Source organism: Anastrepha obliqua, chromosome 4 (genome assembly GCF_027943255.1).
Source record: "Anastrepha obliqua isolate idAnaObli1 chromosome 4, idAnaObli1_1.0, whole genome shotgun sequence".
In the NCBI taxonomy this organism is placed as follows: Eukaryota; Metazoa; Arthropoda; class Insecta; order Diptera; family Tephritidae; genus Anastrepha; species Anastrepha obliqua.
Window position 1 is genome coordinate 125,474,824 of NC_072895.1, and position 113,813 is coordinate 125,588,636.

A 113,813-nucleotide genomic window follows, 5' to 3' on the forward strand; every position below is an offset into this window, starting at 1 on the left:
TGAGATTTGAAAGATTTGTAGTAAGGGATTTTAGAACACCGACTTTATAGACACCACACTGAGTTTTGCCAACACATAAAAATTGAAATCACCACACATATTTCACCTCAACACACAACACATCTTTTACCTCAACATTAAACTAATTACATTTTTACTATTTGCTTATTTTTGAAATAATAAGCGAATGAGCAAAAATTTATTACACAAAATTTTTTCGATTACATTAAAAAAAAAAAATTGCCACCCGGAATTGATATCGAGTCTAACATGTGGCGAAGAAAAATACGCGGTGCGTTTATTTCTGCGACTGTTTATTTTTTTACTATTTGGTTACTTTTGAAATGATAAGCGCATACATACAATTTATTACACAATTTTTTTCGATAACATAAAAAACAAATTTACGTAAGAAAAATAAATAAAAAATTGGCGCCGGTAATTGATGCTAAGCCATACATATGGCAGGGATAAAGGTGCGGTGTGTGATACAAAGCGGTGAATATCTTACATGCGACGGTGACAAGTTGAAATACATTTTCTGAAAAGTAATACATGACGTTTTTTCATTACATGCAGAAATGAATTTACATAGTATGTATTTACTTAATGAAAGTATATAACACTACCAAATATATTACATATGTATGTGCATGTTAATAGGAAGTATTTGTGTCCACAAATAAAATAATGGTTTAAGATAAATCAATACTTATTTTATGTTGTATTTCCCTTTATAGTTTTTGTAATCGACGGCAAATTACATATGTATGTATGTACATTTGCATATGAAAAACAATAATGCAAAAGGACAACAACAACATCTTCCTTTCATATGTAACCTTAACTTATTTATTCACATGTCACAGAACATCACATTCCTACAAGAAATCAAATACACATACGCACTAGTGAACGAGTTCCTTCCTAACAAATGCAAAAACAATTCTGATGTAAAATCTATATAGGTGTGAATGTATATATACCCATTTTAAGTCCTAGCATGCATACATATACACATACCTACTTGCCTTCTAAACTTCCTACGAAATAATTGTATTCACATGTAACTACATCCATGCACGTTCATACATACATGCATATGCACAGCACTCCCTTCGTGCTTGACCCGATTTACACGAGGAGACATCTGGAAGGGAGACACTGGAAATTCTCTTTTGAAGTTTCATTCGCGTTCACACGGGCAAAAATGTTTCCGCGACATTTTGACATTTAACACTTTAGCATCGACTGGTTCGGATGTATTCTAGCACGCGCTTACATGTAAAGCAGAGAGCGTTCGACAACAGTTTCTTAAATATATGAATGAAAAATGCAAACTGGTTAAATAATAAATAATTTGTTGTTTTTTTATTGAAATATATTTATAAATTCTTATACCTGAATAAAAAAAAATAAATTAAAAATACTTCATATGTAAATAATTAACTTAAAATTAACTTGAGTAACTAGAAATGCGAGGAAAATTAGAATTCAACATAAACATGCCCCATAATATATTTTAAATTATACCTACTTTACTAGCAAAAATAATCGTGCATTTCCCAAGCAGTGTTCGGATGTTTGTCATATTTGTTATCTTCCGTTTGGTTGAAAACCAACACATAACTCAGAACCTTCTCCCAAAAAAGAAGAAAACGAATGAAGCAACTGTCAAAAATTGGAAAGATTGGAAATACGAATAAGAAGAGCAAAGCGTGTCGCCGAGTACGGGAGACAAAATCCCTTCTCTCTTCCCCGACCGTCCTTCGCCACCGAACAAAATGTTTCCCTTCCAGATGTCTCCTCGTGTAAATCGGGTCCTTCTGTGTACTTTTGTCTACCGCCAGTGGATATTCCAAATATTGTATGTACATACAAAACGTCCATTAACATTCTCTGGTAGCACAGCGTACATCTTTTTGATGACGCCACAAATGTAATTTATCCATGGCGAACAGAATCATAATCTGATGTACAACTTAATTTGTGTGAAACTTCACTAGGATGGTTAGAATTCAAACCATAGTTAGCTAGTTTTATAACCATCGCATGAAATAAACAACAACATTTTTATCGTAGTTCTACTTAAAACTCCACCATTTTTATTGATTTGTTCTAAGATTCGCTTAGTTTCATTACTGATTTTGAACATTTATTTGCGTTTTCGTACTGTGATTGTGTACTACTGTGTAATGTGTACGATTGTGGTTTAACTTTTTCTTAGCTCATATGTGCTTCATATTTATTTTTTCAGAATTACAAAACTTATACTTGGTAAACTTGACATATATACATATATATGTATTTAACAAAAATGATAGTAAAGATTGCACTGGTTTTTATGTTTCCTGATTGTGTTTAAATCCTTTTCTGGGAAGTTAATCTTTTTTTTTGTTTTTTTGTGTAGCGAAGACTGAGATTGAGTAGCGTGTTAATAAAATATAAAACTTGTACAACTTTATATAAGGGGAAACTTTAAAGTAAACACGGGGAATTAATACAATATTTCGAAAATATTAAACAAATTTATCCAAAGGATATACTTAATAGGAATTATTTTTTTTTTTTTATAAAAATAAAAGTGCACTATTCGGTACAGTATTCGGCCTCTTTATAATTTCTTTTACAATTTGTGTCAAAAAAGTTTTTCCTTCGCATTTCTTAAATTTCGAGTTGCTGATTCGTGTGCGAGTATTTAAAAATCACTTAAATAATAAAAAAAAAAACATATAATAAATAACAGAAAACCGAAAAGCTTAGCCACAGTAAGCTATGCTCAGAACTTTTTTACTTTCGTTCGAATAAATCAGGATTGCATCCTTTATTTCCGGCATTACTTTTTTGCTGGCAGTAGCGGTGGTTGCTCTGGCGGATTATGCATTTGTGGTTGTGTTCGTTTCCGTTACCAATATATTCATAATTTTCTTATACTGCGATCAGCAGCGGCAGAGTTAAGTTTCGATCTGTATTGAGTGATAAAAAACAGCAATTAAAATATTATATAAGAATATGATAATAACAACTTCGTAAAAATAAAATATTTCTAAATAACTTGAAGAACAAGAAAACGGAACGAATAAAACGCAGCAGAAGCTTTGAATACTCTACAGATTTTCGAATTTAAAAAATTCCAAATTCGTGTAAATATGTTAAAAGCTCTAGCACCAAGCTTAAAGCTCTGAGTGATAAAGGTTAAAAGGAAACAAAACGTATTTTAAGACCGTTTCCGGTCCAGTTCTTGAATATAACACATGGACATAACTCACAGACAATTTTTTTAAATACATACAGTATACAAAAATTTTAAAATTTTTTTTCAAATCGTATTTTCAGTAGTTTAAATATATTATATATAATTTAGAAATCGGCGAGCGTTTTAGTGGAAAGGGCATCATAGAAGCACAGGCGAAGCTTGAAGCAAACTTCAAACCTCGACTTTATTAAAGCGAATTTCTAGAACTCCTCAACGAACTTTCAATGAATTATTATTAAGGCGAAGAAAACGTATAGCCATTAGTATATGTTAATGTTGTTAAAAGCTTTTGCTCGCCAATGTACTTTTTCAATCCAAACATAAGAAATACGAGCTGAACGATTTTTGGTAAAAAATTGCAAACGCATGCAAATGGCTTACCCGGTAAATAAGATACCGAAGTTGTACCGTACTGACTTCTTTGTATTGGAAACTGCTTGATTTTCAAATATTATGTTTTTGTTTAAAGTTTTTTTTATGATTTGAGTATAAATACATACAAGTACATAGTTTAGTTCTTATTGCACGAAAATAAAAGCTTTCAACATTGAAAAATTACAAAATTGTTTTAAACTTTTTCATGGTTGTATTTTACTGAAGCGTGGGAAAATTGCCGGTCTTAATAATTTCTCTTTTATTAAAAGTCATCATCCTGTGTTGCGAGGTAGAGGGTATAGTAAAAGTGTAGATTAGTTGGATTTACAAATGCAGTTAGATGATATGTCATATGTATGTATGTATGTGTGTATGTGAAACCGCATGTAAGAAACAAACTTAAAGTTGTGGCAATGCACAGCTACATAAATATTAAAGCATTGCGCAACATTGAGAAAGCAGAAAGAAGTAAACCGGTAAGTCCGAAAACGGCAATTGGTGCTAAGACAAATTTTCCAGTGCATTTTTAACAATTGTTTCCAGCTATAAATAAAAAGGTGAAAATTCCAATACTGCAATATTGTTTGAAAATTTTCACAGTCAAACCAACTCTGAAAAATTAACCCTTTAAGTGAACTTAATTTCATTTTTTTTATATTGAGTTAGGCTACAATTTTTCAGCTTAGAAAAAATTAGAAGGCAAAAGTGTTAGTAGAAAAATCTGTAAAAGGAAACGCGCCAGAGGAGCAATTAATGAGGGTGCGGTATTCACAAACAGAATGGAAACAGCGGTGTTGTGTGCAAAGCGTTCAAAACAATTTCGTAAATGCCATAAAAAGCTTGAAAATTTATCATTTAAGATGCGCGAGTTTACGAAATTCCAGTTATTTTTTTTCTATTTATACGTAATTTGTGGGAGAGTAAACCGTTTATTAAATATTAAATTAATTAAATAAAAATTTAACAAAAACTTCGCATGTAAATAAAGGTAATTAATCTAATTATATTTAAATGAAAAAGTGTGGATTTCACGACAATTAAAGTTGGTATGTGTTTTGAAAATCAATTAGAAGGTTGACTAAATTATATCTTGTTCTGTGAGTACCGGAAATGAGGTCCTATGTATAGTTTAACGTATTTTATTGGAATTAAAATGAAAATTTAAGTGTTTAACAGTTGGAAAAGGAAAAAAGAGAGAAAAATAAAGAAATCGAAATTAGTAAAAACCAAGTCTACGCAACCAACTGAATCTGATTTTACTCTTTTTTTTGTTTTTGTTTTATTTACATAGCTCTCGGAAAATCAGATTTACTTAAACTCAAACTGTTTGCATTCCGAACTTACAATTCCATTGAAAGCACTGTGGGATTGGGACACGCCTGTGGCGCCCGTATGTGGCACTGTTTGTGACAGATCAAATTGCAGTCCCGGCATTCGTAGCCCTGTTTGCCCGGTCGTCGCGGGATAGACTTCATGCAAACCTGGCATTGCAGGCCGCCACTGGTGAAGCAACGCAAAATAGGAGAGATTGAAAGAATGTTAAATTTTAATTTCCATTGCAACTTACCCGCTCAAGTGTTTGGCGATGAAGGTATGGTCGTTATAAATGTGTAGCTTTGTGCCTTTGCGGCGCCACCTGGGCCGTTGTGCGATTGCTAGCGGAACAATAAAATGTCTGCAAGATAGAAAAACGCACTCATTAGCGTTCTTACTAGTTTGGAATTAAAATCGCAAAAATTTCGGAGCACTGACCGCACACGGTGGATTAACTTTAACTTACCGCTTCACGCCATTCTCGATCGTCTCCAGGACCAGTGTGGACGCTTCGTGTACGTACGTTTTGTTGCTGGCCGATGAGAAACCTGAGATTGCGGACGATTCTGAAATTGAAGATTGCCTTGAGTGATCAAGTCGTGAGGAGCCAACGCGTGGGCCTGAGGTTTTCCGTCGATTTTTTAATTTTTTGTTTTTTGGTTGATGTAGATTTTTAGTTGTATTCGTTTCAATTAAATATTGAAATTAAATTATACAGAAGCGTGCAGTTTCAGTACCAAAACGAAATCATACAATTTTGTTTTTAAATTTTACACATTTTACCAAAGACGTTTGTTTTTTTAATAATTTGTTTTTTTGTTTGGCATTATTTTTGCACCAAAAAAGTTGTAAGTAGCACAAGTAATGGTATTAACATAACGGTGGGTGAAGGAGGTTGAGAATCCAAATGTGTACAGAATCCCCCAAATGATTTTTTGTTTTGTTGTACAAAATCAAAATCGCCCAAAATCATAAGATGGGTACGTATGAAATTAAAAGAGAGTAAAATTAAATTAATTAATTACAAATGTGAGTTATAAGTAATTCAAAGCAATATCAGCATTTTTAATTTAAAATCGAAGCGTTTAAATTTAAATTTAAAAAAATTCACGCCAACCCAAATGAAAAGGAAAAGAAATTGAAAGTAAAAAAAATAGTTTTTATTTATTAGATACGGGTTTGTATTTTTCCAGTGTTAGTATGTTTGTATGATTATGTATATGTACGAGTATGTAAATAAATGTATATGTAAGCGTGTGATGGCGCGAGTTTTTATCCATTTGTGTTAATTATAAATACATTTGTACATAGTACAACTCACATTGTCGGCATAGTTATGGCACAGTAAATTGGGTAAAAAGAGTTAAATTGGAGTGTGGTGGAAAAAAGACAGAGACAAATATACAGCAGAGAGTTTACAAGACGAAAAAAGACAAAGATAAACAAAATAAAAAGATGTATGTACTTAGTATAATTATTCAAGGTTACTATTACATACATATAAAAATCATAGAAATGGAATGGTGTGAAATAAAAATATTATATTTAAGCGAAATAAATAATTGCAAAAAATATAAAATAATATCTACTTCTAAATAAAATTTTACATTTACACTTCCAAAAACAAAACATTGCCAAGTTTAATTTGTGCTCCAATTTGAATTTGCAAAAAATTTTCTTATAAAATTTTGTATTAGAAACAAACACCGAAACTAATCTGGCCATGTATCAAGGGGGCCACAAATTGTCATTTATTCTTTTGCTACTTGTTATAACTTTTGCTTTTGGTTTTAAGCGTCTGCTTTAGGTGGACTTTTATTTGATTTGTAGTTTTTATTACATTTCGAATTGGTCTTCTATTTGTATTTTCAGCTTTAAATGCAATGGTATCCAGATGGATATGTGAAAAATACTGAGTGAAGGGATTCGTTTATAATTATTAATAGTAGTAGGAATTGTAGGGAAGAAAATGTATCGAAAATCGAACAAATTTTATTGTATATTTAATCTTTATGTTAGGTAACTATTTTGTCAAAATTGTTTTTTTTTCTTCGTAGTTATTGAAAAATTAAATACTTACTTCCTTTTCTTTACAGTTATTTTACTTCATTGCATTTTCATCATATATTTTCTTTGTTTTATAATAAAAGTTACTAACTAATCTTTAAAAAAACTTTTTCATAAAAAACGTAGGCTGATTTTTGCTTTCGTTCGCAATTTCATTTCTTTCAGTCTTTTACTTCAAAATCTATATTTAAATATCGCGAATAGAAAAACAATTTTAAATGATAGAAAAAGCAAAAATGTGTTAAATGTGGACCAGTTATTTTCAGTATCTGATTAAAAACTATAAAATGTTTATAGAAATACAGGAAAAGATATGCTTCCTCTTTACATTTATTCAAAATTACCTCGGCAAGGATTTTTTAGAACTGTTTAGCACATTTTTTTCATAACTAAAAACTAATTTTCTCAACCACATAAAATGCTATAAAAAACATAAATGCAAAAGAGGTAGTAAAACTATTGACTCAGTCATACATATTTACATATATTAGCCATTATCTACATACATAGAAAGGATTAAGAAGCTTTATGAAAAATACATGGTGAGTGAAAGTTACGTCCACAAAAGTGTTAGACCAAGAACCAAGAGATTGGAGAGGTGGGTGATTGGTAATTACCAAGTGAATTGCTTTTAGACATTACAGCACGATCGACAGATAATGAACGTGAATCACCGTTAAGTGTTCCTGTTGGGGTAGTACCGTTATTATTTTGGGACGGCGTCAAAGCGCCACGATCAGCCGAATGGGTGCGTGTCTTGGATCGGCTTAAACGTTTTTTTAATGTTCCAAAGAAATTTCGTTTCTTACTCCGGCCTCGTTCATCCAGATCAGCACTGCTTAAAGGTGTGCTGGTGGCACCGCCATTACGGGGCAAACTATTGTTTTGATATCCATAACTTTGGGAGCCGTTTGCAGCCGAGTTGCCATTTAGTGGTGAATAGCCATTGTGGCCTTGTGGGGAGGAGGCAGCATTCGGATGTCCAAACTGTCGAAAGAAAATAGTATTTGCTTTATTCACATTTTTTTAATTCATAAAATTATTGAGATTCTTGTGTTCTAATGCTGCACAAACTTGAATCACAGGCTTTGAAAAATCATTATATTTTCATCAAATCTAAAACAACTATAAAACACAGAAAGCTCTAAATTTTTAGTATATTCGGCTTTAAAAAATAAAATCATTCCAGTGAATTGTTGAAGCCTATCTGTAGCAAAACTGCAAACATTCTCAAACGAGCTTGAAACTAACGAACATTTTTTGTATACTCACCTCCGCGCTGGATGGCATGGCACTGCTGTTACCTGATGCCACCCCCGACTCATCTAAGTAGCCATCATTTGCTGGATACGAGTCTGAGGGACTTGCAGTTATGTCTGTCGTCATCGATATATCCTGCTGGATGTGCTCTATGTCCGCGGTGGTAGTCGCGGTTGGCAGCGATTCGCTTGTATTGTCGTTTAATGGGTTTTCTAAACCTTGGGTTACAGCAGCATCCCGTTCATCTTGCGGCGATTCTTTAACTTCTATTCTGCCCTCTTTGTTAACTTCAACCTGTTTCAGTTACAGGCGAAATTTCGGTTTGTAGTGGTGTTGCAGGTTAATTACGTTAGAAAGCGCATTTTATCATTAGAATTATAAGCAATTAAAGAAAGCAGGCAAAACGAAAAAAAATTGTATTACCTAATTATAAATACTTTATTTGCTTAATATATAATTTAAGGTGAGTAAATTAATGCACAAAAATGAGTGCAACTCAAAAATTTAAAAATTTAAATTTTCCATTAAAAATAATAATTCAGGCTGGTTAAAATCGATAAAAATTTTGTTAAAAATAAATTAAACAGTTTTTAAGTACCAAATGTGAATATGTATTGTATGCAAAGGCACATAAAAATTAAATAAAAATTACCTTAAATGCATTTGAATTGTTTTGGTTCTATTTTTATTTGAAGTTGCGTGAAGGTGCATGTGAACGATTTTTTTTATTTTCATTTGTTTTGAAAAGCGATTCATGATGTGACGGTGAGAGAACAGGAGTGAGCAATATGAAAAACAAAAAACAACATTTAGCTTACTTTTAAACGTATCGAATCAATATAACAGACACTGAATTTTGTAAAAACGAAATTGTAGGAATACACAAAGCAGGGATGTGTGTCTATGAACACTTTGTGAAGGCAAATGGAGAGTTGATAACTTTCCTGACTTTCCCTCAATAATAATACTTCATGAAATAAAGAGAAATACCACAGAAATGCATTTAGGGATATGTGGCGAGGTATACTAAAGGCGGTTTTGATTCCAATTTTACCCTTAAAATGTATTTCAATGTTTTTAGGGCTCAAACTGTAAAAACAAATTTGTCCTAGGCAAATTTATGAAAGTTTCTGATGTTTGAGGAAGCAAAATTAAACAAGAGCAAAACTTTTGCTTGTTATATGAAGAAAATGCGTAAAGTTATTTTTTTCCAATTCAAATATCACAAATAATAAGATCATATTTTTTCTGATATTGAAATCTTTATCTTAAACTTTTGTTTGAAACAAAATGTCTCTGCTCAATTCCCAACTCATTTGAATCTAACTCTCCATCGCTCACTGTTTCCCAACTTTTAAATGTGCATTTTATATATTTTTTGTATATTTACAAATGTCTTCCAAAAAAAAGTAATAATGCACAAAACTTCACAACTCACTCGCTGAACGCTGTGTATGATCAAAGTACTCTTGCTGGGCTGCCCCGTCGTGGAGAGCGCGCCATCCTGCAAAGCGCGTACGGCTGCATTTGCCAAGTCGGCGCCATTTTTCATGTGTTCGTTAATCATAGGCGTGCTGATCTTCAACGCCTCTTTCAGCTTATACGGCTTGGGTCCAGCAGGTATTTCCGCACCATCAATGAACACAAAGTCCACAGTGATGGTGCCGCTCACCGGATGCGTCTCATAGGGACGTGGCTGCAGTGTCAGCACTTGTGTGGATGCAGGCCCAACGGCCAACTCATCAATGCCCACCAAACCCAAGCCGAGGAATTTTGCCGGATCTGCAGCATTGACAGGACGATCGTAGACTTCGAACAGGATCTCAGCAGATTGTGGGGACAGTTCGCTAGAAAAGGCGGAATTCAAATGTATACAAATTTTGTAATAAAAATTGTATAACTCACAATAGAAAATGTTCATCCCAATAAGGCGTGGCACCCTGGCGTGCGCCTGTTTGATTCTTTTGGGCAGGTTCGTCCATCTCCACTACCACATAAGGGTCTTTAGCATCGAGGAGACCCTCACCTTTTACAATTTTTACAAGCAAGCGACGTCCGGAGATCATTGGTTGTAGCCCTGATAAATTCGAGCCCTCCATGTTTTGCTACAAAGGGATTTTGTGTTTTTGATAAAGTATGAAAGAGAAATGATACGAGAAAGTTTTTGTGAGTCGACTGAGAGGAGATATTGGAACGATGTGGAGAAATTTGTTGCAATGATTAGGCAATGAAATTCGCCTTTTCTTTAACATCTGATATTAATATTGTATTTCTCTTTCAATTGCGAGGTTGTATACAGATTAATAGGAACACAATTTTTGTTTTCTTGTTTTTTTTTTTTTGAGATTATAACAATTCAGTTGTTAAAATTTGCAGCGGAAAAAATGTCTTTAATAATTATAATAATATTGATAAGCCCTCTGAAATGAGAGAAAGTAAAAAAGAAAAATGAGCTTAACTTTTGCACATTGATTTCAAAAAATGGTCTTGGCTATTGGTTTTGTATTGTGAATTGTTATTTAATGGTAGTTACGTTAAAGTAAACAAAAGGCAAATTTCATTGGCGACTAAGTTGAGGCAAACTACTTTTTAGATTTGAAATATTTCATACGTGCAATATTAGAAAGTGAGTAGAACAATGAGAAGAGTCACTTTTGATTTCTTTTAACGGTGTGTTGTATAACTGAGGCGCTTTTTTCTGGCCACCTGCACATTTTCATACTCACACATTCACGCAATTTTTCTTTAATTTGCATACCAATTTTTCATATACAAGAACTGTAGTTTTTCAGTGTGCGCGATCTGACCCTATAAATTATGATAAGTTGTAGAAGATATCTTAGAACAAACATACATATTATCAATGAAGTTAAAGGAAAACGAGGATATAAAACTCGAAATTGTCACGACATGAAAATTGTGTTTAAAGTTTTTCTTTTTTACTACTTCTTCTCACTGCACTGACGCTCACCGCTAACGAGTCATAATTCACTGGATATATTACAGGCATATCTAATGGATCGATTTCGGCGCGTGGACAGGTCGCATAAATTGAGAAGTCCACTGGATACACGGTGTCGCGTAGAGCGCCGATGATAATATCGCTAATTACTCCTTGTAGTTGTTGTTCATCCTGGTCCAACGGCTTTATGGCGCCCACGCTGTTCATGGCGACGCGTATCTGCGCAAAACAAAATTTAAAGATTTTTCTATTAATTTAGTCAATAAAGAGTCAAAAAATCTAAGCTCACATCTGGATAACCATCCACTTTCATCTCGCCCTTGAGGTTGTTGTAGTTCATGGCGGTGGCCATGCGAGCACGGAATCGTGAAACGGTCACTTTGTAGTGGGAGACGTCAGCTTTCCCGGCCTTCTGGCGGAAAGTTTTTACCTGCAACACTGGTTGTGCATCGCAATCGAAAGTGATCAGCTGTGGGCGGTGACAATGACATTTATAGAATTATTTAGTAACGTTGCATATATGGATGTATGTATGTATGTATATGTGCTATAAAGGCATTGGCGAACTTACCATATCAGATGGATTATTTTCATCACAGTTACAGAAAATATTATTCAAGCTTGGCGGGGGACTATCGGGCAGTACGCGCACCACTTCCACAGCGACGCCATGCTGAAAAAGAAATCCAAATGACAAAGTTGAGTGTAAAGCTATGGTAAGCTTTTCAAAGCTGTAGTAGCAGATTTTTGGCCTCTGGTCACGGTCAAGCATTGTTTGACAAGAACTTTATATGTGTGCGTGTCGGCTGATTGACGCTAATATCTAAAATTTTTGATTTTCATCATTCAAAAGCCGACAACAAGTATGTGTGACACGACGACACCCGACTGCACTAACACACACAAAGCTCAGTCAAGCATGCTGGACCGTCTCCCGAGGCCATTTGATTTCACTAAATATATAGTATAGGGTGATTCAAGGGTGATGCAGATATTTGATCACAATTATTTGTGATATGTTAATTTTGTTTATATTTTGCTTTGGAAACCTTAGTCATGGAGCGATACATTCACGAACAAATTATACACCCACAACAAATAACTGTTTGGTGCGGCCGGAGCTGCCAGAAGAGTCATGGTGGGCATTTAACGGATATTGTGTTTCATACATAAATTCCATAGACTATTTCATCATGTAATCAAGAATTCATCTGAAAAATTTTTGTTGTTCATAAAAGAAAATCTGTGGTCTTATTAAATCTACCTTTATTAATCACCAGTCAAATATCGAAAGTTTCAAAGAATTGGCAGTACTCTGCGAAAAGACTGAGATCCAAAAACCAACCAAGTCGATTATTCTACGAGATAAGAAGATTTTATAAGTTTGGCTTAGGGAGAGCGGAGTCCGGTTGTAGAGGTTAGATATGAGAAGTTAACTTGAAAGAGTTGTAGCGAGTTCTTCTGTTTAAGCCAGTGGACTTTCAACCCGAGCTCAGATTTGTGCCCACATATTTTGTGAGCAGATACATATGCACCAAACTATACTTTCAAGCCTGATGAGAATCATAGAAAATAGAGCAAACGAATAAAACTTATGTGGTTAACGTATCATTTATTTATGGGGAGCATATAAACATGGGGTATAATTTTTTGGACATTTGTGAGTTTACTGAAAAGTGCAATTTTGCCATGGGAATTCAACGGTAATTTTTAAAATAAATATGTATTAAAATTCAGCATTAAGAAAAAAATACCTTTTTTGCAATTTCAAGTATTACTTCATTTTAGGATCATTTATTTTGATTCGATTACAAGATCGCGTATAGATACATAACCTTTTCGCACAAGAGCGCGAATGTATGCGTATTTCGAAAAGGTATTGATGGAGCAAAAAAATTAACAAAGTATATAAACGTACCCATCTGCCTATATTGTATGCCTATTTTGTATGTTTGTACGTGTATACAAACATATTATAAATTCCTTGTCGTTCTGGTCTTTACCTCTTCGAATTGTATTTTTATAGCTTTTATCGCTTCCCTTACTTATTCGCTTTTGTTATTATTTTTGTTGTTATTGTGTGTTGAAACCGAGGCCAAGGTTAACGTTAAACTCTTTTTTTTCTTTTACATATGTACATACGAGTATATAACAGCAAAGCAAATTGTCTGCTGCATGTTTCGTGTTTCTTTTTTATGTTTCTTTTAATTTTATCGGCTGTGGTTTTTCATATTGTATTTTTGGAAAATTTATTACTGTGTAATAATGTATAATTGGTTGATTTTGTTCTAAATGAAACTCTGTTAAAACTAAATTTAGTAAGCGTGAGAATATAAATATTTGTCCATATATGTACGTATGTATGTGCATAATGTATGTATGTATCTGACGTAATGCGTTATTAATTTCGGTTTTCTAAGTGAGTGGAAAAATAGAAAATATTTTCAGACGAAGAAATGATCTCATTTGTTGAGTTTGCAGGCATAAGGTTTTGAAAGTTGAAAACGCTCCGGAAGAATAATTGGCATTTGTTAATTATCAAACAATTGTGGGTAGTATCGGGTGTTTTTAGCTGGAAGCGAACTATCGATATCGATAACTATCATTTGATAGCTGAGAATGGCAAAGTTTGGCAGGTAATCATGAATCGTTTAAAGTCAGAACTACGTTTTCAAATTTTCTTTGAAAAAAAAAGAAATCTCTTCGCGAAGTTCATAGAGCGAAGAGTTGAAGAAAACGCCGAAATGTCGAATCCTCGTCATTCTCAACTTGTTGACCTTTGTCCTTCTACTACGTCGGAAATTTCACATAAGTACCTTGGTTTATGGGCCTGTAAAATACAGTTCGTGCAATATTTGAATCCAAATGATCATCGTCTGGGTCGTTGTTATGCTGATAAGGTTAATTTAGATTTATTATCCAGATTTATTGGAAAAAGTAGTCAAAAAGTGGACTGATCGAATCGACCATGTAGCTTGTAGCCGTTACCGAAAAATACCATTAATTTATCTACCAGATTATAATAAAACAATTCATTCAAATATTTGTACTTTGTATTTTCATTTTAAGTTCTCAAACTCTTAAAAAGGCACCCTTAAAATATAAATTAATCATTTCATTTGACATATAAAGGTTAAAAGTCAGCGTGAGCACGAAGAAATCAGTGGCTTTGTGTAGAATGTTCTTCTATTCCGCGCTTTAAAAGCGTACAGCACAATGCCGCTTCTATTAAAAACAAGTCGGACATTTGTACGTAAATGTAAAGCCCAAAGTACTATATATCATTAATATTTAACAATTTGATTAACTCATTTACGCTCAGTTTGTTGGTTTCGAAACATTTCTTTCGTATCTCCCACATTGTCTGTAAACATGTCGTTAGGGCAAAAGTTCGTGAAAATAGTAGGCAAAATTCATTTAAAGGCATTGTCTTTTATATTAATATTTGTAGTGTAAAAAACATTGAGTTTTGTTGTGTTGTTGTTTTTGTGCTAGAAATATTGCATTTTGATAAATTTTCCATTTTTTGCGTAATAAATGAAAGTACCGTTAGAGGCCACTTCGTATTTTTCAATTTTTCGTTTTGTAGCGAGTTTTATTGCGAAATTAAATTTCAAACGGTCATTTCTGTGAATTGAATTACGCGTAATTTCAAAGTTTTGATTCTATTTAGCTATTAAACAGTTCAATGAGAAATAAATTCTTGCAAAACGCCATCATGCGGAAAAGAAAAGCACAAACAAGTGAAGGAATCGCTCAAGTCAATGCCTATAACGTCACTGTTATGACTAACAGACAAATTGCCATTGAATTGGATCGCTCGGTCTCAGCTACAGATATTCAGAAAACTTAAGGAAAAGTACAACAAAAAGTTGTTTCCACGACTGCTAGACGCTATTAATCGGGTTGGTGTGGAAAAAATGCAACATCGTCGACGTCAACACACGTAAGCCGGTCGTAATCGACTATTTTAATAAAAAAAAATGAGGTCAATGAGCGTTGGCGGAGTCACACAAACGTGCCAGACTATAATTGTAAAACAGCACATTCCGTGGAATGAATGGGGAAATTATATATTTTCGAACGAAGGAAATCGCCTCGATGTTCCAGATAATTTTTATTACCACTGGCATGATTTGAAGGGTGCCGAAAGTTTTTTTACTAAGTCAAACTTCGGGTGTGGTTCTTTAATGGTTGGGGCTGGCTTCAGTTACCATGACAAGACACCCATGAGCAAATTTCCGCGCGTATGAACTCAGAAAGTTACACAAATTTGTTTGATGAAGTCTTGATTAACTTTATGGACGACCTACGATACTCTAACGCCATATTTCATTAAGATAACGCTGCCATACATGCGTCACGCGCCATCCGAAATTGACTTCAAGTATTAGTGTGGTTATCTCGATCCCCGAACTTGTATCCGATCGAGAAGACGTAAATTTCAGACGATAGAAGAGCTACGTAACGTTGTTTGGGAGAATGCTCTTTAATTCGTCTTTCAGAGGTTCAAAATGTCGTTATTTCGAAGTCATAAATAAAACTGGAAGTTGTACTCACTATTAATTTTACATTGCACATATTTATTACGTCTTTTCCGAATAGTTTTTTTTTCTTTATCGATTTACGTATTTAAGTTTGATTTCTGTTTTTTATAATATCACAAATTTGCATTGCGCTTCAATGAAAAATGTTAGAAAAATAAATATATATTTTAGAGCCTTCATTCAGAAGTTGTTGAGGAAAAGCAAAGTGCCTTTAATTGAATTTCGCGAAGTGTATGTGAGTAAATTTTATGAGTGTGTAAAGAGATCGTGGGCATGTGACGCCAAAAATACGCAAAGCAATTGCAGACGTAAAAAGGTTTGGAAAATGCTAGAATCAGGATCTTTGGGCGCCAAACCTCGAGTCATTCACTTTGCCTTTTCTCAGTCGTTCGGTGAAAAAATCACGGTTTATGCCTAAAACTAGATGAACTTTACCACAGCATCTGACAATTTTCCCTAGAGGCAGTGCTTAGTAACATTTTCATAACAGTAACAATCACAACAACACCGTAAAATTATAATAGCCGAGAGAAGTTATCACAATCTCCCTCTCTCTCTTTCTTTACACACTTTTGCCATGACATCATTGTCAATTTGGCATAGCAGAAACATTGCGCCACATTATCTATGAATTAGCTGTTGGTGATGTCACGTCATAAAGACATTTTTACGCTTTTTCCAAAAAGCCATAACCAACGGGCTAAATGACGACATTAAAATGTATTAATTGACAATGAATTAGATTCAAAAATGGCTGGACAGGTTTTGTATAACTTTTTATAGTTGTATGCTAATGTTTTAAAAATAAATGTTAGGTCTTTAAACTTACCCCTTCCATGGATTTTTTGAGCGTATCGTTTAAGGCTATAACCCAAGACGTCAAAAGTTCATTGACAATCACTAAATCGCTGTAAAGCCAACGGAACGCTTGACTGGTCCAAGTAACTGAAATCTATGAAAGGAATATAACATTATAAGCATTTTTTAAATCATAAACTTATAACTCTCGCTACTCACTGTTTCAGGTCCAACAACATTGGACGGTGGCGGCACATAGCGTTTTTTACGGCTCTCTGGGCCGGTTGAGCCCTGCCGCACCATGCGTCGTCGGGGTCCCACAACACCACCTACAGCACCGCCAACTGGTGTGCGACCACGTGCACCAGTAGGTTTAGCAGCTAAGTCCTAATTGCATTAAAAATAAATAAAAAAATAAAAAATAAGCCACTCCTAACAATTTTCTGACCGGTTTGTCTCACCTTAAAATCTGCTTTGCTTGCCATTACTTCTCTCGGTTCGGATAGTCGCTTGCTCGCTTCAGTTTTCGTTGTGCTGGCCCCACTGGGCACCACACTGCTTTGCCGACTGTTACTCTGACTTGTTGGCGTTTTATTATTATTTACCACATATTTATTGTATAAAAATTTACACAGCCATACTATGAAGAGGGCCAATACGGCCCAAATAAATATGAACATTGCTAATGAGTCCATTGTTAAATCACCAATTCCTTCAAATGAACAAATATAATCATCGATTTGATCTGCTAAATCCATATTTTAATGAGATGGCAGATGCATGAGGCAAATTTGATGCATCATATCTGGAAATGGAAAGAAAAATGTGGGGTTACTATTACTTAAGTGCATTTAAGAAACATTTTTGTGTATAAAAAAGGTAAAATTACTTTCAAAAACCTTTTTTAATAAATAGTTAAGGTTTTAGATATGTCATGAAAATCCCTGGGACGAACCTGACTCCTTGATATAAAGAGTTTTTTGTTGCTGGGAAACCTACATACATTCTTAAGCTTTTGCTAAAAAATCTACAAATTAAAAATATTAAAAACTTTCACAGTTAGTAGGCGAATTATTACTAATAGTTGTAATAAAATCATTTTGAGCTTTCTGCAAAGTCTTAAACCTTAAAATTTATAATAATTTTATAGACAGTCATCATATCCCGAAGGAAAATTTAATTATTGATATTTTATGATGTGTAGCTATGATTCGGCACTTTTATAAAGACCTAGCACAAGCTGAAAATCTAGCAAAACTAAGAAAACTGCTATAGATGAAATTTCCCTTACATATACATACTATATAATTGGCGCAGGGCCGAGCTCCTACTGCTATTTGTGGCATGCGTCTTGATGCTGTTTCACAAATGGAGGGACGTACAGTTTTAAGCCGACTTCTAACGGTAGATACTTTTATGACGAGCTTTTTCAAGGCAGAAATACACTCGGAGGTTTGCCATTGCCTGCCCAGGGACGACCATTATTAGAAAAAACTTTTTCTTCATTTTGGTGTTTCACGGAGATTCGAACCTATGTTCTCCGAATCCCGAATAGCAGTCACGCACCAACCCACTCGGCTACGGTGGCCGCTAAAGTTTCTCTTACATCCCCATAATATCATTTTATGGTAAAAAAGTCAAAACTCATAAATTCACTAATTCTTATACGATTTACAAATTCTTTTTCTTTCTTTGAAAGAGTGAAGGGAGACCTTTTCAATTGTTTGATCTTTTGGGACAGTTAGAAAGTATTCGGGATTTTCGGTAAACTTGTTTGAGATTGAAAATATCAATAGGACGCTTCTACTGCGGCAGTTCTCTCACGCAGTTCCGACTTTGAGGCCAAATTAAGCACTTTATTAAGAAATCTATTAATCTGTATTAAAATATGAATGCTCTTAAAATTAGTTGCAATGGGGATTATTTCAGAGCGAGAAGTGTATTAATATTGTGTATATATACAATGTGTTATAAGGCTTAGACAATAGAAAACATTTACCGTGTCGAATGCAGCAAAAATGTTTGCTCCAGTAGAAGAAATAAATTTATCAAAATTAAGAACAGTGCACAAAGAAAACACAATTCAATACAAATTGTTTATGACCTTGCAATTTCAATTACATATGTATGTATTTGTTTTTTATTGATTTTTATTGTTTTCATTTTACATCTCAGCGAATAACCATACAATTTGTTTCCAACTTTTTATATTCCAATTTTGCCTACTTGAGATATTCACAATGATGGGTGGTGATTGACAAAACACATTTGGGAACCCTCAAACAAACACACTTACTTGCTCACTTGCTTTGAAAATTTACACACTTTCGAAAATAGCCAAACTCTCGTTTGCCGAAAACTGTGGTCGAAAAGTGGTCGTGTGAATGGCCGAAGCGCATAGACTTGCTGTGCGAGTAAATAATTTTCTTTCTTTTTTTTCAATTTTTTCAGCAGGCAGACAGATTTTAACTGGCTATTTTTAGAGCAATAGCTGATGAATTTTTTCACATTTGAAATTTTTATGAATTTGTGTTGTTTTTGCTTATTTGGAATTCTGGGAAAAACTGGAGCACACGCGTTGAATAGTACAGATTTTTATTGCGTAAATTAAAAATGCACTATTTTCGCTGGCTGCAAAATCGATTGATTGGAAAATTTTTATTTAAATATAATAAATATAAAAAGTGTTTTTTAATTTTTTTGTATATTTTATTAGACAAAATTAAATAGGAATTCGCAAAACTAAACTAAACCGAACCGAATCGAACCTAACGAAGAGTTTTGAACCAAACAGAATTCAAAACGTTCAAAAAGCTAAGCGAAATTAAACTAAACTGAAAATTCGAAGGAGATTGTGAAAATCCCACAACAGTCGGTGGCAGCCAAGTGTTGGAGAGAGCACAGCAATAAGTAGGAGAGCTACTGGGAGCCGGCAGCGATTGCGCATGAAGCTCAATAGTCGCTGCCACCTTGTCGGGCATCTCACATTTACTTGGCCAACCGAAGCTCGTCGGCGCACAGAGATAAACAAAATGGTAACAAAAAAACTAATCATTGAAAGCAGCTACTTAGTTGCTGGAAAATCGGGAAAATCCATTTGATTGCGGATATTTTTGGATCTGCATATCTTGCTTTGTAAATACACTGCAAATACATGCGATTCCCCCCAATAACCGCTTCAAGAGTTTGCCATCTGTCATTCACACTTCGTACATAAGCCAATGTATAATTGTATGTATATGCATGTATATGTTTATATGATAGCATACAATAGATGTACTAAAATTGTATTGTTTTATTGAGCATTTGCATCTGTCGGATGCGGAGCCGTTATTGGCACTTTTACACTTTAAACTTTTGACGTCATTCTTTTTTGGTTCGAAAATACATTTTAATGTGTGCATGTATGTATGTGTGAATTTTTAATTTACCAGATAGTTGCCTGCATCATCGTTCACTGCTCACTATTTTCGAAATGACGTAATTGTGTGCACAACTAAACTTTACGTCTGTCTTTGGGCTCACGCCATTGGCAAATGTTCTCGCATCTATAATTAAGGTGTTTTAGGATTTGTTTATTTTTTGTTTAAATATATATATATATTTTTTTTTTATTTACTCGGTACATGCAGTGGAGTGTAGGTTATATTTTTGCATATAATAGATCCGATTGCCACTTCGGCGGAACTATTTTTGGTTTGTCTGGCGCATTAATTTACTTTAAATGCAGTAAAAAAACAAAAGTTGGAAGAATTCATAAAATAAGAATAAATTCATTTGTATTCGCTCTAAAAGTTTAAAATTGAAACTATATACAAGCATTTGGTATACTGTGTTTGCAAACTTCCAAATCGATAACTTGAAGTCTCAAACAGATATGCTCAGTAGGTTAATACTGACTTTTGAAAAAACCATTTATAGTGAAATCAGTAATGTTATAGGAAAGAAAAGAAGAAGCTGTTATTGTTGTAACAGTATAATTTTCTCAATATACAACACATTTCCCATACATTTTTGAGAAGTGCTGACCCGAGATGAAAGTTAAGGGTTAATTTCAACCTTTTTTGGAGTGAGAATTTGAATGTCTGAGAAAGATATTTCTACTTGAATAATTGTGATTCGTGACTTCGTCCTCCGTTATATCTTGAGAAGGTCATAACCAAAGTCAAATATATATAAGGCCTCTTCTATTCACCATTTCCCCGCTTGCTATCTCTATGCTCTATTAACTTGACGAAAAATTTGCATGCGAAAGCAACAACAAAGTTATCGAGTAAGATTCGCCGCTAGCGAGTATGGCTATGGCCCATTAGGCCGCTCTGATTTACCAGCACATGTAATTTAAGGCAGTTTTATTCCCGCGTTGCCAATTGCCGTATGTTCATTTGCTTCATCTATTCGTCACTTTCTAAGTCTTGTTTTGTATAATGTCTTTAGTATTGACTGAATATATTTATTAAAGCAAAAAACAACAGAGCCTTAGAGAAAAGTCATCTTTCCAAAATGTCAACATGACACCTCCTAAATATAGACCCTTACACCACTTTAGCTGTCTGAGTGTAATTTTTTTAAATTCATGAAGCACTGCTGTTCCTTCGATAACAACTTAAAAATCTATTATTAGAAACCAAATATACTAATTAAAAATATATTTAACAGTTTAAACAACTTTATTATATGTATAATAATAAAATCAATTTGTAACTTTGAAGTAAAAACGTTTCCAATGTTTCCATTTCTGTGCATAAATCCCTAGCGTGGAATACCATAACACAGTTTAATTTGCCGTAAAACATAGATGTACGTTCCATTTGGAACATTTTACTTTTGGAGCTCCTTTACACTCCGGCTTTTTACAGCGCTGTACCGTCCTTAAGGTTTTTGCCTGATAGTCTTATAGTCACGCAATTAAAATTTAATAAAGATTTCAGCGCGATCACTTAGCATAAGTATATATGGAAGGCGGCGCTTGATTTCAGTGCTTAATAAGCAAAAATTATGCTAAATATACTCAAATCTACCACAAAAACTTAATGTAACCTGAAAGTCACAAAACTGTATCATATCCAAATAGTAACAAAATGATTATTGAAATTCAAATATATTAAATAAATTGTTAGTGATATTCGAAACCAGAGCATTTTGTATTTAGTAAGCACTGACACTGAAAAGTTCAAAAAATCTCAATTGCACAAGAAGGTCCCTTTGGTTTGTATTTGCAGACATTTTACAAGGTATTTATTTTGACATTTTAATTTAATGGTGTGCCAACCGTCATCAATATTGGTCTTGACTGTTTCAAAAACATTATATAATTAAGAAATATTATATATACCATCTTGTGAGAAAAATCAAAACTAGTATGTAAAAAGTGAATATATTAGCTTGTGATTTGTGCCTTACATAGCCCATAGGCCAAGACTGGCCTTAATTTATTGCTAACAGATCACAAGCTCCGTTCTACTTCAAGATCTGCTGGCTAGATGGTTGATAGAAATTGAAAAGTTTTCTGCAGCTAATAGGCTGATAATAAAATATCGATTTCCTTAATCAAAACCGATTACAACCTCTTGCAAGCCTGTGACCTGTCGGTTACTTTAGCTATTAGTTTTTCGCACTCTAGAAACACAATTCTTCGCCAAATAAAAAAAAGGTGTCATAAATAAAGCTTGTTTTCCCTCAAAATGGAGGATTTCTGCGATGGCTGTCCCTAGATTTACACCAGCACTGGCATTTTGAAATTTAAAAAACTAGGGAGTTCCTGAATCCCGGGATTGGCATCCCTTGTGTGTATTGTATGTACATGTATGCAAGCACTCAACTAGCTGCCAAAATGAAGTCTGCAAAGTCTCTTTCCGCTGAATGTCTACTATTTCAATTGAATTGTTTTTGTTTTGCTTTGCTATATGTGAAATGCAAAATGCCTGGCTCATGTAAAACAAACAATTTACATGATATATATTGAATGAGTGAACAATGGATATAATGAATTTGGCACTTGTTGCAGATAACACACAACAACAAAAATAGCAACAATACCACGTAAAAATGTAAAAAACAAAAAAAGAAACAAAAAAGATAACACCGGCAAGCAAACAAATGCGAATTTGAAAGATTTGTTTTTGCTTTTTCTAATAAATTATATCTCGAAATTGAAAAGTTTATAATAATGTAAGTGATAATTGATACATCCCAGTATATCGAAGGGTTTTTTTCATTATTGTTCAAGCCAAAATAATTCGCACAAAATCGAATGCCTCAATCGATTTCTCACAGCAGTGATATCTAAAATATGAACAAAAATATGTATTATGGGTATAGAATTGTTAGATGGGACAGTAGGAAGCAAAAAAGTAAGTATTTGAAAAGTCCGTGTAAAGTCAGAGGCAAGGCACTATTGAGGCGTATCGAGGTTATATTTAGTATGTAGCATCTCTTGGAGGAACACACACCAAGTTTCAGACAGGTCGATATATTTCTTTATGTTTGGCATTCGTTTGAATAGAGGAAGTCGAGCGATTTTCCTTTTCCATCACGACAATGCACCAATTCACGCCTCAGCAGTTGTGGTCGCAAAATCAATGGAAATAGGTTTCCAAATCGTTTCATATCCTCCTATGCTCCAGAATCGGCTGGCTATTTTTCAGACTTGGACAAATCCTACTATGCGGAAGGGATAAACAAACTAGAACAGCGTTGGACGAAGTAAATAAGCCGAAAAATAAAAAGTGTTTACCACAAATATTGTAATTACGTAGTTTTCATTTTTTTGACGTGATAACGTCTTATAATTCGATTTAACAGGCTGCACGCACGAAAAAATGTGTCGTTACCGTGCTCATTTGTCGTTACCTTGCTCATTGCCGTTACCTTGCACATTTGTAGTTACCTGCTCATTGCCGTTACCTTGAATGAACTGCAAGCGAAAGCGCGGAACGAACGACAAAGCAAACAAAGCAAACGAACGGCAACGTTCGACATCTTGCTCTCTCCTACTTAAGTGAGCGTATATATGTATGTATATGCGCAATATAAATTGTCGTGAGTTACAGAGTCTAATTACATTTCAAACAAAGCACCATGATTTAAGGCAGGTTCGTTTATTTGTAGACCAACGGTATAGAACTAACTATGCCCTCAATGAACCGATGGTGAGATGCATTCGATTCTGCAATAATTATCCTAGCCTCGACTTTAGACTAAGTTTATATAATTTTAGGCAACAATTGTTTATAATCTTTAATTAATAATTAAAAATTTGTCTAATATAGTCTGTAAGAATTATTGGTAGACTGAATAAATGAATAAGTGAAATAAGTGAAATATGTATGTACATATATAAATTCACGTATTTGTATTTGCATATGCCTTCTTATTGATTATTACTAATTTCATTTACTTGAAGAATTTAAAATAAAACCAAGTTTGTTAATAATACCTGTTGTTTTAATGTTATTATTATTTTTTTTATTATATATGAAGGAAAAAATGTATGGTAATATTTACCACATGCCTTATAAGATATGTTGTATACTAATATATGTATATAAACATGCATATACATATACAATTTCGCGCAATTTTCAAAAAGAACAAATCTATATGTAAAGATGCATACAAGTCATAGGGACATATCAAATATACGAATCTATTCCGTACGCAAGCAAATGTAAGCTAATGTGCTTGAACTGCAAGCGAGAGCGCGGAACGAACGACAAAGAGCACAATCGGCCCCCGCGTTCGGCAACGTTCGACATCTAGCTCTGTCCTACTTGAGTAAGCATATGTATGTATGCATATGTATGTATATGCGCATTTGTATATAAATTCACATATTTGTATTTGTATATGCCTTCTTCCTGTGTGCATGGTAATGAACCATTTCTCTGTTGAGAATAGGACGATGATAGGAAAAGTAGGAAATTAAAGGGAGTGTTTCGAGTGTAAAGTGTCTTGAAGAAGGCAAATCGATGATGGTGCCTCTTAGTGTCGTTGACTTATTAACGTCTGATGCACAATCGAAATTGAAGATATCTTTCATGAATTTGATAAATGTTTCGTCATTTTTCACGTTTGTGTAAATGTAACTTGACCTATTCCATTGCAATTCCATTTACTTCCTCCTCTATATCTATCAAACAAATAAAATTAAAATTTTGTTTTGAAAATTGTAACCATTCCATCAATATTTTCTTATGAAGTTGTCACGTTAAACTATCGTCAGTAAACCGACTTTACAGACCTCTTTTTGTTTTAACGGACTTTTCAAACGACCCTCGTCACTAGTTGATGTGCAAAAATATGAGTTACACGTATTAAACTTTTTACTTGTAGATATGTCTGTGTATGACCATACTTACATGCAATTAAGATTAACAGGAGCCAACAAAACAATCGGCTAACGCACTTGGAAAAAATGGCTAATTATTGGCCGATAGTGACAACGATTGCAAAATGGATTCACAAATTTATATGACCTTTGCCTAAATGCATTCACATTTGTGTATACATATATAAATAAACCAGTAAATAAGCATGCACACATGTATATGAATGCAAATCAGCATGAAGCACGTTTTCAACCATTTCAAGAGATCTAAACGATTTGAGCAGTTTTTTTGTTGTTTGAGTTAGGCATGACTCAAATTGTTGCTGTTGCTTTTTTTCAGCTTGAGTGCCGTTAGTCATACACACAGTTGCACGTAGATCGCCGTCTGTACAATAGCAAACCAGCACAGTGGGTGTCAACTCTTTATGATGAGTTGGTACCTATGCCGGTGTTGAAGCAACTATTAAAGTGATGCTATCTGATGTCATCACAATGACGTTAGTTCCTTTTCCAGATGTCAATTTTTTTGCGGCCCACGAATATCCGGCGCGCAGCAGGAAATTAATTTTCAAATTACTAACGCCAAGTTGCGGTGCGGTTCATTAAAAATTTGTATATCTACAAAGCTCTAGCAATTTGGAATATTGAATTAAAATATAAACAACACTAAAACTCATACTCATACGGGTACTTTTTTCCCCGGGCCCGGAGTTTTCAGAGGGGCCTGGACTCGAGGGTAATTCCAAGAAATTTCGTGCTTGAAAAAATATTGTAAATAACTACCATCGTTCTTGTTCAACTCAGAGTCGAGTAACAGGATTGGCAACTTTGTATTTGGAATTTGAGTTAGCAAGGAAACTCGACTTCGATGATATTATAAGAGTTTTGCCTCAGCTAAAGCAATAAAAGCAAAATTCTAAGCATCGTGGCAGTCATTTTCAAATATAATATTTGTAAGGCTCACAAAATGAATAAAAAATTTTAACTTTTTTCAGCTGCGTTTTTTATTTCAGATCTGCTGAAGAGTTTTCTAAAATTCATTTTAATCAATATTTCATAATTAATTCTATCAAAAATTTTATCAATGAGTTTTTCAATGTTTAAATGTTATATGTTTTATAACATAATACGCATTTTGATAAATAAAAAAAATTTTAAGGGACCCGCATCTCAAGTTTCCCCCGGGCCCCAATACTCTCTCCACGGCCCTGACCATATCCATTTATCTTCGTTCGAATATTTAGTCCACACATGTTTCTTGTTTTTCCAAATTATTGTCTGTTTTTAAGATTGGTAAAAAAGATTCGAAGCGAAAACGACTTTTACTATTAATGCCAGTCGAAGATCATGACGTTCTTACTTATTTCAGCGCCTCTACACTTTCTCACAGTACTATATCTAAGGCTACTCTTCGGTTTTCATTATTCCATCCAAAGCTCAAAGGTTTCATTGTTTTACTTGAAATCTTAAGAAATTCGCGTTGTGTAAAGATTAATGACCTTTGGTCGACGTTTAAAATCAAGTTAGGCTGACGTAAAATGGGAACAACATCAAAAACAACACTATTTAATAGAAGCGAATATGTAGTAAAAAGAAGATTTGAATAAAATAATGACCAGAACTTTGAGTTGTGGAAATTCGTTAGTAAAACTGTGCCTTGCCCCCTAAGCTGTTCCCATCGTTGTTATTAAATTTAGTTACGCTAATACATACAGAAATGTAAATGTGTCCATGCCACCGCTGCGTCCAGCAACAAAGCGTTGGGAATCTTTGCAACATAGCCAAGAATAACAATTCCCAACAATACATATGTACACACATACATATATCGCCAGTGCTGAGACTAGAAAGCATAACAAGAAGACGAACGACAGAAGCAATAACAATACATAAAATAAACAACAATCTATTCAAAGGTAAAACAATTGGCTATGGCGGTGATGGCGGAGGACAATTCATTTAAATTGGCCAAAAGAAAAGTAAGAGCCGCACTTACACATGGTTATACAACATTTGTACACATGTATATGCATTTGTGTTGACCAAGTTCGTTGGCTTGAGACTTTTCGACACAAATAAGCAAATGAAAAATAACACTCAAAAAAATTAAAAAAGAAAATGCACAAAATAATTGGCAAAAGCAAGCGGCAGGCAAGAAAATATTTAAGTGCATACGTGTGTATATGTAAGTAAGTATATATATAAGTGTCAATATTTACATGAATTTGTAAATAAATTGTACCAGCTGGAAATGTTGTATAAAAAAGACGAGCTCACAACACAGACTATTTATAATCGGAGGAGTTCATCCAATATGTACTTCTTTTAAGCCTAAAATAAAATCGAAATAGACATAGACATTGACTAGTCATCATGAGAGAAATCAAACTATTACCCCAAAAGAAGCATATCATCAGTAGAGTACGCGTAGGGGCAACCATAATTTATAAAAAATGCTTCTGCAGTGACTCACGCAAGTGTCGATAGGTAAGCCTCTAGGAAATAGACTCAGATGTTGATTAGAGAAGGTACTTGTTAGACAGTGCTGGTATTGGTTTTGTGACAAAAGCCTAGACATAGTCACGGAAGCACTGAGTTACTTTAAGGACTTACCTTACTTGCTTAAAAATAAACGATTAAACGTAATTACATAAGCGCTTTATATGTATAAGCACACATCTATTCAGCAATTTGACCTTAAAGAAGAAAAAGGAGTGGCGCCGTTAAACGACTTGATGTGGCAGAGTGAGCACATTTTGCGTACAAAGGCCAATCAAAAAATTAAATTAGCACATTTTATGACACTCAAAGTTGGACTTGAGTTTTGTGCGCTGTGCTTTTGGGTCACACCCAGCAGCAAATGGGCAAAATTAACTTAATTATAACTATTTATATATGTATATATGTATGTGCATACATATGAACATATAATTTTGTAGAGCAGAGCTTAAGAACGTACTTTTATTTTTAATTTTAATTGCTTTCACGGCGGTCGAGATCTCCCAAATCTGCGCGCCCTCACACACGCACAGGGACGCTAACGACCGCACTGTGCAGAAACGTAGAGGCGAGCACACCCAAATTACGTCATCGCAACAAAAATATTTATAGGGAACGTGCAAATAGTGAGACGCGTGGACAGTTATTATACCTACACATACACTAATTTACACCTATGTGAATACACACATATGAGGTATAATAAGAGAGCACGAGTATAAAAAATTTGCAACAAATGCTTTTCGTATTTTTTACATAAACGTGCAACAAACAAAAATATATTTTATTTTTTTCTTTTCACAACAAATAAATCGCAAGAGCCATTTATCACTCATCTGACTCAAACTACTCTGCCAATGAGGAAAAATCGTGTGCGGTTGAGAAGAACAAAACCACAGCAAACAGCAGCAAGCGTTAGCAGCTGAGAGTTCACAGCAATATTAGGCAAGCAACTTGTTGCATCATTCATGAAAGCCACAAAGAAAGCAAATATTTAATTCAAAACCAGGCATACACACACGCACACACAAATCCACGAATGAGTGTTATTTAAGCCACACACTCGTATTAAATTTTTTCGAAACTGTGTCACACAAAACAGACTACAATTGTGCTTTTGCGAGTAGAAAGAAAAAAATACTAACTTCAAAGCTACTTTCTGCATTTCTTACAATTATAGTGAAATTGTTTTCGTGGTAAAAGTTAGTAGATTCTTTATTTGGTATAATAAAATTTTATTTTCAGTCCTTTTAAGTGACAATTTAATAGAATGGAGGGCATAAGGGAGCGAGAACACTCTCTTAGTAATTTAGTTTCACTTTAGAAAGCAGCAACCAGTTATTATTAATTTTTTTTTTTTGCTTTTGAATCATAACTCTTTGCTGTATTAACTTTTTTACTTTATTTGCGTAATAAAAAAAAATGTGAAAGTGTATGTGTGACCACATTGAATTCGTCACCACCAACCAACCACTCAACCCATTGGCCAACAAACCAAATGTAACTGAATACCTAACAAAACCTATCTGAAGCAGCCAGAAATGCCAAGTGCCAAATGTCTATCAATGCGGGTCTCCCCAATACGGCTACACAAAATGATTACATTGTTAAGGTAATGAAAAAACACCAGTCGAGTAGAATGGGGGATCAGTGCCACAAAATTATTTAGCAATGCAGAGCTCTGTTATTTATGCGAGTGAGGCCCTGAACACTTCGGATGGAAAAAAGTTAGCGAATGAAAATTCAAAAGTGCGCTGAACTTTGCAGTTTATTCATACACACAAATGTGCATACGAGTATAAAAAGTATATGTATGTGTATGTGCATGTGCAACAAAGCACAAAAAACAAAAAGAATGGATAAGTTTCAGTATAATAATGGCAGCCACTAAGTGTATCAAAATAATTGCTTGCGAAGAGAAAATTATATTTGCGTGAAAATAATGCAAAATAACGGCATAAACACGCATAAAAACAGTGCAATAGCTAAAAGTGACAAAGCTCAAGCCAGGCACCGACGTTTATTTTACATTAGGGGGCGTCCATAAATTACGTGAGATGTTTAAGGGGGGGAGGGGGTCGAGTCAAATCTCATCTAATCTCACGTTGGAGAGAGGGGGGGTCTCGGCAAATATCACGCAATTTTTTTTCTGATTGAAACAAAAAAAATTATACTATTTTGGTCCATTATCCAGATTGATCTTAAGCGTAATCGTAGTATGATTAAGATCATTCACTAATTCGTTCGAAAGAAAATAATTTCATTCATACTTCGACGTTATATGTACATTACTACTGTCAAACCATCATATTTGTTTTATACCAAATAGCTCAATTTAATCTGAATTTACAGTACAGTGTAGCCCGTCGTTTGTTTTCGCGCCACTATCAGCCGAACGCGCGACTCAATGAACAAGAGCGTACGAGCTGAGTGGCAGCGACACACGGACAGGTTCCAACCTTCTTTGTTTATTATTGTAAATGTTTTACTCGACTCAGTTCATGCTCTTACTAATTTAAAATGAGTTATCCAGATTTTTATAACGCATACGTCAAAAGATACGTCTATAAGGCGAAGAAGTCCTGCCACGACGATGTGATAAAATTATGGAATACTGCAAAGCAAAAATTCCCGAAGAAAAAAGAGTTAATACATCACATTAAACATAAGATTGAACGGCTTCTCAGGGAATCCACTGAGAGAAAAGTTTGGTATACTTTAGCATTCCTTCAAAAGGTAGGTTTAATATATATGTTTTTAAGAAAATACTTTTTTTATATAAAGTTTATTGTTACATTTAATAGCATAAAAAAAACTGAAACAGTGAAATTCTTGATAAAATATGCTAAAATCATAACTACAAAATATTAGCGCGGTCATTTCCTTTACTGTTTTCACATAATTCAAAATCAGCTTCTTGTGATCAGCGATGATGTGGATTAAGCTATGTCGAACACTACACCATCTAACGTACGTCCCACTCCAGCACAAGATACTATGAAGAAACAGATTGCTAAGCTGCATATGGAGCTTGACCTAAGTGCTGCAGCGCACGCCGGAGTGATCTGCATATGATTCTTCACGACCGTTTTCTGCCACCTCAATACCCTATCACTCAGGTTGATGGACGTTTGACAATTTCGGACTTTAAAGAACATGACCAGCTAAGCAAGCGCGTATGTTCCGCAAAGTGCGACCCTCACGGATTGTCACAAGACGAGCTAATGAGTTACTGTGCGCAAGCGTCAACGGCTTACAGTGGCTAGATCAGAACGAAGTTGAAGGAGCAGATGATTTTACTGAAAATCATATGGACATGTTGGTCCCAATCGTCTCTCTTGAAACCGCGCATGATTCTCCATGGACTGAATTAGAGTAGATATTTTTTTTAATCGCAGTAGTTACGATTTAAGTCTTCTATTGTTAAATTTTTATTACACTTATATAATAACTCTCAGCAATATTGATTACTAGTCTTAAATAGTCGTAAATAATTTTTTTCTTTTTACAATAACAATCCAACGCGTTTACATAAGAAACCCACATTTTGAAAAATCTCACGTGAGATTGGGGGATGGGGGAGGGGGTTGAATAAAATCTCACGACATCTCACCAGGGGGGGAGGGAGGGTCAGAAAATAAAAAAAAACACCTCACGTAATTTATGGACGCCCCCTTAACTCAACAACGCAAAGATTTTTCAAGACACTGGTATTGATACATTTTTGTTGTGGAAGGGATGTTAGCGTCTGAAATTTCACAAACGCAAAAAAAATTTTTTTAAATATTATAGAGAGAATATGATTTGTTGCTGTTGTAGAAGCGTAAAATATTAAATAAATAAAAAAGGGGTATTCACATCGCGCTCTAGCCTCTATCAGCACCATTAGAAAAGTGGCAATTTCCTTAATCAGAGCCACTGACTATCATACGACTTTCTATAAAATAAAGTTTGTGACCTGCTAGAAGAACAGCCCTTAATGCTGCGTGTGTCGCTAATGTTTGGCTGTTATTTTTTCACATTCTAAAAACATAAACTCAGTTGTTTTATAAAAAAGGTATTGCAAATGCTTAAAGCTCAACCAATGTGGCAAATAAAGTTTTCTTTTGTCTTTAAAAAGAATACTCCCTCCCTGTGATGAAAATTTGACTACTAAATTGCATGAAAAATTGATCGAAAAAATTATATTCAACGATTCCGGGATTTGAATCAACTGGTCCGGACTAGTCTAATATTAGTGCATACCATATATATATATATATATAATAATTTTTATATATATACACTGAAGAGCAAAAGTTGAACAATAAATTAAACAATTCTTTTCGAAGTAGTATATTGTTTTTATTAACTAACTTTTTTCAAATTTAATTTTATATTTCGGTTTTTTAATATATTTCTTGTCATAAATTCACATAAAAAGAGTAAAGTATACAGATGAAAATAAAAAAATCGCTTGAATATGGAATTAACTGGATTGTTCCAGTTTTGCACTGGATGAAAACTTCTAGATGCTCCACAAGTTTTAGTATTTTGTCCACAACCCTCTCGATTTTTTTAGGTTCTGGAGTCGACGAGGCATGCTTTCATACAAGTTCTGTATATAGTTTGGTGGAATCGCGAACCACTCCTCCTGTATCCGCTCCCAAAGCTCTTGAATGCCTTTGGGTGGGTTTGCGTAATTTGGCAACTGACGCTTCAAAAAACTCCAGAAGTTTTCAATTGGATTCATGTCTGGACTTTGCGGCGGCCACTCCAATGTCTGAAAAGCTTGGGATCTCAACCAATTTTGCACTACTTTTGACGAATGTTTTGGATCATTGTCCTGTTGAAAAATAACACGCTTCTCCTGCATACGTAGCATATCGACAGCAACCGGCAAATTCGTTTGCAAAATTCTTAAGTATTGGTCCGTGTTCATTTTACCGTCGATTTTCACAATGGGACCAACTCCAAAGGGAGTAATGCATCCCCAAACCATCAAACAACCACCTCCAAATTTAATCGTTTGATTAACTTGGCTTGAAGTGGTCCATTGGAATTTGTCCAATACCAGGACCTTCCGTCAGACTGGAAACGGTTAATTTTAGTCTCATCGGACCAAATTACCTTAAAAAAAAGATGAGAAATTAGAAAGCTCCTATAAATTAAAATAATTTGTCCGTACTCTTTTCCAGTCATCAACTGTCCAATGCTCTTGACGTCTTAAAAAGGCTTTTCTAGCAGAAATGTTTTTAGCTGATAAAGCAGGCTTCTTTTGTTTCTCTTTTGCTTTGTATCCTGCTTGCCTTAAGGCCCGTCGTAAAGTCCACACGCTTACTTTTTGGTGCAAAAGAGATAACCCTTCCTTCGGTGGAGACAATTTGTTTGCATTTAGAAGCATACCAATATGTCTAGCATCGCGCATGGTAATTTTTTTTGGTCTGCCTCCTTTGCTGACTCCGATCCTTTTGATATTATTTGCATTGGGAAATTAACACGTTTTGCAAAAAAAAAATCACCGCATATTAACGAAAATGTCAAATGAGATTAAAAATTCATCCGTTACTATGGTCGAGCAAAGCTGGAACAATGCAGTTATTTTTTTCCAACTGCTTTAGACCGCGCTGTTTAATTAAATTTAACTATTTTAGATGGTCATACGATAACTTAAACTAAATAAAAGAGAAATTTTGAAAAAAATTATGCGAAAATTTTCGGATAGAATCAAAACATATCTGTATATCTTAAACTCAATTTTATTGCTCCACTTCTGCTGATGTTGTTCCACAAACGGAGGGGCCTACAGTTTCAAGCCGACTCCGAACGGCAAATATTTTTTATGAGGAGCTTTTTCATGGCAGAAATACACTCGGAGGTTTGCCATTGCCTGCCGAGGGACGACCGCTATTAGAAAAATATTTTTCTTAATTTTGGTGTTTCACCGAGATTCGAACCGGCATTCTCTCTGAATTCCGAATGGTAGTCACGCACCAACCCATTCGGCTATGGCGGCCGCATACCATATATATACTATATATTGCTTGCATGTGTCTCATCATAGGTTTTTTCTTCTCAGTTTGACTTTTCAGTCGATTATTTGCTTTTCTTTATTCCTTCCAATAAGACAAATACCGTAGTTTCCTTTGCATGAGAGAAACCTATTCCATGTGTTTTTACTTGATTATATATTTTTACATTCGAAAATACGCAACTCCATGAGATTGCAATAAAACCAGCAAATATTTTACCCATCCATTTTACCCTCTTAGAATGGGTTTGTACTATGCTCATAGTGCAAATTCTTGAATGCATTGGTTTTGGCGCGGGTGCAGTTACAAAAAATAGCCGAGTGCATATTCATACACCCGGCCAAGTTGGATCGTTTAGTGGGTCGCCAGCAGAATATGAGTTGGTGATGAAAAAATGGTGTAAATCCGACCTTTTTGGGCTCAGTTCGATGAATATTTAACAGTTTAATGTAGAAATAATAAAAGCTAATTATAATAATAATAGTACCAACATAAGTGATAACGACATATTTTAATTGAAAATATCTAAAAATTTATAAATGATATTCATAAAAAATGGAAGCAGTAGAAATTCGAAACTGCTGGCGACAAAGTTAACGAACTATGGCGTGTGCTAGTCCAGCTCAGCTAACCATGCTTATGCAGGTATGCATGAAAATACTTGTATGTATATATGTATATTATACGAATATGTATGCAAAAAATATAGTATGTTTCGCCCTATTAAGACTTTCATTGAAACGAAATCCATTTGCAGCACAAAGGAAAACAAAGCAAACATTGTTGTTGGTTCAATAAATTAGAAATAGCTAAACAAAATGCTAATAAATTTTATTAACTGTGGACAAAAAGTAAGGTGAATTTGGTTGTAAAATGAAAAAATCTTTATTTATTCTTGTAAATCAATTTCATCCTCTTCAAAATAATCCCCTCTCGATGAAATACACTTATGCCAACGATTTTTCCAATCCCCGAAACATGCCAAATAGTCCATTTCCGGTATCGCTATCAGCATCTTTTTCGATTCAGCTTTTATCTCCTCAATCGACTCGAAATGCGTTCCGCGGAGTGGTCTCTTGAGTTTTGGGAATAGCCAGAAGTCACATGGAGTAAAATCAGGCGAATACGGTGCTTGCGGAACGATATGCGTGGAATTTTTGGCGAAATGGTCACGAAAAACGAATGCAGTATGAGACGGTGCATTATCGTGATGCAAAAACTAAGAGTTGTTGGCCCATAATTCTGGTCTTTTTAGACGAATTGCTTCACGTAAACGACGCATAACGCTCAAATAATATTCCTTATTAACAGTTTGGCCAGGTGGAAGGAATTCATAGTGCACCACACCACGAAAATCGAAAAAAACTGTCATCATGACCTTTATTTTTGAACGACTTTGACGTGCTCTTTTCGGTCTGGCCTCGCCTTTAGCACGATATTCGCTTGATTGGTCGGTTGTTTCAGGGTCGTAAGCATAAATCCAAGTCTCATCTCCCGTAATGATGCATTTGAGCTTGTCCTGATAGTCTGAAAGCATTGTTTCACACACATCTACGCGACGACTTTTTTCCAAGAAATTGAGAGTTTTCGGTACCAAACGAGATTTGACTTTTCGTAGGCCCAAATGGTCTTTCAAAATGGTTTTCACAGATCCTTCTGATATTCCGATCATATCAGTCAGGTCTTTAACAGTCAACCGACGATTTTTGAGCACTAACTCCTTCACTTTATTGACGTGTTGGTCATCTGTTGACGTCGATGGTCGTCCGGAGCGCTCCAAGTCATCAACACGTTCTCGACCCTCTTTGAAGTCTTTGTACCACTTATAAACATTTTTCTGCGACATGGTTGAATCAACAAATGCCTTCTGCAACATGCTAAACGTTTCCGCAGCCGAAATTTCATTCCGCAAACAAAATTTGATGGCTCTTCTCTGCTCAATCAAATCAGACATTGTAAAAATCGAAAAATGCACTCTTGGTCGTTTGGTAAACACAAGCGTAAATGTATTACTGATAAAGACGTTCACATGAAAATTGGCCCAGATGTTATTAACAATGCTGCCAACTCATGAAAAAAATAACTAGAGCGAAATTTTAATCCCACGAAGTTTGACAAATAAATTCACCTTACTTTTTGCCCACAGTGGTATACTTAGCGCTACAGCAACGAATGCAAGCACAGCTTATTTAAATATTATTAATAAATACAAAAACCAAAATCTCAGCTGTGACAGCCTGAGCAGCGCTCTTATTATCTCCACCCCAGCTTAATCGCCGACACGAGATGATCAATCAAGCGACAAGGGCACATCACTGATTTCTGAAAACCTCAAATATTATTAATCTCCTCTCATCCTTCCCCCTTGATTTAACGTCCAGTTGTTTATTGCTTTGCGCACCAATGCTTTTAGCAGCAAGTTGGCTGTGAACAAGTACGTTAGTGTGTTGATGATATATATTAAATATATTCACTTTATGTACGTAGAAATATGTATATAAATATAATATAAAAATTATTAAATCATCCACTGATTCGGTCACTGAGTCATCTATTAAAAATACATTAAGGGGTAACACCACTGTAGAAATTTCAAAAAATTGATTTTTTTTTATAAGCTTAAAAAATTCTTTGAACCTTTTAAAATACAGAACAAAAAGTTTTATACGTTACCGAAGTTTATTTCATAAATATTTTAAGCTTTTAACCAAGCGTTAGTGACTGCTACCTAACGACTTCTCCAAATTTCCAAACTTTAAACGCGTTTTTCTCAAAACACGTTTTCTGAAATTGGCACGCAGCATAACTCAAACAATTTTAAATATTTTTAATCAGGTTTTTCACTACGTCTGTATAATAACCTTCTTAAGAGAAGAGCGTAGGGGATTTTCGATAGATTAATTTAAACGATTGTTATAATTATTTAAGTGCCGTTTTTTTAGTCCAAAATAGAGTGTTTTCCTTCAAATGCTTGTTAATTCCACAAAAATAAATATTTTTTAAATCCCCTACGTGTTTCTCTAGCTATTCTTATCTAGATTAAGAAAAAAAATGTTTCTTTGTTCCAGATTAAAATTTGCACCCTCTGTGCTGCGTGCCGCGGAGCTCCTTCAAGAGAAACCACATTACAAAAATGTCTCCAATGCCGCCATTTTGTAAAATTTTTCGATCAAACTTTGTAGTTTTGTATTTTAGTATACTACTGTGTCCAAAAAATAAGGTGACATTTGATTTTAAACTGCGCGCTTTGAAGGATTAGGAGAATTCTTTTTTTTTTTAGGTTGGTAGTACTGTGAGTGACATCTATGTCAAATTTCATGTGAAATATTCATTTACTGTTTGAGATACGCGTCGTTTTGTGAGCTGCTAAAAGTGAGTTTCTCGTTTTTTGCAATGTCGAAATTTGTTGAGCAAAGAATTTGCATTAAATTTTGTTTGCGGAATCAATTTTCGGATACGTTGAGGATGGTGCAGAAAGCCTTTGGTGATGAGGCTATGTCTAAAAAAAATGTTTACAAGTGGTATAGTGAGTTCCAAGCCGGTCGTGAACGTGTCGAAGACGAAGAGCGTCCTGGGCGACCATCAACCTCAACTGACGAAGCTCACGTCCAACAAATCAAAGATTTGGTGTTGAAAAACCGTCGATTAACGATTAGAGACCTTGCTGATGATGTTGGCATATCGAAAGGCTCAGTCAATACCATTTTGAAGGATGTTTTGGGCCTCAAGCGCGTCAAATCTCGACTGGTACCGAAAACATTGAATTTTTTGGACTCGTAATTCGTGATCATTTCATCAAAAACTCAACCCATATCGTTCCGCAACCACCGTATTCACCTGATCTGGCACCGTGCGACTTCTGGCTGTTCAGCAGGCTCAAAAGACCGCTTCGGGGACACCGTTTTGACACGATAGAGGAGATTCAAGCCGCAACGAAGACGGAACTGAAGGCCATCCCGGAAAGTGACTACAACCAGTGTTTCGAAAATTGGAAAAAACGTTGGCATAAGTGCATTGTGTCAGGAGGGGATTACTTTGAAGGGGATGAAATTGATTTGGAAGAATAAATAAAGAATTTTCAAAATAAATACAATGTCACCTTATTTTTTGGACACAGTAGTATAAGTAATAACTTCCCAAATCAGAGTGATTGTTTCCCCTTTCCTTCTATACAAAAAAATTCTTCAAAAATCGTGTTTATTTTACGCGTGTACAGTGGTGTTACCCCTTAAACCTACTTATGATTATAGCATAATGGAAATCTGGCACTTAGAGGCCACCATTGAAGAGGAAAGTGGGAATAAAAAAATAACTGCATACGGGTATATGTATGTACACACCATATAAAAATGCGTATGCAAGTATCGAAATTTACACTTTCATGAATTCTATGTTAGAAATTTATTATTCGTTTATTAGAATTAAGAATTATAGCTGAAGGTAGTAAGCTGATGTTTAACGGTATATATGCGTAACTACAAATTTCTTAAAAACTTTAGGTTTAAATATTTATTATATATTTGCCGCAATCCTAAACCATCAGACAGCGCGCTGAGTTGTCCCAATTAGCTGTGACTTAATTTTTAAGTCAATTTTCAATTTTTTATATTTCTAAATGGGTGTATAATATCTCTGGGCGGTCGCCGTAGCCGAATGGTTAGTGCGTGACTACCATTCGGAAGTGCACGTGTTCGAAACCCCGGACACGAAAAATCAAATGATAAAAAAGTTCCTCTATTTGTTTGAAAACGTTCAGACGCGTACCACAAATAGGTGGAGGAGCTGCGCCAAATACACAATAAAGGGTGTAAGCGCCAATTATATATATACACTCGAGGCCACGCAAAAGAACGAGTGCTTATTCGCGAGATAGCGAGGAAAGATGGATGTATGCACCCAACAGTAATAAATTTACTCAAAAAAAAGAACCAGAATGATCAGTTGGAGCATCAGAGTAGAGTTGGAACTAGGAGAAAGACATCCCCCCATGGGAAAAGATGGTGTTATTCGTAGGATTTGTTTAAATGATCGTTTTAAAAACTCCATAGAAATTAGATAGGACCTAGAGGAGCAACATAATGTAGCCATAAGTTCAAGAACTGTATGCAGGAGACTGATCGGGTCTAAGCACTTAGTAGCGCCTTAATTACCTTCATAGATAAAAATTAATAATTTTTTACTCAAAAAATTGTCATTTATGAAGCATTACCTTCTACTTGAAAATGTTTTAATTCTCAGAAAGATTTGGTAAGTTAAACTGCATTAATTGGGAAAAAATGCAAAAAATGAAGTGGTTAGGTTTGCGTGGCCACGAGTATATATTATATGAAATAGAAATATAATATATATAATATCTCAAGACTATTATGCCAAAACTTCACGTCGAGTATTTGAGCGTCCGTTGTTTCAGGCCGGGTTTTTATACTTGTTCGGCTTCAAAACGCTTTTATGAAACTTGAATCAATAGTTTGGAACCTTTGCACAGTACTTCTTCACATTAGTTTAATAATTATTAATCTTACAAGAACTAAATTGGCCGATTTCTTTTTTTCAACGAAAATCTTTTTTTTTTTTGGGTTCTAAGCTCCGATTCTGTCGACAGTTACGATATGTACCGTTTCCGCAGATTCACCTATATTCGCTATGGAAATTTAGGAAAATATTGTTTAAATATATGGAAATTGACTGAATAACACAACACTATCTACAAGGTGTGTTCAAAAAGGTATGTTTTTTTAATTATTTATTTATTTATTAATATCTATTTTGCCCATTTCAAAGTAATCTCCATGGGATATTATGCACTTGTGCCAACGTTTTTTCCAATCTTCGAAGCACTTCAAAAAATCGTCTTTTTTAACTTGTTCAGCTCCTCCTTCGATGCCGTCTTTATCTCGTCAATCGTAGCCTAGCGTCGTCCTTCATGGACCTTTTCAGTTTCGGGTACAAGAAAAAATCACAGGAGGCCAGATCTGGGGAATACGGTGGCTGTGGCATTATTAGTGTGTTGTTTTTGGCCAAAAAGTCGCGCACAAGCAACGATATTTGAGCAGAGCCAATTTTTGTTCTTCCACAAATCCGGGCGTTTCTGGCAGGTAATATTCCTTATTGACCGTTTTACCCTGTGGCAACGAACCTACATTCATTAATGCAATCAGAGGTGAAGTCCTTGACATCACTCTCTCTAGCCATAATGTTTTGTCCGAAATCTCAAATTGGCATGTGTCAGAGGAAACATCTATGTCGGATCACAGACATATTAGATTCGATATAGGTGCAACCAAACCACAAACGACAATTTACAGAAACCCCAGAAAAACTAACTGGGACTACTTTCACTTCTATCTAGAACAAAGTGTTAACTGCTCTAAGCGTCACATTCAGCTTATATCTGAGCTTGAGTTCGAATCGAACGAACTACATTCAAACCTAATATCTGCGTTTCAGGAAAGTTGCCCAGTAAAAGTGAAAAAGCCACAAAGAAATGTTCCTTGGTGGAATAGTACACTTTCCAACCTCCGTAAAGAAACAAGAACCCTATGGAATAGAGCTAAAGCAATGGGGGACTGGTCCTCCTACTCAACAGCCCTAACCAACTACAATAAAGAATTGAGGAAATCTAAAAGGGCTACTTGGAGGAATCACTGTGAAAAGATTTGTAGTCTTCCGGATGCTATTCGAATCCAAAAAGCCCTACTAAAAGATCACTCAAACGGCATTAGTACCCTGAAAAAGCCAGATGGAAGCTACATAAGGAATCCAGAGGAAACCAGTCAACTTCTGCTGGACACTCACTTCCCTGGATCACTTGTGCTAGACGAGATCTCTGTACCGGCAGAAACTACTACATCTGCGGGTGCTGAGAACTTAAAACTAGCAAACAAGATATTCCATGAAAAGCGGGTACAATGGGCGATATCAACATTCAGTCCATACAAATCTCCTGGTCCTGATGGGATATTCCCCTGTCTCTTACAGCAGGGTGCACACCATATTATCCCTAATTTGACCAGGCTATACAAAGCAAGCTTACTGCTAGGATATTTGCCTACAAAATGGGCTGAGGTTAAGGTCGTATTTATTCCAAAGGTAGGGAAAAAACCCGAACAATTGCCTAAATCATACAGACCAATTAGTCTCAGCTCATTTTTCCTCAAAACAATGGAAAAGATAGTCGATCAGTATATTAGGGAATACAATCTAGCTAAATTCCCACTGCATCGACTTCAATTTGCCTATCAACAGGGAAAATCCACTGAGACTGCAATACACAGCCTGGTAACAGTTATAGAAAAGGCTATTGAGTCCAAACAGATAGCTCTATGTGCATTTATTGACATATCAGGAGCTTTTGATAACACCTCCTATGAGGCAATCTATAATGCCCTATATCTAAAGGAGGTACCTGAACCCATCACTAGATGGATAATATTCATGCTGAAATCTAGGACGATCAGCACTGAACTAGGAGGAACATTCAAATCGATTAAAGCCACAAGAGGTTGCCCTCAAGGTGGCGTACTCTCACCTCTTCTGTGGACTCTAGTCATAGATGAACTTCTCCACAAACTGAATAACCTAGGATTTCACACTCAGGGTTACGCTGATGACCTAGTAGTTTATGTATTAGGCTGGCATGAGGAAACCATTTCGGATCGCATGCAGCAAGCCCTTACAATAATAAACAAATGGTGCACGGAAAAAGGGCTCTCCATCAACCCATCCAAAACAACTCTTGTACCGTTTACTAGGAGAAGGAACATAAATCTCAAATGTCCGACCCTTAATAGAACAACACTTGAACTCTCGACAGAAGCGAACTATCTTGGCGTTAGTCTTGACAAAACGCTTACGTGGAACTCCCATATTGAGAGAGTTACTTCAAAAGCCACAAGGGCATTCTTTGCCTGTACAAGGCTTTTCGGCAAGACATGGGGACTAAGCCCTAGAATGACCTTCTGGACATTCACCACAGTTGTAAAACCCATAGTCACCTATGCATCTTTAGCATGGTGGCCCAAGGTCAAGCAAAGAAAGGCGGCAAACGAATTAAGCAAACTGCATCGCCTGGTATGTGTTGACATTACAGGGGCTATGAAAACGTGTCCCACGGATGCATTGGGTGTGCTCCTGAACATACCACCGCTTCCAATTCTAATTGAAAGGGAAGCTCGCTCGAGTGCCTTAAGACTAAAAGGTATATCTGAACTTAAAAGTGGGAATATGAAAGGACATTTAAAGATCTTAGAAGACTTCCTACACAGTCCCATTCTTCATAGGGATGATATACTATCACCCAAACCAATACTCTTCAGGAACTTCCAAGTTATAATCAATGAACGAACAGACTGGAGAACTAACTCTATCACTTTCAGACCTGGCTCCCAGCTATGGTTTACTGATGGGTCCAAATTGGAAAATGGTAGAACAGGGGCAGGAATCAATGGGCCCAAATTCAAAAAATCGATTCCGATGGGATCCTACCCAACTATATTCCAGGCAGAAATACATGCCATCGAAATATGTGTGAGAGAATGCCTTAGAAGGAAAATGAGAGGTACTCACATCTACATACTTTCAGATAGCCAAGCGGCTCTAAAAGCCCTTCTATCAACAACTATCACCTCTAAATTGGTAAATGATTGCCTAAACCTTCTAAATACGTTAGGAAACCTCAACACAGTAACACTATGTTGGATTCCGGGACATGAAGGACATGTGGGAAATGAAATGGCTGATGACCTTGCAAAACAAGGAGCAAATATGCAACTTACTGGTCCTGAGCCTTTCTGTGGACTAACAAAAGGCCACATAAATGAATTCCTTAGGAAATGGGAAGAAAGAAAACTTGCCGCACACTGGCTAAACTGTGCCGGTCAGCGTCAAGCTAAACTATTCATAAGTCCCAACAAAGGAATATCTGACAAACTTCTCTCACTAAACAGAGTAGATCTGCGTCTTTTAACTGGATACCTTACAGGTCACTCCACCTGAGGTACCATCTAAATAATATTGGTCTATCCGAGACCAATGTCTGCCGCTTTTGCGAAATGGACATAGAAAGCTCAGAACATGTGCTTTGTGAATGTCCTGCGTTGGGCAGACAAAGACTTCACCACCTTGGTGGTACCGTAGTATCTCCATGCAATCTTTGGAACAACAAACCCAAAACTGTGCTAAAATTTCTAAAAAGCCTAAAACTCTAGGGTTACAAAATAGGCCTTCACAATAGATCAACTCTGGTCGCAGTGCGTAATGACCTTCTAATAATAATAATAATACCCTGTGGCAAGAACTCATGATGCACAACGCCCCTGCAATCGATGAAAACGGTAAGCAAAACTTTTACATTCGACCGAAATTGGCGCGCTTTTTTCAGTCTTGGTTCGTGCGGCAGCTTCCATTGAGATGATTGCGCTTTGGTTTCCACGTCATAACAATAAACCCACGATTCGTCACCAGTTATGACCCTCTGAGCAAATTTCGGTCGTCGCGGACAGAGCCTAACATCTCATTAGCAATGCTCATGCGATGCTGCTTTTGGTCGAAATTGAGCAGTTTTGGTATGAATTTCGCGGCGACCCGTCTCATGCCCAAATCATTAAAAAAGAATCGAATGGCACGAGTCAATCGATATGTCTAAGTCCTCAGCAATTTCTCTAACGGTGATTCGACGAATGGCCAATACCATTTTCTTCACTTCATCAATTTTTTCGTCTGTTATTGAAGTGCTCGGGCGTCCGGCACGCTTTTCGTCGTTCACATCTTCTCGGCCTTCTGAGAACATTTTGTACCACCGATAAACGTTGCTTTGGTCCAAAGTAACTTCTGCGTATGACACAGACAACATTCGGAAGCATCAGCGCACTTAATTTCGTTTTTCGCACAAAATTTGATACAGGTTCTTTGATCCATATTTTGGAAAGGTAAAAATCGAATACGAGCCGAAACACGTGCAAGAAAAGCAGCTGTCAACAATTAACTGAGCATTCAAAATGGCCGAACTCGTCAGCCATATTAGCCTAATCAATTTCTTAGGGCATTAACGAAACAAACTGTAGTAAAGGGCGTAAGATATTTTGAAAAATAAAAATTTAAATATACGTATTAATGGCGCTTACAGGTCTGTCACCTCACGAGCAACATCATATAGGCAAACATCAAATAACCACACACATACATATCCACATATACACATATGAACACTCACTCGTACATTTCCTAACAGCCTATGCATGTGAGCCTACTCGCTCAAGAAGAATAAAGAATGGAGAACGGTAAAAATCGATATCAATGCACCCAATTTGCCTAACTGTATAATTAATTGATTTGCGCATTAAAAATGTATGCATGTAAGTTAATATGTACAGATGATGTATGTGCGGCTGTGAATACGATATACGAAAAAGAGGACGAATATTTATTCGTCGCTAGTCAGAGCGATTGACAAATTGAACATGATTCTCCTCCTCCCGCACGAATTTCATTATCGCCACTTTTCATATGCTTGGCATGCTTATATGTATGTACGTCTGCATGACCTACACGCAAACTTCCCGCATCTATTGAACTTCTGAGTGGTTTATTCCGGCCTCTTAGTAATCATTAATAATTCCATGCCATGGAAAATTGACATCCAATGCACTGTGTGGTCGTTAAAGTCTGGTACAGGTGTAAAGTTCAAAGTACACAAAATAAAAAGTGGGTACATGAGTATATATGTATGTGCTAATGTACACTTGCAAAAATGTTTGTGGGCCTTCATTTATTTGAAAATCTAAAGTTAAATATAGTGCTTCGCAAGTAAAATACGGCTTAACTATTGACACTTAAAATTGCGAATAAATAAAGACATACCGGTATGGATACATATACGCATACATCCATATCGCCTATATGTACGAGTATGTATAAATATACAGTACGATTTATTTGCCGTGATTGATGTTTTTTTTTTTGTAATTTTTTCTCTAATTGCATGCAGATAATTATTCACATACACATATACACTCTTATGTGCATACGCGTGTGCATAATCGCAAATTGTTTCGTATTAACGGGCTGTGCTACATCAACTGCGTGATATACATACATACATATGTAAGTATGTGTATATGTACTGAAATTCAAAACTCCATATAATTGTTGGTTGCATAAATTTGTGATTACAACTGAAGATCAAACCTGTTTAGACGACTAAACGAGCAAAGGTTCTTTTCGCATTGAGTGAGGCACACCAAACGTTTTCGCAGCTTTAGGTAGAACTTCTCCTCTAATTTCTTGTAGTATACTGATTTTTTCACCACAAATTGATGTGGTTCTAGTTTGATGCTGATTTCAAATTAAAAAAAGTGTAAATGTGTAAAGAAAATAGTTCACATCATTTGTTCATCTAGTTGGAATTGAACCTACATTCTTACAGATTACGAGCTGAAATGCCGCACACAAGCACACTCAGCTAGAGCGGCCGTAGCACACATTTGCTTATTTATTCATACGTGTATGTTTGCATACATATCACACATAGCTTATATAAAATATACCTATATAAAGGGGCCAAAGGCCTCTCCGTTAGTGGTGCAGTTGAAAACATATTACTGCAGCTTATATTGAGTGACCCCTACCATGATTTCATTTAACTACTCTACTCATACTTAAGTTACACAGTTAACTTTAATTACTCCATTTATCTCGTGATTGCTATTATTACCTTCAACCTGTTTTTAAATCATTAAGTTGGCATATAAAATGATTTGAGAAGTAACTTCATTATTCCACACACACATTCAAGGAAATGTTTGTATGTATAAGTGGAGCGTACAGAAACCTACAGAGAGTAGAAATTTAGAGACTGCTATTTTTTTAAGATTCGAAATGTCTTTAATCTTCCATTATTATCAATTTTGTTTTTTTTTTCATATTCTAACATAAACAATATAAGCAAAACTTCAAGCTTAAAAAATCACATGAAAAAAATCGACAAAATTTCAAAATATTTCAAGAATTTTTGTATATTTTTTCTTAATATTGCAGTATCAGTTGTAGCAAAAAATTTAATATGGTGCATATCCTACATATTAACAGTGTAGGATTTATGAGGCAAGGCTACCACTATGTACAACTTTTATTGTCACTGACTGCAGGTATACATGCTTGGTGAAAAAGAATCAGTTGTGGCCAATATCAGAACGTTAACCGGCTCTCAGCTGTTTTTTTTTTTACTAAAAACCTGAGATTGTGTTGATGGTATACGAAAAAAATTAACACAGTCTACGCTCATGTTGCTTCGATGTCGTCTAAATAACGATTAATTGGACAAGTGTTTGAATACGTGTGAAACGAGCGAGAACTCTGCTGTCACTTTCAAGGACTCCATTTCGTGAGCTACTTGCGAGGAAAACAGCGCAACTCCGAAGTCTGGGTAAATTGTTACTGGGAGAAACTATACAAATAAACCTTAAAAACTATGACATCAACATTTTCTCATTACAGCATTGTCCTCATATGCGGAAATACATGCATACGTATATATATAAACTTATGTGCATGTATTGTACATATTGTTAAAAAATTATATGAGCCGACACTCGTTTTTGAATGCTATGTACATTCATTGTTAGAAGTTGGAGTAAAACAATTCATATGTACATCCAATAAATTTCAGCCTCCTCTTGTTCGCTCACACAGTCACATTCAAAAAACACTGCGGAAGCGGAAACTAGGTCTCAGTGGCATATTCAACCTCACGTACGCTTAAAAGCTGTGTGCGTTGGAATTTTGTATACCGAATATTTGTGTTTGTGTTTGCAAATATGTACATATGTATACACATAGTTCTGCAGCACAATTCGTGCATCGCTGCAAATGAACACTCGAGTATATATCGAAATTTTAGCGGCACGCAAATGGCGTAATTTAAATAAAAACACAATTTTCATGAATTTTGGAAAAATTACTTGCGTAGCCACACATGTATGTATGTTGATACTCTTCGCATCTAGGCAGCAAAACTATAATAATTTTGAATGTCGAACTCATAAAAATGAATATACGCACAAGTAGTTCACAGATTAGTATGCACAAGTATTATAGTATTTTTTATTTAGTTTTAAATATTTCTAAAACATTTACTACTTTCTTGCACCAAAAATATTTCAATAAAATATTCGATTGCGATAAATCACTTTGTGCAGAGCACCCCAGAAAAGAGATGTACATATACACAAGCATATTTAAATATAGAAATGTGTATGTGCATAGCTGCGTGAATTACGGGTATAAGCGAGTCACCTTTTAAACGCTTTCCAGCGGCAGGAGCAGCTAATAATTCCGCTGAGTGCATAGTGTCAAGCGAAAAAGTGAAGTCATGCTCCTTATAAATAATTAATAATCACCGTGAATTGAAGGCATGGCAACGCATTAAAGATATACCGAAATGTGTGGGTGGTTGCGTACTTATAAAGGGTCCGCCATATAACTTTACGGAATTAAAAATGCTATAAAAAAGAAACTACTCAATATTTTTCCAAACTGTTTTTTTTTATTTTGAAGTACAATCCTTCCGGTTAATGATGGAATACAACTTCATTCATATGGCTGCCTCGGCTAGCCATGCACCATCCCATACGATCGGTCCAATTTTTCAACACATTTTCGATTGTATGCGGCTGTATTTCAGCTATGACATCGCGTATGTTGGTCTTCAGTGCATCAATTGTTGCTGGTTTGTTGGCATAACACTGGTCTTTGACGGCACCCCAAATATAATAATCCAACGGCGTCAAATCGCAGCTCCGAGGCGGCCAAACGATATCAGAATTTCGGCTGATAATGCGATCTTCGAAGACAGTGCGCAAAAGATTGATCGTAGCATTCGCTGTGTGGCAAGTAGCGCCATCTTGTTGGAACCAAATGCCACCAATATCCTCCTCTTCAATTTCTCGGAACAAAAATTCGTTCAACTTGGCCCGGTAACGCTCTCCATTGACGGTTACGGCCACTCCTCGCTCATTTTCGAAGAAAAATGGACCAATGATGCCTCTCGACCAAAATCCGCACCAAACAGTGACTCGTTGTGAATGCATCGGCTTTTCTTCAAGTGCGTGCGAGTTTTCTGAGCCCCAAATGCGTCAGTTTTGCTTGTTAACATACCCGCCGCAAAGTAACGCACCTACGCTTTATTCGGTGCTTTTCTTCTTCCCATTGCCGTACGTAATTTTCGTACACATTCTGCAACATTACCATGATTTTCAAAGTAATGTCGCAATATTTCCCAGCGTTCTTTGAGCGCATACACAACCATTTTTGTTCAGCGGAAGAATAAAACTAATTTTCTGTCAAATCAGATGACAGCTAAGTGTTACCATTCTTCAAATAATACCTAGTTCAAATCCGTAACGATAGATGGCGGGCCCTGTATGTTTGTACCTACGTAAGTGGAACAAGTCTATTAATGACTTTATCATTATTTTTGGTAAGGTTAAGCTAAGTTAAGTTAGTGGCTTCTTATATTGAAAGACTTTTGGAGCTAAATTCGATTCCCAATGCAGCCAAAAAATGTCGCAAACTCAATTACATTTCTGCCATGAAGAAATTGCTCATAAAGAAAGGTCTCTCATTCGGAGAAGGCATCCGAGTTTGAAATTCAAATATCAAGACGAACACCACATATGCGCAAGAAACTTGACCTTTTAACGATATATAGTATGTGTCACTTAATTGTTATTTTATTAATTAGATTAAATTACAGTTATGTATTCCACTATGTCGTAGTATATTTCAGCATCCCAATTTAGTCGTATGCCGAGTGCCTAGAGAATTTAGAGTATTTCTGAGTATTTTGCCTCACCTCACTAAATGAAAGACCTCAAGTCTCAGTTATTTATTATTGCAACCGCCATTTTGCTGCATTCCATTAAGTTGGTTATGACAAAATCCTTTTTTGCATTTCGAAATTTCAAATACTCGTATATACCTACATTAATGCATACATATGTAATATATCTAATTTGTTGTTCTGCCATATTTGTCTGTTCAATATCACTTTGATTACAATCCTTTTTTGCATTTTCTGCGTTTCTTTGTTCACTTCAAGCTGCCAATTTAAATGTTCAACTCAATTCAAATGAATATTTTCTTAAAAAAAAAAAGTAAATAAAGTGATCATTTGCTGTGCTGTGTTGCGCTGTCCATTAACGATGCGATCGGAGTGAGATCATTGATGTGGTGAGTGATTCTATTGGCCACATTCATACATACATACATACATATGTGCTGGTACATTCCAACAGTGTGAGTAAGAAAACAAAACAAGTCGCTGCTCAAGTAAGGAATACTAATTCGAGGTAATTAACTTGTTTTGAAGCTGCATCGCATTATTAAAACCTAACACTAAGACGAATCAAAAAAAAAAAAACAATAAAAAAAGCACATATTGAATGTCAAAATCCACCAAAATGCAAGAAAAAACAATTCACCTGCCCTAAATAGCGACTTCATTTTATACGAACTAGCCTTGCTTGGAACACATAAGGCGCATGTAATACATAAAATTTCAAATATGGCTGTTTCGATATATAACAGTGAAGTTTAAAAAATTGTCTACATCAAAGAAATTTTTCACATTCGCGCTGGAAGGTAACTAAAAAGTTGAACAGAGACTCAATAGGCCAGTTCACAATTATGAAAAAATATCCTGACATCATGGCAATTACCATGGCAACATAATAACAAAGTGTATGCATAAGATATGACATACAAATGTCATATGCAATTTTATTACAATATATTTCAGAATATTCTATGTAAATATGTATGTCATAGGTATGTATGCATGTGTTTATGTATGAATGAAAGTATCGACAAAAATTAAATAATTACAAGGAAATAAAGGTTTTATTCAACTGCAGCAAATATGGAATTTGTATTGTTTTTTTCATCATACTTTGTGTTTGTTGATGAGACAACCGTAAAAAACAACTTTGACACTATTACAGAATTACAGCAATAAAGCAAAGATATGAAAAGGTAAAAGTTAGAATGGAGGCGCAGTCGCACTAAATATTACAAGTACTATTCAGACAGTTAAAACGAAAACAAAATAATTAGTATTAATAAAACAACCCATCCACATACCTAGGCCAAGGGAAAAAAGGAACCGAGTATTTTGTAAACAGGACTTTGTACATAAGGTGTGAGAGAGAGGACGAAAAATTCACTCAACAGCGGTGGTGAAGCAAAGAGCACACGAAGAGCTGAGTGAGAGCATGTAGAGAGCTTAAGAAGTTATGTAGTGCAGCATGACAGTGGTGCCAAAATGTCTGACACCATGCAGAAATTTTATAAGCGCCAGCAAAGCTTCACACAAGAAATTTTCAATTTTTATTACATGAAGCTTATTAAAAAATCTGTGACTACTTTGAAACTGAGAAACGCTTCTCCGAACCAATAATACAATAATACTAACATTTACTTGGCCAATACGTGTGTCGCCATTATGTCAGCGTACAGAACAGGGTTATTGGCATAATGTACGGATAAGTGGCACACTGACTAGCAACAGAAACAATGATAACAAGGGTGAGGAAGCATGACACAATCGAATAGAAAAAAGTGAGTGGGGAAGGATAAATGGCGCAAAGAGGAGAGATGGAGTTTTGCCGCACAATAGCAAAGAATGAAAGTTCGTTGAAAAAGAAACGCGAGAAGGGAAATCAAAAAGATTTTCCACCGAATTCTCACTCTTATCTCACAAACAACTTGGTTAAATTTGACGAAAACTGCAAAGGGAAACAAATGGAATGCTGAAGAAGAAAGTAGGAGGGAAAACAAATAAATTAAAGGGCACGAAACTTTCACTTTGCCTTAACAAAAAAGATATTTTGGGCCTATAACCTCGCATACATACATATATACTATCACATACTATGCATGAATATATGAAATACATGAAGGAGTAAAATATTCGAAGCAAGTCTTTTGCAGATATAGATTTTTGTGAGTTTTCATACTTCCTGCTTGAATGAAAATTATGCAAATAAGCACATAGCCATGCATGTATGTATGTAATATATATATACTCTAATTGTACATATATGTGTATTTGTAGCACAGGCATACGAGTACACGAACGTAAGTGTTACTGGGCGGTGGTTTGGTTGTAGTAAATTATTTGGCTGTCCTAATAGGCCCATTGGGATATATTTTACCGAGTTTTCATCATGTAAACATTTCGCCAGTGAATTTGTATGAGGGTGTGACCCAGTTTTGGTACAATTTACAATAAAAAGGTGTAATCGCCAGCCGAAAAATAGTAATAGTAAATACTAATAGTCGATATAAAGAAGATTTTAAAAACTATTTTATCTACTTCGAATCTGCTCTTCTGTGATCTGGCAAAAATATTCAATTGACTTTATTAGGGAAATTTGTATGTACATAATAGATATAATGGAAGTTATAATTTCGTTAGGAATGTTGTTGTTGTAGCGGGGAAGGCTGACCGTATCGGGGACAGTCCTTGGCCGTTCCGGTTACGTAGAACCGACTGTCGTGGGAGCGTTTCATAGGAATGTATTAACCGTCAGCGCCAAAAGAAAGTGTAAGCCATATATAAAAAAAAAATTATTTACTTTTAATTTCAATTACTCTTTTATAAAAACACGGTTCATACTGTAACAAAACACATATAAAACAAAATTTCAAACTTTACACAAAGTTTTTAGGAATTCGGCAAATTTTCATGAAAATTTCAAACATTTTACTCAGAACTTCTGAAAAACACTTCCAATATGCAATTTTATAGCTCATTAAACTTTGTTAAAGGAAAGTTTGAGTATGTCAAAAATCACACTGATTTTTTAGAATTTTTTTCAGTCGCGGTCTTGTGCGACCTCTTGCCACCTACTCCATATTTTTTTTATATGGGAGAAAACACCCGTCAGCATAAAAATTGTCAACCACTTGAAACACTCTATTGTACCAAAATTCTATGATCTATAAAACTGCGTACCTGCAGTTCTGAGTAAAAAGTTTGGAATTTTGTTGAAAATTTAACGGATTTTTATAAATTTTATACGAAGTTCGAAACTTTGCTTTATATCGTTTTTATTGAAGCATGATCCGTATTTTTATGAAAAAATACTTTAAATTACAAGATAAATTAATAAACAGTCAAAACTTATTAATATGTGGTGTACACGTTGTTTTGACGCTGACTGTATGCATTTGAGCTCATTCATATCCAATCCTAAGTACCTATAATTACTTTAGTGTTAAATCTCTCCTATCTATATCATACACATATACATATGTAGACATATGTACTAGTTTATGTACTTACATACAAAACAATGCGATCCACCAATAATTCGGATGTATTGCAGCAAATGTCCAGCAATAAATGGTGTCGTTATCGGATATTCCAAATTGCAATTGGGCGAGTTCAAAAATTATCAAAAACGTTTTTGCATAAGATTGGTTTGTTGTTGTAGTTGCGTTGGCAAATGTTTGTTATTTTTTTGTGGATGAATTTTGAATGTGAATTTTAATTAGCTTTACGAATTTTGATTTTTTTTATTATACATACAAATAATATATGCGAGTATACACAAGTTAACACTAAACAAATTTAACGAACAAATATGATGTAAGCCTCATAAAAGTAGCGTAAGTTAAACAAAGAAAAATACAAAGAAATGTAGTTAATAAAAAGTGGTAGAATTTGTGTTGTTTTGTACCCCCTTTTCCTTAAATGTATGTATGTATTAATTTTATAATTAATTTGTGTATTTTGAACCGCTGGTTTCACTTGGATGCTACCAGAACATTACTAAAGGTTTAGGGATTATACAAAATTTAGAATAAAAATCGTTAATTCAAATGTATATGAATGTACTATATGTTAGGCATGTGTATTACTGTTAGCGACAAAGAATTTGCGTCGATTTTCGATTATCAGAAGCGTTTGTATTTAATATTCAGAGCTAAAGAATTACTTAGCTCGTACGTATGTATTGAGCATTTTATGTATTCAATTATTTATAAATAATTGCTTTACAGGAGAAAGACACTAGCAGCTGGGGCTATCGGCGTATGTACTGGGTGATCTAATGAGTTCAGCACCAAGTACCCGAAATACGATTTAAATTTCAATATCACTTAAAGCGTTTGAAATTTTATATTTTCAATTTATACATATATACATAATTTGAAATTTATGACTGCGATGGTATTTAATGAAAATGTTTCTACCATTTTTACTTTATAAAAAGTCGCCAAAGGTTTTGGCTGGTTACTGCAAAATTCAATGTAATGCATAATAAATCAATACCAAACAATTGTGGACCATTCAAAAGAGGGCAGATACAAAAAATTCGTTATGTAGATGCCACATGTATTAAAACAGAAAATTTTAAGTAATCGAATTTTAGCCGTTTACAGTGTACGACATACAACACAATACTTTTGTGTTTCGTGCTTTCTATACTATTAACATTTTTTCATATGCGTATATGTATGTACATTTATCTGCCCACATAAAGGAATTTATATATAATACGTATCACCACATACATAACGCAGATTATATCGTTTCACCACGAATGGGATAAGTAAATCCTCGTGAAATGTTTTAATTTAAAAATTTGTATGCATATCTACACAAAAAGGGTCTTTCAAAAGACGCGCCTAGATGCTGTTTTAAAATAAAACATGTAAATATTTGATTCATTCTGTGAAAAATAAAAAAGACAGTTAAAATCTGCTTGCTGTCGATTCACAGATGCCTAATTTTTAAATACGACGCGATATCGGTGTTGAAGGTTGTTCAGCAACACAATATTCTGAACAGAACGTCCAGTTTGAGTCTGCCAGCCCTTTTTCTTTCCTCGCCAGAACCGGTTTCTTGAAATTATTCACCAATCTTTGAATTATCGACCCATTCGGACGATTATTTCCACCAAAAAAATTTGGAATTTTGCAATATGTTGTTCTTGAACATCGATATAGTTCTCAGTTATAATAGTTCTCACTAATTTTAACGCGTTCTTCTACGGTATACAATTTTATGCTTATCTGTCCACTTGACAAATGCCAAAAACTACATAAAAAAGTTACCGTCTAGGAATTATTCACTACTAACACCTATTTGTCACTTTTAAAAGACTCTCTATATTGAAGAAACAAAAAAACACAAATTTTGGCAAAATGTTAAGAGGAAGTAGTCTATATACAAAAAAAAAAGACAAAAATTAAGGAGAAGTCAGAGCGCAACGTGAGCCAGTAATGGCAAAGTTTACTCGAAAAATTAGAATTGAAATAGTATTAGCACACAAAAAGACAATATGCGACAATTTGTGATGAGTGTCCCAGAAATTTCTGATAGTAAACGAGTAAGCAAGCAATACAACAGCAGCAATCAGAATATAGCAAAAGGGATTAACTCACTCGATTGAAAGTTTGTTGTGTCTTTAACCGAAGTGAAAGGTGTGTTGTGTGCGAGTGCAATGGAGCAAGGCCAACGGGTGCTTTGCAAGTTAGGAGGGGACGAAGTTATCACGATGATATGCGACTTGGTGCGGATACGTTCAACTGGCGAGATGCACGCGTTCAGATACAAATCAATTCAGACGGATGCATATACATATATTATGTATGTATGTGTAGGCGCAAGTCCGAAAAAATGCTGAGCGGCAAATAATGTTTGCTGTAGGTTTTATTTATTTATTGTTGTATTTCCTTTCGTTTATTTTGGTATGTTTTATTTTATTTTATTGCGCTTAAGTTTGTATATTTTTGCGAAACAATTATTTTCTTATTATATTTCTGTATTTATGTTCGACGCTTAGCGTTTTTTTTTTTGGTTTTGTTTGATTTTTTGTTCGATTATCGTGTTTAGTATTTCGTATCTGAACAGTTGTGAAATGTTTTCATATCTCCTCTGTTGCAAATATAATATTTGTATGCCTCCCTCTTTTAACGGCTTGCTATTTGCTTTGTTGTGTTATTGTGTTTGATGTGCTTTATAAGTTTGCTTGAATTTACGCGAGTATAGTCGATGGAAAGATCAGAATTTTACGCGCGGTAAAATTTACTGAAAAAATACAAAATTTGTTTTTTTGATTTTATTTTTTATGGCATACAAACATAGACCTATACATACATATCAAAATGGCAGTCGAATTAACCAGATATTAGACTACTTCAAGGTAACAGCTGATTGTTCGCAATCAATCATACACATTTATATATTATATGTATGCCAAATTTACAGCAACTTGAAAATGTCTATCAACAACTGGCTATTGAAGAAAAGTGGCAAAAGCTTTCAATTTCGAAATACATGCATACATATGTACATATGTATACAAAGATTACGAGTTCAAAATTATTAATTTTTTTTTTCAGTTTTACTGTTAGTAAACAATTTGGTTATCGTGTGAATGCGTGAACGGAGTGCATATCAACGAAAATAAGTCAATTGTTTGCCGCAGGAATGCGCTAATAGTTATTGAGCGATAAAAATAGAATGTTCGTTTATTATGACTAAATGGTTTGAGCGACTGCTACTTCGCTTTTGTATCATTTGCTATAATTTAGTTAATTGCATTTAGTTGATTCATAAATATTTAATTTCTCGATTTTTTTTAATTATTCATAAAAAATTTGTTTTAAAAAGTAGGTATTTATTATTCTCCATATTCAATAATTCTTTAATTTTTCTTTTTTTTTTGTTTCTTTATAAAATCATGTTTATTTTTAAAAAGTAGGTTTTCATTTTTCAGATTTAATATTTTTCGAATACATTTTTTTCGACTTTGGCCATTATCTCATTTTATCATTTCATTGTATCTCTTCCCGTTTGCTGTTTCTTTGTTTGTATAGATATATGCACATATGTTTTGTTTTTATTTGGCCATCAAGCGTATCACTACGCTGCAGTTGCCTCACTTTGCTGTTATGTCAATAAAAATCTGACAAATCATGGCCATAAGCGGGTTCTCATTAGATCAGCGAGTAGCTGCTGCAGCGATGATATCAGCTGTTAATTTTTTTTTTTGTTTTATGAAAAAATATTTGTATAACTTCTCTTGCAAAGTCGAAATCATTTTTTGGAAATAGGGCATTTGAGGGTTGGAAAATGAAACTAATAGAATCGGGAAACTTTGATGACATGTGGCTATGCACAGCTTGTACGCACAAAATACAATTAATTAATGTTGCAAATCATACACACAAAACACAGTACAATGGTTTTGTCAAATATCGTCAGCACCGAGATAAATTTAGTTAGTTTCTACTACTGGCGTTTTTATTATTATTTTTATTTCCATTCTTTTTTCGCGCAGCACATGTATGTAAATCATTATTTTATATTGTATGTATTTTTTATTTGCCTGTGTTATTAGCACTCAATTGCGTACAACATACCTTACTCGCAGAGTTTCAATTTCAAACTGACTAACAAAAGAACCTATGAGATAAGCGCACGCACTCTAATGCTCACCGCCTTTCGTTTTGTTCATAGTAACTTTTGCGAACTTTATTCCACACAGCCTGTCTATTCTCTCGAAACACGCTACTTTACCCCAGTTCTCCACACGCGCCATTCACGATTCACCACTCACTGCTCACAGCTTTGTTTTTACCTCTCTCACTTGTTTGGCGAGATTTTCACACTCGCAGCTAAAAGCTTTATTGAAGAGCTTTTCGTTGGGCAGTTGAGCTTTAAAGTTGTATATTATCTAATTAAATACAAATAGTAGTCAGTTATTGCATAGTCGCCTAGAAATATGTTACACTTAAAAGAGTCTTATGTCCTAAACAGAATAGCAACGGATAGCGGGTAACGGGTTGATTGACAATTGCGACGGGACGGTTTTCAACTGACACTTTGACCGTCCAATAAAATTAATTTTGTAGTGAAATCTTTTCGTTTGCTATGTTTGTGAGTGTTATTAACACCATGAACACTTCATAATACTTACAGATTGCATTTACCACTTTCCCAATCTCCTCCCAAATTGGTATTTCTGGTGCTGCATGTTTCGGTATTGCACTTATATTTTCGCACTTCCTCCATCAGCAAGTCGTTGAAGCTCATTGTTACAAAAAACACAACTTCTTTTTAAATTACTGATATTTTGCGGGTTTTCTTGTGCAAATCGTATATTATTTGCTTGTTATTTACCTGTTGTTGCTTGTAAATAAACAAATTGTCATCAAGTGAGAAAATAGAAAATAATCTAAATATTTTCTGCCGTAAAAATAATCAGCGGCAATACATCCGCTCTCACCGCAATTCTGTGCAATTTAATGCTAATGTATTCTATATATTTTTGACAGCAGATACCCGTCAGCCCGCTGTTTAGCACATAATCTCTTGTATGCGGTCAGGAATCAGTTTCAGTGAAATACCGTCAATTAATTAATATTAATATAATGAATAAGGTGATTATTTATTAATATTATATCTCGTAGCGGCCGCCGTAGCCGAATGGGTTGGTGCGCGACTACCATTCGGAATTCACAGAGAGAACGTCGGTTCGAATCTCGGTGAAACACCAAAATGAAGAAAAACATTTTTCTAATAGCGGTCGCCCCTCGGCAGGCAATGGCAAACCTTCGAGTGTATTTCTGCCATGAAAAAGCTCCTCATAAAAATATCTGCCGTTCGGAGTCGGCTTGAAACTGTAGGTCCCTCCATTTGTGCAACAACATCAAGGCGCACACCACAAATAGGAGGAGGAGCTCGGCCAAACACCCAAAAAGGGTGTACGCGCCAATTATTGCATCGTTTGCATTAATCACTTATGAATTTTACGTTAAAGCCCAAGGATTTTATTTAGCGAAGTCGAACGACAAAACTCAACAGTATGTACCACACTCAACCTCTTACACGCCGTGGTTGTCGAGTCAGGGGATCTATTTTTAGGTTGACCAGGGATGCTATTTTTAAGTTAACCTTTCACTCCCACTTTAACCCTTAACGTACCAATGGTGCCATATAAGCGGCATGGAAGTGTTACTTACTGGATCCAATGGATCCAAGATTTAACACGTTAAGCGTTGTTCCGTTATATTTTGCCGTTTTGCCTACTACAAGGGCGTGCAAATGCTGAAAAAGGCGACTACATGGACAGTTCCACCTCATTCCGCGGAGAAAACGAGAAGCAAAATTTCTTTGCGATATTTTCACTGTCAAGGCAGGGATACATATCGGAGAGTGGTATGGTGGAGTATAAAGGTGAATGTCTGCGCGTTGTCCGCGCATCACTACGAAAAGACAACACCAAATGTCGTAAAAATTTGTATACATTCATATTTTTACCCAATGAAGGTTATAGGCATGTTTTTATGATGGAACTCCCTTCCCACAGCCCCCAGGCCGCGCCACCACTCTCATTCGTCACTAATAATCGAATATTTGCTTAAATTTAATCTAAAAAATCTTAGTTTTTCCTATTTCCCACTATTTATAGCACACTCTAGACTTCATAATCCGCATAAGCTGTTCAACTATGACCCAAATGCAAAGTTCAATAAAAATAATTTTGCTTGATATTTTTCTGATTGGTTGTTTTTATTTTATTCAACGAGGAATAGCAACGGATTCCGGGTATTGTATATTATGGTTATTAATAAAAAATTATTTTCTATGAAATTATTGTTTGTAATTCTTTTATATACATATCCTAAATCCCTCGAAACTACTCCCACGTGAGAATTTACTAACAACTAAATTTACTTCAACCGATTAGTAATAGAGTATGCCTTCTAGATTGAACTATTCGAATCGCTGTCTCACACAAGCACATACATACATAGCTACTTCCTGCTTTGTCATTCAGTTACAATCTATGTACATACGTAGATGGCAAATATTGCATTCGGTTAACTTTCCCACTGCTCCTATACTTCTTAAATGAATACAGTCAAATTGAAAAAAGTTATACTTGCCTCTTGGACCCCCTAAGAGATTGGCAGGTATCATAATTTTTCGCCACAACCCAACAAACACTCGATAAACTGAATTTATAGAAGCAGCATAAAACCCCCACTTTGATGGTTGAAATATAAAATATGTGTGGTTTTTTTACATAAACGTTTTTGTTTTTGGCTTTATTTCATTTTTATCTTTTTTATTTTTGTTTTTCCATATGTATTGGATTGTATGTATGTCAATTGTTTCAGAGACGATCAAAGATGATTTCTGTTTTGGAATTAATTCATCTCGAGCTTTGCCTCGATTTGTATTTTCGAAATGCAGCAACAACGCTTTTGTATTGTATTTATTTCGTTTGTTAATTTTGGTGCTATTTCATTAGTCTTCGTTTTTCTTTTGTTTATTTTATTTTTGGTTTTTATAGTTTTGCATATTTCATGTATGTATATTTAACACTTTATTATTACTAAATTATCAGTTAAATATCCATTGTAAAAAATCATCGCTTTTTCATTTGGTTTTTGTTTTTTTTTTTCTTATTTGTATTTGTTCAAATTAAAAACTTACTAAATTACTTAGACCTTAAGCGTGTTTAGTGGTGTATTCTGGCGTACATTCATTACAAACAAGGGAATAACCATACTATATTTTTGTTATTTTCTATAATTCAGAATAAATTAATGTATATGTATGTATGTAGTATTCACAACGCTGTCGAAACAGAGGATAGAAAAATAATATGCTGGAAGGAAGTAAGGTATGTATTTTTAACTAACATTTTTTACGGTTTAAAATACAGACTTCTAACACACTTGACGTTAAAAATCTTTATTACAAATAACATACAGATTCGTACTCACCATGTTTTAAAGTTAAGAGAACTAGAGCACAGCTTTCTGTAAAATAAGCGAAATTTTTTTCTCTGACCATGTCGTCATCTTTCTTTAAGCTTCGACGTAGTTCCTTTATCGGGATTTTTACATTAGTCCCCTTCGGAAGTAGTATTTGTTATTCAACACTTAGTATTTCTCAAAAATCCATTATTTCAATATTGTGGAGGCATCGGTTTCGAGTGCGGGTTCGGCTTCGAATTCGACTTCGAAATCTAGCGCACAATAGCATTTCGATTTGTAAACTGGCTTTACTTTTACATATTTTACCTTATTTGCTAGTTCTATTACTATTTTGGTTTCTGCTTTTATTTTACTCACAACTGTATTTCCATGTAATAACATTTTAATTTGTAATACATTTTAAGGATAATTTAAGCCAATGCATACTTTTATATGAATTATACGTATATTCGTAAGTAATGCATTTATGAAATCCTATATTGTATTTAGGTTAAGTTAAAACACAAAAAAATGTTTCTTTTTCGAGATTTCGGCTTAAAATCAAAGAACGGAGCTTCTTCTATATTTAACTCAATCGGCTTCGATGTCTGACTATTGAGTTTTATTTGTCAACCGCTGTCAATGTTAAACTCAAATGGAATTAAAAAATTGTATGCAGCTGCACAATGTAAGCCGAATAGTGCGTTTGTGGAAGAAACTCGAGAGCACAATTTTCGCAGTCATAAGCGAGTTTTATTGTACTTTAATTTAAATAATCATTCTAATGTTCGCGTCATAGTTAAAAATTGAAATCTAATGAACAAAATCTTTCAACTGATAGCCGAAAAAAATAAGGATATGTAATCCTGTTGGTAAGAATCGCACTTTTAGAAATCTTTTCAACTTATTCTTCAAATGAACGATGATTTATCAACAGTATGTGGCGCTTTGGGAGACGCTCTTCATCGGAAGTAGAATTTTCAGTATCTAAAGCGCCCTTTTGAAATGCATGAGCTGTAGTGTTGTAACCATTCTTTCGATTTCTTTCACCGCTAGTTTAGAACTATTGACTATAATAAAATTAATTGAAACAAGAGAAATAAATAAGAGATGAAATTATAAAATAAATTAATATAACTACACTCACAAGCATTGGATTCTAGCATATTTGTGTATGAACTCGATTTACTACAGCATTACCATAATTTTTTTTTTATTTTTGCTTTACTTACGCACTAAGGTGTGAATTTTGTAATATCCGCCATGCTTGCAACTATTATATCTTGCCAGTTTTCATTTTCTTCCCTTTAAATACGGCTACTCTCATTCGCATTCGCATTCGTATTCGCCACTCGCCAAACTAACGACGCTCTGTAGTTATGTATTAACAACTACGTTTAGTATAGTAATTTAGTGTCTTATAATTCACGCACGATTTCATTGTTATTTATTCACTTTTGATATAATATTAGCATATTTTGTGTATTATATAATAGTAATAGTAACATTTAGAAAGCAGTTCTCTTCTTCTTGTATATAATCGTTTTTATGATACTTTTTTGTTTTTGCTTTACATTTTTGAGTTTATTTCTATGTGGGACAATATTAATGAATGGTCGCACGAATGCACATAACTCACCCTATAACTATGTATGAATATATAGAAATATAAGCTAGATAAAAAATAACCCACACAAGGCGGTGTGTACGTGTACAAAAAGAAGTATACAAAACAAACATTTGACACACATCTGTATATATAAATGTATAATACGAAATTTGGCTGTGTGCATATGTTAAATTAATTTGTGTATGCATTCAGGTGTATGTATGTATTTTCTTCATTTAAAAAAAATTAAAATTTCAAAAGCAAGTAATGATTTTTGCAGCAATTAATTTTCACATATCGAAGTACAATCAAACATTTTGAATTTAAATTAAATTAAATTAAATTGAAGATGCTGCGAAGATATTAAGGAACTATAGATGTGAAAAATATTCATATTTCGGTTTATGAGAAGTAATATACAGGAATAATACATTTCGGTAAATTTTGTACGAAGGACTTGGTTGGATCCCTATTTGAAAGTGTTTTCCGTAAAGTACGATTTATAACAAAACAAAACCAAAAATGTGTTTTACTAAAACTGTGTATGTATGTATATATTTAAACTACTTTGTCAAAGTTTTTGTTTAAGAATAAAATTGTATGCTTACAACAAATGTAATATACCTAAATACAGCAAACAGCGTACGATCTGTTCCCAAATTTGTTTTTTTTTTTTAATTTAGTATTTAGATTAACGATATATTACATTTAAATATTTTATATCTTTGAAATACTTCTTATCTAATACGAAAAAAATTATAAATTTATGCTCGAAGAGTTAACTTCGAAAGATATTTTCGAAATTAGAAACGTTTGCCTGTATCCACCTGCGCAGCGCGATGGTAACTTGAACTATGGCAATCCATTCCTATTGAAAATGTGTATTCCTTCTTTATACCTTCGGAATATATTTTATGCAATTGGTATTTTTTTCGTTCAATGTGAAAAATATCTGACATGCATTTTGTTCGTATAGAAAAATGCCTGTGTGCGCATATGTATGTAAATTAACGCATGAGAACACCGTGGACTTTTAGCAAGTGTGTTTTAGGGGTTTCTTTTTCACTGTTATTTTTTAACTACTACAATAAATTTGTATCATTTAAAATTTTTCAATACATATTCAGTTCATTGTTTATTCGTTTTCAGTTGTGTTTTCAATGCCATTGTTGTCGGATTTATGATCGCTAGATTACTACATATAATGGTAATTCCCAAAATTTCATAACTTGCGTACCAAGTTTTTTTTTATTATTATTTTCTTTTTGTTGCATGTTTATGGAAGTATTTAGCTTCCATTTAAATGTTCGTATTTAATATGTAAAAAAGAATGTTAGTTGCATTTTTATATCTGCAGTTTGTAGATAAATTAAAACAAATAGGTCGCCGAGGGATTTTAACACCATCCACCTATTTTGTAACCTTACTACTCCGTTTTATCACCGACAAATATTTTTTTGATCACCGTTCGGCGGCTACTAACGCTGCTCGTACCAGACTGTTGCTGCTCTTATCTTCTATTGAATTCGGATTTTATAACTGCAAGCATTATCAAGGGTCATTTCATAACCAAAGTTGTCAAGAATAAAAAAAACACAATTTCAGTAAAACCCATAGTTAATAGCTCACCTTCTATAATTTCTTGTTTGACCTTTTGAATCTCAGAGCGTATCTCTTTCAGTATATCAGCCTTTAGTGTGTCCAGCTCAGTGCTTGATAATGCCAATGACAGCCCATCACCATTAACCTGCTATACAACAAATAGTATATCATATATAAATGCAACAACATTTTGACATTATCTTGTCATATTACTGACCTTAAGTATCGTCTCTTCGCTGGCGCTGCCAAAACGTTTGCGCATCGGTCGCGGAGATTCGCTACCACTGTTCGATGTATTGTTTGAAGCAGCATTGCAGTTCGTGTTCGATGACGAGGAACCCAGCTTGTGTGGCAATGTGTTAGACTTCTCCCACGGACGCTGCTTTACTTCCGGCTCAGCTTCGGGCTAAGAGTATACCGAAGAGAGAGGTTTTCATTTACAATCTATGCCTTTCTCACTTTGGGAACTACTTGACGACTTACCTCTTTCTTCTCAGCCTGTGCGCGCCGTCGTGCCAATGTTTTAGCCATTTCATCCATCATGGAAGCCATACCTGTCGAGCTGCGGCCGATTGTGCCATAATTACCGCTGCCACCGCTCGAGGTGCTGCTTCCGCTGTTCTCTGTGGGTGCCGCCGAGGGCTGGTAGTGAATGAAGAATAGCGCATATATTTCACATCACAATCAATTTGGAATTAAACTCAATTTACCTTATTCTTCTTCAGCTTCGCCTGCTGCAACTGAGCCGCCAGCGAGCCCATGAGATCGGCTTGTGGATCTTCCTTTTTGGATGGTATCGCGCCTCCCGCTGGTGGCGGTGGAGGTGGTGGGGGCGCCGCAGCTGTTGCCGGCGGTGGAGGAGGCGCAGCAGGCGCTTGTGGTGCGCTACGATTTATAGTTGCCGGTGGTGGCATTGGTGCTGGAGGTACACCACCACTCATTAATGGAGGAACTGGAGCACTAGCGGCCCCAAACGGTGGTGGCGGAGGCGGTGGAGGTGCAGCAGCTCCCCCACCATTCTGCATGACTCCACTTGGGGATGGTTGTTGTTGTTGCTGATGCTGCATCTGAATCGGTTGGCCACCATATATGGCACTATTTGAGCTAACGGATGTGGGCAGCGCTGGCTGCGATTGCGATGAAGAAACATAGATTGGTCCGCCGACGCCGCTGCCGCCACCTCCACCACCAACACCATTCTGATGCGGTGGGGGCATTGGTGGCTGAGGCGCGCTCGATATACATTGTGGAGGCGGCTGTTGCTGTTGTGAATATTGATGCAGATTAAGGTTCGGATTAGAATTAGATAACATAAAGTGGCTGGGCTGGTACTGTGATGACGATTGATGTTGTGGTTGGTTGCAATGGTTGGTGGTAGTAGTTGGTGTGATAAGAATGATGTTGGAAGCGAGCAGGTTGGATTTGGAAGGCAGAAACGCGTATACGAAACAGGCAATGAAGATAGACGGACGGGCGGACAGGCAGCAGGATTTTATTGGTTGGATGTTTACAATTTTTTTTGTTGTACATGATCGTTTTTTTTTTGCGTTCGAAAGCCAATTTTAAAACATTTTCAAAGTTGTGTGAAATAACCGAATTTAGAACCAGAGTTACAACAGAATATGTATGTAAGTAAAGCACACAAAAATGAGATGAAAAAAAGAGAAAATTAAGAAATAAGCAATCGAGCGTATGAGCGTATGAGAAAGTTTCGCTAAAAAACATACCCAAATATATAAATATGCATATATCTACTATGTACATTATCTGAATTCTCAGCGGTTGCTTGTCCTTGATGGAAAATATTACCTGTGCTTGAGGCGGATAGCCGGTATTTACCAGCTGTTGTGCAGAATAGACGGCATGTGGAGCCTGTGGAGCTTGTTGCATCTGCTGTGGCGCGTGGTACTGTGGCTGGCCCGGAGCGGGCGGTATCTGTGCCTGTTGCTGCAATCCGTTCGACTGCCCCGCCTGCCCATATGTCGGCTGCGCCTGTTGCTGTGGTATTGTCATCTGCTGCGGTTGTGGAGCCGCTGGAGCGCTAAGGGAATTTCTTTAGTGGTGAAATGGATTTTTTCGGATAGGCGAATTCGATAAAGGAGGAATTTTTATTTTTGTGATGAGATGTGAATTGAGGATTTGAAAAAGTAATAAATGGAGGGTTAAATTGTGAAAGTTAGTAAGTAACGAATTGTATGTGGAATGAAGAGTATTTATAGCAGAAAAGAGTGCATTTTGATGCAAATACAAAAAAGGAAAATTCGTTAGTGAGAAAGTGGACGGTGTGGAATAAAAATAGAGCAAACATAAAAAATACAAGAAAAGTGTAAATAAAACATATTCAGAATTTAAATTCACGAAATATTATAACTGAAGCAAAAAATAATTAAGAACAACATTATTTGGGCGGCTACATCATCAATGCGTTTTTGTTTTTTATCAAATATATAATATTTATTTTATCTTCAATTACATAGTCACATGGAAACTTGTATTGTAAATGAGATATGATTTTTCAATTTGGATGCAGCCCTAATATATTCTACGAGACAACTTCGGAAGTAGGCTTTCAAATTTTTATCACAAGTATGGAAATTGTATGTTTCAAAATTAAATCATGTAATGGTAGTGTGGGGGAATAGATCCCCACATGTACTTTTTATTTTATATTAACACTATTTGTTTGTGATGTTTAATTCAAGACTGTTAAGATAAAAACTTATAACTTATAAAGGAAGTCTAATTTTATATGTCTTGTCGTTTGCAAGAACGCTTCTCGAATGATCTCTTTCTTAGAACGAATAACGACGTTAAACTTAAATTGAATAATGAATAAAAATGAATAATGAATTCAGTGTGGCCAAAAGGATAGGTATTGGTGTGTTCCCGTACGACACTTTCAGCTGTGTTCCCACAGTAGTTTCTTTGCATTTTTTTTTGTATTGAACAATTATGCGCATATATAAATATGTATAGACAAATTCAATGCCCCAGACCAGACGTCTTATATACGTATATTTATAAGTAGTAAATTTTTATAGGAAATCATTACGGTGCCATAATTTTTAACGCCTCAGCATTCATCTGGGCATATATATACGAGTATTTACCTGCTGGTGCGATGATGTCCCTGCGGTGTCGGTGGGCTCTGTGGTATGTTGTTTTGATTGGTCTGTGAAGTTGGCGTTTGTGCAGACGGTGTCATTTGTCCAGTAATTTGCTGTTGCTGTCGCAAAATCGCCGCATCCTCGCTAGTCATCGTACGATAGCCCATATCCTCCTCATAACCATTCCCATTTATAGGTTGACCGCCCATACCCATAGCGCCCATGACGGGATTGTTACCCACTCGGCCGCTGAGCACCTACAATATAAAAATAAATTCATAAATTTTTATGTACATACAAATATGATACTAATATGACAACTCAATCGAAATTACTCACATCCAAAGCGTGCACCATTGCTCGGGCAAATGCTTCCGCATCATTTTGTGAGGAAAAGTTCAAACCATATACAAATTTCGAATCACGCCATTGATGAAATGTGGGCGTGGCTTGATTGTACTTGAGCCCCTTCAGTATGGAACAATTGATCACCACTTCGTGATCCTGAAGTTTGCGGCCAACAATGCGAAATGTGTTGTTCTGTTGATGGTGATAGATCTGCACTTTACTGAGACCGGATGAGGTGCCTGACGGTAACCACCGTTTCTGGTTATCATCGTATACCATAACGGAGGCGCGGGCGCCAATAATACTTTGTTCACTGCAATATATATAAGAATAAGAATACAGAAATGAGATATGTATGTGAGACATTTTTATATTATAATATAAAAAAGTAAATCAAATGTCAACAACTTGAATCAGATTAACAGGAAATGGCGTAAAGTGCAAAGCTCGTTTCCTCATACTCGACAGCTACGTACATTCTTTCATAAGTATGTGCATCAGGAACTCAAAACGAATGTAGCAATGGCAGAAAAAAGTGAAACGTAACACCTGATACATTGGCTTGCACTATTAGCACATACAAACAAACATTTCCGTGGCATTGTGTGTGACGCTCAGCTAGCATTCTTTCTCACAATTGGCCACAGTGGCACAGCAGCATCGCATAACGAATGCAGTGAATCATTTCTAATGAAATCAAGAACAAATTCAAGTCATTGAGAAAACACAAGCATCGTTTCTTTGGCAGCAATGCTTGGCAAAGGTTTAGAAAAATACAACATAGGTAAACGGAAGGTCAAACTCGAGTGCAGAAATCCTTCAGCAAATTTATCAGTGAATCATTATTATTGGCGAAGGCGATCTACTAAAATTAATCAGTTGCAACTTTTCAGACCTCATCATAAATAGAATCGAGCGTAAGTAATCAAAGGTCTTCCTTCAATATGCCCTTAGGTCCTTGAATTTTCTGATCCTTCTTTGTCAAAAAAAGGCTTCTTTAATTTACTAAATTTAGTATTATTTTTGTATTCTCCTCAAAATGTTATACTCCAGGTTATCGTGAGGTCGAAGTGCAAACTTCAGATCAAATCAATCTATCGTTTTATACAGTGAGAACTTTTGTAGTTTATTGACTTTTGAAGGCAGCGAAGAGAATAATGCATATAATGGCAAAACGGAAATTCAAATAGGACTAAAGGTTTGCAAGCAAAAAGCAATATATTAAGAATAAAACAACAATTTGGCAAAAATGAAATACAATTAAAGTAAAACGCTTATCTTTGCAGCAGTTTACACTTACTCAAACCAGCAAAAAACAAATCGGCAGAACAATGACTTAATGGATAAACGTGTGTGTTTACTCAAGTCCATGTCGGTGCTTATATGGGCCGACATAAATGATAGGCGGCTAGTCGCGGCTAGCAAACATGCGCGCTACACAATACAAAAGAGTTGATTGTACGACGCACAACGGAAAGGAGGCCATTGTTTTGCAGGTACCAAAGTGCGAATTGAAAAAGAGGACAACATAAATCAACGAAATAAATTACAAATTATCAAAATAAAAACTGAGAAACGTAGAATTCAATGCGTACTTCGGAGGGTTTTGGCCGGCGAAAACTAGAGTTAAAGCAAACTGTTGTAATGCGAAGTTGACAAGGTAAAACATAGAAGCATTCAACACTTTTAATTGCATGTCAAGTCATCGATAAAAAGCCAACTTTTGAAGGTTGAAAATTTTTACTGCTTGCAGTAATTACTTGTAGCGAATCTCAGCAGTCCACCTAACCGACTGCACCGCAGCTTGCCGAAATGGAAAAACTGCAATTGGCAAAAGAAAACATCAACAGAAGGCGGTCGAGTTGATGTGTTGTTGACCAAAAAACAGTAAGAAAAAAAGGTAAAAGCAAAGTCGCAACAAAATAAAAGCGAATAAAAAATCATAATAAAGTGCAAAGCATACACGACAGAAAGGCAGGTAAAGCCTAAAGAACCAAACCAGTCGCATATGACTTGGGGAGGAACATATGGCATACTAGTTCCAGTAGTGGCTGAATTAAGTCAAACCAGTTGAGTGCCAAGTTTGACGGTTATGCTGTAGCCGATTATGTGTTTCTCATTTTCTGCTGACGCTGACAACAACAAATGATGACAATGACGCCGATAACAAAAATTTATTAGGAGTTTTTATGTAGCTACATAATTCGGTATTACGCTTAATGAAAGTGAACTTCTTTCTGGGCTGGGCGAGTTATAGTTGCACGTAAAGACATGATAGTACATATTATATTTTCACCAAGCATTTGAGCTAAAAGTGAAAATTTGTAAACTAAATTATGTATGGCGTTGAGCTTTGAAAATTGTATTTGCATGTTTACGCGCTAAATTGGAAAATTACAAGTGAAATTTAAAGGGTACTCGAGCGTTTCAAATATTTAGTTTCCAGCTTTAATTGGCTAGGTTCAAGCAAAATACAATACATACCAACATACATGTGAGTAAATAATATTACCATAGTAAATATCAAAAAACGCAAAGTTTTGGGTTTCTGCACACAAATCATGTGCTTATTGGAGTTTGCTGTTGTTATAAGCGTTGCGTTGAATTCGGATTGGAAACTTAATTAAACATAATTGAACGAAACTTGGGCGTTGTGCTTCCAATTCGAGCAAATCAAGGCCATGCGCATTCGATACAGACTGGAAAATACTTTGGATCTTCTTAAGCATTATTTCGTAGCGCACTAGCGGCTCTCGCTAAACACTAAAAAGTAGAAAATATCAAAAAACTTAGGCGTAAATATATATCGCAAATAAAATCGTCCGAACAGGCGCAGATTAAAGTTTGTATTCTTTAATGTTTTATGTTGGCCAGGCCAATGCTGTGTGCTCAATAAAAAATCCCAGCTGCTGCTGATGCTGCCAAAGTGTGATGCATACATAGCGCACATATTGAGGGCATGACTCACGAGGATATGTTATTGAACTCTCTACGGGCAAGTGTACGAGTATAAGTAGAATGCAATAAGAAAAAGAGAAAAATAGAAGTAAGTAAATGAAAATAAGAAATTAAATTCTGTGATGACACGTACGAGTATAAGAAAAGAAATTAAAGTAGTGAGAACTGACAAGTGAGAAGTAGGAAGAAATGAACGAAAATCCAACTCCCGTAAGGGCTATAACTGGTCAATAAACTCTTTCTGAAAACCTCTGATTGAACTTATGGCTGGGCAACATAAATTCAATTTTAAATTTTATGATATCGATTATAGGGATCTTAGGGACAACAACTGTTGTTTTCTGAAGAAGTGCAGGATTGATACAGGATTATACATTCATACAACCTGCACATATTGAACGCGCTACTCTCCTCACTTTCAAGTCTCTCGGGTTTTTTACAATGCGACGCAAAACATAAAACTTAATACATGTATCGAAATCATTAAATTGCGAGCCAATAACTATGCAGTAACTCTTCAAGGATATCAATAAACATTTTACACATACCAAATCTTCAATTTAAACCAGCGAAAGTTTTGGTCACACAATCTACTTATCGTAATATTTGAAAATTTTACCCGCAGAATATTCAGCAACAGTGAATTAGAGAATTCCGCCTCGTATTACTTGCAGCAGTTACGAGTATATACAAGGTGGCACAAAATAATCTTCAATTTTGTTTTTAAATAACATTTTTACTAAATAAAGAAAATGATTTAGAATGGAAATGGAATGGAAATCTGCATTTTGACCTTTAAGCATTCCATTTCCTGCTTGTCGGTTTATTTACCGCAGCTCTCTAATTCACAAATACCTTATATGATTGGCACACGATGCCATTTGCAAAAATCGTAAGTCTTCCGATAGGGTGATTAATTTTGTGCCACCTTGTATGTGTCGTCTATTCTACGTACACATTTCTAGCGTTGCCTGTTGTTGGGCAATTACTAATTAAATCCGCTTTGACCGAATTATGACGCGTTGGTTGAGGGTGATATTGTTCATTATGTCTTTGTTGTAGTTGTTGCATCCTATATTGATGCAATTGTTGCAATCCGACACTGTTATCGTCGCCATCATTGCCTCCCTCTGACCTGTCGTTCTTCATGCGAATTGATGGCATCGAGTGCGTGTGTTGCAATTTGCGTAAATTATTGAACGACAACGAGGAAGAAAGCGGCGACGCGGATGCGTCGCTGGGAGGCGACGAACCCAGCAGTCTAGTACTTGTCGCTGCTTCAACAATAGGCAAAGCACCAAAGCCGGCAGTTTTACCCTTGTCGGCTGCCACAAAATCAGTATGGTCATCGTCATCCAAAATATGACCATCATTGCCACCAGCAGCAAAGGTTGAGCGTAAGGAACGACGGGGATGGCAATTGTAGTCGTAGTCTAGTGAACGCGCGCCGCCGTTGACATTTACATTGTTGATCATTTGTGGTGCTTCATAGATAGGCGAAGTTGAAGTTGTTATTGGTGTTGTCGATGCATCAGGCATTGCCTTTGTTGTAGCCATGGGAAGCTGCAATACTAGTTTATTATGCTCATAGTATGAAACGGCCGAGGCGGATGTTGTTGCTGCGGCTACGGCTGCCACTGCTGCTGAATTGGATGGGCTCAGCAATTGATGCTGCTGATGACGATGAAAATACGGGTGGCGATGATCAAGCATATTAAGCTGTTGCAGTTCCTGTATGGAGCAATAGTAGTGCGCATCGTCTGGCTGAAAGGGACAAACGATGGAGGGATTGCTCGCGGATAGCGACGGTCCAGAGGAGGATGTGCGCGACGGTGGTAGTGGGAAAAATGATTCATCTTCATTATTGACAACTGCGGCGTTCGGAGCAGGCGGCAGTGCACCGGCAATGGTAGGCCTTTTATGTAATTTGCGCATTGTTGTTGTGCTCATATCCATATCAACAGGATGTTGTTGCTGTTGCTGTGTGGGACTGCTTTGATAAGCAAGTATAATTGGACCATGTTGCGGTTGGCTTATGTATATGCCACCATCGGGGACATCCTGGCTGGCATGTTTGTGACTGGGCTTTTTACTTTTGAATGATGCTTTTGCATAGAGCTTTTTCATGTTTTCACAATTATAATTTTTAGAGCATTTACCACAAATTCAATATTTTTTTATTACAATTTTGTGTTTTTTTTTTTTGCTTTTTTTGTGGAACTCAGGAAGTAATTTTAAAAGAGCACCTAGTTTACCTAATATTAGTAATTAGGAGTAACTGTATTCTCTGTTAGTTCGTTATTTACTTTTTACTGCGTGTTCATAACTTTTTCTCTGTATTCGCTGTACTTAGGTAAAAAAATATTAAACGTGCATATTATTTTTTCTTATTCCACAGCAATCGAAAGCACAATAAAAATCCATTAAACGCCAACGCGAATTGGTGAAACAAAAAACAAATCACTCGGACTCATCCACATCTACATAGATCAAAACACATTCTCTATGCTGAACTCGATTGCCAAAATTTCGCAATCGACTAGCTAAATAGACAATCGCCCAGTGGGCAGCCAACAAGTCTCCAAAATATAGCAAATATCTTGCACTTCACAGCTATAAATTAACAACAGAACTCGCCCGCCAAACGCGATCACAACAAGACTTGATCAACAACTAAAACTCAAGCATGGATGTAGAATGTGTATTAATGGAAAGACTCGAAGCTAAGATTCAGACTGCGGTGGTAGAGCTAAAATCTGTATAAAAGCCAGCCGGCTGCCATCTAGCCAACGCCAACTGCTCGCTATGCCGATCAATTGACTCTGGAGAAATATTTTGGTATGCGGTTTGCGAGCGCCATAAAGTTGTGGAGAGGCAGCGAATGCAATGAGATACCTCAATGTATACGTACTTACATCCACATCCACACGCACACATACACAACTAATTATTGGCATATCTTTCAGTTACTGACTATAATCATATTTAATGTTTTTGCCTTCCGCATAAAATAGTAAGTGTAAATATGAAGAAAATGTATTTGACAAAGCAAAGCGGCCAACTTGAAGGTGGTAGCGGAGGACGTGAACAGAATGAGGAACCATCAACCAGCAGAGAACATTACCGAAGAGAGCAAATAATTTACAGAGCCTTAATTACTGAGCTCCCACCTCTGATTGTCTATTTCTATTCACTAGCCGACCATTGCACCGCCGACTGCTAGAGCGCTGCTTGAGCTAGCCAAACAGATAGACAGCGCGACCAATAGAAGTCAATAAAAAATATTCATTTAACAATCACTGCCATCAAAAGACGAAGTGCTCAGATAGAGAAACATAAAAATATGAAGAAATAAAAGTCATTACAAATAAGAGAATCGTTAGTGGTGCGAAACAATTTCTAGTCTCCGGCGCGCTGAAAGATATGGTATGTGTACTTGAAGCAATTGAAGGTATACCAGCAGCAGATATGCCTGTAGGTGTATACAAGTATGATACATATGTGTGTGCGATGAGTTTCTAAATAAAAGTTATGGCAAGTACGTGTATATCTGGGCTGTTTGTGGCAACATGTATGTATGTTGCAGATTCTATTCATTAAAGCAAATTGATATCATATGGAAAAAGCGAGAAAAGAAAACTGTACGGATAAACGAATATAAATGAAACCAAATTATGGGGCAATTAAAAAACGTGCGCGCATGCGTTTTCCACCAAAGGCTGATTACTAAGATACGAGTCAATACTGCGCCCTCAAGAAGCTAAACAAAAAAAACCAAACAGGGAGCCACAAGAAATTATTAAATAGTGGATAAATAAATTCTTAAGCGCAACGGTGCATACTTTGTTTGGCACTAATTATGAATCAGTTCTTCGTGGATAGGCCAGTTGCCTTTTCTAGTGTCTTACGTCTTGATTTTTGGGTCAAAGTAAAGTGATTTTAATTAGTTCTTCCCATTACGTAGTACTGAAAAAGCTTCGTGTACATAAATAAGAATGGCTTTCTCGTTTATCTGTAAAAAAATAAGAACCGAAAATTCAAAAATATTAAAAGTCGACGGAATTAATTACTTATGGGTATTAAGTGTGCGCTATAGTTGCTTTTCAGCGCAATAGGACAAGCGCTTGAGGATAAGTGTCGTTCCAAATACAACATTTAGCTTACTCTCAAACCACTCAGTCACAATACTCTGATCGCTTGGCATGAAATCGCTCAAATAGCCACAAGTGTTAAGAATAATTTAAAATTAGAAAAAATTTGAATTTGTATAATTAATATTGAAAACATGTATTTATATATTTTTATCAGTTCTTCAAAATTTGTTTTATGTACATAAAGGTAAACCATTAATGTTGATGACAAGAAAAACCATTAAAAAAATTTTACTGGTCGAAAATTATTTTAAAAACGTTAGAATATAATTTAACGTTTGCAATTACAATTCGAACACTGTATATTATGTATTTTTTATGAACTTAATTTTATTTTTTAGCTTTATCAATCTTGAAACCCCAGTCGGAACCTCTAAACCGATCGCTTTAAATTATATCCATCCTAGTATACATATGAATTTAGATTTCAATGTCTCAAATTAATAGTTTACGCAAAAGCTCATTGTGAATTCCTTTTATTTAAAGAGGCTAAACGTTGGCAGGCTTGAAAATTTTAAATATACCTCTATAATTGTAGGAATATTCGTTGGCAATACCTGCTACGATTTGTTTAATTCAAAATCTCTGGTTACCCGCACGCATCATATACATATCTCCTTATCATCGGGCCTCAAAATGCCACCGATTTTATGAAATTCTTATTTAAAATTTTAACTGGTGTCTTTCGGATTATTTACGAAAAGAATTATAACTAAATGAACTATGTAATATTTTGCTTTTTACGCAATTCGTATATGTGCGTGTGCATTTTTTTTTTTTAACATACAGTCATGCATTTCGACTGGTTGGGTGACTAACTTCGACACTTCGGTTTGGTTTGAAGCTTATCAACTTGGCACATTTTTTTGTTTTAATGAAATATTTTCGTAACCTCTAGTACATACATATTACGAGTACTTGGCGGTTCAACAAGGAAAGCACAAACGTTGCTGTACACATACATATATTATATTTTTATTTATCGCTTGACGCGACCGTGGTCAGCATTGCAACCTACGAGTGAGCAAAGCAAATATCCCAAAGTATGCAAGGTTCGATGCTGCTTATCGTTGTTTCAAGCGAACAGGCATTTTTGCAATATTTTTGCATGGAAAACGCCGTAGTGCTGTTCAGCGATATCTTGGCATTTCTATTTCTGATGCATTGGACTTTTGAGGCATACAATAAGTAGAAAAGAATGAAACTTATATCAAATTATAAATATATGTATGTATGCATGTGTATAGTTATGTCAGCGATGAGTGTCTCTAAACTCGATTTTTTCATTCATCTTTGTGAGGCTACACGAAAATTTAAAAAATTAACAATACTCATTCATTTGGCTTATTAAATAAATCAAAGTTAATTAAAATTAAAAATTAACAGGATATCGCCGCTAGCAGACAAAAAGCCGAGGCATCCTTGATCAAGAATGAAACTTTAACAAATCAAATAGTCAAATGCGGAAGGCATAAAACACATAACTCCCTCAGACCATACAGACCTCAGCGAAAGGGATTTAAGGCAAAAATGTAACACAATTCAGAAGTTTTGCGTCCTAATGCGTTCGATAGGAAATGACCAACATGGCATCAACAAAAAACACCAAAAAGACCAACAAATGAGAAAAACCCCGAAATTATACATTCATACATACAAAATAGGTGAATGTGTATACGATTACATTATATGGTATATTGCTCGCCGACGGCAGACGAATAGACACTAACGACGCGCTACTTTGGCGCCAATGATGTGGCGGGTGTCCTGTCAGGACAGGATACTGAAAACAAGGCGTGTAAACTAAGATGGAAATGCGACGAAACAAACTAAATGGAAACAAGTGAGTAACAAAAACAAAAGTTGAATGACTGTTTGACAGAGCAGGGCAGGACTACAAACGAAGGAAAACAGTAAACGGAATACTCATTTCACCAATGCAGCAACAACAATTTCGCATTGTTTATGATAGTAAATTTGCTTATGAGGTCGAGCGGCACTCCTGCGAATACTTCAGAGGAAATAGTCGAAAGAGGTAGATGAAGGGGTAAAGGAAGGGCAGTTTATGTATAAAAATTTTAGAAGAGAGGGGGCATGTGGGCCCTGGAGTTCACATTAATAATTTGGAAATAAATAAATGGAGAACAACTTTGAATGGAGAAAAGAAGACGCGTATATTCATTAGTTTTGCCTCACGACAGGAAACGAAGAGCTGGTTCGAACCAGTTAAGGTTATAAGCGCCAACTACAAATACATATGTATATACAGTGGCGGTCAAAATAGTAGCATCGCGACGTACTGACAAATTTTGATTATTTATTTATTTTCTATTTATTTTGTTTACACAAATACAACAAAAACCATATAACTCAAAGTTTTGAGGTTTGCGTAAAAAAAATATTTACAAATTTTCATTTGTTTAGGTAGGTTACAATGTTTAGAAAAATTCTACGTTTGCAGTTTTGTAGACCATCAAATACAAATATACTGTGAGCGTCAAAATAAAGTGTACAAAGCATTTTGTTATAATATGGATTTTATTTCAGTCTTTTATAACAAAACAATATATTTTAATTTCATGTTTTTTAAATTAGTATTTGATTCTCTACTAATTACTAGAAAACAACAAAAAAATAAATTACAACAACAAAAGTTGTAAGACAAAAACAAAATTTAGTGCATATTTTATGCGTCAAAATAAAGTGTACAGCGTACATCAGTAGCATTTTAGCGATGTTGTACGGTAAAAAATACTGTTATATTTGGTTGTTTACTTCCTTTTTCGATGCATTGAAACTTTTTTCATATTGTATTTTAATTGGTTGCGATCGGCAGAGTGAAAAGTTTTTGTCTACAGTAAATTAAATTCTATTATTTATTTTTTTTAATAATGGGTAAACAAACTTCGACTGATGTTAGAGAACTGGTACTAAAGCTTCGCAATGAAGGTAAAACCTTTCGTGAAATTGGCTCAATTGTCAACAGAAGCCATAATACTGTGAAAAAAATAGTTGACAAATAGAAAAAGTTCGGCAAAGTAGAAAATCGCCCAGGTGCAGGCCGTCCAAAAATTGTAAATGAGACTGAAGTAAGGTCTATAATGCGTGATGTGAAGAAAAATCCCTTTAAAAGTGCGGTCGAAATATCACAAGAAGTTTCAACTGCATCAGATACTAGCGTAAGTGCCAGTACAATACGTCGAGCGTTGCACGCAAACGGGTTACATGGTCGTGTTCCACGAAAAAAGCAGCTAATATCGACAGTTAATAAAAAAAAACGTCTTGATTATGCAAAAAAAATACGAAAATCGGGATGTTTCTTTCTGGAATAATGTCCTGTTTAGCGATGAAAGTAAGTTCGAGGTATTTGGGCAGAAAAAACCGGTTAAAGTCTGGAGAACCAAAAATAAAGAGTATGCCGACCAAAATTTGATAACCACAGTTGAGCACGGCGGGGGTTCGGTGATGGTGTGGGGATGTATGGCGGCAAGCGGAGTTGGCAATTTGGTTTTTATTGAAAGTACCATGAACAAAACAGATTATCTGAATATTTTACAAAATAATTTACTAACCAGTGTGCAGAAATTAGACTTGCAGGGATCTTGGATCTTTCAACAAGATAATGATCCCAAGCACACAGCAAAAATAGCAAAAGAATGACTGCTTCATCGTACTCCTAAGACATTGCATCATCCTCCACAGTCACCGGACTTAAACCCTATTGAACATTTGTGGGAGCACTTAGACCACCAAATCCGGAAAAGGACAATCACCAATATGGATATGCTGAGACTCGCTATAAAGGAAGAGTGGGATAAAATTTCATCTGACGTGACAAAAAAACTAGTTGAGTCGATGCCCCGAAGACTGTCTTCCAGACAAAATACTAAATCGATATCATTTTTGTAAAATATATCTCTGTACACTTTATTTTAACGCGTAAAATATGCACTAAATTGTGTTTTTGTCTTACAACTTTTGTTGTTGTAATTTATTTTTTTGTTGTTTTCTAGTAATTAGTAGAGAATCAAATACTAGTTTAAAAAACATGAAATTAAAGTATATTGTTTTGTTATAAAAGACTAAAATAAAATCCATATTATAACAAAATGCTTTGTACATTTTATTTTGACGCTCACAGTATAAGTATAAAATATATACGTTATTGGTATCACAGAAACGATTATTTTCATTAAGTGTATGCGTGGCCAAAAATATTGAACGTAAGTAGCGAACACTTTATTTAATAACTAATAATTAATATGAATTCCTCTCAAATATCAGTCGGGCGCAGCATTGCACGGCTGAGAAGCGGAAGCTTTTTGTCAATCTTCCAAAACAAAAAACAATCGAACAATTTTATCAGTGAGTAACGTGGGCGGTCCAAAAAATATGTTGCAAAAGCCCTTAAACCCAAAAAAATCAACAGAACGACATTGCGACCCCGACGACAGAAAACGGCTTTCACACTGATAATTTAATTATTACTCTTGCCAAAAGGGATTGTTTTAAGTCATCAAAGGCCATTGCAACTGAAGGTACCAACTTAGTGTCAGCGAGAACTGTACGGCATCGATTGTACAACATGAACCTACCGGGCAGAAAGCTCGTATAGATCTGTATGTATGCAAAAATGGTAATATTATATATATGCACTTTGGAGCGATGAAACAAAACTAAAATTATTTATTGATGATGTTGGGCGAAAAGTCAAAAGTTCTGAAGGATAAGAGTTCTCACTGCGGTTCACAAAAAAAGCAGTCAAGCACGGTAGTGGCAACATAATGATTTGAGGATGCTTCTCTTGGTATGGAGTAGGATCTATTCCCTCAAAACCAATAAATAGATGCTGAAATTTGCTGAGGAAATATGCCGCTTCGGTGGCTTTTTAGGCAGATAATGGCCCAAAACACTCGTCAATGTAAGTACGTGAATGGTTTTTACAAATAATGTTAAAGTTATGGTTTGGCCAAGCCAGTCACCCAACCTAAGCTTCATTGAAAACCTTTAAGGATATTTAAAGAAGTGAATCGGGAAGAAAACATGAGAAGAATTTATGGCAAAAAATCACAGAATTAAGGTAAGGTACTCTCACAGAAACCTGCCGTAGGATTATTAAGTCCAAGCCAAATCGCATACCAAAAGTCATTGACAATCCTGGTGGGCACAGTGATTATTGATTATTTATATTATATATAATATATAATTGGCGTGTACTCCCTTTTTGGGTGTTTGGCTGAGCTCCTCCTCCTATTTGTAGTGTGTGTCTTGATGTTGTTCCACAAATGGAGGGGCCTACAGTTTCAAACCGACTCCGAACAGCAGATGTTTTTATGAGGAGCTTTTTCATGGCAGAAATACACTCGGAGGTTTGCCATTGCCTGCCGAGGGGCGACCGCTATTAGAAAAATCTTTTTCTTAATTTTGGTGTTTCACCGAGATTCGAACCAACGTTCTCTCTATGAATTCCGAATGGTAATCACGCATTGGATGATTCCATGTGTAGAAGTCCACGCAAGTGGAGAAAGTTAATGATCGCCATTCACTTGGGAATGGCCACGACGATTCTTCTGCATATGGTTCAAGCAGCTCACCACGGCCGAGATTAGCCCACGTATCCTCTGGGTAGCTTCCGAACACACGTTTGGGAGTGAGCTAACGTGAGAAGGCGAAACATTCCAGGATAGCTGGTTGTGCGTTGGGTTTGGGACCCGCCACTTAAAAATCCCCCCCAATGAAAAGTTTAAAAAAGCCACGGATACTGATGACGACCACTGCAAACGAAATAAGGATTACGATTTGAGGGCATGCACCTGGAATGTCCGGTCCCTCAATGGGGAAGGTGCCTCTGCCCGGCTGGTTGATGTCCTCATGAGAGTAAAGGCTGACATCACTGCTCTTCAAGAGATGCGATGGACGGGACAAGGCAAGAAAAGAGTAGGACCTTGTGACGTTTACTACAGCTGTCATGTAAAGGAGCGCAAATTTGGTGTTGGATTTGTTGTGGGAGAGAGGCTTCGTCGCCAAGTACTGTCGTTCACTCCGGTGGACGAGCGTCTCGCAACAATCCGCAAAAAAGCCCGTTTTTTCAACATATCGCTAATTTGCGCCCACGCCCCGACGGAAGAGAAGGACGATGCGACCAAAGATTCCTTCTATAAGCGCTTGGAACAACGAAACATCCGGTAACGGACAGAGGCTGATCGACTTCGCCGGGGCCCGAAACATGGTAGTCTGCAGCACCAGATTCCAGCATAAGAAGATTCACCAAGCCACCTGGCTGTCTCCTGATCGAAAAACACGAAACCAGATCGATCATGTTGTGATAGATGGAAGACACGGCATGCACGAACAATGGAGCAACATTTCTCGTTCTCTACGTACCATCGCCGAAGAAGAAATCGGATTCCGGCGAGCCCGAAAAAACAATTGGTACGACGAGGAATGTCATGCTGCCGCAGAAAGAAAGGATGCCGCCTATAGAGCCACGCAGCGATCGGGCGCAACGCGAGCCATGTGGGATCGCTACAGAGAGCTGAAAAAGGAAGAGAGACGTATTATCCGACAGATGAAACGAGAGGCCGAAATACGTGAGTGCGGGGAGTATGAGATGCTGGCCAATAGGAACAACGCCCGAAAATTCTACCAGAAAGTTCGGCGCCTTACAGGTTTCAAGACCGGGGCGTTTTCCTGTAAGAACAAAGTCGGCGATCTGGTGACTGACGTACAGAACAATCTTAAATTATGGAGGGAGCACTTCTCGAACCTATTAAACAGTGACAGCTGCGCATGTCACCGAGAATGTGAAGATTCCGGTACCCCAATCGTTGACGACGGAATTGTCGTTCCGCTACCCGATCATGACGAGGTAAGAATAGCGATAACGCGGCTAAAGAACAACAAAGCCGCGGGCGCCGACTGACTGCCGGCTGAGCTATTCAAACATGGCGGCGAGGAGCTGATAAGGTGCATGCATCAGCTCCTATGCAAAATATGGTCGGATGAAAGGATGCCTGCCGATTGGAATTTAAGTGTGCTCTGCCCAATCCATAAGGACGATCCTGCAATTTGTGCCAATTACCGCGGGATTAGCGTTGTGTGAAAGGCTGAAGCCCACCGTCAACCAACTGATTGGACCTTATTAGTGTGGCTTCAGACCTGGAAAGTCTACCATCGACCAAATATTCACAATACGCCAAATCTTGGAAAAGACCCATGAAAGGTGAATCGACCATCTTTTCGTCGACTTCAAAGCTGCATTCGACAGTACGGAAAGGAGTTACCTGTATGCCGCGATGTCTGAATTTGGTATCCCCACAAAACTAATACGACTATGTAAGATGACGTTGCTCAACACCAGCAGCGCCGTCAGAATTGGGAAGGACCTCTCCGAGCCGTTTGATACCAAACGAGGTTTCAGACAGGGTGACTCGCTGTCGTGTGACTTCTTTAACCTGATGTTGGAGAGCATCGTACGAGCCGCAGAACTGAATCGCTAAGGCACAATATTTTATAAGAGCGTACAATTGTTGGGGTATGCCGATGATATTGACGTTATCGGCCTTAACAACCGCGCTGTTAGTTCTGCCTTCTCCAAAGAGGCAAAGCAAATGAGTCTGGTGGTGAACGAGACCCAACGAAGTACCTCCTGTCTTCAAACAAACAGTCGGCGCACTCGCGTATCGGCACCCATGTCACTGTTGACAGTTATAATTTTGAGGTTGTAAAAGACTTCGTGTATTTAGGAACCAGCATTAACACCGATAACAATGTCAGTCTTGAAATCCAACGTAGAATCTCTCTTGCCAACAAGTGCTACTTTGGACTAAGTAGGCAACTGAGCAGTACAGTCCTCTCTCGACAAACAAAACTAACACTCTACAAGGCTCTCATGTCCTAACGTATGGCGCAGAAGCTTGGACGATGACAACATACGATGAAGCGACGCTTGGAGTGTTTGAGAGAAAGATTCTGCGTAAGATTTTTGGACCTTTGCACGTTGGCAGCGGCGAATATCGCAGGCGATGGAACGATGAGCTGTATGAGCTTTACGACGACATAGACATAGCTCAACGAATAAATATCCAGCGGCTACGCTGGCTCTGAAATTATTCGATGCGGTACCAGCTGGTGGTAGCAGAGGAAGAGGAAGGCCTCCTCCGCGTTGGAAAGATCAGGTGGAGAAGGACTTGGCTTCACTTGGTGTGTCCAACTGGCACCGGTTAGCACGAGAAAGAAACGACTGGCGCGCTTTGTTAAACTCGGCCAAAATCGCGTAAGCGGTTATAGCGCCAATTAAGAAGAAGAAGAATCACGCACCAACCCATTCGGCTACGGCGGCCGGTTATTGATTAAACTTCGATAATTTAAGCAGTACTTTTAATAAAATCACTAAGTTCTTTTAGTATCGCTTCTATTTTCTCTTTCGTACCTATTCTTATGACCACATGAATATTTCCTTTTTATTCCTATTGTCACTAGTGTAAGTTTCATGAATTATTTATATTTGTTATAATAATCTATTAAATAAAAATGCATACAACTGAATATCTTTATTGTTAATTTAAAAAACGTGTAGTTTTCTTATGAACCTAGGGGGTACCTATTTTAATGACCATATGTGTATATGTAAATAAAGCTTTTTTCAGTAAGAGCGCTTCAACTTTTTTTTTGAATAAAACACAAACGGTTTGACTTTTTTAACTAATTTTTTTTTTTTTTTATTATCGAGTTTGAACATATACATTTAAGTATGAAATTCGTTTTGTTTTTTTTGCATGACCACCGCGTGCACGTTTTACGAAGTCCAATCGTTGAACCCAATTTTCGACCACTATTTTGCATAAATCGGCCGAAATTCCAGCAATTTCGCGTTCAATATTGGCTCTGAGCTCACAAATCGTCGCCGGCTTGTTACTGTAGACCAATGACTTCACATAACCCCAAAGAAAATAGTCTAGAGGCGTCAAATCACACGAGCGCGGCGGCCATTCGGCCGGTCCATTTCTGGAAATAATGCGCTCATCGAACTTACTCTTCAACAAATCAATTGTAGCGTGTGCTGTGTGGCTTGTGGCCCCGTCCTGTTGAAACCACATGTCGTCTAAGTCCATACCATTCAATTGCGGCCAAAAATAATCGTTAATCATGTCGCGGTATCGATTTCCATTCACAGTAACGTGGCGATCATTCTCGTCAACGAAAAAATATGGGCCAATTACGCCGCCGGCATGTAAACCGCACCAAACAGTGATTTTTTCGGGATGCAACGGTGCCTCATGAATCACGTGTGGATTGCTTTCTGCCCAGTAACGCATATTTTGCTTGTTGACAAAGCCATTGAGCCAAAAGTGATCTTCATCGCTGAAGAGGATTTTTTGGAAAATTTATAAATTTTCATAAAAAATTTGCACGATTATTTTCATAAAAAATTTGCACGATTAGCAATCGTTGCTCAAGTGTGTAGCGTTCCATGATGAAATGTATACTAATGAAGTTTACAAATGACAAGCGAAAAATAAAAAATATTGCGTCGTTCGCCCTCCCTATAGAAAAAAAGTTGAAGCGCACCTATTGAAAAACGCGTTATAAATAAATTAACAAAATAATCAAACAAAAATAGTTAAAACTTCGGAATACAAATAAATTAAAAACTGGCAATACGTGGCGCTGCTTTTCTTTTCACCGCCACTATACGTATTATACAAGCAATGTTCAATAGAAAAATAGTTCCAGAACAAATGATGATATGTGCCTTAATATTAAGTAGCACTTGGGGTTTCACTTAAATAAAGTGTTTAATAATGAAAACCATTGATTGAGAAGATCGCTTAAGCAATCGTAGTATCTGAACTATGAACTTCTAATGGAAATTGGAATGGTGAACAGCTGAGGAAAATCTGGCCTGAATTGAATAATTAAAGTTGTTTTTAATGATACAAATTGGTAGGTAAAAAGGGTTTCTTAAAATGCAGGACAAGCACAATTGAAGAATAAAAAATTAAATACGAGCTTATCTCGTGCGTTGTAAGCTTCCTACAAATGGAATTACTAGTCCCATGAGTCTATTTGACTGTGTAAATCAAATAACAGAAATCACATTTTTTTAACCCGTTGCTCATCGGTATATATGTATATGTACACCTTCGGGTATATTTCTGGCATGAAAAAGTGTTTCATGTAATAAAAACCAATTCAAAGACGGTATAAATTGTAAGTCCTTCAATTGATAGAACTTCAAGAAACTACATAGAGTGAGGAGATTTGCCATTGTCTACCGAGGGGCGACCGCTCTTAGAAAAAAGGTTTGTCTTCATTTTGGCGTTTCACGGAGATTCGAACATATGTACGTTCTCTCCAAATTCCGAATGGTAGTCACGCAGCAACTTATTTGGTTTTTCCAATTACTTTGGTTCTTCGCAACCGTAAGCAGCTGTGAAATACTTGAACATTCGTTTTAATGTTTGCGATACAAATTTTAATATTAGAAATTGACAAAATACAAGTGTTGTCATTTATTCTACGTCAATATCAGCTGTTTATGGTTATGGCATGACTAATCGACACATTGTGTAATGTTGCAGCTAAGGTTGTGGTTAGGGCTATGGCGTTATGTCTACGGTACTTCTAATTGCAGCCTAACATCTGTAGGTATTTATATTTATCTCCGCGCAATGTGTATATTCTTGAGTGCGTGTTTGTCCCGGTGCTGACAACCGCAGACTCAAGTGTACGCTTTGCATCAATTACCGCGTTAATCGCCAAGAAATCGTCACTCCAACGTTTGGGAACTCCAACACCTATCTATCTCTATCTCACAGAAAACAATTTGCTAGAGGGCTAAGCCGCTGTTTTAGTACCGCTGATGAAGACGTTTTTGAGCGGTTAAGTAGAGCGCACTCTGCGTTGCTGTTTCCACTTTCGTACTTGCACCAACACTCCAGCTGAGGGGAGTGAGCACGCAATACTAGAGAAGTGGCAGTGGTGGAGTGGCACACCAACCAAGATGGCTTTAGCCGCTGCATACCACTTACTCACAGCACACACAATAAAAATTACACTGAATATACGAATGCACTTGTAGAGATACAAGTTTAAAGAATTCCCTAGTTAAGTAGAATTCTAACTATCACTAACTAACACAAGCATGCAGCTGCACACACACACTATATGTATGCAGAAGTACAATAAATACACAAAGTTATGGTAGCATGTATGTACATACAGATGTGCATAGTTGCGCTACGTGTCGAGCAGAAGAGTCGTTCAACGGCAATCTTTATGTTTTATAGCATACCTCAAGGGGCTAAAAAGTGCAAACCAAAATAGGTTGCATAGCGTACTCCAGATGTTTGAACAAAAGCAAATACTATCGGCGTATATGTGGCCGAAGCAATATTTAGTTGGTAGCAATGGCAGCGCCGGAATGTAGATCGCTAAGTGGAGTATAACCTGAAGCAGTCACGTTTGAAAATCCGAAATCGCCAAAAAGCTCTCCTACACGCGATTGTGCAAAATATTTTAACTTTGAATAATATTTTGAACATTGTATTGGATTTATACAAGTTCTGCAGCTTCGTTTTAAATAATTGACACTTACTCTTCGTGTTGGCACATATTTCCCATGATGTTGACTGCTGCTGCAAGCGGCAGTTGATCCTGTGGCAGCAGCTTAGGCTCACTTTTTGGCTAACTCGCTTCAAAACGCGTTTCGACTGCGTTCGCGTCCTTCAACTGTGGTATCCTGCGACAAATGAACACATTCAACGCGTGGCAAGCGATGTGTTGTACTACTCTTGCCGATTTCTTGACTTGAGCCACTCCATGCTTCACAAGCAGGCGATGAGAAGAAATATTTTGCATTTAATTTCACAAGGCATCATCACTGTCATCAGCACATCAACATCACACAGTGTCCACGTTCTTTATATGTATATCATGTACAGTATATACGCATACAGAGACACATACATGCTATATATGAGTAAGTTAGTGAGTGTCGTGTTATATGTAATGGCTGTATGCTATGAGAGTTGGGAAAAGCCCACCGGACATACGACACACCCATGTTACGAGTTTACGTTTGTCACCGCAGTAGGCGTCCTTCGCGCCTTCTCTCATTACTACCATTGTGCTATTTCCTGCCAGTTATGGAAAATGAGATAATGCAAACATCACCTACACCGCCAACAAACACACAGCCAGCAACATTAATTCAAGTCAAAACGAAGCCGCATGCCATAGTGCCATAATGTCACACTGTCAAACTGAGCTAGCGCCCTAAGCCACCTACCCCACTCGCCGCTCTCCATTTGCCGTTTGCCCCAGTCGTTGTAAATACTCCACTCCTGTGTTTTCAGCGAGTTTTAAGTGAATTAAGCAGTTTTGGGCTCATTTCGGAGTCACATTCGTATTCACGTTGAAAATTACTATGTTTAAGTTTTCATATATACTCTAATAAGTAAATATGTATGTAAGTATAACACCTGTGTACTTTCATACAAAACTATTCAGCGACATATGTATGAAAGCGCACATGCATTGGAAATGGTGCGTATGTTGTGAAAAGCTTTTGCGGGCAGCACCAAATCATCAGATAATGATATTATGATGTTATTGCTAATGTGCAAAGGAGACTTCAACGAACACAGTCAAAAACATTGAAAAACTTTGTGAGAGAAAAAGTGGGTGCGTTAGATGTGGTTGCCTCCGATAATCACAACAAAACAACTCACAGAAGTGCTGGCGTTTTGCTAAGGTATATCGCTCTTAAAATCCCCGCATCCTTTATCCAAGCCACCTACTCATTTTGCCTCAATTATGCCACGTAGGGAAAAATGGGTCATTATTTATGTGTTTGTATTTGAGTATATGATTTCAAACATAGTTCATCCGGAGCGTCCTTGAACACAAACAGCGGCAGCAACAACAAATGCAATTACAATCATTTTTTTCATTATATTTCCCGCTTTACCCTTTCCCTTTCAAACTTGTCGTAAATTGCCGCAATTGACTACAGAAAACTGATGGCAAATAATAAACCAGTATAAGTGAGGCAACAAATAGCAATCAGTGGAACAAGTGCATATGTATGTACATGAATGGACGATCGTAAATTACAGACAATTGCAAGCGGAATGAATTTCAGCTAGCAAGCATTTGTTATTAGGTAAAGCAGTTGGAAAAGCATTGTCTTAAAACTTTTGCGCATGTGATGAGCTTTTAAGAAATGTATGTTTGGTATGTTTTAGTGAACAAGCTTGCAACTATAGGTGTTCATTCTATTTTTCTATATTTCCAGAATGGATAAAATCTCGACAAACATCTCCTTTAACAATTGGATTCTGATTTTTTTTCAGATGATTCTGCAGACAGTTATGACATACACCTTTTGAGGCGCCTCTGGAGAATCGCCGGCACTCAATATTTTAGAAAATATTGTTGAAATGTTGTATTATTATATGACTGATTACACTGTGTGACAAAAAAAAATTAAATATTAATTATTAAATTAAATTAAATTGTGCAGTGCAGCACTGTACGGTATGGTACGGTGCAGTACACAACGGAACTGGTTCCAAACTTAAAAATGCATTGGAAACGGCCCTTTGGAGTTTAGTATGGTACGGTACATTTGTCATTCTCTTCATCAGTTTTGCATACTTCTCTGTAAGAAATTCGATCATCATCATTCATCTTAAGTCGTCATCAACTAAATTCCATTGTTTAAATCGAGAAGCGAGCGTTTCAGATTGTCTTCCCGATAGAAGTAAATCACGAGAAAGATCCTGAAAATCTGAATTTGATACAATGTGTCGTTCTGAAGACTTAGAACCAGACGGAAAGTACTCTTCATCATCAGGTTTATTGTTATCAGTTTGATCATCATCAGCAATGAGTTGAACTTCCTTCAGTTCATGACCTGCAGTTGAGTCAATCATATCGTCCAAGACTACAGGGTTCTTAACAGTTGCAACATCAGCATACTTTATGTGCTTTCGAGTTTTATAATGATGACCGTTTACGTCCGTTTTAAAAAATAATAATTATCTGGTTTATGATAAGGCTGATGATGCCACATCATCGGAGAATATTGAGAAATTCGACTTTTCTGGCAACTTTTTGATTTATATCTCTTGAATTTCAATGAAACAAACAATAAAACTTTGACGTTTTAATAAGGTTAAATTATAATAACAAACTTATTTTGTTAATCAATGTACAGTGTGAACTTTGGTACACTTGGGAGCCTTTTCATATTTCTATTGAAAAAAAATGTGCTATAATATGTCAGATATAAGTTCTAACCAGTTCTGTTGCATGCAGTACAGTGTACTCTTATGTATACATATATACTCCAATAAATATTACGTATCTATAATAACGCATCAAAACACGTCCTTATTCCCATTTAGCGTAAGTTATACCTACATACCAAATTGGTAAAAAACAATAAAATCTTAAAACTCACACAACTCTATTAATTTTAATTCAATTACAGTCAAATATAGCTCATTTGACGCAAAATTAAATTTACTATAACAGTAGGGTACTAAAAAAAATCCTCAATATCGGATAATATCGTAAAAATTATGTCAAAGTTGAAAAAATAGAGAAAAAATAAAAAAATTCCAAATACTTCCGTCTACAGTCTCGTCAGTTGTCATTTCAGAAAAAATGTCAATACACTGTCAAAAAGGCTTGTTTTCGTTCTTTCGAACTAAAAAAGCAAATTCGAAATCGGATGGAAATTGGCGAAGTTAGGAGTTATTCTTCACATCAACCTACTGAAAAACGGTTTTATGGCCATAAAATGAGATTTTGGGGGTGTATTGGAAATTTCTCCTATACCATTTTTCTTAGTTTTACTATACCTACAAGTTGAACTAGGTCTCCATAAAAGTATAATTTCACTGTCGCACAATGTTATTGACTGAATAAACGAACATTTTCTACATCACCAAAAAAAATCTTAAAAATACGCCTTTTTTCACCGAATTAACCTTGAATTCGTTATTTTTTTTCTTTGATTAATTTTTTTTTGTATAAGAATAATTATTTTTGTAAGAATAATTTATGTATTCACCAAACAGTAGTTCCATTTTCGGAGAAAACAATTCTTCATTTTTTCCAGGCCGTTGAGAAACCGTGTAAATGGAAACTGCTGAGGGCAGGTGACATTTGCTTTACCGCCTTGTCAACAGAAGTTTTCTTCCCTTGCGTTTCTTAGCTCGGAGTGTACCCACAAGCAGATAAGCACTACCTACAAAACACCTCATAAGTATAATAGGCATTTTTTTTACTGAATTTATGTATCTTGACAGTTTCAAGCTAACTCCGAACAGCAGATGTTTTTCTTTTTTATGAGGAGCTTTTTCATGGCAGAAATACACTCGGAGGTTTGCCATTGCCTACCGAAGGGCGACCGCTATTACAAAAAACTTTTTCTTAATTTGGTGTTAGTGGTGTTTCACTATGGGTTAAACAGTTAAATTAACGTTAATAACTTCGTTAACTTAACTGCTCAGCTTCGTATGTTTATTTGAACACCAACGTGTATGATAGCACTGGCAAATGTTTCCTTTTTATTTTCTTTTGTTGAAAAACTTATTTGTGATGTAGTTTTAAGCGGAAATCGGACTCCGAGTTATCCATGATTACCGACAGTTTTTATGTCACCACATCGAGCCGCTTTTGTGGCAGCTATCTGGAGGATAAGGTGGAATAATCGCAACACCTACTCCCCAGCTGCCCTGCTTTCATCGATTTAAGCACCAGTGGAAATAGCAAATTTGGGTATTAACGGCTTGCTGATTTTCATCATCAACAGGAAGCGGCGCAACTAGTGTCCGAATTTATAGGGCAACCATCTAACCTAACCTAAAGTGAGCTACAGATGTGGAAACGGCGTCTTAAACAAAGGGTTTTCCAATAACAGGTGTGACAGGTGAATGAATTGCGCTATCGAGAGATGATTAACGGGTTTTTATGGCCGGAATTGGATGGTATTAATCAGGGCAACGTTTATTTTCAACAAGACGGCGCTACGTTCCACACAAGCAACGAAACCATTGATCTTTTACGGGAAAAGTTTCCGGACCGTGTTATCTCTCGAAGAGGTGATCACAATTGGCCACTGCGATCTTGTGATTTAACACTTTGTGACTTTTTTTTTTTGGGGCCACGTGAAAGAGGTCTACGCCAACAGCCCAGGGTCGCTTCAAGACCTCAAAGATGGAATTCGTGAGGATATCGAGGACATAGGGCAGCAACTTTGCAATTCGGTTATGGAAAATTTCATGAAAAGGATATTGTCCTGAAAGCGTGGTCGTGGTGGTCATTTGCCTGATGTTATTTTCCACTATTAACGGCATACCTTCCTCTTTATAATGAAATAAACATCCGATCATTTATATTAAAAAATAACATTTTTCTTTGAATATCAAAATAACACCTCTTACTGGAAAACCATTTATTATCACCTTTACTCTACCTTACTGCTACAGGGTGCCCGGAGGCAGAATTATGAATTCAAAGCTAAATTAAATAAGAATTACAACTGATAAAAGTTTATTTCATTAACTATTATAAAGAAGACGATTATTAAAAATCAGTTCCCCTAAATGTGAATCTGTACGTCGGATACAATCCCTACCCGTGCCACTCGCTGGAGAACTGACCTCGCGAACGATATTTTCTTTTAGTGTTAACATGGTCGCTCGGTTTGTTTCGTGGACTTTATTTTTGCGGTATCTACACAGAAAAAAGTCTATTGCAGTAAGATCGTCCGACCTGGGTGGCCAGGATATGTCACCGAAACGGCTTATCAGCTTGTTAGAATAGAAATCATACAGTATCGTCATGGTCTCCCATCTAGAAGGATATTCTCTAACAGAAACAAATCATCCAGCATGCGCCGATAAGAGACACCATCCACAGAATTTGTTTTACCTCGACGATTTTCAAAAATGATGGTCTCATTATTCAACTGCTTGACAATGCACACACAAAATCCTTACTTTGAGACTGTTGATGATTTCATAGTGGCAAAATGGACTTCATCACTCCAAAATATTGCGTTTGCCTTTCGAAATCGACCCCACATTGTCTCGCCGAAAATTTTACGCAAATTGTAAGACTTAAGCCCTTATACGAATTTTATTTTGATGGGGTGAAGCCTATAATCCTTCCTCAATATTTTTTGCACAATAGTTTCTGGGCACGGGTTGACGCAGATATGGTGCAAACTTATAGCGACGAGCTATGGGCCCTGGCCGTGGGCTGTTTGCAACGGAACTTGTTGCCCAAATCTTCTCTTAGAGTTTCACGTAAACTTCGAATATTGTAACGTGAACAAAATCTACGAGTGGCTGCACTCGATGCATTGGCCTTGATATACCTACTCGATTGTGAACGCACGTTCTTCACCTGTCCACTGCGACACCGTGACTAAATAACCCGCACGAAAAACTAAGCTAACGCGATCCCTTTCCCGCTCATACACTCAGTGGTTAGCGAGTAACTGCAAATTTAAAACCTAATTCTGCCACCACACTCCCTGTACTATATTATTTTACATTCAGTTTAACTGAAAGATTCATGACCGAAATATGCTTGAAAGTTTTCCATTGCCTACTGAGGCTGACTGTTTCAATTTTAGTTTTACAAGCCAGACACTACTACAAATAAACACACTAAAGCAGTGCTTTAGAGATGTAAGAGAACAGAAAAGGATCATAGAAAATTTGAGACATATCAGTAATGTGTAATAAGTGAAATTTTCAATTGTTTTCGGATACTTACGTCATTTTGTATAAAATATTTAAAAAACTGATGAACCGCTTCGTTCTAAATGGTTCTGTAGATTTTTTCTATTAAAAAGAATTTACTACTTCCGTCGAGTAAACAGCTATTTATTTTTGGTTTTGCTATCGATGTTGTCAAAGCTTTTTGCGTGCAACTTGTGAGAATATATATAAATACAAATATATATATATATATAAATGCAGTAAGAGGCGTTGGTTCTGAAACTTCCGGCTAGTCTTTCTTTCTGAGTTGCAAAGTAGACCGCAGTTAGATAGTTTAATTATATTTATGAGATCTGCAAAACATAGAAAAAAATCCATTAATTACATAATTTTTCCCCATTCAGAAAATAGGAGAAGTAACAATTCTCAATTATAAAATATTTTAATATTTTTTGTTTAAACGGAATTTTCGAACACACAAACACACTTGAATCGTCCCTTTAAGGAATCCTCTTACTCAAATGAATCGTAAATCCCAGTTCACTGCTTATCATTCATTGAAATCCTTTAAGAATCAATAAATACACAAAACCAACAGCACTAATGAAAGTAAACTAATAGCTTACCTTCTCAGAGCACTACGAACGACTTTTACACAAACAACACATTCATGACAAATACTCAAAAAGGACAAGAGTACTTAAAGGAAAATAAAAACATGAACGCAAAGAAAAGAAAAAATCGATGAATTCACTCACGTGCGCACCACACGTTTTCTTTGCTTTCGAAGCAGAGAGGTGATGAACAGAGGGAAACCTTTTAGTTTTCCTTGCGCCTTCATCGATTTCCGCAATTGAGGCAAATGAAATGGTTTGTGGCAACGATGAAGACGGTCTGGGGAGGACGAAGGCGACGGCAAAGAATTCATAGCGCATGAATGGACGAATGAATGAAAATCAAAAAACTCGCAAGAATGAGTGGAGCAAGTTTAAGAGAAATACGTGGAGAGTTAGTGGGAATGTAAGAAATATGGTATTGGACTGATTGGAGAGAAGGTAGTAAGGGACTAAAATGCAGTTAGTTGGTTTTGTCCGTTTAGTCGAAAGCGATGCAATAAGACGCATGAAATAAAACCAAAACCCATTGCAGTCATGAAGAAAACAACATAATGAACCTTTTCTTACTTAGGTAGATTTGCATTTAAATATTCGTATGTATATGTATGTGCAAATTTAGATTTATAAGAACTTCTGCTTGTTGGACTTTTACGGAGCATTAACCTACGAACTTTATGCAATCGGCTATCATAGCTGTTGCTGGGCAGTAAATTGAAGAGATTTGTAAGAATTCCACAAGTATGGCAATATTAGATTTGAAGATTATTGCAGCCGTTTTTGAAAATTCTACAATATATTTATTAGATAGGCAAATAGGTAGATAAATAAATAAAGTGTGCTAAAATGATAATAGGGAAGGAATTCTTTTTGTCAACATATTAACCTCTTCAAATCCGAGCAATAAGAAAACTGTAAACGAAAACTTTCATGGTAGTTTCGAGAACGCACTTCCCGTAAGATTTACCGAAGTACTTGTAATTAAATTCCAAGTCATTTAGTCTCAAATTCCCTCACACAGTCCGTTTAGTCAATCAAGGTTTTCAGAAAAAGAGAAAAAGGGGTATACTATTGTAATTTTCGCTTAGTTATTGCGCATTTTTTTCCATTAAAAAAAATAGTCCAAAATCAACGCGAATTTTGAGCCACTTAAACCTTGTACTTTATTACACTATGCTTGAATCGGCTATAAAACTGCATACCCAGAATTTTCCTAAAAATTCTAACTGAAAGACTGGAATATGTATGAAAATTTGAAAAGGAACGTTTCTTGATGCTATTCCATAAATTGGTTATATGCCAGAAAAACGAAACACTTACGATAATAATTCGGCTTTTTTATACAGAGCACATAAAATTAAATGTTTAACATATTTTTAATAATCAATTAACACACAACATATTCGGCGCTAAATTGTTTTGGCGCTGTTTTCATGAAAACATTTTTTTCCCCTGGTCATCACTAAAATTTACAAGGAATAGTTAAACGATTTTATCACCATTGCTTTAGCATTCTTTTCTTCGGCATAGTCACCACAAAATATTTTGTTATTTTGTGTTTTTTTTTTTTTACTAAATTCTGGAAATTCCAAAGTGCTCCTTGTGTTACTAAAAGTTTGATTCAATATCATAAAGTTGGTGACGACGTTAAGCGCGTATGCGCATAAATATTCGCTTTCAAGCAATTACACCCCCGCCGGTGTACCACGATTATGAATATGAATAAGTATCTAGGTTAGAATTTTGATGAAATCCGGATGTAGACATGTTGCCACAATTTAGCCAATTCCGTGTGTGCGTAAGGTTTGTGTCTGACATGACATAAACTTTTGCGAGCAACTGCAGTGCAGTTGTGTCCTTCATTAGCTAAGGATGTGTCCCCGTTTCCCAGTTTCAAGTTCCCTTTCAATATTTTAATAAAAACAAAACATAGCCAGTATTGAGGTTGGTACTTTTGCAGCCTAATGAATAGAGTTTACCTAAATGTGCATTCGTGCATACGAACACATCCATATGCGCATACATGTATACTTAATGTAAAGTGTATACTATTGAAAGTAGCTGCACTCTTGTCGAAAGAATTATGAAGGAGTTAAAGGATAAGTAGCAACTAGCGACTGAGACTCGCGTAAAGCAACGGAAAGATGTTGAGCAATAAAACGAGAATAAGGTGTCCACCAGCAACAAAGAGTTGAAAAATGCAACATTCAGCCGACTTGCCAAATCCCAAAGAGACAAGTAAGCAAATGCCGAAAAACGATAACAATTCAGTTGGAGAATCATTTTATGAGAAGATGCAACGAAAAAAAAAAACATTTTCCACTGCGAACCACAGACAATAGCACCAGATAAGAAACTGAAGAAATGTCAAAAGAGAATATATATAACGGATGTCTAAGCAACACACATACACATATGTAAAGCTCCGGCAAACATATGCACTTTTATATTTGTATGTATGTATATGTGTCTCTTATTCAGTTGTATTTAGCGAATCAGGAACGAAGATGTATTTACCAAAAATAGCAGCTACAACAATATTACTATTTTACCGGCAGCCAGTCAGTTTGAGGCAGCAGATGAAACTCTCTGGAAAACTTGGGCATAAATGTAGGTCAGCCTTCGGAAGCCAGTCCGCAGCAGTCAAGGCGACGAAATGTGCGTGTTGAGGAAGTTGTGAGAATACAATTGAATATACGATACAGCATACCACATGCATCCGTAGGTATTTATATATACCGATACGTATATGTGTATGAAATTTACATAGTGCCTGGAGAGCTTATGTTTATATAAGTTATACATCACACATAAATCGAATGAGTACAATTTGAGAACAGAAAAAACTAACAAATCGCAATGTTGGTGGGGAAACCAAGTGCAAGAGGAGGCCGTGCAAAAAAAAGAAGAAAACTTGTAGATATGTATGAAAATATACATAAATAAATAAAAGCTAGTTCGGAAAAAATCTTACAAAACCCAGTTAATTTGACGGCAATCCATTCGCTTTGTTATATAAGATGAAGAAATTACAAAGTTTTGATGGATTTTGGCTTCGATTCAAATGGTTTGTCTTACTTTCATTGTTATGTGCATACGAAACGCATTTTCAATCACCGAGTTTGTGTAGGAAAGTGCGAAAATTACTTGGTAGTTTTATTACAACAATTTAATGGCAGTTTCACAGCGTGCGTGAGCACAAACGGAATGCCAACAAAAACCACAACCAATTCATTATCAACAACATCAATTCTGTACACTAGTACTGCAACAACAACTGTATCACACAAAACATTGCTTGCCATCTCCCCACCTTCTTATGTACAACCTCACGCTTTAAATGAGCAGCCTACCATAAAGAGATCACGAAACTCTCCTATAAAGTCCTCAACTTTGTCAACCACCAACAAAAAACAAAAAATAACAACGAACTTGAGCCAAAGCAAATTACCAAACTACTGGCTAAGCGGCGATACAAAGTCCACAAACAAATTTGCATATCTTGCTATTGATGACGAAAATGAAAACAACGAAATAAACACACAAGCGAACAGTGGGCAAAGCTCCATTCATAATGCTCAAAATTTAAATAGCGAAAAAAATAAAAATATTAATAATAAACCACCACCAATATATGTGCAAGGTGTGGAATGTATCAAGACAGTAAAAAATGCTTTAAGTGCAATAGCAAATAGCAATTTTGTCTTAAAAATCTTAAGAAATAATGAAGTACGAGTACATGCAAATGACTTAGGAACGTACACTCAAATATATCAAATGCTAAAACAAAAAGGAACAAAACTGCATACTTTCAAACCAAAAAATGAGAGGGGGTTTAAAGTAGTATTACGCAACATGCATCCTTCTGTGGACCAAGAAGAAATAAAGAGTGAATTAAGAGAAAAAGGTCATAAAGTCACAAATATATTTAATATAGCACAAGGAACAACAAAAAAACCATTACCACTATTTTTTATTGAACTGGAAACAAACACTAATAACAAAGACATTTACAACATAGACAAATTAATGCACTGCATCGTATCGTTTGAGGCGCCACATCATAAACGGATAATTGCACAATGCACGAAATGACAAAATCAACAGTAATACCAGATATAAGTTATGCTGATGCAATAGCCTCATCAAATCTACAGGTAATAGAACCAGAACTAACTATCAAACCTCAAAACAACAAAGATATTGATGAACTCAAAGACATGATAAAAACTTTAATCACCCAAATGACTAATATGATGAACATAATTACAATGTTAATAAATAACTCGAATGGGCAAAAAGTAATAACACAAAAATTCTTATCTGGAATACAAATGGACTAACTCGGCAATATTTAGAGCTGAAGCGGTTTTTAATTGACAGAAAAATTGATATTGCGTTAATTGCAGAAACACATTTCACAGACAAAAGTTATTTAACATTTCCCGGATATAAATTATATGCAACTAATCATCCCGAGGGAAAAGCTCATGGAGGAACAGCCATTATCATCAAAACAAACATAAAGCATACTTAACGACTGCCCTATGTGTCACCTCACATCCAAGCAACGTCCATACAAATTGTTGACATCAATGGACCCATATCAATATCTTCTATCTACTGTCGACCACGACACTTGATAAAGACGGATCAATATGATGATTACTTTAAGACATTAGACAACAGATTCATTGCTGGAGGAGACTTAAAGGCAAAGCATACTGACTGGGCTTCAAGGTTGACTAATTAAAAAGGTATATATTTAATTAACGCAATCCATAAAAAAAATTGCAGGTTTATAAGTACGGGTGAACCAAATTACTGGCCTACGGATGTTAAAAAAATTCCAGATTTAATCGACTTCTGTATAACAAAAAATATTAACCATAACCAACTGAAGCTTAAACCAAGTTATGAACTATCTTCTGACCACTCGCCGATAATACTTGACTATATATATATATATATAATTGGCGCGTACACTTCTGTTAGGTGTTTGGCCGAGCTCCTCCTCCTATTTGTGGTGTGCGTCTTGATGTTGTTCCACAAGTGGAGGGACCTACAGTTTCAAGCCGACTCCGAACGGCAGATATTTTTATGAGGAGCTTTTTCATGGCAGAAATACACTCGGAGGTTTGCCATTGCCTGCCGAGGGGCGACCGCTATTAGAAAAATGTTTTCATTAATTTTGCTTTCACCGAGATTCGAACCAACGACTTCTCTGTGAATTCCGAATGGTAATCACGCACCAACCCATTCGGCTACGGCGGCCGCGATACTACCGCGATAATACTTGACTATACGTCAAAAATTGACCCTATAGAGATAAAACCCCAAATATTTACAAAGAGGATTGACTGGGATGAGTATCGAAAACACATCTCCCAACAACTCATTCTAAGTACACCCTTGAAAACACAACTTGACATTGAGCGTAGCATCATACATTTTAATGACATAGGTATTGACGCAGGATTCAGATTCACACCGCAGCAAAAATATAGCGCACAAAACACTTCAAATGACATTTCTATTAAGAAGCAAATCAAGGAAAAATGAAAATTGAGAAAAAAATGGCAAACAACCAGATCTCCTGCAGACAAACAGAGGTTAAACTTAGCTACAAAAAATTTGAAGGCTTGTTTATGTGACATAAAAAATAAGGAACTTGAAAAATATCTAAAAAATTTAACTCCTACACATGACACAAATTATTCCTTGTGGAAATGTACAAAAAAACTTAAAAACCAGATTTGATGCTTTATTTTTGCCCCCACTAAGAAAAGATGACAACACATGGGCTTTTACAAATGATGAAAAAGCAGCGACATTGGTAAATTACTTCGAAAATGTCCTATCGAACGATGAACATAAACAAATTGACACGATTTGTAATTTTAATACTGATACCATCACAAAAATAAGAAAAACAAGCACACAAGAAGTGATATTATGCATCAAAACTCGAATCAAGCATAAAAAAGCACCCGGATATGATATGCTGACAGGCAAAGCACTTACGGAGCTACCAATTGAGGCTTACCTATTTCTTAGAAACGTATTTAATGCAATGTTTCGCTTATAATACTTCCCAAAAGTATGGAAAGTCGCAGAAATCATTGCGCTACCAAAACCGGGCAAAAACCCAACAGCGTTAACTTCATATCGACCTATAAGCCTACTTCCGACTATATATAAAATTGCAAAAAAACTTTTACATGACAGAATTACCCCAATAATTGACACGAAAAACATCATTCCAAATCATCAATTCGAGTTACACAAAAAATAATTTCAGACATGGAAAATAAACTATATTGCGTTGCTGTATTTTTGGGCGTCGCAAAAGCTTTTGACAAAGTTTGGCACAAATACCTCTTGCATAAAATTAGGACAATATTACCACTGGACTATTATTTAATTATCAAGAGCTACCTTACTGACCGATGCTTCTACATTAAATACAATGACAAATACTCACATATACATCCAATAACAGCAGGAGTTCCTCAAGGCAGCGTTCTAGGACCACTGCTATATGTCTTATTTACCTCTGACATACCATTCCCAGACGACACTAATTCTACTATAGCAACATTTGCAGACGACACAATTTTATTGTCATCTGACAAAAACCTCTCAACCGCAACAACAAAATTACAGATGTACACCAACAATGTACAGAAGTGGTTTGACAAATGGAGCTTAAAAGTAAACGAGGACAAATCTGTACAAGTAATATTTACGACAAGAACAGAGATTGCTGCTAGCCCGATTAAGCTCAACAATAAAAATATACAAATTGAAACATCTGTAAAATATCTTGGAATCCATCTGGACTCAAAATTAACTTGGAAATATCATATCAAAAAGAAAATAAAACAAATAAAGGAAAAATTTCGACAATTACATTGGCTAATAGGCAGAAATTCTAAGTTCAATATTTCCAACAAACTTTTAGTATACAAGGCGGTCATTAAACCAATCTGAACCTACGGACTTCAAGTGTGGGGAACTGCAAAAAGAACTCACATAAACAAAGTACAGCGACAACAATCAAAAATCTTACGTATAATAACAATGTCCGACAGGTACAAAAAAAATAATGACATCCATACTACGTTCAATATACCATTAATCGATGAAGAAATAAAAGCGATATCAACAAGGTATTTTAACGAAATAAACCAACACAAAAATAGAGAAGTCAATACACTCTCACAACTTGAAAGAAGAACTTTACCACGTCTGAAGAGAACCCGACATATTGACCTATTAAAAAATATTCATTCTCGTATGCTAAAATAACTGTTCTATATAAAACTGTTCTAAAATGTAATCGCTCTATTCGTCTTGGCGCTGGCCATGATGAAATATATTTAATAATTTTCCAAACTAATTGTTAAAAAATGTACTAAATGTTAGTATGACAGATGTATGATTAATGTAGGAATGACAAAAAAAAAACAAATTTTGAAAAGTAAATGCAAAAAAGAAAGTACGCATCAGAGACGTTAGCAGAGAATTTGTAAGTCGAAGCGAGGGAAACATTTTATCGGCGGCTATAAATTAAAATGCGCTTTGCACCAAAATTAATAGAAACCCATTAAAAAGTTCATGAACTGTAATTAGACACGAGTATTGTTTTCCCAAGAAAGTAACGCCTGCATTGAAAAGAATCTGACTGATTTACTTTTTTCCAATTTTTTTTTTTGTAATAAAAACAAATATATTGTACTTAATTCTCTGCTACAAAAAGTTTAAAAATCAAGCTTTTTTTTGTCGGGACAACTAGCAAGTGCAGCACTCAGACATTAATTGAGTCCATTGTACTACACTTGGATTCCCTTTTAATTTTCTTTAAATCTACCCGATCTCCGAAGAAATCTGAGTAGATCTTGTGGTGCCAAGGAGCCAAGATGGTCGCTTCTTAACACATCAGTGCCAAAGACCTCAAACCTAATTCGGGCGAAGGCGGGGCAGACACACAGGAAGTGATCCGCCGTCTCATCCTCCTCTTCACAAGCTGGGCAGAGTACACTGTCTGAGATGCCCAACCTTTCCATGTGCTTTGCCCACAGAAAGTGGCCCGTCATTAGTCCAACCAGCCGTCTGCACTCCCCTCTGCCTAATGACAGAAGGGTTTGCGACAGTCGATCGGACATGACAGGTAACATCAGTTTTGTCCATCTGCAGCCTCTCTCAGCCTGCCAAGCTCGCTTGTGGGTAGTAGTTACCCATTTGCTAACCGTGGCCGTGATGGCCGCAGAGGGGAGTGGCAAAGCGGGCTCTGGGCTAAAGAAGTTGGCTTCAGAGCCCATCTTAGCTAAGGAGTCAGAGGTCTCGTTACCCGCGATACCCACGTGTCCCGGGACCCATGTTAGCATCAGGCTGTTATGTCTGCCGACATAGTTCAGCCTGGATTTACAGGACTTCACTACCCCTGATGTGGTTTGAGGGCTGTCTAAGGCCATAAGCGCAGCTTTGCTGTCGCTGCAGACACATATAGATCTGCCTCTCCATCGTTTTTCCACAACAAAGTTCATCGCTTCTTGAACTGCATACACCTCCGCTTGAAACACAGATGCATGCATTCCAAGAGCAAAGTGCAGTTTTGTCCCGCTGGATTCCACGTAGACCCCAGAGCCGGAGCCATGCTCGGTCCTGGAGCCATCCGTAAAAATGCGAAAACAGTGTTTGCCGGGCGCATTTTCTGAGTCTCCCCACAACTGAGCCTCTGGAAGCACTACACTGTATCTCTTTTCAAGTACGACTCTTGATGGCATTGAGTCAAGGGGCATGGAGAGAATCGTTGGATCGATGTCCATACCTTCTCTGTGTTCCAATGCCGGACAAGGGCCGTACCAGTTCCCACTGTGTTTCAGTCTGCAGATGGCCTTCAGGGCCTCTCCTCGGATGAAAGCATCAAGTGGTGGTAAACCAATCAGAGCATCTAGTGCCGGGCCTGAAGTAGTCGGAAAAGCTCCGGTGCAACAGATGGCCACATTGCGTTGTAGTCTCGATAAGGTCCTCCTGACTCCCACTAGGGATAGTCTACTCATCCAGACCACTGATGCATAGGTGATAATGGGTCTTATCATAGCTGTGTAGATCCATAGGACCTTGCTAGGAGAGAGACCCCACGTTTTCCCAAAGACACCTTTGCACTGCCAGAAAGCTGTCAGCGCTTTGGATGCCTTTGTCTCAACGTGTGATTTCCATAGGAGCTTACTATCGAGGATTACTCCTAGATATTTAATTTCCTTGGATAGCTGGATTGTGACTCCTTTTAGCTTTGGCAGAACGATTCCGTCAAGCTTCCTCCTTCTGGTAAAGAGGACAATACCAGTCTTGGCGGGATTTGCCGACAGCCCGTTCGCACAGCACCAAGTGTCAATCCGATCCAGAGTTGAGTTTTCTGCACTTTCCTGCAGATCTTCATAAGCGAAGAGCCTGTTACCAAACAAGCAACGTCGTCCGCATATGCTTGTGCGTAGACTCCCGAATCGTTTAAGGTGGTGAGTAGAGGATCGATTACCATGCACCAGAGCAACGGAGACAGCACACCGCCTTGGGGGCAGCCTCTGTTAACCCCAGATGACACCAGCAGATCTTCCTCTGCTCGCACCGAAACGATTCTTTGGGCCAGCATCGAACGAATCCAATTTACTAGCACCCGGTCTACGCCGTGCCTACTAGCAGAGTTACACATACTATCAAAAGTGGCATTATCAAACGCCCCCTCTATGTCTAAAAAGATACCCATAGCGTAGTCCCTCCTGTCGATGGTCAGCTCTATCCTAGCAACAAGGTTTTGCAGTGCCGACTCGCAGGATTTTCCACTCTGATAGGCATGCTGAAATAGAGACAGAGGGTGAGCCTTCAGCGACTTTTGACGTATGCGCAGTTCCACTAGTCGTTCGAGACTTTTCAGCATGAAAGAGGTCATGCTGATTGGTCTAAAGCTTTTGGGGCTGATGTAGTCGTCTTTTCCAACCTTTGGGATGAAAGCGACCCTCACCATCCTCTAAGAGCGTGGTATGTAAGCCAGTGCCAGGCATGCCGTGAAGATTTTCTTCAGGGCTGCTGTCACGAACTCTGCACCCTCCTTCAGCATGGCAGGAAATATGCCATCTGATCCGGGCGACTTGTAGTCGCCAAAAGATTTGATGGCAAATCGAATGGCGGCCACATTCACTACAGATCTGGCAACGAACCAGTCATGCCGAGAAGGTGTAGCAGCTCTGACAACTGCCTCTATCAATAAGGGCTGTTGCCGGCTGATGCTTATCTGATTACCAGGAATGTGAGACTCCATCAGCAAGCTGAGTGTCTCACTTTTCCGCTCCGTGAAGGAGCCATCAGATTTCCTAAGTGACCCCAGCTTTGCCGTTGGGTCCCTTTTCAGGATCCTAACCAACTTCGCCGTGTCACTCAGAGATTCAATACCGCTGCAGAATTCCCTATATGAGGCTTTTTTCGATTCCCGAATAAGCCTCTTGTAGTTCTTCTGAACATCACGGTAGCGCTCCCAGTCCTCTGCAAGGTTAGTCTTGAGGGCCCGGTTTAGGAGTTTTCTCGACTCACGCCTCAACATCTGGAGCTCTTGGTTCCACCAAGGAACGGGAGTCCGGCTCGGGAGAGGTCGAGTTGGACAGGCTGACTCAAAACAGTCGGTTAGGGCAGCGTTGAGTTTCTCAACAGCCGCCTCAATGGCCTGTTCTTTTCGAAGTCTTGGTGGCGCAACGTCAAGGTCCCGCAACGCCTCCCTAAACTTCTGCCAGTCTGTTTTTCTTGGGTTTGAAACTCAATGTACCTGTGGTCCGAGCACGAATCTTCGGCAAGGACTCTCCAGTTCTTGATTGACCACCCAAGTTTTGAGTTTGATAGGGTTAGATCAATCACCTCCTGTCTTCTAGACGTTACAAACGTTTGCTGTGAGCCCTTGTTTTGTATGTCTAGGCAGGAGGACGCGATAAATTCGAGTAGTCGAGAGCCCCGTCCATTGCACTTGCTGCTGCCCCAGATTGAATGCTGGGCATTAGTATCGCAACATAGGATGAGGCCCAGACTGCGCCGCTCACAGAACCTCACGAGACTAGTGGCCTTCCCGGGTGGTGGCCCTTCCAGAGCATCGTAAGGAAAGTAAGCAGATGCAATCACAAACTTCGACCATCCGCGTCTACCTCTATAACACACCTCAGCCGCTACCAGGTCTTGGCAACAGAATTGCTCAAGACCCGTCACAGTGAGATGGGATGATACTATAAGACCGGTCCTAGGTCTGCTAGAACTCCTGTCATATAGTAACGTGGCCCCTTTCAGCGCACTTAAGCCACAGAGACGGCCCCTAAAGACCCAGGGCTCTTGCACTGCTGTTATGTGGGGTAATGAGTGCAGCTGGGAAAGCCTTCTACTTAGTAGTGCAGTAGCGGCTTTGGAATGCTGCAAGTTAATTTGCGTCACCGTCAAGGGACGATAGCTACAGCAATCGTCCGAGTCAATCATTTGGGAAAGACATGAAAGCTGGCCGTCCCAAGGAAGAGACTCAGACGGTTCCCGTACCGTGAGCCCATGACATCAACACTGGCCTCGTCCACTCGCACCACAAGAGTAGCACCTTCCTTCCCGTCCCGGTTTTTACTCTTGGTGTACGAGACGACTCGCCAAAGCCTCGTGTTGATGCCCGGATTCTGGGCACGTAGACAGAATAGGACATCCGCCGTAGACAGGTCTGGATCCGGAATCCAGCAGATGGCCTTCCTGAGGGGTACACTCTCCTCGCTGTAGACTGCGAAGCGAGTGGTCCCCATGGGGGGCACGTTATTGACCGCGGTCCTGATCCACTCGAAGTTGGCCAGAGACGCGCACGTCACCTTTATGGTGCCGTCCTTTGTCTCATAGCCCTTCGCGTTGGCTTCCGGACCGGAGGCAATAACCCGACGCATCAGCTGGCTTTTGCAGTATTTGATTTCTGCATCCGTCAGCTGATGGTCGGGCCCCAGTTTTCCAATCACAGCCACAGGTCGTGGGCCAGCAGCCTTCTCGCTATAGGATGGCTTGGCCGCACCCTTGGATGTGCTTGGGCGAAGGTCCAGCTCCCGATCCTCCACTGACGAAGATTTCGCCAGGCAGACAGCTGTGCTGGACTTTTTGTCGAGGCGCCGATAGAGACGTGGCTCAGCAGAACCTTTTCCCGCCACATTGACTGGCGCCAAGACCGCGCTCGTACCTTGGGGGGTCGTGGCTCGGTCATTGGCGGCAACCGCAGGGCAGGGAGGTGTGCTGCTTTCAGCCGCCGTCTTTCTCCGCTTGCCTCGAGAGCGAGACAACTTGGGAGTGCCTGTGCCCACCGAAGACTCGGTAGCTTCCGTGGGTGTCACTTACGCTGACCGAGGTCGTTTGGAAGACACAGACACAGAAGGGCCGGCAGAGCCACATGAGGATTTCTCCCGCATGAGCTCTGCCCGCCGCTTTCTTCTCTTCCTCCTTGCCGCGCTCTTCGATTTCCCTGCTTCTTTGGGAGGTCGTGCAACCACCGAAGAGACCTCACAACTCAGGCCCTCAGAAGCAGGGAAACGTTTTTCAGACTCTGAAGGAGAGGAGATTGCGATAGCAACCCCCGTCTCCTCCAGGATGCGCTCTCGCTCGTAGAGCTGAGACTCTTGGGTTATGGTTGGGGCCTCCAGAATCCATGTCCCTGCCGCCGAAGCGGGTGGATTGCCACTTGTGTGGATTCCACCTGGAGTAATAGATCCTTTGTTTTCCATTACCTTTTTTTGGTTTTTTTCGGGACTCCTCCCTAGCCAGTTTGGTTCGCGGATGGCACCCTGATTCTATGCCAACTTTGAGTCATCACACGAGTGTTGAACCAGTGATGCCAGGGCTCCCTATCCACCACCTGGGACGCGCCCGATGGGAGATCAGGCAACTCCACACGAGTGGAGCTCTTAATTTTCGTTCAATTTTATTCTTAGCCTCCTCTATTTGATTGTGCGAGCCTCTTTGGACGGCACTATTCAATTTGGCAGCGTTTTTTTAGTTCAGCGACGTTATGAGCTACTGACCCTCCTTTCAGGATTTAAGAGGAGCAAATGCATAACTAGTGACAAAGATTGTCGCACAGGTCAACATAAAAATCCAACAGCTCTGCATGCTGATTAGAAATGAATGCAAATGCTCCAGTTCAGAAATTATTCGAAGCGATGCCTGCTGGTGGTGGTAGAGGATGAAACCGACACACTTTTTGGTCTGCATTAAATTTAACATAAATCCTGATAGTAGAAAATGCAAATCTCTTTTCGATGTATTGGACGGGATTTAATATACATATATCATATCGATAACTTATAAACCTCATCCACAACCTTTCAGACTCTCCATATACACAATTCACATTATATATGATATGTACAGACATAGCCACATGAGCCGCACTTTCCTCTCTGACGTTATTTCCAACATTGCTTTTTATTTTATTTTCGGTTCAAAGCGTGCAAACAATACTAGCAAATCTTAATTTCGTATTATACTAATCCAATGTTTTTATTATGTACCCAATTACACAAACAAAAAACAAACGCTTCAAGGCACAGTTATAAATCAGCCGGAAATGCTTTAGCGGGTTAAAAGCGAAATTTAAGCTCATCGTCTGAATGCATTCACTCCACCCACTTGCATACATGCAGTATCGTGAAGTCGTAAAGTGTTGTATTCATTCATATGTATGTGTATATAAAGAAAGAACAGTTAGTCTGCTCTTTTTCAAGGAAACCCTAAAACACTGAAACTGGGTCTTATTTCACTTGAGCTCTAAGAAAACAACAAACAACAAAACACAATAAAAAGTACATAAAAACATTACGGAAGAACTGAGCACACACGTAATCGTCCCTCGCCCCACCTATCGCCCTTATCTCACACTCATTTGCTGAAGTTCGATTTATTATTCCTCTCAGCTACATATAGCCTTAGCGCTCATTTACTTGCTTAAGTTGAGGGTGGTTTCGGAGGGTTCATTGATTGGCGCTACACCGGACTCACCTCCGGTGTTGTTATGTATGTATGCTTGTTCAATATTCTTGTTGCTTGTTTCTTCTGTAAAAAAAAAACAACAAACCAGCATTGGTACCGAACCCTCCCATCATATTGCATCAGTAAACCCATCAACGCGTCCTCTCTTCGCCCCCAACCACTTAGTCTGAGTCTACACATATGTATGAATGTCGCGTAGTGTTAACGTTTGTTTGTTCGTCTAGTCAGTTGACCGACAATTGTTTGTCTCGTTGACACCAACTGCGACAGGCGCCACATCGAAATTGGCGGTTGTGCTGCTGATAATCATTGGATTGGTGTTGTAGAAATTGATTAGTTTGGTTTGGTTGGTTGACTGGTGGCAGTCCGTTGCACTATGTATGTGCGCGAGCAGCGACAGGTGGTGGGTAGAAATTTTTTGGTGGGATGGGAGTGCAACTGCTGTTGGAATATCTTCAGTGAAATCGTTGGTGTTATCAGTGTTATTTCAATTTACGGGGTACATTACCAATAAAATTATAACACCTACGCAGTTGATTAATTTTCGTTTAAATAGATATGTATATGTGTTATCATAACTAACTACACTTCACTTTTTTGTTTAAGAGCATGTTTACGTATTTTCAAGTAGCTACCTTCACGCATTCTTTCCTTTCGGATTTTCTATTCCTACGAACATTATGACCCATTTTAGTTACCGAGAATCTTGCAAGTATCATCGCTCTTTTCACTAGAAATTTCTCAGCGCATTTCACTTTGTAAGAATTGGAAAAAAATTCCAAACTTTATACCTGGTATATGTACAGTTAGTGGGAAGCCCCGAAAAGGGGTTAAAAATGAGGCAGATGAGAGAAGCCGCGAAGAATTAGTGCAAATGTAAATATAGCGTGACAATACAAATTTGCCAGCATTTTTTCTGTCGTTTTTAAAACGCAGTTTTATGATTTTTTTTCTGAACATGCAAGGTGGAAATTCTAACGCCAACACTTGCCACATGCCACGCAACAAATATGAAATTTCCCGATTTCCTCCAATCTTCGTGTGTGTGCTTGCAATTCAGTGGGAAGAGATGAAAGCTTTGTTACAAATTTATGTGAAATATTAACTGGCCTTGCTAGCGTTTCGCGTTAATAGCCACCTTGTGACGCGTTCACTAACCTTTTTAGCCATTGGAAAATGTCAAGGATATCTTTTTCACTGCAAACCCTCGGCTGTACGAATAACCGTCTCTATGAGCGAATAGATTAGTGTGTAAGTATTTGGTTGGACTGGAAATGCGCTGCAAATTTTAAATATCCGCTTTGCATATTTTCCATACCATTCACTTCATTGGCTGAAAGCGGCTTATCCTGACGATGGCAAGGATAACGAAGAAAAATATGCACCAATTAGATTCGGATAAAATCAGATTAATAGTTTCTGTGGATATGACGATAAAAATAGAAGTCTGTCTTCAGTGCGGCAAATATGTTATGATTTTAGAAACCCTGCATTAAAATTTACGGTACATTCTTAAAGAACTTGTTCTATATTACCTGCCTACAGAAAGATAGCCCTCACTTCACTAAAATTTAAACAACAAAAAACCCCTATTGCGTATTATAACTGAGTATTTGCTATCGAAAGTTGTACCTAGTATTTTTTGTGTGTTCTCTATGTACGAGTTATTTAAATAATTATTTTTGGACTGGCAGTTATATTTTCTGCATATGTGTAGCACCTTGCATTTGCTATATGTCAACTTAGTGTCTGAGTAATGTCCCCAAGCATTGATATCGATCAGTGAGTTAGTAAAACTTGTGAGGTTTGAAGAGTATTTTACTTTGGTATAAAAAGTTGCATCATCGGCATAGATTCGGAAGCCTACAGTTTTGAAATTACATTCCATTTCGTTGAGCTTTTCGAAGGGTATTGTGAAGAGTAAGACCGAAAAAAAGAGAGAACTGGCCCTTATCACTATTAATAAATAAAAATTAAAATTTATTGTCCGGCTACATAATGACGGACAACCATGGATGGAGATAGGTACCTGTTATCGAGCATTTTATTGTATAAGAATAGCTATGAGATTTTGAACAAAATCTGTTTCCAAAGTAGTTGCAAACCTTGGATGGTTGTAGGGCTGAGATAGTATCAAATTTTTACGATTAGTATACTCAACTGAGAAATTGGAGTTCTTCTCATAATTTTACCAGATTGTACCGAAGGCGTTTGCTATTTCTGTAGTTTAATGGGTGGAGTACGGATGGCATCATCATCATGGTATTACAGTTCGGGTGGACCTTTGCCTCCTGTGCAATACGCCTGCATTCTTCTCGACAGCCCGCTTTCGCTCTATGTTGCTCACTCTTAAAACGTGTCCATACCACCGTAGTCTTTGGTACTTTATAAACCGCGTTACATTTCTTCCCGCAATTAAAACACTGAGCTGGTGGTTATATCGTACACGGTATGTATCATCTTCTAATCATATAGGGCCGAATACTCTTCTAAAAATTTTTCTTTCAAATCGCATCAGTAAATTCACGTCATTAACTTTAAGGACCCATGATTCACAGCTGTAGGTGAGAACCGGTCTTATTATAGTTTTATACATCTGGAGTTTTTGCTCCTTTGATATCAATGAAGACTTCAGAATTTTGATATGACCAAAGTATGCTCAGTTAGCTGCCTGAATACGGTCTTGTTATTTATGCTGAGTACTACGCCTAAGTATTTAAACTCTTGCATGAACTCAAAAAACAACTTCCGATTCTGATGTGACTATCATGAAAGGATCAAGTCATGCAGTTCGTCTTTTCTTCATTTATATTGAGGCCCACTGGTCGTCTAGCTTGCACTAAGCACATGAAAGCGTTCTGAAGAGCCTCCCTATTTCTCACAAGATTCACCATGTCGTCATCGTATGCGCATTTGTATGCGATTTATAAAATATTGTGCCACCATGATATTTTCGTTTATTGCTGAATGCAGTGTTAAATTAAGTAAAGGCGTTGATAGTGTTGATAGAAAGTCACCTTGCTTCACGCCGGATTTCATTTCGAATTCGTCAGATATTTCGCCATTCATTAGTACTTTAGCGTTTGAGTGTATAAGAGTCATATTGATCAAATTTATGTTTTTTTTGTGGTACGAGGGGTGCCTTTTATATGTCGGGATTAGAGAACAAAAACAAATTTTAATCATCGAAAATCACTTTATTGTTTTTCAAAATATTCTCCATGAAGATCTATACACTTTTGCATGCGTTTGAACCAATTGTCGAAGCACTTTTGTCACTTTGAATGAGGCACCTCCAAAACATGCATTCTGAATGCCGCAACCGCTTCTTCAGGTGTCGAAAAACGTTGACCTCTCAGTTTGTTTTTTACGTATGGGACTAAAAAGAAGTCATTCGGTGCCAAGTCAGGACTATACGGCGGATGACCCATTAATTCAGTTGTTTGAGCCGTTGTGTGAGAGCTCGCATTGTCCTGGTGAAGAGTGATCCGTCTTTGGCGATTGGTTTTCCTATTTTCTTGGAAGACAACTGGCAAACAAATGGTTGTGTACCACTCAGAATTTACTGTTCTGCGTTGTTCTAGTGGTACGGTTGCGACATGTCCAATTTTTCCGAAAAAACAGGCGACCATTTGCTTGGACATGCTTCGTGCGGGAACAACTTTTGTTGGATTTGGCTCATCTTGAAACACCCATACAGTCGACTGCTGTTTACTTTCGGGCTCATACGCGTAAATCCATATTTCATCACCTGTCACGATGTCATAGACATGTTTCCAAGCCCCACGATCGTATTTTTTGAGCATTTCCTTCGACCAATCGACACGAGCCTTTTTTGAGCGATTGACAAATTGTGTGGTATCCAACGCGAACAAATTTTTTTGACAGTCAAATGTTTATGCAATATTGAATGTATGCTGGTCGCACTAATGCCTAAGATTGTCTCAATCTCACGATAGGTCATATGACGATCTTGCAATATCAATTCGCGCACACCATCAATGGTTTTCGGAACAACAACTGATTTTGGACGACCTTCACGAAATTCGTCTTGGAGTGAACTACGACCACGATTGAATTCACCATACCATCGATAAACACTGGTCCTTGATGGAGCTTCATCGCCAAAAAATGAATTAAGTTCATCCATGCAATGTTACTGAGTTAATCCACGTCGAAAGATGTAAAAAATAATCGCACGAAAATGTTCACGATTTAATTCCATTTTTGGACCGAGATGCATCTTTTAAGTTACTGTAAACAACACAAATAGCGCTGGTATTTCAAAACTTTCTGAGTGCGTAAAAGCCAAAAAATGTCAAACTTTGCGATACAGCTGTCAGTTGTCAGATTGCAATACCAGGGTTGCCAAATCCCGAAATATAAAAGGCACTTTTAGGTGATGGTCGATATATTTTCTGTTGAGTTCATCAAACGCTTGCTTAAAGTCTATAAATAAATAGTGTAGATTAATGTTGATCTCATAACATTTTTCGAATATGTGCGACATGATAAAGCATTGATCTGTTGTCGAGCGTCCGATTTTACAACGGCATTAATAATCTCCCACGATCTCTCCTGCATACACATTTAGTTTCTCATACAGTATGTTTGATAGAATTTTGTAGCTCACGGTGAGAAGCGCTATCCCTCTATAATATACGAATGCCGGGTTAGGGTTTTTTTGTATCCCAGATTTTATTTGGCAAATTAAAAATGTATAGCTTGAAGTAAACCTTACTGTGATAGAAGCAACAAACACCGAAGGCCCTAGCAGCCACTATGCTAGTATTGTCAGGATTATATTGTATACATCCCCAAAAAATAACAAATAAATGAAACTATTATAGAACGAAATAAAAACTCATCGATTTGCATTTTTGTTTTCTTAAAAAAAAAAACATTAAAATTAAAGCAAGAAGTTAAGAGTTATATTGTACATATATCCCCTATAAATAATAATAATAATAATAAAGCAAGAAGATGCAACAAATAAAATAAAAACGGAAATTTGTTTCCTAAAAACTTTTAGTGGGTTGCATTGAGTAAATGTGAGGGTATTCGCCGTTTAAGCACGCATATAATCGGTCAATAAAGCACACAAAAAACCACAACATGAGAGGGCACGAGGCAAGCAGAAACGTTGAAACTATGAAGTGAGTTTCAGTTAAACTGCAGCACTCAATTGTCAAGAAAAAACCACTGCATACATACACAACTTCATACGTTTATAATCACGTTACGGCGTGCGCTCACCCGTGCAGAGGTCGACAGACGGTCCGTCAGTTTTGACCTTCATTAGCCAGTCAAATTGACCTTAATTTCATTTTTTTCATAAAAGTCCATTGTCTTTATTTTTTTTTCAACTATTTCGTTTGATAAACAATGCAGCAATGTTCGAAAACAAAATGTACAAAAATATTCAACATTACCAACAAATGCATGTTCCATAACTTCTATACGTAATGCCACTTAAATGACATACATACGTAAATGACATGTACGTATGTGCATATATCAACACAAATTGCCAAGTAACCGGTGTTCGGTATTGCACTCTTCCGAACGAAAAAGTACGTCTGTATAAATTGAACTGACAGCAAGACTTAAGTGATTTCTGCTGTGCCTTGGCCGTCCTTCATTTTGTTATTCTTGTACAATCAACTTGCACTTCACTCCTTCTTCAGAATCTGCTGACATTTGTCAATTAATTGAAATTATGACAAAGTTATGAACAGTTGGACAAGTCCATTCAAATATCCAATTAAACCAGATAAATAAACTTGTGTGACCTTTCCTTTCCGTTCATCTTCTTTGTATGCGAACTTGGTTGTTGTTGTTAAGATTACTTTCATTTCCAGCTTCAATTACCTCGCACTTTAATTTCTGCCTCATTAAATTAAAATTGTGCCTACAAGAACGCTGACCTTATTGACTTTACTTGGAGGATCAAAATATATCTACAATCGGTTTTCTTTATACTTCCAATTAACACGAAATTTACATGTGTATATATGTATGTATTTATGCAAAAAAGATGTGTGGAAGCTCTATTCAAGCAGCTGCTACGAAGACGAACTGCAATGAACAGCGGGAGGTGATAAGAGCTAGCTATCTTAAATACACGCGCCCACAAAGATTAAAAGTTTCTTACTTACACACATGCATATACTATATGCGCCATGCCCTGTGGGATAATGAAAGAATGGAAGCTCAGGCTTTAAGTTTTGAATTATTTTCGCGAGCCCCACGTAAATGAATATGGGGCACAACTATCGTTTTCTTCCTCTTGTGGTGAAGTGGAAAGTCTAGAAGTGAAACCGGTAATACTTATTTCTTACTCCAACTATTAATTACACTGGTGACACACCCTCAAATGAAGCTTCCTCCATGAATGTATTGCCCATAATTTGACGCTATTTATCTAGGTGGAGCCAACGAAGCAGTAATGATGACAGCAGCGAAGACCGACTAAATAGGAATTTGACCGACAAATATGAACGAGACGGTATCAATAAAACGGTCCGCGGATGACATATGGCAAAAATAAATTTTTTATTTTTTGGTAGGACTGTTATAAGCTTACATGGCAAATTTCAGCGTGATATGTCACATAGTTTGTTTTCTGTGCTACTGTAAACAAGTCAAGCTCGAGTGTAATCGATAGCAGCTCGCCTGGAGAATAAATTGCATATAGAGGGTGTTTTTTTTTAGAGGTTAGGTTTTCAAGATGAAATAAAACGTATATAATTTAAGGTTATGGCCAAGAATTTAGCTTTATTATAAAGATAAGAGTTTGCCATTATGTTTTAAAAATGATTTCGGGCAAGTGGCCGCCGCGGCTGGCTCGAATAAATTCCAGCCGAGAGGCCCAATTTTCGACCACTTTTTGCAGCAATTGGGGCCGTATGTCAGCAATAACGCGCCGAATATTCTCTTCCAAGACGTCAATCGTCTCGGGCTTATCTGCGTAGACAAGCGACTTCACATAGCCCCACAAGAAATAGTCCAGCGGTGTTATATCGCACGATCTTGGAGGCCATGCCACAGGTCCACGGCGCGAGATAATGCGCTCACCAAAAGTTTCCCTCAATAAATCGATTGTTGCGTTGGCTGTATGGCATGTAGCGCCGTCTTGTTGGAACCAAAGGTCGGCCACATCAACATCGTCCAATTCAGGCACGAAAAAGTCATTAATCATGGCTCTATAGCGCTCTCCATTGACTGTAACATTATGGCCGGCTTCATTTTTAAAGAAATATGGACCAATGATTCCCTCTGCTCATAGAGCACACCAAACAGTGACTTTTTGAGGATGTAACGGCGTCTCAGCAATGGCTTGTGGATTATGTTCACTCCAAATGCGACAACTTTGCTTATTGACATACCCATTCAACCAAAAGTGAGCTTCATCGCTGAACAAAATTTTCTTCGATGCGTCGCGCGAACCGAACCATTATTTTCGTAATAAATTTGCACGATTTGCAAACATTGTTCAGGTGTAAGTCTATTCATTATGAAATGGCAAACCAAACTGAGCATAAATCAAGTGGCAGCTGTCAAAGAGACCATCTACGAAAAAAGTATTGCCAACTTGAAAACCTAACCTCTAAAAAAACACCCTTTATTTAACTGACAGTTTGCAAGCTCCAGTTAATAGCAAGTCGCGAGATAGTAGTTCTGATTAAGGAAATTGATACATTTTCTAATGGTGATGACAGATACTCTTAGCTGCAGAAAGCATTTAAATTTTTATCGATGGAGCGGAACGGCGTTTTTTCATCATCTATCAATGATTTAATTTTGATAATTCGATTTAGCCGGCTGCACGCACGAAAAAATGTGTCGTTATCTTGCTCAATGGTCGTTATCTTGCTCAATCGTCGTTATCTTGCTCATTCGTCGTTATCTTTCTCATGGTCGTTACCTTGCATGAACTGCAAGCGAAAGCGCGGAACGAACGACAAAGCAAACAAAGCAAACGAACGGCAACGTTCGACATCTTGCTCTCTCCTACTTAAGTGAGCGTATATATGTATGTATATGCGCATATGTACATATATAAATTCACATTTTTGTATTTGCATATGCCTTCTTATTGATTATAATTAATTTAATTTACTTGAAGAATTTAAAATAAAACCAAGTGTATCATCATCATCCTTACCGAATTTATAATATATGAAGGAAAAAATGTATGGTAATATTTACCACATACCTTATAAGATATGTTGTATACTAATATATGTATATAAACATGCATATACATATACAATTTCGCGAAATTTTCAAAAAGAACAAATCTATACATATGTAAAGATGCATACAAATCATATGGACATATCAAATGTACGAATCTATTCTGTACGCAAGCAAATGTAAGCTAATGTCCTTGAACTGCAAGCGAGAGCGCGGAACGAACGACAAAGAGCACAATGGGCCCCCG

General features: G+C 36.8%; 2 protein-coding genes and 1 long non-coding RNA gene across 36 annotated transcripts; 1 reads left to right on the top strand and 2 right to left on the bottom strand.

Annotated features, from left to right (window-relative positions):
• Positions 1–2,070: 2,070 nt before the first annotated feature.
• On the bottom strand, positions 2,071–55,910 carry LOC129243435 (uncharacterized). Of its 30 annotated transcripts, none has more exons than XR_008582308.1 (18): positions 54,579–54,685; positions 53,864–54,509; positions 17,041–17,384; positions 16,799–16,966; positions 16,611–16,733; positions 11,806–11,907; positions 11,524–11,703; positions 11,277–11,453; positions 10,178–10,377; positions 9,711–10,119; positions 8,925–8,951; positions 8,285–8,566; positions 7,687–7,999; positions 5,412–5,565; positions 5,199–5,306; positions 4,976–5,131; positions 3,638–4,749; positions 2,071–2,966 (listed from the first exon to the last, which is right to left on the bottom strand). XR_008582308.1 is itself a non-coding variant. In XM_054880446.1 (18 exons), the coding sequence occupies exons 4-18, from the start codon at positions 17,335–17,337 to the stop codon at positions 2,918–2,920; spliced, it is 2,835 nt and encodes a 944-aa protein (XP_054736421.1). In that variant the 5' UTR covers positions 17,338–17,384; positions 18,579–18,804; positions 18,876–19,210; positions 19,338–19,368; the 3' UTR covers positions 2,071–2,917. The 30 variants fall into 30 exon arrangements, 25 of the variants coding, with proteins under 25 accessions (XP_054736421.1, XP_054736430.1, XP_054736431.1 ...); XR_008582307.1 differs by having other exon boundaries at positions 7,630–7,999; positions 54,579–54,684; XR_008582306.1 differs by lacking the exons at positions 53,864–54,509; positions 54,579–54,685 and adding exons at positions 18,579–18,804; positions 18,876–19,281 and having other exon boundaries at positions 11,244–11,453.
• On the top strand, positions 13,463–14,275 carry LOC129243438 (uncharacterized). The gene is made up of 2 exons (XR_008582311.1): positions 13,463–13,653; positions 13,716–14,275. It is a non-coding gene; the product is annotated as an uncharacterized LOC129243438 (long non-coding RNA).
• A 4,708-nt stretch (positions 55,911–60,618) lies between the features above and the next one.
• LOC129243434 (protein enabled) lies at positions 60,619–70,976 on the bottom strand. 5 transcript variants are annotated; one of them, XM_054880441.1, is made up of 9 exons: positions 69,774–70,976; positions 65,852–66,173; positions 65,516–65,769; positions 64,215–64,446; positions 63,116–63,736; positions 62,889–63,047; positions 62,623–62,811; positions 62,433–62,550; positions 60,619–62,342 (listed from the first exon to the last, which is right to left on the bottom strand). In XM_054880441.1, exons 1-9 carry the CDS (start codon positions 70,943–70,945, stop codon positions 62,314–62,316), a joined length of 3,096 nt encoding a protein of 1,031 aa, XP_054736416.1. In that variant the 5' UTR covers positions 70,946–70,976; the 3' UTR covers positions 60,619–62,313. The 5 variants fall into 5 exon arrangements, with proteins under 5 accessions (XP_054736416.1, XP_054736413.1, XP_054736415.1 ...); XM_054880438.1 differs by having other exon boundaries at positions 62,433–62,553; XM_054880440.1 differs by having other exon boundaries at positions 62,433–62,553; positions 63,116–63,667; positions 64,215–64,458.
• Positions 70,977–113,813: the final 42,837 nt, after the last annotated feature.

What these genes read in the sequence shown, in the direction of transcription:
- LOC129243435 (XM_054880443.1), bottom strand. Translation starts at nt 17,337, where the DNA reads ATGGATTTAGCAGATCAAATCGATGATTATATTTGTTCATTTGAAGGA. An exon ending in AAGTGGATGGTTATCCAGAT is followed by an intron (nt 11,454 to 11,523) that starts GTGAGCTTAGAT and finishes TGTTTTGCGCAG; the next exon opens with ATACGCGTCGCCATGAACAG. An exon ending in CCATGCCATCCAGCGCGGAG is followed by an intron (nt 8,000 to 8,284) that starts GTGAGTATACAA and finishes TTCTTTCGACAG; the next exon opens with TTTGGACATCCGAATGCTGC.
- LOC129243434 (XM_054880436.1), bottom strand. Translation starts at nt 70,945, where the DNA reads ATGAAAAAGCTCTATGCAAAAGCATCATTCAAAAGTAAAAAGCCCAGT. An exon ending in GCTATCCGCCTCAAGCACAG is followed by an intron (nt 63,737 to 64,214) that starts GTAATATTTTCC and finishes TCGTCATCACAG; the next exon opens with TACCAGCCCAGCCACTTTAT. An exon ending in CGAAGCTGAAGAAGAATAAG is followed by an intron (nt 63,048 to 63,115) that starts GTAAATTGAGTT and finishes ATTCACTACCAG; the next exon opens with CCCTCGGCGGCACCCACAGA.